The 144,179-nt window shown below is 44.0% G+C and overlaps 1 protein-coding gene and 1 pseudogene across 1 annotated transcript; both read left to right on the plus strand.

The window, feature by feature from the left end:
• The first annotated feature begins 4,657 nt into the window (after window positions 1–4,657).
• LOC124718726 (verprolin-like) lies at window positions 4,658–110,948 on the plus strand. The gene is made up of 2 exons (XM_047244343.1): window positions 4,658–5,012; window positions 110,884–110,948. Exons 1-2 carry the CDS (start codon window positions 4,658–4,660, stop codon window positions 110,946–110,948), a joined length of 420 nt encoding a protein of 139 aa, XP_047100299.1.
• LOC124719322 lies at window positions 99,976–100,093 on the plus strand (annotated as a pseudogene).
• Window positions 110,949–144,179: the final 33,231 nt, after the last annotated feature.

Genomic DNA, 144,179 nt, shown 5'->3' on the forward strand with positions numbered 1-144,179 from the left:
AGACGTCTCGAAGTACGTATTATTATTAATTTTCTTTTAAATCCGAATTAGGGGATTTGGAAAGAGATATTTCTCATGCGAAATATCTTCCAGGCTTAGAGTATAAAGAATCTGCTAAAATTATAAGTTGATCTTGTTAAAACGGCAATCGTTCACAGATTTAATACTCATTATTCCGTGTCAGACCGTGGAGACAGTTTACAATAAGATAAGAGTGATGGCAGAAGTGGGTCAAGAAAAGTGAGCTAGCCAGGGGATAGCGGAAAACGTGTCAGTAGCGCAGGTCTACAGATTTCAGTATTGTTCCAAACAGATGTTTGCTCGGACAGAGATGCTATAGTGGCAAAGAAATAAACTGCATCGGGAACACGAGTGAAGATATCACACATCGGCTGTAGATGGAAGAGAGGCTTGTAAATGTATTAATTTGCGTTGAGCACTGCTCAACGAACAGAATTATCTCATTCCGTAGAGGTAAAGGACTACAGATTAATCTGGAGCGAGGAATAGTTGGAGTATATGCGTTCTTATTGCAGTCAGCGAGCATAGAGGCGAAGATAGCGTCTAGAACAATCAACGCAATCCAAGTACTGACATTGTGAGAAGAAAAGAGAGCTTTAAACATTTATCATCGCTACAGAAGAGTGTGGATAAAAGTTTTCCGTGAAGGTGGAATCGAGAAGACTTATTCCATTCGACTGCGGAGCGTTTCACAGACGACCCCTTGAAATTAATTCCTTGGCAGATGGAGGAAAAAAATCAATGAAAACTGTGGATGATTTGCTTAATGAACCAAAGGATGCATAATTAACCTGCGGTGAAGAATAAGTTTGTACACATTTTCTGTGTAGTGCTGTCTGAATATTTAAAAAGGTGAAGTGTGAACGAGAGTTTATCAGGGATTCAAAGAGATTTGCATATCACAGTACCAGAAGACGGAGATATTTCCAAGTGTTTGTTGTATGTGCAGAAGATTACATAGGGAAATATCTGTTGCAGGGGATTCTACCAGAGCGGAGGGCGCTTCACACGAGAAGTGATACAACTGATTCGCTCGCTGTAGTCTCTAAAGGGATTTCAGCTTACGTCTGTGAGATGAATGGTCAAACAAGAAAAGGTCGCTTCGTCTGGTAGGTGAGAATCGATACAGCTTCGGGGCACGGAAGACCAGACAGAAGCTTAGCTTACAATAGTTTCACAATAGACTGAGCCGAAGGATACGGACACCGTTTCGCAAGCTTTTCTTCGTAACACTGTTACCTAGGGATACTCGGCACGTGCTGAAAATAAATTTGGGCGTAGTGCTACATCTGGTGCGGGAAGTCTGGAACTATCTTGTGAAAAGACAGGTTAATTAATCTACGACAAACATTACGTTTAGGAACAGTACAGATTTTTATAGTACAAGAATTTACGACGTCCACTCGAAGGCCTTGTATTGGAATAGTGGTACAGTCTAAAAAAAAAGGGATGTAGTGCACAGGAGAGAAAGAGCGTCAAGACACTAAAAACAGAAATTTCTGGGAACAACAGAACTTCGTAGTCTGTCATTACAATGAAGCTGAGAGGACTCTAGGACCGAAAAATAAACGCATTTAATTCACTCCTGACGACGGGTTGGATAATGTCTGAGGGATACAAACAACTTCTCTCAGCCGGACGAGGTTCGACTCCGTTTCGAAGTCTGTAAAACCAGAGGTTCTGCGCAGACGAATTTCTCGTTAGCTCGCTCCAGAAGAATAATTATACGCTTGAAAGCTTATTTACATAGAGCTACGGTGTAGGCGCGACGCTTAAGTATTAGAGGTTAGTCTGTGTTCCTGAGTCAATATATGCTCCTGGAGAACATATATGCATTGAGAGGGACGAAGTAGTAGAGGGCTCTGTAAGTGTGGGAAATGACGATATGTCGGTATCACATTCGGAAGAAATCAGTGAATATCGTTAAAGTGGCCAACCACGCGTTGCCGATGAATAGGGGGTGAATTTTGGCAATAGTGGAGTGCAGTCTACGACTCCACAGTACTGACGTAATCGAAGAATACGCGCTTAGGATAGCAATATTCTAAAAAAATACTGGAACTTGGCAGTACTGCGAAAGGAAGTTTCTGTAAAAACAGAATAGTTGATTCCGTTCGCGAGGGGCTAGCTGATCCGTTCGCCCTGAAGAGTGAAATGCTACAGAGAGCCACGTTCACAGTATAAGTTCATCTTCTGCAGATAAGGCTCATCATTACTGAGTGGTGTCAAAAATATCAGACAGTGTAGTGAGGAATTATTTAGTGCCAAAGGACGCCGCAGGGAACAGACCCACCGAAAGGAACTTCCCTCTCATACAGTAGCGACCTTGTTTAAAGAGAACAGACAAGGGCAGATTTGTGGAAGTGCTTCTGCTGGGGAGGTCAGAATAGAATTGTTGATACGCTCGGAGCAAACCAGGGCCAACGTTGTTCCGTAGTTAGTTCCTCAGTGTGCTCCACTCAAGTGACGTAAAGGAAAAGCAGGTAGAATGGACAGTGCGTTGTGGAAGTCACTGCGGACTGTTGAAAATTGAGAACGGCAGGGCTAAATTGAAGCCAGGACTCCGGTGAGGAAAGCCGACGGTCTCCCCAAGTGAGCGCAGGTCCTCTGCTATGTGCGGCACGTAGGCGAACGGACGTGCGCCTCCGCTGCCGAAAGTACGAGCCCGGCCGCTCTTTGTGTCGGCAAACATCAAATGCCCGCGGTCTGTCTATGGCTACGTGCGCGCGTACGATTTCACTGAATACTGGCTACGCTTTACGTCCCGTCGCACGGTAGTCGTTTAGTGGCGGTCCGTACCCGCAACCGCGTGGAGCGCGCATTCGAACTGCTGCCGGCAGGGATTTATGTGAGATCTTGTCGAGCTTTTCTGGAAACATCACAAACTCTGCCGTACAAAGTGTGCGTGGATGCTGTCACCGAATTCTGGAAACACTCCGTATCTCCACGACGACAGATAAAAAGCGTCGGTCCGTACATGCAGCCGCGTGAAACAAGGGGAGCGCTAATTCAGTTTCGCCGTCAGCAATTGTTCAGATCTTGTCGCAGGTTTCTGGGAAGATCAGAAAATCTGCTGTTCGAAGTGTTTGTGTAGGCAGATGCATGCGACTCGCAGCCAGTCATTGTGTGAGAGTCATTTTACTGAACACCGCTAACACCCCATTTTTTTCACGACAATAGTTGAAAAGCAGTGGTCCGTATCTTCAACCGTGTGGAACAAGGAGGTGAACTTACACGCTGAGGCAGGCAAGATTCAAAAGTTTCTCGTTTGTTCAGCGGTGCACGTCGCTGATGTGACCAGGTGCTAGATCTGCAACAGATTGTGATGTTGCTATAGGACCCATAAACACTGCATACAGTGGGCAGAGAAATTTAAACTTGCGTTCAAGCTGCGACAAGGATTGTAGCATATCTGTGAAAGTGTTATAAGAATTTAGTGCGATCTGGCGGTAAATATTTGGAAGGATCATGAACTCCACTGTTCAGAGCTTTTGTGTAGGCAAACATACACATCTCGCGGTCAATGAGTGCGTGTGTATTTCGTTTCACTAAGTAAAGAAGCGCCCATGTCTCCACGACAATAGCCAAAAAGCGGTGGTCCATATACGCAACCGTGTGGGACAAGGAAGGCAGGTGATAGATGGTGACTGTGTAGCAACTGTGCAAGTGGCCATGTTGAGATGTCTAACGCCGCTGTGGCCAGGTGCCTGAACTGTGTGGACTGTGATGTTCAGGCAAAATCTCTGAGTTGTGCTGTTGAGAGGAAGGGAGTAGTTAGGTGTGCTGCAGGTTTCTGCGGGGTCAAGGTTTTGTGTTATCTGATAGCAAGTGCTTCGAGCTATCATAACTTGAAATAGTTCCACCAATTTCTGCGAACTTCTAGCTGCTTAAGATTGGGACTCAGCCGTTTGTGGGCCAGCTACATTCTAAATCCTGACCTCATAAGGGGCAACGTCTCCTAGAAGCTGAGTTCGTAAGTAGGTCACTTCCAGTCGTCGGGTTTTTCAATGTCAGTGTTGAAGACTATACCTACGCATAAGACGGGCTGAATTTGGACCTCACAAGGAGTTGAAACACTGTCGAAACTATAAATACCTCAGACAGTACAGTGTGTTTTAGAGGCTCTTGAACTGTTGAAGACTATCGTCCTTGGGCATTCCTAGGACACTGATTTACTGAATCTGAGCCTCGCAAGAGGATAATGCTCTGGTGATCCTGAAGAGGTGCATCTCCCTTACTCAGGAAGTACACAACAGATACCACCAGGATCGTCACACATTAAGACTTTAGGGCATTTGGATGACAACATGTACTGAAACTGGACCTCATAAGGAGCTGAAGCAGTGATGGAACATTGTGGGACTCTTTATGTTCTCAGAGAGTAAAGCTGTTCACGCCTTTGGACTCGTCATTTGTAGGGTGTGGAGGTACTGAATCTGGATCTGAGAAGCTGATATGTTGACCAACCCGCAGAGACCGCGACTCCAGTAAATATTAGCTGTCCCATCATCTGTAAATCATTATACTGAATCTGGCACCGACGAGTTGATGCCCTGAAGGTCCTACAGAGGACCTGACCAGTGCTTTTTACCCTCCTCTGAGAAGTGGCCCCTCGCGCACTGGTGAGGGGACCAGCATGTTGCCCACCCCCAGTGGGACTTTGAGCCCTCCGCCCCCAGTGTCGGCGCCTCCGCCCCCGCGCCGTCCGTCGTCCCCGCGGCGTTTCTTCGCGCGCCTCTACGGCCCAGCGACGCCCGCCCCCACCCACGACGCCACCGCCGATGCCGGTGCCACCTCCGCCCCCGACGCCGCCCCCGCTCGCGTCACCAGCGCCCTGTCGCTGTCGCTGCCGCAGCAGTTCTCGCGGCCCCCGCCGCCCCCGGGCGCTTTCCTGGCGCTGCCGCCTCCACACGCCGCCTCCGTCCACGGAGTGCCGCCCCCGCTGCCGCCCCTCGACGCAGCTCACTTCCCAGCAGGCTTCTCCGCCTTCCGTAAGTACCGACAATCTACCCTCTCACAGCGTGCTAGCTCTAGAATTGCATTACCCATTTACTAGCCACCTATGAGGTCAAATATTCCACAATGTCATATGGGCTATTTTTAGGGGTAACTCAACAACTCAAAAACGTGTAATATGAATTAGTTGTTGTATGAACTCACGAACATCACGGAGAGCCCTCTTTAGAATACTGAGCACTGCTTCCCTATACAGGGTTTCCCAGACATGCTGCAACAGACTTCGCGGGCTGTAGAAGGTGTCTTGAGGAACAACTTGAGGATAGGAAACCGTGTCCAGAAACGTCATCCAACAACGCCACAGAGCGTCGAAGTTATAGGCGTCGGTGCCTGTCGCTTCGGCAGCAAACGTGACTTTGTACACTGATGGACCATAGGCGGAACGTCTTGCAATGATGTTTGTTATTGAACGATCGCGGACTGTTTGTCACGATCGCTGATGGAGAAGGTGGAGCTAGCTGCTGCATTAGACAGGCCTTCTTTACTGTGAATGGAATGCTACATTGCCGCGGTGGATGGCGGTTTCGGACACAGGTTTCCACCTTCAGTTTAGTTTTCCCCTGTATACCGAAATACAGTAGAAATTTCAGAGAGTTCCAGGATAAAAATAAACTGTAGGTGGAGGAAACCTTTGTCAGACACCGTAATCAACACAGGCAACAGGCTGGCCGCAGTGGCCGATCGGTTCTAGGCGCTTCAGTCCATAACAGCGCGACTGCTACGGTCGCAGGTTCGAGTCCTGCCTCGGGAATGGATGTGTGTGATGTCCTTAGGTTAGTTAGATTTAGTAGTTCTAAGTTCTAGGGACTGATGACCTCAGATGTCCCCATAGTGCTCAGAACCATTTGAGCAGAGGCAACAGAGCACTGCATTCGTAGAAGACAAGGCCTGTGTACGCAGCAGCTAACCCCATCTTCTCCACAGACGATTATGGCAATTAATCACGATCACTAAATAACTAACAACATTGCGAAACATTCTGCCTACGGTCCCTCAGCACACAAAGTCACGTTTGCTGTCGAAGGGGTAGCCTAGTGGCAGGCGCCGACGCATATAAAACCGACACTCTGTACGGACATTGGATGAAGTTTCTGGACACAGGTTCATATCGTCAATTTAGCCCTCGAGACGCTCTTTACAACCTCTTGAAGATTTATCGCAACATTTCTGGGACATGTTGTATACTTATTCCTTAATGAAATTTGTTATTAACAATATATCTCTTTCTAGTACTTTCAACATTGCAGCCCAGTCAGCAATCGTGATAATCTAATGTATAAGAAACTATCAGCCTTGATTACGGTAATGAAACCAACCTTTACCCAGGTTTCAGCCCGAGTAATTGAGCCTTCTTCAGAAGATAAACCTGATTCTACAATATGTCTAAGAGGGTATGGTCTAGAAATAAAATTAAAACAGCCTGAATAGGCGTAGTCACCGCATTTTTAAAATGTGACTACGACTGTTCAGGCTGTCTCAGTTTTATTTCTAGACCATGCCCTCGTAGACATATTATAGAATCAGGTTTATCTTCTGAAGAAGGCTCAATTACTTGGGCTGAAACCTAGCTAAAGGTTGGTTTCATTACCGAAATCGAGGCTGATGATTTCTTATATATCTCATTCTTTAAAAGACCCAAGTCAGTGGAATCAGTACTAGAAATAAGAATAATCTTCACAAAGATTTACAGTTACTTACTTTGGTCCAGGAAGGTATCCATTACTCATCAGCACACATTTTCAGTAACATGCCAGCAGTCACAATAAGTTTAACCACTATTAAAGTTCAGTTTAAGTGGAGCCTATTGGATTTATTGGCGGCCATCTCCTACTCCACTGATGAATTTCGAAGCAGAACCATCTGATATTTATAAGTTACTAACAATATCAAATGAGGCGAGTATTGGTGCAACCTGACATTTTTACAGATTTAGTGCAGTAATGTGGTCATTGTAAATAAATGTTGTAAAATGTATTTTTTTTATTTGATGATCCATGGCTAAAGTAGCCTAAGAATTATCATGTGCACCTTCGTGAACTGAAGATTTGAAATTTTTATGAAGTTATTTATTACCGTTTAAATGAGAATATGTTTAAGACTTATTCCACGGCCATGAGGATCATTTCACTTGCCATCTGTGGAAGGCACATTATGTAAGGCACACATGCTGTGCTACGGGACTGATCTGGATGGTAGACCGCGATCGCTTTATAGACACTTTTATTGTTTCAAGACTACTGGTTTCAGCGAACTTATGCTACCATCACCTGATTTTATGGAACCTGTTATAAAACTGCCATGTTACGTTACATGAAGTCAAAGTATAAAAGGCACTCCACACGTATACATATCTTGATAAAGACCCAGTTGGTAAAATGCAAACAGTTGACAAAATGCGCACAGTTGATAAAATTTAATCTAATCTATGCACTGATGACTCGAAGATAAGTATGGTTATTAAGAGTAAGTGTCGTTTCTGGGCCTTTTCGATGATTTAAATCAATCACTTAATGATGTCGATTAATTGTATCTAAATAATAAATTATTCGATTATTTTTCATGCCAGTGTACTGGGCAGAGAACAAGGAATCTCCGCAGAGTCCACATCATGCGAATCGCTCTAAAATTTAAAAGTATCCAATTCGTATTTTGAAAAAGTTGTATAAAATATTTTTTTAATAGTTGCATTCTACGATTTTTATGACAATCAATTAAAAATTACCTTTCATTTGCGCAAGTTTTTAAACTTACAATAAATATTTGTATTTTATTGTTATAAAATATTGTCGACTAAATAATTAATTTTTCTATTAAATGTTGTCCTTAGAACTTTACAGCGTACTGGGGAATAAGGCTACCGTAGTACCTACACGACTGTCTTTTAGAAGCGCATGCTTAATTTTCAAGTGATTCACCAGATCTGTTTTATTTCACATACATTGCATAAACATTTCCATTTACATTAACAAAAACTTTACCATTTACATAAACCTTTGTTCTCCATCCTACGCTTTGTTTATTTGGTGTCATGATTATAGGGTAGCTAGTATCTATTCACAGTAACTTGGAAAATGGGCACAAAAACAAGGCCTGACCTTTAGGCGGGCGGGGAAAAGAGGAAAAATAACAATGGCATCATCAAGAGCTACAATCTGTTCGGTAAGAGCGTGATCGGCATTACACAGATGATAAAAGCCATCGCCTTAGTTCTTCTACAACCTAACAGAGTGAACCTTTATCCTTCTTGCCTTGTCCATAAGCCATTAGTTTACTTTGAATTCTTGACTGAGATACACAAGAAGAAACATGAGTGCAGCTTACCAGTTGCTTTTTTCAAAGATGTTTGACACCGACTGCTAATCGTTGGTTCACCGAGAAAAAGGAAGATCGGATACTGAAGGAGGATAATGCCCCGAAGTACTGCAGCAGTCTTGCAGCGATTGAAAGAAGCAGAAAGATATAGGAGTTCGTTTTTTCCGCGCGCTGTTTGGGAGTGGAATGATAGAGAATTATTTCGAAGGTGGTTCGGTGAATCCTCTGCAAGGCACTTAAGTGTGATTTGCAGAGTAGCGATATAGATGTAGATGATCAAGAAATGTCACGCCAAACGCCAATTCAGAATGGAACACGCAACAGTCGTATCTCCAAACAACTTTCCTGTCGCGCGCTTCTTACGTCACGTAATTGGTATCAAAGTGGTGATATTCGAGCACTTAACGTTGTTTTCTGGGGTTTATTCATAACTCTATGCATTGGCCCGGAGGCAAAATAACGCACGCCACACAGGCCGTCTGGGCGCGCGTACTCAATGCCATCCGAGCCAATTAAGGCCAGGTCACAGTTAATTTCTACAGGGGCCCGCTTTGAAGGGGTAACATTCGTGTAGACGAATAAATAATACTCTTTCAAACACAAAATTCCCGTTATTCCTTTAAACCCATGTCGTGTAAAAGCAGATGAAAATAAATGATGAAAATAATGACGACTTTTACAAGGCACATTGGTGGAAAATTTTGAGAGTTTTTCGAACTTTTAGATGATTTTATTTTTTATTACAGAATTTGGCCATTATAGACCGCTTAGAACCTAAGACAAAGGTACAATCTTTTTCTTTTTATCTTACCAGAACTTATTCATGCCTTGGCTGATGTGCCTCTATTCATTTGACACGACCCTCCTAGGCTGTGAATTTCGTTACTGGATAGGAAATTTTTCAGTACTGATCAGTAGCTTGAAACTTTCCCTATTCTGTATGGTATTTTCTGCTGCGTTAAGTTTTCTTAAGTCCTTTGTTGTCTCTTCCAGCCATCTCGTGGTGTTTTTTTTATTTGGAAATTAAAAGTTTAAGAATTTTTAGCGTATTGCAGCCCCGTCAGCAACTACTAACAAATTGAAAAATCCGCCTCAGTTGCGAAAATTTTCTGGTCTTTACCAAAGTTTCGGCTAGATTAATTTAACCTTCTTCAGAAGTATAAAATTACTATAACATGCCAGAGTAAGGCATAGTCAACATTAATTTTTGATGTTGATTGTGCCTTACTCTGGCATGTTATAGTAATTTTATACTTCTGAAGAAGGCTAAATTAATCTAGCCGAAACCTTGGTAAAGACCAGAAAATTTTCGCAACTGAGGCGGATTTTTCAATATAATAATTAAAAGCTTTCTTCGTTGGGCTATTGTCATTCATTCTGTAAATATGACAAACGTTTAGTCTCCTCTTTCTTCTTGTGTCTATGATTGTTTCTATTTTTCTGTACACATCCTCATTTCTCCTCTTCGTCACCGAGCGAGGTGGCGCAGTGGTTAGCACACTGGACTCGCATTCGGGAGGACGACGGTTCAATCCCGTCTCCAGCCATCCTGATTTAGGTTTTCCGTGATTTCCCTAAATCGTTTCAGGCAAATGCCGGGATGGTTCCTTTGAAAGGGCACGGCCGATTTCCTTCCCAATCCTTCCCTAACCCGAGCTTGCGCTCCGTCTCTAATGACCTCGTTGTCGACGGGACGTTAACCAGTCACCACCACCACCATCTCCTCTTCGTCTAGTTGTTATCTTTGTTCTTTTGTGATCCTAAAATATTTCTGAGCATTTTCCGTTGTTTCTTTGACAGTTCTTCTTGTTCATCTCTTTTACTCAGTGTTAGGCACTCAGATCCGTAAAGTGCTTCCGGTTTAATTACTGTTGCGTAATGTTGGATTTTTTTCCTAGAATGATATTGATCTTTCTTTATATCGCTTTTTGGTGAGTTTGTTTGCTAATTCCATATTCTTCGATTTTTCCTTACTTGTGGTGTTATCTAACCCATTTGATTGTATCGGTTCTCCCAAATACTTAAACTTATCAACTCTCTTGATGTTTCTACGTTGTTTTTCTATGTATTTTTCTCTGCTGTGTGCATGTATAATGTATTCAGTTTCCTCATATGGTATTAGTAATCCGGTTTTAGCAGCAATTTCGTCGAGTGGTTCTATCATTGTCTTTGCACCTGTTTTGTCCTTAGAAATTACTGCAATATCGCCAGCAAAAGCGAGACATTTCTCCCCAACTGTTCCTCCTCCTTGTCCTAGATGGATTTCTTCCATGTTTTATGTTTTTCTCTGGCCGGCCGGTGTGGCCGAGCGGTTCAGGCGCTTCAGTCTGGATCCGCGCGACCGCTACGGTCGAACTTAAGTCCCATAGTGCTCAGAGCCATTTGAACCATTTTGTTTTTCTCTTGCAGTTCTTGATGATTTTATATTACAGTTAAAACAAAATCATTGAAGATAAAGTACATGCTTCAGTGGTATAATGGCGATGCATCTACATCTACATATATACTCCGCTAGCCACCAAGCGGTGTGTGGCGGAGGGCACAATTCGCTCCATATTTCCGCTCCTCTGTTCCATTGCGCGAGGGAAAAACGACTGTCTTAATGCCTCAGTAAGAGCTCTAATTTCCCTTGTCTTTGAATGGTGATCATTGCGCGATTTGAAAGTTGGTGGTAGTAATATATGCTCTACATCCTCGGTGAAGATCGGATTTCAGAATTTAGTGAGCAGCACCTTCCGTTTAGCGCGCCGTCTATCTGCAAGTGTGTCCCACATCAAACTTTCTATGAGATTTGTAACGCTCTTGCGATTGCTAAATGTACCAGTCACGAATCTTGCCGCTCTTCTTTGGACCTTCTCAATCTCTTGAATCAGACCCAACTGGTAAGGGTCCCATACAGACGAACAATACTCTAAGACTGGACGAACTAACGTATTGTAAGTATTTCCGTTGGTGAAGGACTGCATCACTTCACGATTCTACCAATAAACCGCAATCTAGAGTTTGCCTTACCCGTTACTTGTGTAATCTGATCATTCCATTTGAGATCATTTCGAATAGTCACACCCAGATACTTGACGGACGTTACCGCTTCCAAAGACTGGGCATTTATTTTGTACTCGTACATTAATGGGGATTTTCGCCTTGTTATACGCAGTAGTTTATACTTACTAATATTGAGAGATAACTGCCAGTCATTACACTATGCATGAAGATGATCATGTTCATGGCGGAGGTGGCGTGGTGAATGGGCCATAAGTAGCCGCTGGTAGCGAGTAAAATTGAGAGGGAGGAATGTGGAGGTAGGAAAGTTGAAGGATGGTGTGAGGAGGCGCGTCGTGACTAGGGCAGGAGAGAGAGAGACACAGCTGGACATATTTCATCGCTGGGAAATGGAAGTTCCTTGAAGTTCCGGCGAGAGAGGATGATGAGGCATGGAGGTGTCCAGCATGTGGGCTATGAATTTAGTGGTGCAGCAGGGTATCTGGATTAATGGGTACGGTATTAAGTGTTGGGAATGGGATTTAGGAAGGCGCTGCAAGAAGAAAAGGTGTAGGCAATGGATGAGTTGATATGGGATGCGAGTTGGGGAAGGTAGGATGGAGTGCGTGTCTCCCATGTCATCCTCTTCTCGTTCTTCGTTTAGTTTGACATCCCAGTTTCCGTCACTGTTCTTACGTGTCCGTACCACTGAATTTCAGCAGTCGACGCTAAGCGACACCTGAGGTGCTCTAAAGAAAGACGCCGCTAGGCAGTGGACGGCTGGAAACGAATGCTCTGGAGTGATGAACCACGATATACACGGCGGCAATCCGATGGAAGTCTTACGATTTTGCAAATTTCCGGAGAACGTTACATATTTTTAAAAATTTCGTCTATCCGATCTATCGACATTTAAAATGTATCATTATCGGTCATTTATATACCGAAAAAAGTATCGATACATCGAAGGAAAAATATCGACGTAAGGGCCTATAAAAATATCGGTTGCGCGTTGTAAATATAATGCTGGCTTTAGAGCTGTATATTTAAGTATATATTTATTATTAGATATTCTGTACATCAACAAACTAGCAGCCTGCTAATCTCTTTTTGAGCAGGAATTGAAAGGGAAAACGATGCACGTTTACACTTGGCAATAACCACTTTACTAACAATGGTATCTGCATGTAAGTGGCACAACAAAAGCTGGCCGTCATTCGGTTTCGCCATATATCGGATTTGTCCGGAACACTTCATGTCGGCTTCCCTGTTTTTCTTTTTCTTTCTTTTTTCCCGCCTACAAACGCCAGCGATCTAGCAGTTGTGGTGTAAAATTGCATTCTGAAGCTGACCGCGGCAATTTCTATTGCATGCGTCGAGCGCCGATTATGTCAGAATTACCCCTGAGACGTCTCCGCCCACAGCAATCTTGTCATTTATATTTTTGTTCATCGTTTTCGACAACTGTTATTGAAGAATGCTGCTGTGAAGAAATAGCATACTAGTTGCGTCGTTTTTTGAACGCAACTGCTGTGCTATTTCTTCACATCGGGAATATTTTTCTTCCATTCATACAGCGCCACTCCCTCCCCCCCCCCCCCCACACCGTCCGTGTTCATTCGGACTTCTTTCTGCCATCTACACTTGTTTCACAAAGAGAAAGACTGGACCTGGTAGAAAGTCAAGAAGTAGTAAGATTCCTTCACACACAGAAAGTAAAATTATTCTGCGTTACAATAAAAAAAAACAGTTTCAAATATACTGGAGGTACGAATTAAAAAACGCCTTCAGTCACAACTTTTCGTGTTTTATGAAGTGCACGATGTTGGAAACGAAACATGTAAACAGTCTAGGAAACAATTTGGTAGTACTAAGCAACGAAGCCAATGGTAATACCCTAAATCTGTTAGAACAACTGGAGATATACCTCCACAAAATTAGAAAACCAGAATCTATTTTAAATGAACACCCTGATTTCGGAAGCCACAGTTATTTCAGTAATTTTAAAGATCTATTCTAAAGTTATTTCCCGCATACGTCAATTGTTTAATATTTATATCTTTAACACTACGAATAAACTTATCTTTGACCACACCATGTATATAAGCATCTGCGAAGCGTTTACAAACATGTGTATAAAATTGTGCATCTTCAATGCAGTGACATGTAAGAAAACGATGGAGAAAACAATGTTTGCTGGTGCTAAAATCTTAAAAACGCTTTTCTTGGACTATGTGGTAAGTTTACACTGTTCATCTTTTCCGCTATTTCGCTCATATTTTCCGTGTCTGAGTTACGAAATTCATAACCTAATATCAAACCTATTCGTGACAGGAATATGCATTTCATCTCATTCAAGAGAAAAAAATAAAGCATGTATTAAGCCAAATTACACCTGATGATTGACCCACAGGGTCTGAAATGCATCGTATAGTTAATAAAACACGAAAAGTTGTGACTGAAGGGGTTTTTTAATTCATACCTCCAGTGTATCGAATACATTCACATCTGAAGCTGCGAAATATGAAAAAAATTAAAAAGTTTCAAATAATTATCGAAAATTGAGAAAAATATGTAATATAAAATAAAAATATCGGGCCTCAGTATTGCTATTTCTATATCAATATATCGTAAATAAATATAACGCCGATACGTACTTTTAGAAAATATATCGGTATATCAATATTTTGTCAAAAGACTAAGACCAGTTAGAAAAACCTCAGACAAATTCAGCAATGCTGGAATATATCAACTCACTTGCAACTCCTGTCAGGCCCACTACATAGGACAAACAAGCAGACATTTCCAAACGAGGTACACAGAGCACATGAGAGCTCTAAAAGGTGACAGCACACAAACTTTTGCAGAACATCTAATGAACAAAAACCATAACTCCACTAATATCGAAAACGATCTACGCATTCTGAGAAACAGCAACAGTCTATACCGACAACTAACAATAGAAGAAAATTACTTCATACAAAAGGCTATACTCGAAGGGAAAAATGTAATAAATGAAAACACAACACTCTGCAACAACACACTCTTTACCGCTCTGAGAGAACTGACCAAGGACACAGAACAGAAAGCACACACACGCAAAAGAACCACTTTCTCATCACACACAGAGACATAAACAATGAACAGAAGCCGTCGTAATTCGCGCTACAGTTTTTCATAGCTTTTTTCGCCACATGCGATACGCCTCTCGCGACACACGCGAACAGCAGGACGGCGTAATATTCTGGATCAGAAAAAAAGTGCAAAAGTTCTGTTTTTCTGTGTATAAAAGCAGCCACACACCATCCAACGAACATGAGTACACGAGTAGCTAAGCAACAGCTCAATACACATCAAAATAACAGGTTTCCACAACAATACCACAACCCCAAGTATATACTGCTGACATACGAAGTTCACCTTTTAGTATTTGTTTACTATTAGCCGCTCACATGGTTGCATATGACATGATGTTCGCTAAGTAAAAAGGCGGGAACAGAAAAAAAATGTCGCAAACAGCGCCAATAATTGCTTAAAACATGCTGTAACATACAACAAATAAGGTAGTATGAAAGTATCAATAGAAAGCTATATTTCGAAAGACGAATTGTAAAAATGTAACATTGTTTTACTGTGTTTGTACAACCATGCCATTTTGTGCATGTTTTACAAGGAGACGGCACGACCGTGGGGTCGGGGATTTGTCCGAAATTTTTTGTGGTGAAAGAGGACCCCTACCACCTCACGTGGTTAAAGTATTAGGACGCACTACCCGGAAAATCCCGGGAAAAATCGATCTTAAGTTTCTTAGGTGCCTTATGAGTATAAAATGTTAGTCCATTGCCGACCCGCCGTTTGGCCTACATGGTTAGCGCTCGGTCCCTTACGCCAGAGGTCTTGGGTTCGATTCCTCCTCCGGCACTTTTTTTTTTCTTCTGTTGCTTGCAAAATTGCAGCGCATTGTTACAGAAGAATCGTGAAATTAATTCCCGGGAAGATTGTATAAAAATTCATTCTGTAATCCACCGTCAATTATCGTCACCAATATTCCGAGACACGATTCAATATGCCTGGTTTGCCTCAAAATTATCAGAAATTCAAAACATTTTCGTAAATGTTAATGGGGCATGTTTTTGTACAGATTTATTGCAAACGTCCTTGATTGAAAAATATCCGCCTTTATATGTTGCGCAAGATGTCGAAAAAATTATTGCTTTGTTTGTTTTTGCGATAATTACCACTGCAGTTCTTGTTTATAATTATTATATGTATAAAAACTAAATGTTTCCCAATCGACTTTGTTATTCTGATTAAAAGCCCAGTGTTTCCTCTCATATAATTTACAATTTAAAATGGAAAAACCACCGCCATGCATTGTGTTGTTGAACAAAAAGAAAATAATTTTTATTCAGTAATGTAACTAATTTGTTAAAGATAATGTAAGTTTGCAAAACTTTCTGAATAATTGGTGGAATAACAAAAGAAAATGAAAGAGATGAAAAAAAAGTGCCAGGGGAAGAATCGAACCCGATACCTCTGGCGTAAGACTCCGAGGCCTAAACATCTACTGCAGACGGCGGCTCGGCAATGGACTAACATTTTATATTCATAAGGCACCTAAGAAACTTTGGATCGATTTTTCCCGGGATTTTCCGAGTAGTGCGTCCTAATACTTTAACCACGTGAGGTGTTAGGGGTCATCTTTCACCACACAAAATTTCGGACAAATCCTCGACCCCACGGTCGTGCCGTCTTCTTGTTAGATTAATTAACTCCACCAATGATGGTGATATTTGTCGCGAAACTAGTTTGGGATGATAAAGAAATAAACGAATAGCAAGGTGTTTTGCATCAAGGCGGACTCAACTTCTGACATTACTGTTTTCTGAACATCCCTAAACGTTACATGCGATCATGTGTAGGGCCAACATTAAAGTAGCGACGATACGGTGTTATGCTGTGGTGGTGTGTTTCGTGGTTAGGTTGCGGTCGCCTTTGTCCCGTCACAAGACGTCACTTGCTCGCCCCACATTAAAAGCCGCTCCATGGCGCGGCTTACATGGTTGGGCAGGGCGGTGGCGGCTGTCTGCGCCGCGTGCATCGCGACGCGGGACAGGCGCCGCCGAGCGAACCTTTGCAGAACAGCCAGCAGTACCAGCAGTCTGGATTCGGGCTGCGGGCGAGAATCTACCAGTGCCACAACTCAGTAGCGGAAGCGGTCGTTGGATTTAACTGCACGACGTGGCTGCCGTGGTGGACTCTGTGACCAAAATGGTACTGAAATAGAGGATGACAGACTAGAGGCCGAAATACTAAATGTCTTTTTCAAAAGCTGTTTCACAGAGGAAGACTGGGCTGTAGTTCCCTCTCTAGATTGGTAGATATCGAAATATATGACAGTGGGATAGAAAAACAATTAAAATCGCTCAAAAGAGGAAAGGCCGCTGGACCTGATGGGATACCAGTTCAATTTTACACAGAGTATGCAAAGGAACTTGCCCCCCTTCTTGCAGCGGTGTACCGTATGTCTCTAGAAGAGCGTAGCGTTCCTAAAGATTGGAGAAGGGCACAGGTCATCCCCGTTTTCAAGAAGGGACATCAAACAGATGTGCAGGACTATAGACCTATATCTCTAAGGCCGGTATTACACTATCAAATTTCTTTGTCCAATATCTTTGTCAAAGATATTTGATGGTGTAATAGGGACTTTGTCAAATGTCGTCCAATATTTGATCAAATCTAGGGCCTCGCTGTAGATTTGATCAAAGAAATCGCTTGTCTTCTGTTCACACTTCACTGCATTGTGACATGTTACCACATGGAGCGCTAGCATCGCTGTAGCGTTCTGTCGTCTGTAGTGTTTTTATAAACATTGCCGGTAAATACAATTGGTGTGTGCCGACAACTACAAAATTAATAGAGATGTATGAAGCTGATGAGGCGCTTTACTACGTGAGGCACCCTGAATACAAAAATAGATTAAGATGATTGGAGACTTGACCTGACCTAACCTAACCTAACATAACACTCTCCTGTAGCAAGGAATCGGAGTGTTACAGTGAGCCTGTCTTCTGAAGATGTAGCAGTTCTTAAGTGAATATTGTGCTTTGTGATATGAGCATACACTTCATTGAGCACATACAGAAATGTATGCTCATCCATTCTTAAGTAATTGATGTACGACTTGACGTCATCCACTGTAAGCTCACGTAACAAGTTTTGTTGAATGCTTTTATCGTGTCGTCGTAAAACCCACGGCTTCACCCAGATTAGATTAGTTTTTCATTCCATAGATCCGTGCTGAGGAGAGCCTCGCGGATGTAGAAGAAGTCAATTTTTTAAAGCTGAAATAACAATACTAATAGTATGAATAAATACATCATCTGTTTCTATTAAAAATTTTGTCAATGGAGTAGAATGAGTTGGCCACTAGTAAGTCTTTCAGGCTCCTTTTGAACTGATCTTTATTTGTAACTAAATTTTTTATGTTTGCTGGCAAATTATTGAAGATGAGTGTTCCTGAGTAGTGGACCCATTTTTGAACTAAAGTAAGTGTTTTTAAGTCCTTGTTGAGATCATTTTTGTTCCTGGTATTGTATGTATGAACTGAGTTGTTTATTGGAAAAAGAGATATATTATTTAGGATAAATTTCGTTAAGGAGTAAATATACTGAGAGGCAGTAGTTAGTCTACCCAGTTCTTTGAAGAGGTTTCTGCAGGACGCCCGCGAATTTACTCCACAAATAATACGTATTACACGCTTTTGGACTCTGAAAACTTTTGTTTGACTTGAAGATTTACCCCAAAATATTATCCCATATGACATTATGGAATGAAAGTAGGCAAAGTATGCAAGCTTTTTCATTTTTATGTTGCCTATGTCTGCTATTAACACTCGAATTGCAAATACGGATTTGTTAAGGCGTTTCTGCAGTTCTGTGGTGTGCTCCTCCCAACTGAATTTACTATCAAGTTGTAATCCCAGGAATTTAAGACTGTCGACCTCGTATGTATGGTTCCTTTTTTTTCCTCCACTTCTTTTCCGCATGTGCACACAATGCAATTGCGGTACGTGCAACTACTGCGGTTAATAACAAGTTGTTGTCAGCCATCTTGAACTTTGACGAAAAATTTGATGACAGTGTAATACCCCTTCTAGCGCTACGTCAAAGATCTTTGTCAAATATATTTGACGGAATATTTGATCACATCTTTGATCAAATCTTTGACAAAGAAATTTGATAGTGTAATACCGGCCGTAGGTCAATCAGTTGAAGAATTTTGGAACACTTATTATGTTCGAGCATAATGACTTTTGTGGAGACTAGAAATCTACTCTGTAGGAATCAGCATGGGTTTCGAAAAAGACGATCGTGTGAAACCCAGCTCGCGCTATTCGTCGATGAGACTCAGGGCCATAGACACGGGTTCCCAGGTAGATGCCGTGTTTCTTGACTTCCGCAAGACGTTCGATACAGTTCCCCGCAGTCGTTTAATGAACAAAGCAAGAGCATATGGACTATCAGACCAATTATGTGATTGGATTGAAGAATTCCTAGATAACAGAACGCAGCATGTCATTCTCAATGGAGAGCCGAAGTAATAGTAATTTCAGGTATTCCGCAGGGGAGTGTCGTAGCACCGTTGCTATTCACAGTATACATAAATTACCTAGTGGATAACATCGGAAGTTCACTGAGGCTTTTTGCGGATGATGCTGTGATATATCGAGAGGTTGTAACAATGGAAAATTGTACTGAAATGCACAAGGATCTGCAACGAATTGACGCATGGTGCAGGGAATGGCAATTGAACCTCAATGTAGACAAGTGTAATGCGCTGCGAATACATAGAAAGAAAGACCTCTTATCATTTAGCTACAATATAGCAGGTCAGCAACTGAAAGCAGTTAATTCCATAAATTATCTGGGAGTACGCATTAGGAGTGATTTAAAATGGAATGATCATATCAAGTTGATTGTCGGTAAAGCAGATGCCAGACTGAGATTTATTGGAAGAATCCTAAGGAAATGCAATCCGAAAACAAAGGAAGTAGGTTACAGTACACTTGTTCGCCAACTGCTTGAATATTGCTCACCAGTGTGTGATCCGTACCAGATAGGGTTGATAGAAGAGATAGAGAAGATTCAACGGTGAGCAGAGCGCTTCGTTACAGGATCATTTAGTAATCGCGAAAGCGTTACGGAGATGATAGATAAACTCCAGTGGAAGACTTTGCAGAAGAGACGCTCAATAGCTCGGTACGGGCTTTTCTCGAAGTTTCGAGAACATACTTTCACCGAGGAGTCAAGCAGTATACTGCTCCCTCCTACGTATATCTCGCGAAGAGACCATGAGGATAAAATCAGAGAGATTAGAGCCCACACAGAGGCATAACGACAATCTTTCTTTCCACGAACAATACGAGACTGAAATAGAAGGGAGAACCGATAGAGGTACACAAAGTACCTTCCGCCACACACCGTCAGGTGGCTTGTGGAGTATGGATGTAGATGTAGACGGCAATAACGAGGAAGAGGGTGTTGGCCCGAGATCTGCAATGCCGCGAGAATGGGCGCGATTTGCTTCAGGGTTATCTGGCTCACTGTTATATGGCTCTGAGCACTATGGGACTAAACATCTGTGGTCATCAGTCCCCTAGAACTTAGAACTACTTAAACCTAACTAACCTAAGGACATCACACACATCCATGCCCGAGGCAGGATTCGAACCTGCAACCGTAGCAGTCGCGCGGTTCCGGACTGAGCGCCTAGAACCGCTAGACCACCGCGGCCGGCACTGTTATATGGAGAGAGCGGAACTGCCTGTGTGTTACTAGACAGGCCTGTTCTCTTGTGCTTGAGGTCTGCAAGTGCCATTAAGTTGTGTGCGCTGCTGTGTGCACTGAGTGAATTGGTCGGATGGCTTATTGGTTGATTTGGGGGAGGTTGGTTGGTTTGAGGGATAAAGGGACCAAACTAAAGGGTCGTCAGTCCCTTTTTTGGGAGGGGAACCAAAGAGCGAGGTCCTCGGTCCCATCGGATTATGGAAGGATGATGATAATGAGGTCGGTAACTCCGAGGAGCGTAGGGGACGATGCGGGGAACCCGCACCCGCCGTATTCGGCAAGGTCCTAGCGGAGGTGGTTTGCATTACCTTCCTCCGACCGTAATGGGGATGAATGATGATGAAGACGACACAACAACACCCAGTCATTTCGAAGCAGGAAAAATCCCTGACCCCGCGGGGAATCGAACCCGGGACCCCGTACGCGGGAAGCGAGATTGAGGAAGGAAGTCGGCCGCACCCGTTCAAAGGAACCATCCTGGCATTTGCTTGAAGCGATTGTAGGGAAATCACGGAAAGTCTAAATCATGACGGCCGGACGCGCGTTCGAACCGTCGTCCTTCCGAATGCGACTCCAGTGAGCTAACCACTGCGCCACCTCGCTCGGTACTGAGTGAATTCTGCCTGATGAGCACACATTATAAAACCGGCACTTGCCTTCTAACTGTGCTTCATATCTGTCAATCCTCTTCAGATACATATTCTTTTGGCCACTGGATTTGATGTCATTTAATTTTTTGTTATGTTCTATGCAATCAACCGGCTCCTTATTTAACTGTCATGTGGATTCTATTTTTATTATAAAGATTCTCTTAAAGATTTGAAGTTGAATTTGCTGCCTGTGCAATGGTTCGGTGTGCAACTTTCAATATACGTGTATTTTAAATCAATTTTTTTTATTACGAAGCACCACCGATACTTCATGTGTTTTCACTGTAGTGAAATTTCACACCGTTACGTGAGCATTTTGGTGTTGAGCAAATTCTTTTCGTTGAGGAAGTATAAAGCTGATTTGTTTGGATAGTATGTAACAGGTTTGGTCTCGAAAAAGTAATAGTCTTTTAAATTGTGCTGTTTTTGTGAGAAAATAAATATTCAGAACTTGTTTAGATAAAATAAAAATTATTTTAGTAATGAGCAAGAACCACTCGCAGCTCAACCTGGTCCTACCACTCCCTCTAGCGGCATACGCTTATTACGCTTAAGAAAACGTTAAATAAGGACATGAAAACATCTTACAGCATTCTGTACCGTCTACAGTAGAGGAACCGTTCGGAGACGATCACTGATAGGATCAGCATGACAATGCAGCATCTGTGACGCAATGGTTTGTGTACAATGACATTCCCGAAAGGAACTGGCTTGCGCAAGGGCCCGACCTGTACCGATGGAACACCTTTGTGGTGAGTCAGAGCGCTTACTTCAATCCAGACCTCAGAGTCTAACTTCACTGCCTTCTCTTGTTTCGGCTCTTCAGGAAGAATGGACGGCCACTCCTCCACAGGCACTCAGGCACCTCACTGACTGTGTCCCCAGTTGAGTTCAAGCCGTCATATAGGCGAAGGGTAGACACACACGATATTAATGTTCACTAATACACAGGGTGAGTCACTATTGCCATCTAGAGTAACACCGAAAGTATGATAGGAGCTGAAAAGTTTGTGAGAGACATGTTGCATGGGATAACGGGGGCCATAATATGACGTTGGTTTTTTGCTGCTAGGTGGGGTCGGGTCGGAGATATGAAGGTCAACTTCGTTTTGTTTTTTAAATGGAATGCTATAATTTGGTACTTATTTTCTGATAGTGGCTATCGAGACGAATCCAGTGATGTGTAACAGTAAGATGTTTGAATGTCAACTAGGGTAACAAAGCTGGTATGAACGTCCATTTACAGAAGGTGTCCGAAGTGATGACCATTGGTGTCAGTGTAGTGCCGCAATCTTCTTATTATGGTTTGAGTGGTTCTTATTATCAAGGTTTGAGTTGTGTTCCTTATCACTTCGGCACTTATGGAAGCACATGCTCTGACAATTCTCTCTCGTATATCGTGCAACTAGTAAATATTAGCCGAATACAGCGTATCCATCTAACGTGCCATTGACACGTAAACACCATTAGACGGTTTCGCAATACAACACTAATATGTGTATGATAAATTGAGAACAGATATTTAACGCATCGGATACATACCCGGCAAAGGAAAGTTACTAACGAGGAAACGGAAATTGATACTCTTGGCACTGTGGTTCGAGATCCTAGTGTTAGTTCGCGTCAAATCGCAAGGGAGGAGGAGGAGATTAGTGTTTAACGTCCCGTCGACAACGAGGTCATTAGAGACGGAGCGCAAGCTCGTGTAAGGGAAGGATGGGGAAGGAAATCGGCCGTGCCCTTTCAAAGGAACCATCCCGGCATTTGCCTGAAGTGATTTAGGGAAATCACGGAAAACCTAAATCAGGATGGCCGGAGACAGGATTGAACCGTCGTCCTCCAGAATGCGAGTCCAGTGTGCTAACCACTGCGCCACCTCGCTCGGTATCGCAAGGGAATCTGGCATGGGCCAGAGTAGTGTTGTTCGTGTTCTGCATCGCCATAAATATCATCCTTACCATATCAGTCTCCACCAAGAATTAACTGGTTCGGATTGTATGCATCGCATTGAATTGTGCAGATGGGCTCAACTTCAGATTCAGAGGAATGACACGATTATTAATTTGATTTTATTTACTGAAGAGACTACATTCACGATCCATGGAAATGTTAATTTCTATAATTTGGCGTTACTGGGCAACTAATGTCCATGTTGGCTGCGGCAAGTTGCACACCAAAAACTGTCGTCGGTGAATGTATGGTCTGGGATTCTGGAGGACAGAATTATAGGCCCCTACTTCATCGAAGGAAATCTTAATGGTAGAAAGTACACCACATTCCTGCAAGAAACATTAGGTCTGTTATTGGAAGAAATACCTTCAGGAACAAGGAACAGAATGTGGTATCAAAACGATGGGTGTCTGGCACAATTTTTCGTTGATGGCTAGAAATGAGTTGCAGAGACAATTCCCAAATCGTTGGATTGGACGCGGAGGAGATGTGTCGTGGCCGGTTCGTTCGCCAGACTTGACGCCTCTGGATTTTTTCTTGTGGGGATTCGTAAAAGACGATGTTTATAAAGACGTGCCAACTACACCTGTAGATATACGAGAGAGAATTGACAGAGAATGTGCTTCGATAAGGAATACCACTCAATACATGATAAGAAGATTGCAGCACTTCATTGAAACCAATGGTCATCATTTCGAGCACCTTCTGTAAATGGAACTTCATGCCGCCTTTATGACCTTACTCGACCTTCAAAAACCTTACTGTTACACATCATTGGATTTGTCTCGATAGCCGCTATCAGAAAATAAGTACCAAACTATAACGTCCCATTAAAAAAAAAAAAAAAAAAAAAAAAAAAAAAAAAAAAACGAAGTTGACCTTCATATCTCTGAAGCGACCCCACATAGCAGTAGACAACCAACGTCATATTATGGCTCCCGTTGTCCCATACAACTTTTGTCCCACAAACTTTTCAGCTCCTGTCATACTTTCAGAGTTAGTCTTGGTGCAATAGTTAGTGACTCACCCCTTATATCTGGATATTTTTGGTCAGTAGGGTATTCAGGTAAATGGTTAAAATGGCTCTGAGCACTATGGGACTTAACATCTGAGGTCAGCAGTCCCCTAGAACTTAGAACTACTTAAACCTAACCAACCTAAGGACATCACTCACATGCATGGTCGAGGCAGGATTCGAACTTGCGACCGTAGCGGTCGCGCGGTTCCGGCCTAAAGCGCCTAGAACCGTTCGGCCACAGCTGCCGGCTATTCATTTAAATAAGCACGCACAAAATAATTACGTCTTTTACGATTATAAGGCCTAGTTTTAATTTTAAAATTTTGTGGTGCAGATTCGTATACTGCAACCTGAATAGGCTGTGCGTAAATGCTGCCCTGCGCAAGAAGAATAAGGAATCAGACAAGTTAAAGATGGAGACAACGTTCGAAACCCATTGCGTGATTCGCTAAAATACACACACTTTATGGCTTGAAGCATTTTTTTGTCGTTTTATAAAATTCCTGTTCATTTAGATCACGTAAGGTTTCGCTGCCAAGTGTCCAACGTCAAGTGAGACTAGTTCACTCTCGTGGCTATCGTTAACCACGGTGGATAGTGCTGTGTAGTGTGAGTATATTATTGGCCTCTGCGGTGTTTACGTCTGGTTTATATGGCGAAATAAAGGTGTGACGTATTTTCTTCGGCCGTGTACACATCGTATTTTTAGACTCGCTTGCTGTCCGAGAAACGATTCAGTTACGTGTGATTGCAATAGCCACCGCTGCCAGTGGAAGAACAGTCTGCAAAGGACGCTAACTTCTAGAAAATTAGGAATTTGTTCTGCGACCAAAGTTTAGTTATAACTCATGTTTATTTGCCACTGAAGTCATTTACAAATACACATGCACTTTGTGAGAAAAATATGATGAGGAACAATACGCCATTACGACTACAATATAATTAGTATTCAAGATCATCTTTGCGGCATATTTTAAATACTTGTAATGAATAAAATGTCCTTTGTCCAACACAATTTCGTGTGCTGTTCCTGAATGCACTATCACTTGTGCTATCAACATATTAAATATTTGGAAACGCAGCGTTTAGCAACTGTCTAGTTTTTTCTTAAGTCTGACACCTGATTTGTATATAGTATAAAAAATCAAATCCGTACATATTACAAAAATATATGTATATGTGTATGTTCGACATCTTCCCCTAACTAATGGATAGCTTAAACCAAACTTGGTGCACATATCACTTACTGTCTACAAAGAAACAGTGTACCTAAAATGCAGGTGGAAGTGAAACAGAAGCGTAGCGCACGAACCAGAAATACCCAGATTTTATTCATCGAGTATTCGAGAGTGAGAGCACGTAGCGTCTTTGCTACAAACTTGACACATAATTTAAAACCTTTGCGAGTCTTTATCGTCGACACTCTTCACAAAATGATGAAAGGAAAAACAGATTTATAGCTTTCTATATTTTCCCTGTTCATACAGTAAAAGCTCAGCATCAAGCATGGCATTTTAATTTATTACTTCTTCACTGTTAAGTTTATTAGCGACGTATTTTGCGCAGCTGGAAAATAGTACCACTATACGACACATAGTTAAGGAGACATGACGTCATAAACATTGGGTTGCGTGAAAACGAAACTGCATTACGAAATTAGCTAGAGATATAGTTGACATATTTGTAGAAAGATGTGTGGAGGACATATTAAATGTAGGTGAAATATTTGTGACATGTGCGCACACAGTTGATGCTGCAGGTAAAAAGCTCTTCCTAAATCCCTGGATCGATTTCAGCCAAACTTGCCGCACATGTTACTTTACTATCTGCAAAGAAACGCTGTGGGAGTAACAACCAAAAACGTTCTACTCGGTTAAGTATGATGAACTGAGAGGTTTTGGGGGAGGAGCAGACAGACAGAGAGAGAGAGAGAGAGAGAGAGAGAGAGATATGAGCATAGATAGGGGTTGAGAGAAAGAGAGAGAGAGAGAGAGAGAGAGAGAGAGGAGGAAATAGACAGCAGAAAGGGGGTGTCGAAGAGAAATAGGAGGGGCGGAGGAGGAGATAATGGACAAGCGGAAGGAGATCGCCAGAGAGAGGGGGGAGGAGGGGATGAACAGCGGTAAGAGGAGATGGACTAATACTGGGCTGGAATAAATACACACCCAGGCAACGCCATCTATTCAACTAGTAGATAAACAAAAAATTCTAACTCATTCTAGAAGGTATACGTCTGTAATTCTCTTGTCTGAACTGTTTATCGTTCACGTTTTAGTTCCGTATAATGCTATACTCCAGAGGAACACAGAACATACTTACTTTTCACCTAAATTTATATTCGAATGTTGGGAAATTTCTCTTTTTGAGAAACGCTGTTTTTACAATTGCCAGTCTTCACTTCATTGTGATCCGTATTTCGGCCGTCGTCAGTTGTTTTGCTGCCAAAATAGCACAACTACTAGACTACTTGATTTAGACTGTTTCATTTACTTCGACCACATTCTAAGCAGGGACTTCAGAAAGTTACCTGTGTGGTCCCATGCTAATACCTCTGCGCAGTACAAGTGCTGTGTTGTGCGAAGAGATGTTCGAGGTATTCCTTGGACACAGTTCTGCTGTGATGCGAGTGAAATGGTGCGACTGGAAAAGTACTCCAAAACTGAAACATGTGTGACAGCACAATTCTTGTGCCCAAAAGTTTAACTTGCACACAGGTTTACTGTGAAATTCTGGCAGTATATGCACCAAACGCAGTATCATCTCCAGGCTGTAGTTAAATGGTGGCAATAGTTTTACACACAGACGTGGCTCATGCTGACCGGGAAGGAAGGCCATGACATTGGCCACAGCCACCAATGTCCAAGCAGTCACGGAACTGATTCACAGCAGTCAGAGATTTTCTGTTGATGACGTTAATGCAGCGGTTCTCGAATGGATTCGTGAAAAGGAGCTAATTACCATCGCCACAGAACTGAGTGATTTGCAGAACGTTGCGACCAATATTTACACAGACTTGCTGACTATACCGTGGTTGGTAGTTGCACAGACAGCCAAACATGTGTGGGAAGAGAGGTAGTGGTGGGGGTTATGGCCGGCGCTGTAGGGGAAATGCTAAGCACTGGAGGGGAAGTGCCGTGCCAGACTGAACCCTATGCTTACATTTTCCGTAAATATTAAGTGGAGTCCCCCATGACCAAACGTGTGTGGTGACTATTCAAAAAGATGTCACCTCTGCTTTGGTTAGTATCTAAAAGGAAAATGCAGGAATTTATTTTTGCTCGGGTTGTTAACCATTTGTATCCTCTAGAGAAGTGTCACGAGTGGCGAATTTTTAGTAAAACCTATACATTTCTCTTGTTAGCATGTTAAAACTTGCTTCTTTTGCCAAAACGCAGCGGAGTTTAAACAGTCGCACCCCACTAACATGTTGTACAGACGCAATAGCGAGGGAATTCTGAAATAGTGGTTTATTAATTAGGGAAATTAGATAAATTATGGTCAGTAACTTATGAAAAAGCACTTCATCAGTGCAAAATAAACATGTAATGTCTTTACTTACGTTGTTCCAAAACCCGTAACAGTCCTCGTTTCACCAGCCATCGATGGCCCTTAAAAATTAACTTGTTTCAGTAAAAAAGTCTGCAGTTAGTGGAATAACACGGTAGATAACGAAGTTCTGCATAGTAACCACATGGCAAAATACTGTCCTCTTTGCGAGATATAATTTGTCAAAATCTCATTTCAGTATCTCAAACCGTTTATTAAATATGAGGAATGTTATCGATATTTCACTCTAGCGCTTGCGCGGTGCTATTGCAAATGAGTGTGCTACATCAGATCAGTTTTCTCGACATTGGTCACAGATAGACCTCCAGACAAGTCTAAAATAAAATTCAGTATGTTAGCTAAACTTCATACGCAGCAACATATTATGCGATATACATCAAACGCAAAATCATAGCGACCCCTGTATTTCATTGCAAACTTACTTTAATTTCTCGCAATGTCTTACTTCCATGTAAATATCACAATAACTATAACCATTAACGAAATGATGGGCACATCGTACTGAATCTGAGACATGAAGCTGTAAGTAAAGCAAAAATGAAATTTTCTTACCGATTAATTTCTGTAAAGTCATCTGAGAGAGATTGCGCCTCGATTCTGCCATGGCCGACCGGCCGAAAAGCAGCAGACAGGTCGGCCTCTGCTTCCGAACAAAGGAAGGACGAAAATTCGTCACTGCACATCGGCCACCGTACCCTGCGCGGACTGTAGTACTCTTATTTTAGTTTTGTTGATGTTCATCTTCTACCGCCAAAAAATGGTTCAAATGGCTCTGAGCACTATGGGACTTTACTTCTGAGGTCATCAGTCCCCTAGAACTTAGAATTACTTAAACCTAACTAACCTAAGGACATTACACACATCCATGCCCGCGGCAGGATTCGAATCTGCGACCGTAGCGGTCGCGCGGTTCCAGACTGTAGCGCCTAGAACCGCTCGGCCACCCCGTCCGGCTTATACCGTCTTTTCAGGATAGTATCCAATCCGTTCATCCACTCTTCGAAGTCCTACGCTGTGTCGTATAGAATTACAATGTCGTTGGCAAACCTCGAGTTTTTATTTTCTGCCTGGAGTTTAATTCCCACTCCAAATTTTTTCTTGCTTTGATTTCCCGCTTGCTCAACATACAGGCTGACTAACATAGGGTATTTCTCGACCACTGCTTCTCTTTCATGTCATTCAACTCAAAGAACCAGTGCCTAGATTCTGTACAAGCTGCGGATAAGCTTTCCCTCCCAGTGCTTTATCCCCTCCACCTTCAAAATCTTGAAGACTGTATTGCCGCCTGGATTATCGACAGCTTTCTATAAATGCACAAATACTACAAACTTACATCGGTATTCCTTCAATCTGTCTTCTGTAACGCTATATATATACAGGGTGGTCCATTGATAGTGACCGGGCCAAATATCTCACGAAATAAGCGTCAAACGAAAAAACTACAATGAACGAAACTCGTCTAGCTTGAAGAGGGAAACCAGATGGCGCTATGGTTGGCCCGCTAGATGGCAGCGCCTTTTTTAAACAGGCACCCCCATTTTTTTATTACATATTCGTGTAGTACGTAAAGAAATATGAATGTTTTACGTGGACCACTTTTTTCACTTTGTGGAAGATGGCGCTGTAATAGTCACAAACGTATAAGTACGTGGTATCACGTACCATTGCGCCTGTGCGGACGATATTTGCTTCGTGATACATTACTCGTGTTGAAATGGACCGTTTACCATTGCGGAAAAGGTCGATATCGTGTTGATGTATGGCTATTGTGATCAAAATGTCCAACGGGCGTGTGCTGTGTATGCTGCTCGCTATCCTGGACGACATCATCCAAGTGTCCTGGCCGTTCGCCGGATAGTTACGTTATTCAAGGAAAGAGGAAGTGTTCAGCCACGTGTGAAACGTCAACCACGACCTGCAACAAATGATGATGCCCAAGTAGGTGTTCTAGCTGCTGTCGCGGCTAATCCGCACATCAGTAACAGACAAATTGCGCGAGAATCGGGAATCTGAAAAACATCAGTGTTGAGAATGCTACATCAACATCGATTGAACCCGTACCATATTTCTATGCACCAGGAATTGCATGGTGACGACTTTGAACGTCGTGTACAGTTCTGCCACTGGGCACAAGAGAAATTACGGGACGATGACAGATTTTTTGCACGCGTTCTATTTAGCGACGGAGCGTCATTCACCAACAGCGGTAACGTAAACCGGCATAATATGCACTATTGGGCAACGGAAAATCCACGATGGCTACTACAAGTGGAACATCAGCGTCCTTGGCGGGTTAAAGTATGGTGCGGCATTATGGGAGAAAGGACAATTGGCCCCCAATTTATCGATGGCAATCTAAATGGTGCAATGTATGCTGATTTACTACGAAATGTTCTACCGATGTTACTACAAGATGTTTCGCTGCATGACAGAATGGCGATGCACTTCCAACATGATGGATGCCCGGCACATAGCGCGCGTGCAGTTGAAGCGGTATTGAATAACATATTTCATGACAGGTGGATTGGTCGTCGAAGCACCATACCATGGCCCGCACGTTCACCGGATCTGACGTCCCCGGATTTCTTTCTGTGGGGAAAGTTGAAGGATATTTGCTACAGTGATCCACCGACAACGCCTGACAACATGCGTCAGCGCATTGTCAATGCATGTGCGAACATTACGAAAGGCGAACTACTCGCTGTTAAGAGGAATATCGTTACACTTATTGCCAAATGCACTGAGGTTGACGGACATCATTTTGAGCATTTATTGCATTAATGTGATATTTACAGGTAATCAAGCTGTAACAGCATGCATTCTCAGAAATAATAAGTTCACAAAGGTACATGTATCACATTGGAACAACCGAAATAAGATGTTCAAACGTACCTACGTTCTGTATTTTAATTTAAAAAACGTACCTGTTACGAGCTGTTCGTCTAACATTGTGAGCCATATGTTTGTGACTACTACAGCGCCATCTATCACAAAGCGAAAAAAGTGGTCCAATTAAAACATTCATATTTCTTTACGTATTACACGAATATGTAATAAAAAATGGGGGTTCCTATTTAAAAAAAAACGTAGTTGATATCCGTTTGATCTGTGGCAGCGCCATCTAGCGAGCCAGCCTTAGCGCCATCTGGTTTCCCTCTTCAGGCTAGACGAGTTTCGTTCATTGTAGTTTTTTCGTTTGACGCTTATTTCGTGAGATATTTGGCCCGGTCACGATCAATGGACCACCCTGTATACACCGATCACCCAGAACATTATGGCCAGCCAACTAACAGGAGGTACGTCAAGCTCTGGCAAGGAAAACAGTGGCGACGCATCGTGGCATGGAAGCAGTGAGGCGTTGGTAGGTCGCTGGAGGTAGTTGGCACCACATCTGTACATACAAGTCACCTAATTTCCGCAAATTACGAGGAGGGTGGCGATGAGCTCCGATACACGCTCAATCACAGATATGTTCGATCGGGAGAGTTGGGGGGGGCAGCACATCAATTGGAACTCGCCACTGTGTTCCTCGAACCACTCCATCACACTCCTGGCATTGCGACATGGCGCATTGCCTTGTTGAAAAATGCCACTGCCGTCCGAGAACATGATCGTCATGAAGGGGTGTACGTGGTCTGCAACCAGTATACGGTACTCCTTGGCCATCATGGAGCCTTGCACGAGCTGCACTGGACCTATGGATGCCCACGTGAATGTACTCCAGAGCATGATGGAGCCGCTGTTCCGCTGTACAGCTGTAGAGGATCTGTTTCCCTGCAAGACGACGGATTCGCGTCCTCCCATCGTCGTTATGAAGAAGGTATCGGGATTCATCAGACCTTGCAACGCTCCGTCATTGTGCTAACGTCCACTGCTGACGGTCATTTGCCCATTTCTGTAGTAGCTGCAATGTCGTGGTGTTAACATTGGCACATTCACGGGGCGTCGGCTGCGGAGGCCCTTTATTAGAAGTGTTCAGCGCACTGTCTGTTCAGACATACTTCCACTCCGGCCAGCATTTAAGGGGGCCACACTCTGCCTATCTAACGCATGTTAATTTAGGCAAGTATTTCACCCATTTCTGAAAAAAACTATTTGATGCAGGATCTTAATATTTTTACTGTATGTTACATGATGCTAATAGAGTCAACTGTACTAAAATCTACTTCATCGGTTTTATAGTTTTACTTAATACTTTTTAAAATTTATTAACAAAAAATACACTACTGGTCATTAAAATTGCTACACCAAGAAGAAATGCAGATGATAAACGGGTATTCACTGGACAAATGTATTATACTAGAACTGACATGTGATTACATTTTCACGCAATTTGGGTGCATAGATCCTGAGAAATCAGTACCCAGAACAACCATCTCTGGCCGTAATAAAGGCCTTGATACGCCTGGGCATTGAGTCAAACAGAGCTTGGATGGCGTGTACAGGTACAGCTGCCCATGCAGATTCAACACGATACCACAGTTCATCAAGAGTAGTGATTAGCGTGTTGTGACGAGCCAGTTGCTCGGCCACCATTGACCAGACGTTTTCAGTTGGTGGTCGAACATTTTCTGTATCCAGAAAGGCCCGTACAGGACCTGCAACATGCGGTCGTGCATTAACCTGCTGAAATGTAGCACATATGAAATGTAACGTCCACTGTTCAAAGTGCCGTCAATCCGAACAAGAGGTGACCGAGACGTGTAACCAATGGCACCCCGTGCCATCACGCCGGGTAATACGCCTATATGGCGATGACGAATACACGCTTCCAATGTGCGTACACCGCGATGTCGCCAAAGACGGATGCGACCATCATGAGGCTGCAAACAGAACCTGGTTTCATCCGAAAAAATGACGTTTTGCCATTCGTGCACCCAGGTTCGTCGTTGAGTACACCATCGCAGGCGCTCCTGTCTGTGATGCAGCGTCAAGGGTAACCGCAGCCGGGGTTTCCTAGCTGATAGTCAAATTAAATCGGGCGATGCTGAGGGAATTACATTAGGAAATGACACGCTTAAAGTAGTAAAGGAGTTTTGCTATTTAGGGAGTAAAATAACTGATGATGGTCGAAGTAGAGAGGATATAAAATGTAGACTGGCAATGGCAAAGAAATCGTTTCTGAAGAAGAGAAATTTGTTAACGTCGAGTATAGACTTAAGTGTCAGGAAGTCGTTTCTGAAAGTATTTGTATGGAGTGTAGCCATGTATGGAAGTGAAACATGGACGATAACTAGTTTGGACAAGAAGAGAATAGAAGCTTTCGAAATGTGGTGCTACAGAAGAATGCTGAAGATTAGATGGGTAGATCACATAACTAATGAGGAGGTGTTGAATAGGATTGGTGAGAAGAGAAGTTTGTGGCACAACTTGACTAGAAGAAGGGATCGGTTGGTAGGACATGTTTTGAGGCATCAAGGGCTCACAAATTTAGCATTGGAGGGCAGCGTGGAGGGTAAAAATCGTAGAGGGAGACCAAGAGATGAATACACTAAGCAGATTCAGAAGGATGTAGGTTGCAGTAGGTACTGTGAGATAAAGAAGTTTGCACAGGATAGAGTAGCATGGAGAGCTGCATCAAACCAGTCTCAGAACTGAAGACCACAACATCAACAACAGTCCATGCTGCTGTAAACGTCGTCGAACTGTTCGTGCAGATGGTTGTTGGCTTGCAAACGTCCCCATCAGTTGACTCAGGGGTCGAGACGTGGGTGCACGATCCGTTACAGCTATGCGGATAAGATGCCTGTCATCTCGACTGCTAGTGATACGAGGCCGTTGGGATCCATCACGGCGTTCCGTATTGGATCTCGACCAATGCGAGCAACAATGTCGCGATACGATAAACCACAATAGCGATAGGCTACAAACCGACCTTTATCTCCTTCTGATACGAGGCATCACAACAACGTTTGACCAGGCTACGCCGGTCAACTGCTGTTTGTGTATGAGAAATCGGTTGGAAACTTTCCTCATGTCAGCACGTTTTAGGTGTCGCCATCGGCGCCAACCTTGTGTGAATGCTCTGAAGCTAATCATTTGCGTATCACAGCATCTTCTTCCTGTCGGTTAAATTTCGCGTCTGTAGCACGTCATCTTCGTAGTGTAGCAATTTTAATGAGCAGTAGTGTATTAAGTTTTTTCTGCAGAAAATATTTTTTTTGTGAACTTCCTAATAGGGGAATATTAATGAATGTAGTACCAGAGGTGGATTTTTATGTTATGCAGAGTCTCTGAAAATTCCCTTCATTTATCTATGATGGTTTCTGATATAATGGGGCATATGTACTGAAAATTTTAATTTGCGGGCAATTGACTTTAAAGAAAAAGCTTTTGAAATTTGTTACTTACAGTTAATTAAAACTGTCCTGCTGTATATGATGGCCATTCTTTGGCCTCAAGCAGGTCTTCCAGCTTCTTTTTCACCTTCCTGGATGTTTGTCTTGCTTTCTTGGCCGTATTAGATGCAGACCTGTCTGCTTATCCTCATTTTATCGCAATGTTGCAGCCTAGCGATTATATTTTCACCAGGATTAATTCCCAGCTTTTTCAGTACCCAACATTTTCCAATATTACCACAACTAAATGTAATAACAGCATCATGAACTCCTAGTTTCATTGTCTGCATGTCTACAAATTATACTGTTGAAACATTCATTTGGGTTCTGCGTCTGCCCATGCAGACATTTCCTGAGAAAGTCTCTGAAAATAGGTTTAATTGCTGTAATAACAGCAGCAGGAAGAGAATGCTGGTGAGAATAAGATTCTCCAGTTGTATTCGCACCACGAATTTTCTCCTGATGGACACAATCCATGACATGGATCATTAGTAGAGGACTTATGGAAGAATATGGCCCAAACATCTGTCTTCATTGCCTGCAGATTTTCTTTATTTCTCCTAATTGCTGCCCATAGTACACCTGCAAGATTTCTATAACAACTATTCGCAATCACACTTGAACAAAACTGACGGGGCCGTCCGCGGTGGCCAAGCGGTTCTAAGCGCTTCAGTCCGGAACCGCGCGACTGCTACGGTCGCAGGTTCGAATCCTGCCTCGGGCATGGATGTGTGTGATGTCCTTAGGTTAGTTAGGTTTAAGTAGTTCTAAGTTCTAGGGGACAGATGACCTCAGCAGTTAAGTCCCATAGTGGTCAGAGCCATTTGAACCAAAACTGACGGCGTGTTTGAAAGCGTGTTGTTCACAAACAGCAGAAACAAAAGAATACCGACCGTTGCATTCCAAGGATAGCCAACACACTCGGGAGTAAAAAAAATCCCTAACGTGCAATATAGGGGATATAAAGATCTAAAATATATGCAGAAAAGTGGGTGACCGAAAAGTGGGCGTGGCACATAAACACACGTGGTAGGAAAATGCTCTTTAAATGCTCGAAAAAAAAATTCAGCAAAATTCTTTTCAGAGTACTTAAATAAAACCTTAATCTGTCGAAAAACGATGAAAACTGAAAATCGATTTTTTTCGACCTGAACCGCGGTGTTGTCGGCTTGAAGCCTGATGCCACAGTTCGCCGCCTGTCCTGTTTCTGCCCGGCCTACGGCGTCCGCCATTTGTAACGAGGGGTAGCCACCCAACCCCGCAACGTCTGGACTTGGTTTCACCTTGGTTTCGACACATATTGAATACACGCACCACAGCACTCCTCGAACACGCAACAAGTCGTGCAGTTTCCGAAATGCTCGTGGCTAGCCTCCGGGCCACCACAATCTGTCCAAGGTCAAAATCAGATAGAGCGCGTGCCTTCCCCATTCTACACGCTATCTGACACTACGAGGGTAAGTCAATTATTATCCGCAATTTTTATTTTGGTATTACTGTTGCATGCTTTGTTTATTTGTTGTTATATCTTTGCAATTTTGAAGCTGCTAGGTTAGTTTCGTTATCGCTCCAATGTCTATTTGCACCAAAGAAGAGCAACGTTCAGTGATCCGTTTTTTGTGGTCGGAAGGCGTATCAGGGACCGAAAATCATCGAAGGACTTTCGGTACAGTACGGTAACAGTGTTTTGCCCCAAGGGAGTGTCTATGAATGGATTGAAAAATTCCGAAATGGTCGCATAATTCTTACGCACGATGAAGGAGCCGGACGACCGTTTACCGCCACAAATGAAGAAACCATTGAGCGTTCACGTGAAATGATTCTCTTAGACAGACGACTAACTATTGACGAAGTGGCACATCGTCTGCAAATTAGATGTGCTTACGAAATCACCCACAACAGACTTGGGTTTCATAAAGTTTGTGAAAGATGGGTCCCAAAAGAACTCACACAGTTGCATAAACAAACGCGAAGGGACATCCGCAAAAACACATTTGGAGCGCTATGGTAACAAAGGGGACAACTTCTTAGACAGGATCATTACTGGTGACGAAAGATGGATCCATCAATATGAGCCGGAGAGTAAACAGCAAAGTATGGAATGGAAACATCCAAATTCGTCGTGCAAGAAAAAGTTCAAGACCCAACCGTCCGCAGGAAAAGCGCGCTTACGGGTTTTTGGGACGCACGAGGTCCAGTACTACAACATCATGGGAAAAGCGGAACAACAATAAACTATGTACGTTACAATGAGATGCTTACAGCCAGGTTAAAGCCTGCAATTCGAAGCAAACGCCGAGGATTGTTGTCAAAAAGTGTATTGTTGCGCGACAATGCCCGTCCGCATACTGCTGCCCACACTGCTGAAACGCTCCAGAAACTCAAATTTGAAGTACTGGATCATCCTCCATATAGACCCGATCTTGCCCCTTCTATCACTTGTTTGGTCCTCTCAAACAGGCATTAAGCGGCGTCGATTTGCCTCGGACGAAGCAGTGAAAGAAGCGGTGCATTCCTGGCTCGCAGTTCAACCGAGAACCTTCTTTTATGAGGGCATCAGGAAGCTTGTACAACCATGGACCAAGTGCATTGAAACGCAAGGAGACTATGTGGAAAAATGATGTTCTTGTAAGTTTCCTATTACGATAAAATTTTTTAACTACTATGCGGATAATAATTGACTTACCCTCGTACAGCCGGCCGGAGTGGCCGAGCGGTTCTAGGCGCTACAGTCTGGAACCGCGCGACCGCTACGGCCGCAGGTTCGAATCCTACCTCAGGCATGGATGTGTATGATGTCCTTAGGTTAGTTAGGTTTAAGTAGTTCTAAGTTCTAGGGGACTGATGACACAGCAGTTAAGTCCCCTAGTGCTCAGAGCCATTTGAACCATTAGAACCCTCGTACATGTACCATGCGTGTGTCTGACTAACAGTCATTCCTCGACAGGCGACGCTGCTATTGCATGAACGGTTTTATAACGATAGTCGGTCGGTGGTCATAATGTTCTGGCTGATCAGCGGAATACTGCCTTGTACAAATAATATACCACGTAGTCGGTATTCAGAGAGTTAAGGCAATCTATAACAGTGCCGTACGCATTACAGTAGCCAATTCAAAGGCGAGACAAGTAAGAACATGGCATCCGATGCGATTCCATCGCTGGCCAGACTCTGTCCACACAAGTTCTCAGTGCACTGTGCACTGTATGACTGCACACATGAGGCAAGAGCTGCAGTCGTGAGTTTTACGCCAAAGTGGATGTCATAAAAACATGCCCTGGCAAATTTTGAAACTCTGGCTGTGGTATCATTGCGACAGCCGGCGCAATCGCAACTTACGGCACTGATAGAGAACGAGAACGGTTGTCATATCCACGAGGCTGTTCGCCGACGATGCTGTTGTACACAGAGAAGTTGCGACGGTAGAAAATTGTAGCAAAAAGTAGGAAAACCTCCACAGGATGGACACTTGTTGTTGTTGTGGTCTTCAGCCCTGAGACTGGTTTGATGCAGCTCTCCATGCTACTCTATCCTGTGCAAGCTCCTTCATCTCCCAGTACCTACTGCAACCTACATCCTTCTGAATCTGCTTAGTGTATTCATCCCTTGGTCTCCCTCTACGATTTTTACCCTGCACGCTGCCCTCCAATGCTAAATTTGTGATCCCTTGATGCCTCAGGACATGTCCTACCAACCGATCCCTTCTTCTAGTCAGGTTGTGCCACAAACTTCTTTTCTCCCCAATCCTATTCAATACCTCCGCATTAGTTACGTGATCTACCCGCCTAATCTTCAACATTCTTCTGTAGCACCACATTTCGAAAGCTTCTATTCTCTTCTTGTCCAAACTATTTATCGTCCATGTTTTACTTCCATACATGGCTACACTCCAAACGAATACTTTCAGAAACGACTTTTTGACACTTAAATCTATACTCGATGTTAGCAAATTTCTCTTCTTCAGAAACGTTTTCCTTGCCATTGCCAGTCTACATTTTGTATCCTCTCTACTTCAACCATCATCAGTTATTTTGCGCCCCAAATAGCAAGACTCCTTTACTACTTTAAGTGTCTCATTTCCTAATCTAATTCCCTCAGCATCACCCGACTTAATTCGACTACATTCCATTATCCTTGTTTTGCTTTTGTCGATGTTCATCTTATATCCTCCTTTCAAGACACTGTCCATTCCATTCAACTGCTCTTCCAAGTCCTTTGCTGTCTCTGACACCTGGTGCAGGGAAATACATTTGAGCCCCAACGTAAACTAGTATAACTGCGAAGAAATAGACAGAAATACTCATTATTGTATGATTATACGGTTGCACAACAGTCACTGGAAGAAATCACTTCCAGTAAATATCTTGGAGTGTGTGCACGGAGTGATTTAAAATGGAACCACTCAAAAAAACTAATTGCAGGTAAGGCAGATGCCAGACAGATTAATTGCAAGAACCTCCAGGAAGTGTGGCCCACACATAAAGGAGGTAGCTTGCAAAAACCTCGCCCGACCATTAGCCGAATATGATATTTCAGTGCTCGCGTTGTTCTGATTTACGATGCAAAGTTCCTTTGGACATGCGTTACGGTCCAGAGGAACTTTCCATCGTAATTCAGAATAACGCAGGTACTGCAATATCGTATCTATCCACCGACATCGGGCAAGCGACTTTCAAGTAAAATGTCTCACCTGTACAGGAATATGCAGAATGTATGTACGAGAACAGGTTGTAGAGGCATAGTCGACGACATATGGAAGTTTGGGTTCTGACAGTGAGTCGCGCACGGATAGCCAAATGGTATTAGCCGGCATGGGAGCTCAGCGTGTGCGGTCAGAGGGCCGATTGTCCTCTGTAATAATAATAATAATAATAATAATTATTATTATTATTATTATTATTATTATTCAGCAATGATATAAATGTGGCTTTTGGAACAGACAAATGTAAGAAAAATAGCATAGTCAAGGGAAAACACACTAAACAAGAAGATTACATATTGGATAACCACAGCGACTGCATAGAAGCGATGGAAAGAACAGATGCCTATAAATATCTAGGATACAGACAAAAAATAGGAATAGATAATACAAATATCAAAGAAGAACTAAAAGGAAAATACAGACAAAGATTAACAAAAATACTGAAAACAGAATTGACAGCAAGAAACAAGACAAAAGCTATAAATACTTATGCTATACCAATACTGACCTACTCATTTGGAGTAGTGAAATGGTGTAACACAGACCTAGAAGTACTCAATACACTTACACTATCACAATGCCACAAATATAGAATACATCACATATATTCAGCAACTGAAAGATTCACATTAAGCAGAAAGGAAGGAGGAAGGGGATTTATCGACATAAAAAACCTACATTATGGACAGGTAGACAATTTAAGAAAATTCTTTATAGAACGAGCAGAAACTAGCAAAATACACAAAGCAATCACTCATACAAATACATCGGCTACACCACTGCAATTTCATAACCACTTCTACAACCCTTTAGATCACATAACATCAACAGATACGAAGAAAGTAAATTGGAAAAAGAAAACACTACATGGCAAGCACCCGTATCATCTAACACAGCCACACATCGATCAAGACACATCCAACACATGGCTAACAAAAGGCAATATATACAGTGAGACAGAAGGATTCATGATTGCAATACAGGATCAAACAATAAACACCAGATATTACAGCAAGCATATTATTAAAGATCCCAATACCACAACAGATAAAAGCAGACTTTGCAAACAACAAATAGAAACAGTAGATCACATCACAAGCGGATGTACAATACTAGCAAATACAGAATACCCCAGAAGACATGACAATGCAGCAAAAATAATACATCAACAGCTTGCCTTACAACATAAACTTATAAAACAACATGTTCCCACGTACAAGTATGCACCACAAAATGTACTGGAGAACGATGAATGCAAATTATACTGGAACAGAACCATTATAACAGATAAAACAACACCACATAACAAACCTGACATCATACTCACCAATAAAAAGAAGACATTAACACAACTAATCGAAATATCCATACCCAATACAACAAATATACAAAAGAAAACAGGAGAAAAAATTGAAAAATACATCCAACTGGCTGAGGAAGTCAAGGACATGTGGTATCAGGATAAAGTTGACATTATACCAATTATACTATCAACTACAGGAGTCACACCACACAATATCCACCAGTACATCAATGCAATACAGCTACATCCAAACTTATATATACAACTACAGAAATCTGTAATTATTGACACTTGTTCAATTACCCGAAAGTTCCTAAATGCAATGTAACATATACCGTACGGTTAAAAGGAAGTCACGCTTGATCAAGGTCCGCGTCACTTTCCATTTTAGACCAGACATAACGTCTGAGAAAAGAAAGAAATAATAATAATAATAATAATAATAATAATAATAATAATTAGAAAACCTGAGTAAAGGAATCAACGATCAACTTGAACGGATGCCATGTGAAGTCCGCACAGACCCAACGCAACGAACTATGCTAAACAAAAAAATAAATATTTAAAAAGAGATAAGCGGGGAATCAGGGTTCGAGTCCCGGTGCGGCACGAATTTTCATTGTCGTAATTTCATTCTACAACTTGTGGTTGCAAGTTTTCGCAACTGCGAATACATTTAACGTGAACACCGTAAGTACCCGAATATTCCTTCTCGTCCTGCGGTCCGTACCATATAATGTAATATCACATTGTATTACAGAAATATCTGTGTCAGATACTATGCTGTGCGTAGGGACCAAAGACATTACTCCTTGATTTAGAAAAGCGAACATTATCTCCGATTTTTATATCTCTGTTGTTAAGTGTAATGTTAATGACTCTGATTTTATTCAAATGGTTAAAATGGCTCTAAGCACTATGGGACTTAACATCTGAGGTCACCAGTCCCCTAGAACTTAGAACTACTTAAACCTAACTAACCTAAGGACATCACACGCATCCATGCCCGAGACAGGATTCGAACCTGCGACTGTAGCGGTCGCTCGGCTCCAGACTGCAGCGCCTAGAACCGCACGGCCACTCCGGCCGGCAGGGAACTTACAATTGTGAATATAACGTACTAGAACTCGACAGTAAAAGTTGTATTCAAAGAAGAAATAAACGAGTGCTTAGGTGAAACTCGAACGTAAATATTACTTTTTCTAGTTGTTGTAATTGTTATAGAACATTTCAGCTACACAACGTCAACGTGGAGTTGAGAGTCGATGGGGAGATTGGCGAACGAACCTGCAAATAAATACGGCGACTTTCAACGGACTCAAGAGCACGCAAAGAGAAATCAGCCACAGCTGTTTACCAACATATTACCACATACCAAAACACACCCAAGATTAGCGTAGTTTCAATGGACATTTCAACAGACCATTTGAAAACCAGGAACACATGCTGAACTTCCCAATAAAACCATACAATACCATTAAAATAACAATGTAGTAAGATCGCTAGAGGGAATAGAGAAGATCCAGAGAAGAGCAGCGCTTTTCGTTACAGGGTGATGGGGATACCCTTGGCAATAATGGCAAGGATCAATTCACTTCCAGTGGCAGATGCCACAATCGAGACTTTGTGGATGACTATGTGGTTAACTGTTTAACTTCCGGGAGCGTGCGTTCTAGAACGGTCACCCAACATACAGAGCAATTCGAAATACAGGGTGATTACAATTAAACTTTCAAACAACTGTATAAATAGCACCACTGGTCAGAATGACGTCAAATAGCAACGTAATATTATCGGAGAGAAGGAAAATGTATGGCAGAAGAAAAATAAATAGTTACAAAATGTAGCGATAGATGGCGCTGTAAGCATCGTAATGTAATAGTGGTCGACTACAAATGACAAATGAATTATACAACAGTGGCTAAAATGTACATTTGACGTTAAACAAACTGTAATAGTGTGTATGGATGAAGAGATGTGATACTGTTAGTTGCTTAAGCGCATCCACTACGACAAGGTCATATCACATCGTATGGAAAAAATCTGTTTTTAATTGTTCAAAATGGCTCAAATGGCTCTGAGCACTATGGGACTATCTGAGGTCATCAGTCCCCTAGAACTTGAAACTACTTAAACCTAACCAACATAAGGACATCACACACATCCATGCCCGAGGCAGGATTCGAACCTGCGACCTTAGCGGTCGCGCGCTTCCAGACTGTAGCGCCTCGAACCGCTCGGCCACTCCGGCCGGCTGTTTTTAATTGTCCTGAGGCCAAAAGCCGCATAAAAAGCATGATTCAAAATCAAATCGGATCATTAATATCCGTGAGACTGGCACAAAAAATGTTGAATAAGCTGTCAATCGTTTTCTGCAACAAGTTGAAACCGATTAACAGCATGTTCCACAACTGATCGAAGAGTTTCTTGGGTCACGTTCAGAATGTGTTGCGCAATCCGTGCCTTCAATGCAGCTAAGTTTGCAGTCGGAACACTGAACATAACATCTTTCAGACTGCTCCGCATCCAAAAGTCACGGGGATTAAGATCAGGTGATCGGGACGTGCCAGGCTGTAGGGAAATGGCGGCTGATAATTCTAGGATTTCCGAAATGGCGCTTCAGTAGCTGCTTAACTGGATTTGCAATGTGCGGAGGTGCGCCATCTTGCATAAAAATGATCCCATCCGCACATCAACGCTGTCTGAGATCTGGAATGACGTGGTTGCGCTAAAGACACTCGTAGCGCTTACCAGTGACGTTACAGGTAACAGGACCGTAAGCACCTGTCTCTCCGAAAAAATATGGCCCTATGATAAATGATGCCGTAGACCCACACACACACAGTGACTTTCTCAGGGTGAAGTGTACTGGTTGATTTGCGTGCGGATTTTCCGTTGGCCATATTCGACGATTCTGTGTACTGACATATCCTGCCAGATGGGACTGGGGTTCGTCTGTCCACAAAGTCTTCCACGGCCAATCATTGCCCACTTCCATACGAGAAAGAAATTGCAAAGCAAACATCTCTCTTGTTGGCAAGTCAACAGGAAGCAACTCGTGCACATGGGTCATTCTGAATGGATGTTTCGTAGGATTTTAAGCACCGTGTTCACGTGCAATTTTCCAAGCATTTACACGTTCGCAGACCACCACTCGTCTCCTCCTGCAATGCTGTGGCCACTGCTTCCACTGACGTCGAATCAATTCGTTTCCTCCCTCTACCAGGTTGCACACCAAAAGAACCCGTCTTTTCGAATTTCCGATACATTTTCTCCAGACCCACGGCAGTCATCGGACCAACGGCTTTTTCCAAACCCTTCAGTGTCCGGGACTTCTGCAGAGCGACGTGTGCACAGTCACCATTCTTGTAATACAGCTTTACAAGCAGAGCGCTATCCTGCATTGAGACAGCCATGGCGAACGTCGCAGACGCGCAAGGAGTAAAAGCCGTGTACTCGGCGTGTTTATATCAATGGGTCGTGCGGTTGACAGGTGTTTTCATTTACGTGTTCTGATACATCTATTGATCAATTATCACACAATTTTTTATTCTACCATACGTTTTCTGCCCTTCTCCGATAATATTTCTTTGCTATTTGACCTCATTCTGACCAGTGGTGTTATTACTACAGCGTTTTGAAAGTTTATATGTATACGTAGCGATTACAAACGGCTGTAAGTACGAAACGCATAGTGAAATATCGATACGAATTTTTGTATTTGCAAATTGCGAATACAGTTGTACATCAACTGTACCATTTACTAGAAACGCATGATAATTTGTGATGGACCGTGCTTCGAACTCGGATTTCCCGCTTTGGCTGTCTGAGCACGCTACCAAGATCGAAGCTCCAGTGTCTGCGTCCCTTTTTTATGCATATCTGAAGCATATTTGCATCGAACTGCAGAGACCCTGAGAAATACACAGACACATGCATGCCTTCACAAGGACATCTGTACTGAACTACAGAGACACTGTGAAATATAGGCACTAAGATAACCGTATTTCATGCCGAAGCAAAGGCAAAATAACGAGCAAAACATTTTCTCTCCCTTTGGGGGAATCGCGTGCTATGCGAGCAGCGTGGAACACAGTCACTAGGACATACGGAGGTTTCGATTTGTTCTGGAAGCATGATAGAATAGCCGATATCGTTTAACCGAGCGAGGTGGCGCAGTGGTTAGCAAACTGGACTCTCATTCGGGAGGACGACGGTTCCGACCCGCGTGCGGCCATCCAGGTTTAGGTTTCCCGTGATGTCCCTACATCGCATCAGGCAGATACCAGTATGGACCCTCTGAAAGAGCACGGCCGACTTCCTTCATCATCCTTCCCTGATCCTATGGGACCGATGACCTCGCTGTTGGTCCCATCCCCCAAACCAACCAGCCAATCGAAATGGTTTAGGCGTCCGCTCGTGATAAGCGAACCCCGGTACAGCAGAAATTTTCAAGTGTTGCGAATAAATGGTGCAGATGATGTATAACTGTACTTGCAATCTACAAATAAATTTCATGTATTTAATGTCGCTGTAGATCGTCCGCAGTGTCCGTTCCTTGAGGCACGAGCGCATGTTTGAAGGACATCTGAATCGAAGTACACAGATACTGTAAAATACAAACACTGCAATATCTGGATTTATATAACTCCCATTAATCACAAAGCCAGCATTCAAGCGGTAATCCATTTCACAACATAAACTGAAGAGCCAAGGGAACTCGTACACCTGCCTAATATCGTGTAGGGCACCCGCAAGCACAGAGAAGCGCCGCAACACAGACGTGGCATGGACTTGACTAATGTCTGGAGTAGTGCTGGAGAGAACTGACACCGTCAATCCTGCACGGCTGTCCATAAATCTGTAAGAGTACGAGGGGGTGGAGATCTCTCCTGAACAGCACGTTGCAAGGCATTCCAGATATTCTCAATAATGTTCATGTCTGGGAAGTTTGGTGTCCAACGGAAGTGTTTAAACTTGGAAGAGTGTTCCTGGACCCACTCTGTAGCAATTCTGGACGTGTGGGGTGTCGCATTGTCCTCCTGGAATTGTCCAAGTCCGTCGGAATGCACAATGGACATGAATGGGTGCAGGCGAGCAGACAGGATGCTCACGTACGTGTCACCTATCAGGGTCGTATCTAGACATGTCATGGGTCCCATATCACTCCAACTGCACACGCCTCCACCAGCTTGAACAGTCCCCTGCTGATATGCAGGGTGCATGGATTCGTGAGGTTGTCTCCATACCCGTACACGTCCATCCGCTCGATACAATTTGAAACGAGACTCGTACAGCGAGGAAACATGTTTCCAGTCATCAACAGTCCAATGTCGAGACGTAAAGATTTGTGTCGTGCAGTCATCAAGGATACACGAATCGGCCTTCGGCTCAGAAAACCCATATCAGTGATGTTTCGTTGAATGGTTCGCACGCCGACACTTGTTGGTGGCCAAGCATTGCAATCTGCAGCAATTTGCGGAAGAGTTACACTTCTGTCACGTTGAACGATTCTCTTCACTCGTCGTCGGTCCCGTTCTTGCAGCATCATTTTCCGGCTGCAGCGATGTCGGAGAATTGGTGTTTTATCGGATTCCTGATATTCACGGTACACTCGTGAATTGGTCGTACGGGAAAATCCCCATTTCATCGCTAACTCGGAGATGCTGTGTTCCATCGCTTGTGCGCCGACTGTAATATCACGTTTAAACTCAGTCACATCTTCGTAAGCTGGCATTGCAGTAGCAGTAACCGATCTAAGGACGCGCCAGGCGCTTGTCTTATAAAGGCGTCGCCGACGGCAGCGTCTTATTCTGCCTGTTTACATATCTCCGTATTTGAATACGCATGCCTATACACGTTTTGTTGGTGCGTCAGTGTATGTTCCGAAGCACACGTAGAAACACAGACGTGAATATATTAGAAATGCGAATTTTAAGTCCTGGAATTGTTTTCAGCAAAGAAGGTAAAAGGGTCCCAATTTTAAACATTATTTTCCATTTTCTATCACTCTTGTCATTCTATCACTATTCATTAAACAGTTATAACGTTTGTAATCGCTGTACGCACTTTGAATTGGCATACGTTCCTTCCTCCTACGATTAGTGCACAAAATGATCATAAAGGTTGAATAAGACAGATTCAAGCTTACACGGAGGCTCACTAATGATCAGTCTTCCCCCACACCATTCGTGAATGGAACAGGGAAGACAAGTAAGTTAAATAGATGTAGATATCCTCGGAGTAGTGAAGCAACTTAAATCACTTAATAAAAGCAGGTCTTCTGGTCCAGACTGTATACTAATTATGTTACTTTCAGAGTATGCTGTTACATAGATCCATATTTAACATATGCAACCGTTCACTCGACGAAAGATCGTACCCAAAGACTGGAAAGTTGGACAGGTCACACCATAATTCAAGAAAGGTAGTAGGAGTAATTCACTAAATTACAGTCCCCTGTCATTAAGATCGATATGCAGCAGGATTTTGGAGCATATGTTTTGTTCGAACATTATGAATTGACACATGGTCAACACGGATATAGAAAACATCGTTTTTGTGAAACACAACTAACTTACACACAAGAAATGTTGTGTGCTATTGACAAGGGATTTCAAATTGATTGCTCATTTCTAGATTTCCAGAAGGGTTGTGACACTGTACCAAACAAGCGGTTTGTAGCGAAATTGCGTGGTTATGGAATATCGTCCCAGTTATGTGACTGGATTCGTGATTTCCTGTCAGAGAGGTCACTATTGGTAGTAACTGACGGAAAATGATCGATTAAAACAGAAGTGATTTCTGGCGTTCCCCAAGGTAGTGTTCCTTATCTATATAAACGATTTGGGAGACAATCGTAGCAGCCTTCGGTTGTTTGCAGATGACGCTGTCGTTAATCGACTAATAAAGTCATCAGGAGATCAAAACAAACTGCAAAACGATTTAGAAAAGATATCTGTATGGGGTGAAACTTGGCAGTTGACCCTGAATAACGAAAAGTTTGAGGTCATCCATATGAGTGTTACAAGGAATCCATTAAACTTCGGTTACACGATAAGCTGTCAAATCTACAGGCCGTCAGTCAACAAAATACCTAGGAATTACAATTACGAACAACCTAAATTGGAAGGAACACTTAGAAAATGTTGTGGGGAACGCTGACCAAATCTGTGTTTTATTGGCAGGACACTTAGAAAATGTAACAGATCTACTAAGGAGACTGCCTGCACTACGCTAGTCCGTGCTCTTTTAGAATACTGGTGCGCGGTGTGGGATCCTTACCAGATAGGATTGATGGAGTACATCGAAAAAGTTGACAGAAGGGCAGCACGTTTTATATTATCGCGAAATAGGGGAGAGAGTGTCACTGAAATGATACAGAATTTGAGATGAACATCTTTAAGGTGTTTTTCGTTGCGGAGGAATCTTCTCACGAAATTCCAATCACTAACTTCCCCCTCCGAATGCCAAAATATTTTGCTGTCGGCGACCTACATAGGGAGAAACGATCACCATGATGAAATAAGAGAAATCAGAGCTCGCACAAAAAGATATAGGTGTTGGTTCTTTCTGCGCTATACGAGATTGGTTCGATGACCCCTCTGCCAGTCACTTAAATGTGATTTGCAGAATATCCATGCAGATGCAGATGTAGTGTAGAGCCCACGGAAGATAACGTCATTGAGGCGCAGAAAGGCATTGTCGACTTCAGCACTGGGCGAGTCCATGTTCTTGTTCCGAAGGGGTAGCCGCCTCAGTTGAGTACTGGCTGGTGTCCTGTGCACACCGAGGGCTCTCTCTGTGACCTCTTTGGCACATAGCATAGCGTTGCCGTCTTTACGCACTGCAGATGCAGAGGAACTACTCATGCTCATAAATTAAGGATAATAGCCGAATGTGGTGCCACACAACGTGGCACTACACAAAACTGGCGCTAACAGCATAGGCACGTAGGGAACACACGCGAAACAGATCTGTAAGTCCACGGTATTGGTGATAAGTTGAGAAAACCGTCCCGAAACACATGTGCTACAAAACGCCACTGTTTCCTGCGCACGTACACCGACATCAGTATGGGATATGATCACCGTGCACACGTACATAGGCCGCACAACGGGTTGACATACTCTGGGTCAGGTGGTCGAGCAGCTGCAGGGGTATAGCCTCCCTCCCATTCTTGCACCAGTGCCTCTCGGGGCTCCTGAAGTGTCGTAGGGATTTGGAGACGTGCAGCGATACGTCGGCCGAGAGCATCCCAGACGTGCTCGATGGGGTTTAGGTCTGGAGAACAGGCAGGTCACTCCATTCGCCTGATATCTTCTGTTTCAAGGCACTCCTCCACGATGGCAGCTCGGTGGGGCCGTGCGTTATAATCCATCAGGAGGAAGGTGGGACGCACTACACCCCTGAAAAGACGGGCATGCTGGTGCAAAATGACGTCCCCATAAATCTGACCTATTACAGTTCCTCTGTCAAAGATATGCAGGGGTGTAGGTGCACCAAACATAATCCCACCCCACACCATCAACCACGACCTGCATATATGTGCCTTTCAAGGACATTAAGGGGTTGGTATCTGGTTCCGGGTTCACGCCAGATAAAAACCCGGCGACAATCACTGTTTAGACTGTACCTGGACTCGTGCGTGAACATAACCTGGTACCTCTGTTCCAATGACCATGTACTGTGTTTCTTGACACCAGGCTTTACAGGCTCTCCTATGACCAGTGGTCAGTGGAATGCACCTTGCAGGTCTCCGGGCGAATAAACCATGTCCGTTCAGCCATCTGTAGACTGTGTCTGGGGACAACTGTTCCAGTTGCTGCGGTAAGGTCCCGAGCAAGGCTACCAGCAGTACTCTGTGGCCGTCTACGGGCACTGATGGTGAGATATCGGTCTTCTTGTGGTGTTGTACACTGTGGACGTCCCGTACTGTAGCGCCTGGACACGTTTCCTGTCTGCTGGAATCGTTGCCATAATCTTGAGATCGCACTTTGTGGCACACGGACGGCCCGTGCTATGACCTGCTGTGTTTGACCAGCCTCAAAAAATGGTTCAAATGGCTCTGAGCTTTATGGGACTTAACTTCCGAGGTCATCAGTCCCCTAGAACTTAGAAGTACTTAAACCTAACTAACCTAGGGACATCACACACATCCATGCCCGAGGCAGGATTCGAACCTGCGACCGTAGCAGTCGCGCGGTTCCAGACTGTAGCGCCCAGAACCGCTCGGCCACACCGGCCGGCTGACCAGCCTCCAGTGGCCCTAGTATTCTACCCCTCATAACGTCATCAATGTGTGTCCTTTGGGCCATTTTCAACACACAGTCACCATTAACACGTCTGAAAACGTCTGCACACTTACTCGCTGCACCGTACTCTGGCATGTACCAATACACCTCTGCGCATGTGGACTGCTGCCAGCGCCACCGTGCGACGACCGCAGATCAAATGCACCGCATGGTCATACCCCGAGGTGACTTAAACCCGCAAACCGCCCACCAGAGCATTGTTTCACCATGTATCAGCATTATCCTTAATTTATGACCATGAGTGTACTTCGTAATCGTTTAGATGTGATTGTAAGCAATGTCATTAATTTTATGACAGGAGCGACAAATGAGGAAGCGAAAACCGCATAAGGACTATGCTGTTACACGGCTGCATGAACCACTGGGTGCTCCAATCACTCAATAAAGGGAATAAAGAAGGAGGGTTTTTGTTTTGTTTTCTTTTTTGAGGTTGGACAACACCGAGTGGTGGAGGGGGATCCCCTGTCCACAACGAGCATCGCAGAAACACGGTAGCACGTGAACTCACCTTGTAGAGGCCAGTTGTGTGGAAGAAGGCGGAAAGGAATCCCGCCAAGTGCGAGCCATATGCTGCCACCTGCTTCCTACTCGCGGAAGCAATAACGCCAACAAAAATCAACACTGTCTACGGTGACTGTGTTACGAACAAAATGCGTTTGTTTAAGTGGTGCACAGAGTTTAGTGGATGCGGAACAAATGTTCGTGACCAACAAAGGAGTGAACGACCTTCCATTTCGATTGATTATATGGTAAACAAAAACTGTTCATGAAGTCCGCTGATTAACAGTGGAAGAAATTTCTGCGAAGTTTTTACAACTCATCAGTCTCCTGACTGATCTGATATGCGCCGCCACAAATTGATCTGCGTCAACCTCGTCGTCTCAGCCTAGCACTTGCAACCTACGAGCCGGCCGAAGTGGCCGTGCGGTTAAAGGCGCTGCAGTCTGGAACCGCAAGACCGCTACGGTCGCAGGTTCGAATCCTGCCTCGGGCATGGATGTTTGTGATGTCCTTAGGTTAGTTAGGTTTAACTAGTTCTAAGTTCTAGGGGACTAATAACCTCAGCAGTTGAGTCCCATAGTGCTCAGAGCCATTTGAACCATTTTTTGCAACCTACGTCCTCAATTGTTTGCTGGATGTATTCCAATGTCTATCTTCGCCTACAATTTTAACCGTCTACGGCTTCCTTTAGTACCATGCGGGCCATTCCCTGACGTCTTAACAGATTTCCTATCATTCGCTCCCTTCTTCTTATCAATATTTTTCGATATATGCCTTTTTTCGCCGATTCCGCCGAGAATCTCTTCATTCTCACCTTACTAGTCCACCTAATTTTCAACTTTCTTCTGTAGCACATCTCAAACGCTTCTATTCTCTTCTTTTCCAGTTTCCCCACAGTCCATACAATGCTGTGTTCCAAACGTACACTCTCAGAAATATCTTCCTCAAATTAAGTGTTACGTTTGATACTATTAGATTTCCTTTGGTCAAGAATACCCTCCTCGACTGTAGTAGACTGCGTTTTATGTCACCTATCCTTCGTCCGTCATATGTTATTTTGCTTCCATTGTATCAGATTTCGTTAACATTGTCTACATCGTGATCACCATTTTTTTCCTAAACTCCTCGCTATTTTCGGTTATGATACTTCTCGTTACTTCTGTCTCTTTCTGGTTTATTCTCAATGGAAATTCTTCGCTCGTTAGACCGTTCCATTCAACAGATCCTGTAATTCTTCTTCACTTTCAGTGTGGGTCAGCGAATCTTACCATTAACATCGTTTCACTCTGAATTTTAATTCTACTCTTGAAACTTTGATTTCCGTCATTGCTTCTTCGATGTACAGTGTGAAGAGTATGGGGAAAGAGTGCATCCTGACCTTACATCCTTTTTTCCCCAGCACTTCGTTTTTAGCCTTCCATCCTTTGTTTCCTCTAGCCTCTTGTACATGATCTATACTGCCCCTCTTTTCCTATAGCTTACTTATATTTATTAACATCGAATGCTAATGTTACACCTAAGTATTTGACAAGCTCTGATTTCCTAGTGGAACCGCTGAAGCTATTTTTATTTCAGTTAACGCCTCTGCGTTGGCAACAAAGATGTACAGATAATTTCGAACGTGATGGATCATTGTTACAAAATGATCGTTAGGATTCTAATGACGCATTTTCATAGCGGATCAGCAGTTAAATAGGGAGGAATGATTATCTGCAATACAAATTAATACTACGTGACAATTATCCCTTTAAAAACAACACAGCGCTTCGCGCATTAATCGGTAATTCGTTTCGCGCCGCTGGCGCTCCTAGCGGCGGTTTCACGGACGACTGACCGATATATCGACAATAGTTTTTCGCCGGTGCGCGACTGTGAACGAGCGCCCGCTCACGATAATCGTATTAAGGCAATTATTGCAAAATTTGCCGAAGTGCGAATGTGCAAAAAGCCTTGCGCGCCGAATGATGGCAGCCGTTGATGTGACGTCACTCAGACGAACGCATTGCACGGTGGAAGACCTCCGTGCGTCACTGACCACAAACATTTTCGTTGCTGTGCCATAAGCTAAGACCACACTGGCTCTTACATTGCCGAAAAGAGTTTCAAAATTGGCGCAAAAATCAGGTGATAAAAACCAGTTTTTATATCAAAATTCGCAGCTGTTTACTGAGCCCTATTTGACAGTGTGTGGCCGAGGTTACTTCGTGTACAGAGCGCACAAAGTAACTTCACCTGTGGATGCATACACGGCGCGGAAGGGGTGGCGGCAATGGTAGTGTTGGAGGAAATACGTTGTGAAGAGCCTAAGCGCGGTAGGGAAGTTACACTTCGACAGCTGAAGCATACGCACAAACACGTATCTCAGATAACTTGTAAGCTACTGTTAGGGAACCTGCAAAAAATTGTATTGGCAGGTTATATCATTCTGACGAATGAGTTAACAAATATAGACGTCGAGTCACTCTAGTACGGAAAAATCAGTAGTCACGGAAACGAAGGATCAACCAACGTAAAACAAGTCCGACTACAGGCCACGAGAATAACGTCTCATAAAACCAAAAAGCGATAAAAGTGTAGCGCAGTGGACAATGTTGCTTACTACATTCACAATGCAAAATAAGGAACAGTGAAGCCTTGGGATGTACCGGGGATAGGCAAAATAATGTGAACACCTGTACTTACTTGGGAATGGTTTATTAATAAGAGGTTGGATCCCCATTTGCCCGTAATGCAGCTGCGGTTCTTCTTGGAATACTGGCATATAATGGTTTGTATAGTCTCCAGTGGAGACTCCTGTAGTCACGAGGGAGACGGAAATCTGCTCCGGAGTCTGCGCTCCAATATCGCTCACAACGGTTCGATAATTGTTAGAGGCCAGGGACTGTGCTGGCCAGGGAAGACGCTGCAGTTCAGTTGCATGCTCCTCAAACCACGACTGTACTGTCCTGGCAGTGTGAATGGGTGTATTACCGTCCTGAAATATGGCACCATTGTTTGGAACAACATTTGAATCGTGGGGTGCACCTGATCACCTAAAATATTCACATAATCGATTTTGTGTAACACGGCCGTTGAAATGATGGGACCAGCACAATATCTTGATACCGTTGGAATCAATCAGGGTTGTAGGCTTCTTTTGGTGTTCTCCGGACGTAAACTGAGCCCGATGTTAGAAAAAACGAAAACGTTGACTCGTCCGTTTCCACTGATCAACCGTCCAGGATTTATGCTCCTGACACCATGTTTCTATGCTTCTTTGCCTTTGTTGTAGTCATTACGTGCACGAATATTGCTTTATGGAGTTCTCGGCAGACAGTGTCGATAGATACGGGGTCTCGAAGATGCCTATTGAGCTCTGCAGTCACTTTAGACGCCGTACTTTTGTGTTGTTTCGACACAATTCGTGGTAGCATACGACGACCTCTGTCATTTAGTTTTGACTTGCGCCCACTATTACGTTTACACGATGATGTCTTTCCATGTGTTGTGTAGGCCGTCTTAATTGTTGAAACAGTTGCTCTCGAAACATTTAATAACTTGGCTGCCTTGGTTACTGGTGCTCCTGGTAATCGTGGCTCCACAATATGCCCTCTCCGGAATGCTTTTATGTCTTTCATTGCACGTCGACCTCGGCCTCTGATTTTAAATACGAAGTGTGCACTACTCGTAAACAACCTGCACTGATGCCTAGTCCGTACTGAACACGCACAGTCCAGCGCGACACATGCCTGATCTACGTTATTGACTGTCAAACACAGCCATTCCAATACTACGACTGTTCACATTATTTTGCCTGTCCGCTGTACGAGGCATGGTCAGAAAGTAAGCTTACTAGACTTTTACATTCTGTAGAAAAAGTGCAGTTAGCAAATATCCTGTAGGATATTGTTGATATGTTTGTAGACTATTTTTACACCTAACAGCCACCCCCTTCAGTGCATGTGATGAGTCGTGGCACAAGCTTCTTTATGCTCTCCTTGAAGAACTCTTGCACCAGCTCCTTCCCCCACTTCAGAAACCTCTTTCTACACCCGATCGTCGGTTGAAAAATATGGGTGGGGCGGAGGGGGGGGGGGGGGTTCACAACATTCCAACCATATGAGTCCAAGACCACCTTGGTGGCTAAGGCTGTGTTAAGACGGACGTTGTCTTGCAACACAGACACTTTTCCCTTCCATTCGTTTTGAATGCGCCTTTCGAATTTTCTTAGGATCTCACAATATCATTGTCCCCTGCTGGTCTCCCTGCGATGCATAAATTCGTTCAAAATGATGCCTCTTTGGTCCCAAAACACTGACGCCATTATTTCATTGCCCGACTTTGTGGTTTCGAATCTTCTACCAGATGGAGAATTGATGTGATGCTTCTGTGACGGCTATCTTCCTGTCTCATGATGATGATGATGAGGTCCCATACTCTGAGGAGCTTAGGGGACCGACGCGGGAGACCGGCACCGCCGTACTCGGCAAGGTCCTAGTGGAGGTGGTTTGCCATTGCCTTCCTCCGACCGTTATGGGGATGAATGATGATGATGAAGACGACACAACAACACCCAGTCATCTCGAAGCAGGAAAAATCCCTGACCCCACTGGTAGTCGAACCCGGGACCCCGTGGACTGGAAGCAAGAACGCTATCGCAAGACCACGAACTGCAGACTTTTTGAAACTTTCTGGCAGATTAAAACTGTGTGCCGGACCGAGACTCTAACTCGGGACCTTTGCCTTTCGCGGGCAAGTGCTCTACCAACTGAGCTACCCAAGCACGACTGACGCCCCGTCCTCACAGCTTTACTTCTGCCAGTACCTCATCTCCTACGTTCCATACTTTACAGAAGCTCTCCTGCAAACCCAGCAGAACTAGCACTCATGAAAGAAAGGTGGTAGAGCACTTGCACGCGAAAGGCAAAGGTCCCGAGTTCGATTCTCGGTCCGGCACACAGTTTTAATCTGCCAGGAAGTTTCATATCAGTGCACACTCTGGTGCAGAGTGAAAATATTATTCTGCAGACTTTTTGTCTCAGGCAAGTAACGAGCCACCCACGTTTCATCTCTAGCTAGGACGCACTTACCTATGGGCAACGGGGTTATGTGGCCCCCACTAACAGGGAAAGGAAACATTATAGAGTATTCTGGTGTTTTTCTTTCAAGAAAACGATGTACAAGTCTGTATTATGTCACGTTACCCGGGGACCTAGAAACGACGGAAAGGCTCCGTCCCCGCGGCAGCCGCAGTGATCCACAAACCCAAGACGACTACCGCAGTCCATTTCACCCCTCCGCCGCCGCCGGTGTAATTGTGCGGTTCGCCCCCGGTGGACTCCCCCCCCCCCCCCCCCCCCTAGGGAACGTCTCACACCAGACGAGTGTAAGCCCTATGTTTGCGTGGTAGAGTAATGGTGGTGCACGCGTACGTGGAGAACTTGTTTGCGCAGCAATCGCCGACGTAGTGTAGCTGAGGCAGAATAAGGGGAACCAGGCCGCATTCGCCGAGGCAGATGGAAAACCGCCTTAAAAACCATCCACAGACTGGCCGGTTCACCGGACCTCGACACAAATCCGCCGGGCAGATTCGTGCCGGGGGCCAGGCGTTGCCGCGCGTTTGACCACACGGCCAACCGGGTGGGCACAACTCCGTGTACTCGGGTTATTAACACGGTCGGATCTGAAAATTTTTTTGGCTACTTATAAGTCGCCATTCGTCTTCCAAAATATTAAAAATATACCATACTCTCAGATCTAGCAATTACTAATTGATAAGATGAATATCATACGTGGACTGGATGACTAGAGCAAGCCAGAAGATTGGTTCGATATTTCTTTACTTTCCAAAAGCTGTTCATTCAGATCCAAAGCAACGACTAACCAGGGTGTACCTAAAGTCTGGGAACACTTTCAATTGTTCATTGCAAAAGAACCAAGCATTGTACAGATATCAAACATACGTCGTTTTGAAGAGAAACCCTGAAAGTTTTTTTTTTTTTTTTTTTTTTTTTTTCATGTATACTGCCACAGCGTAGTTTGATAATTTGCCGATAGTCAGCGCTAGTCACAAACGTGCCGAGTTCAGGTGCGGAGCGTGCTTTCTGTGTGTTGAAATTCGACAAAAACAAGTATGGTGCAGCTGTTCAACGGATGTTTAGAGCCATGTATGGTAAGAAGCCACCAACAAGGAAGGCCATTTACCACTGGCACAACAAATTCGTTACGACAGGTTGCCTGTGCCCGGAAAAGAAAAGCGGACGTCCCAGAGTGAAGTAAATGTGGAGCACGTACGAGAGTCCAAAATGTTGCAGCGATGGCTGATGCCTCAAATGCCGTCGGACTCTCCGATCATCTTTCAGTAGGATCGGTCTCCACCCCATTTTCATGGTGAAGTTCGTGGGTACCTGAACACGGAGCTGCCGCATTGATGGATCGGCCGTGCTACAAAAGGGGACAGCTGTTTCGAGAAATAGCCATCCCGATCACCAGATCTCACTTCATGTGTCCGTTTTTCTGTGGGGACACATTAAAGATCTGGTATATATATATATATATATATATATATATATATATATATATATATATATATATATATATATATATAACAGCAAAAACTTGCAGTGTGTAACTTGTGTTTAGCTTCAGACATAGACTGGTAATCATGTTAGATTTCTAGCCACTAGGGAAACACCCAGTCGTTGGTCTCTGCTACATATACATTATTTATAATAAATAACAGAACCTCTATTAAATGAATAAAAAAGATCGAGAATCTTTTAGAAAACACAAGGTGAAAAAAATTTCTGGATGGAGGCGGACATGAACTTGCCGCCTCTTCCATCTCAGCTCCCAGCCACGACGTCATCAACCATGCCAAGAATTCGACATTCTCACCACGCCTCCGTACATAGCTTACACTGTCTAAATACTGTATCTACATATGTTATCTTTGATGTTCAGTATGCAAATTACACCGAAAAGACGCGCTTGTGATAGGTCATAAGTGTGCCGTAGCACTGAATATATATACAGGGTGAGTCACCTAACTTTAGGTTACAATATCTCCGGATGTAATTAACATTTTACAATGCAACAAACGGCACTGATTACGTATTTGTTTATATGTTCAGATGTGCTAACAAAACTAACGGGGTTCCATTTAAAAAAACGTAGGTTTGTGTTAAAAAACATACTTCCGTGCATTTTTGTATGGTTTGTATTAAGCAAATACACTAGCCCCTCTCCTCACGTTCGGCCTGTGGAATCGGTTCGTCAGTATTTGACGTGGTTTACGAAATATATCCAGCGGTAACGTTAGGTGACACACCCTATACATATAAAGCACGAAAGAAACTGATGTAGGCATGCACATTCAAATACAGAGATAAGTAAACAGGCAGAATACGGCGCTGCGGTCGACAACGCCTATATAAGACAACAAGTGTCTGGTGCAGTTGTTAGATCTGTTACTGCTGCTACAATGGCAGGTTATCAAGATTTGAAGTGGCTTTGAACGTGGTGGTATAGTCGGCACAAGAGCGATGGGACACAGCGTCTCAGAGTTAGCGATGAAGTGGAGTTTTTCCCATACGGCCATTTCACGAGAGTACCGTGAATATCAGCAACCCGGTAAAACATCTCAGATTCTTCGATGAATTTTGCACAGCATACAAACTATACTTACAGGTATATGAAACTAGAATTTTCCAAAGATATTAGAAATTGTGGTAAAAATTCAGATAGTTAACAGTAAAATTTGAGTTGTTTCTAAACATGAAGTTTAATATGCAACAGCTCATTCATTTTTTCATAAATTAAATAAATTCTAGAGTTTCATACACCTGTAGGTATGGTTCGTGTGCTGTGCAAAATTCATCGAACAATCTCTCTTACTTATGAAGAAAAGAGAACCATAGCAAAAAATTCAGCCAGTGGTAAGTGAAAAAATGATGAAATTTCACATGTAAAAAAATTATTTGGTTATGTTTTTTTAACTTCCACTGCTATGACAGTGGATCCTGAATCCTTCCTGGTCATTCTGACAAAGTTTTATAAATTCATTTGTAAAAGTATAGACAGTGGAAATTAAAATGTCCTGTGGAGCTTCTCCTGTTCCAAGTCGGCCCGTTTGACGTCCTACCCCACTTATGGCCTTAGGATGTGTAAAATCGACCGATTTGCTATTCTAGTCAAGTTCTGCCATAAATTTCTTCTCGTTGCAGATCCATTCAGTACTTCTTCGTCAGCTTTGCGATCTAATCTTTAGCACCCTTCTGAAGCGCACCAATTCGAAAGATCAATTTTTCTTATTGTCTTAACCGTCTATCGCTGACGTTTCACTTCCGTAAAGCCGGCCGCGGTGGATGTGTGATGTCCTTAGGCTAGTTAGGCTTAAGTAGTCCTAAGTTATAGAGGACTGATGACCTCAGATGTTAAGTCCCATAGTGCTCAGAGACACTGGAACCATTTGAACTTCCGTAAACGACTACATCCCAGACAAATACCTTCAGAAAAAAATTCCTAATAACTAAATTATATTCGATGTTAACGGATATCTCTGTGAAATGTTAATATTGCTGTTGCAAGTATACATTGTCTACTTTGGCCGTCATCAGTTATTTTGCTGCCCGCATAGGAAAAGTATTCTTTTTTTGGTACCCCATTTCCTAAACTAATTCTCCCAACATTGCCTGATTTATTTGTTCTACAGTCCAGCGCCTGATTTCCTTGGAAGTGCTATTATTACATTCGTGGAATACTGGGGTATTTCCCCTGACCCATGTAAGCTCACCCGAGTAAAACTTAGTCACCCCTAGAGAAATCATTACAAACGTGTAATTCTGGACTTGATAACCTCCTGGATTCGGTTAGGAACTGAGTCCAAAAGATTGTGCAGGTACGTCGCTTCCAGGCAAAGCCACTAGCAAGTCCACGAAACTGCGGTTTGGATGCAGATGTCGGCGTTCTACCCGCTATTGCAGCATGTCCCACACATTTTGAATAGGGTTCAAGTCACGCGATTTTGCAGGCCAATCGAGATGTACTAGAGTGGGGGAGTGTTCAGAAAACCAGTCATGAAAGATGGACATTTATATATATATATATATATATATATATATATATATATATATATATATATATATACACTCCTGGAAATTGAAATAAGAACACCGTGAATTCATTGTCCCAGGAAGGGGAAACTTTATTGACACATTCCTGGGGTCAGATACATCACATGATCACACTGACAGAACCACAGGCACATAGACACAGGCAACAGAGCATGTACAATGTCGGCACTAGTACAGTGTATATCCACCTTTCGCAGCAATGCAGGCTGCTATTCTCCCATGGAGACGATCGTAGAGATGCTGGCTGTAGTCCTGTGGAACGGCTTGCCATGCCATTTCCACCTGGCGCCTCAGTTGGACCAGCGTTCGTGCTGGACGTGCAGACCGCGTGAGACGACGCTTCATCCAGTCACAAACATGCTCAATGGGGGACAGATCCGGAGATCTTGCTGGCCAGGGTAGTTGACTTACACCTTCTCGAGCACGTTGGGTGGCACGGGATACATGCGGACGTGCATTGTCCTGTTGGAACAGCAAGTTCCCTTGCCGGTCTAGGAATGGTAGAACGATGGGTTCGATGACGGTTTGGATGTACCGTGCACTATTCAGTGTCCCCTCGACGATCACCAGTGGTGTACGGCCAGTGTAGGAGATCGCTCCCCACACCATAATGCCGGGTGTTGGCCCTGTGTGCCTCGGTCGTATGCAGTCCTGATTGTGGCGCTCACCTGCACGGCGCCAAACACGCATACGACCATCATTGGCACCAAGGCAGAAGCGACTCTCATCGCTGAAGACGACACGTCTCCATTCGTCCCTCCATTCACGCCTGTCGCGACACCACTGGAGGCGGGCTGCACGATGTTGGGGCGTGAGCGGAAGACGGCCTAACGGTGTGCGGGACCGTAGCCCAGCTTCATGGAGACGGTTATGAATGGTCCTCGCCGATACCCCAGGAGCAACAGTGTCCCTAATTTGCTGGGAAGTGGCGGTGCGGTCCCCTACGGCACTGCGTAGGATCCTACGGTCTTGGCGTGCATCCGTGCGTCGCTGCGGTCCGGTCCCAGGTCGACGGGCACGTGCACCTTCCGCCGACCACTGGCGACAACATCGATGTACTGTGGAGACCTCACGCCCCACGTGTTGAGCAATTTGGCGGTACGTCCACCCGGCCTCCCGCATGCCCACTATACGCCCTCGCTCGAAGTCCGTCAACTGCACATACGATTCACGTCCACGCTGTCGCGGCATGCTACCAGTGTTAAAGACTGCGATGGAGCTCCGTATGCCACGGCAAACTGGCTGACACTGACGGCGGCGGTGCACAAATGCTGCGCAGCTAGCGCCATTCGACGGCCAACACCGCGGTTCCTGGTGTGTCCGCTGTGCCGTGCGTGTGATCATTGCTTGTACAGCCCTCTAGCAGTGTCCGGAGCAAGTATGGTGGGTCTGACACACCGGTGTCAATGTGTTCTTTTTTCCATTTCCAGGAGTATATATATATATATATATATATATATATATATATATATATATATATATATATATATGTGTGTGTGGGGTGGGGGGCTCGATACTTATTTGCTGAGAGTTTCAGAATGAGTGGAAATGTCATGTTATGAGAGCGAAACAGTCGCGTGTGACATCTGTGGAATAGTCGACTTACGGCAGTGCCAGTAGTAACTCTGAACTTGTGTATCTTTGGCTCAGTTATGTAGTGGAGAGTAGCTGAGTGTTGGACATGGAGTAAGTTGGTTGGTTGACTTGGGGGAAGGGACCAAACAGCGAGGCCGGTCCCGTCGGAATAGAGAAGGATGGGAAAGGAAATCGGGCGTGCCCTTTCAAAGGAATCATCCCGGCATTTGCCTGAAGCTATTTAGGGAAATCACGGAAGATCTAAATCAGGATGGCCGGACATGAGTTTGAACCGTCGTCCTCCCGAATGCCAGTCCAGTGTGCTAACCACTACGTCACCTCGCTCGGTATGGAGTAAGTGGCAGAACCTTTAGAGCAGTGCATTATTAGATTTTTCACGACAAAATTCTTAGTAAATTATTAATCTGTTGGAAGGACATACAGCCACAGCATTAATGGAACAGAGAGAATGGATTTGCATTATGGTTATGTTTCGAAGGTAATAATTTTTGCTGGCGCGTACTGATAATGTTTAGCGATTCTTGCAACACAACAGTCCACCTCTCCACTTCGGTTTCGGCCATTTCATTTCAATTCATTTCAGTTTGCATAATCGTAAGAGCATTGCCTTGTAAGAATTTTGTAAAGGAAGTAAAGTTTTTTGGTTTTCTGTGAATTTTATGTTCTGGTGAACTAAGAATTTAAAATACAGCATTGTTATTATAATGAACAGATTAGTATTTTTATCCAAGTAAGAAGGTTTGCTTTTTTTTTGCGTGAGAAAAATCATCCCAATCTTTCTCGCAGTAGTTTAATTTCACTTTAGCGTATTTTGCTTGACACGATTAACGTTTTCCGAGTAACATTTTTCATTTACTTAACTGCACAGTGAACGCCAGCTAATTTTGTGTGTATCTAAATGTGTGTATTGAGGCACGCTGGTCGCAATAGTAATATCAGTTCAACACTTTCATAACAGAGGACAGCACATTCAGTCCGAATACAAAAGCCGGTAAACATTTTAATGCTCGTGAACGAACGAACGATCGAGTGAGAGCAGATAAGTTTCACACTATTTTCCAGCCCGATGAGCTGTGCGTTGTCATCTTGAAAAATAGGGGCATCGTATTCATCATGCAGATGTTGACCGAAAGGCGAAAGCTGATCATTCAGAATGTTTAAATGAACATGATGGTTCATGCTAGTGATCACCTCAGTGAGTGGGCCCAATTCATGGTAAACACCTCCAAAACGTTACAGACCTCCCTCCGGCTTGAATCTGACCCGGACCAGTTTGAGGATGAATTGCTTCACTTGGCCTTCGTTGGACTCGACTGAATATAGGGAAAAACGTGATTCGTCAGACATTTCATTTCACCAGTCAGCTACTGTCCACGTTCGATCATTTCTAGGCTAGTGAAGACGCGCAACTTAATGGCCTCTTGCGAGGTGTCCGATTCCACATCTTCACTGCATGCAGTTCCCGTCGTGGTGTCCTCTGACTAATAGCTGGAGATGAGCCTTCATTCACTGCCTGTAGAAATTCCTGCCAGGTATCAAAAATGGCTCTGAGCACTATGGGACTCAACTGCTGAGGTCATTAGTCCCCTAGAACTTAGAACTTGTTAAACCTAACTAACCTAAGGACATCACAAACATCCATGCCCGAGGCAGGATTCGAACCTGCGACCGTAGCGGTCTTGCGGTTCCAGACTGCAGCGCCTTTAACCGCACGGCCACTTCGGCCGGCCTGCCGGGTATCGAAGCGATTTTGATTCACAAGACGTGAAACCCGTCTCCGGTGACTTTCAGTTTCTATCATTTCCGACCACAATATGGACATCGTGTTCCGTGACGAGTGCTTGCAGACGAGCTGAACATTCCGCAGTGAAACACCAATAAATCTATCAACTTCACACACCGTATGGCCATGGGCACGGCCAAACCCGATTGCCCCTTTCTGCCACTCAGTAACTTCCTTACGTGTTCCCATGTTTGCGCACAGCGTCAACTTGAAACAGACATGTATCACTGGTCGCTACTGCCTTATCCTCACGTAGCAGCAGCGCCCGCGCGCGGTTCAGCACGAGACTCGATCGCTGCGCCATCAGTAAGGGCTTAACGATCCGTCTGTGCGTGCACACCAGCGTGATTAACGTTTCTGTCCGGTGAGTTTATCTTACACACCAGGTGGAATAATTTGGTCACGGCTAATCACAGTAATTCTGAGTGAATGACGTGTTCTCTGCGGGCCTCGTTTCGACCTACGTCTTTCACTGCTTAAGTCTGGTAAAAATAATGGATCAAAAACCAACGCGCATAACATTTGTCATGGCTTGTATTAGTGGAGTCGAAACAAGGCCACCGGAGTAGACAACATTCCATTAGAACTACTGTCAGCCTTGGGAGAGCCAGTCCTGACAAAACTCTACCATCTGGTGAGCAAGATGTATGAGACAGGCGAAATACCCTCAGACTTCAAGAAGAATATAATAATTCCAATTCCAAAGAAAGCAGGTGTTGACAGATGTGAAAATTACCGAACTATCAGTTTAATAAGTCACAGCTGCAAGATACTAACGCGAATTCTTTACAGACGAATGGAAAAACTGATAGAAGCCGACCTCGGGGAAGATCAGTTTGGGTTCCGTAGAAATATTGGAACACGTGAGGCAATACTGACCCTACGACTTATCTTAGAAGAAAGATTAAGGAAAGGCAAACCTACGTTTCTAGCATTTGTAGACTTAGAGAAAGCTTTTGACAAAGTTAACTGGAATACTCTCTTTCAAATTCTGAAGGTGGCAGGGGTAAAATACAGGGAGCGAAAGGCTATTTACGATTTGTACAGAAACCAGATGGCAGTTATAAGAGTCGAGGGACATGAAAGGGAAGCAGTGGTTGGGAAGGGAGTGAGACAGGGTTGTAGCCTATCCCCGATGTTATTCAATCTGTATATTGAGCAAGCAGTGAAGGAAACAAAAGAAAAGTTCGGAGTAGGTATTAAAATCCATGGAGAAGAAATAAAAACTTTGAGGTTCGCCGATGACATTGTAATTCTGTCAGAGACAGCAAAGGACTTGGAAGAGCAGTTGAACGGAATGGATAGTATCTTGACAGGAGGTATAAGATGAACATCAACAAAAGCAAAACGAGGATAATGGAATGTAGTCGAATTAAGTCGGGTGATGCTGAGGGAATTAGATTAGGAAACGAGACACTTAAAGTAGTAAAGGAGTTTTGCTATTTGGGGAGGAAAATAACTGATGATGGTCGAAGTAGAGAGGATATAAAATTGGCAATAGCAAGGAAAGCGTTTCTGAAGAAGAAAAATTTGTTAACGTCGAGTATAGATTTAAATGTCAAGAAGTCGTTTCTGAAAGTATTTGTATGGAGTGTAGCCATGTATGGAAGTGAAACATGGACGATAACTAATTTGGACAAGAAGAGAATAGAAGCTTTCGAAGTGTGGTGCTACAGAAGAATGCTGAAGATAAGGTGGGTAGATCACGTAACTAATAAGGTATTGAATAGGATTGGGGAGAAGAGAAGTTTGTGGCACAACTTGACTAGAAGAAGGGATCGGTTGGTAGGACATGTTTTGAGGCATCAAGGGATCACAAATTTAGCATTGGAGGGCATCGTGGAGGGTAAAAATCGTAGAGGGAGACCAAGAGATGAATACACTAAGCAGATTCAGAAGGATGTAGGTTGCAGTAGGTACTGGGCGATGAAGAAGCTTGCACAGGATAGAGTAGCATCGAGAGCTGCATCAAACCAATCTCAGGACTGAAGACCACAACAACAACATATTAGTGGAAAAAAATTTTATTTAAAGTTAAGTTCGCATGTTTTCGGGAAGCAAAATATTAAGTTTAAAAATACGAGTACGTACTGGTCAGGAACGGGCACGCAGTTGATGTGTGCAACCTTAAACGGACCCAGTACCGTCGTCGCCATGGAAACAGGTTTCCGCCGCCCAGCGGGCGACTGTCAGCTGTTTCCTTCCGGTGTCGCCACAGCCAGTCTGCAGTGACCCGCCGCTTCCGTTTACACGAGCAGTCCTGCCTTCCATGCTGGCGGAAGCCTTGCCTCGCTGCGTACAGTTATCAATAATGTCTGCATGCGAGTCTGCCTTGATCGCATATTATTACACTACTGGCCATTAAAGTTGCTACACCACGAGGATGAAGTGCTACAGACGCGAAATAAAGCCGACAGGAAGAAGATGCTCTGATATGCAAATCATTAGCTTTTCAGAGCATTCACACAACGTTGGCGCCGGTGGCGACACCTACAACGTGCTTACATGAGGAAAGTTGCCAACCGATTTCTCATACACAAACAGCAGCTGACCGGCGTTGCCTGGTGAAACGTTGTTGTGATGCCTCGTGTAAAAAGGAGAAATGCGTACCATCACGTTTCCGACTTAGATAAAGGTCGTATTGTAGCCTATCACGATTGCGGTTTATCGTATCGCCACATTGCTGCTCGCGTTGTTCGAGATCCAATGACTGTTAGCAGAATATGGTATCGGTGGGTTCAGGAGGGTAATACGGAACGCGGTGCTGGATCCCAACGGCCTCTTATCACTAGCAGTCGAGATGACAGGCATCTTATCCGCATGGATGTAACGCATCGTTCAGCCACGTCTCGATCCCTGAGTAAACAGATGGGAACGTTTGCAAGACAACAACCATCTGCACGAAAAGTTCGACGCCGTTTGCAGCAGCATGGACTATCAGCTCGGAGACCGTGCCTGCGGTTACCCCTGACGCTGCATCACAGACAGGAGCGTCTGCGATAGTGTACTCGACTACGAACCTGGGTGCACGAATGGCAAAACGTAATTTTTTCGGATGAATCCAGGTTCTGTTTACAGTATCATGATGGTCGCATCCGTGTTTGGCGACATCACGGTGAACGCACGTTGGTAGCGTGTATTCGTCATTGCCATACTGGCGTATCACCCGGCGTGATGGTATGGGGTGCCAATGGTTACACGTCTCGGTCGCCTCTTGTTCGCATTGACGGCACTTTGAACAGCGGACGTTACATTTCAGATGTGTTACGACCCGTGGCTCTACCCTTCATTCGATCACTGCGAAAGCCTACATTTCAACAGGACAATCCACGATCGTATGTTGCAGGTCCTGTACGGGCCTTTCTGGATACAGAAAATGTTCGACTGCTGCCCTGGCCAGCACATTCTCCAGATCTCTCACCAACTGAAAACGTCTGGTCAATGGTGGTCGAGCAACTGGCTCGTCACAATACGCCAGTCACTACTCTTGATGAACTGTGGTATCGTGTTGAAGCTGCATGGGCAGCTGTACCCGTACACGCCATCCAAGCTCTGTTTGAGTCAATGCCCAGGCGTATCAAGGCCGTTATTACGGCCAGAGGTGGTTGTTCTGGGTACTGATTTCTCAGGATCTATGCACCCAAATTGCGTGAAAATGTAATCACATGTCAGTTCTAGTATATATATTTGTCCAGTGAATACCCGTTTATCATCTGCATTTCTTGTTGGAGTAGCAATTTAAATGGCCAGTAGTGTGTATGATTCATAACATTGCTGGTTTCGCATTAGTGCTATCATCAGGTCTTTTCTAGCAAAATTGAAAAAAAATAAAATACTAACGTATAAATAATAAGTACAATAGGCTGAAGGCCAACAGTACATAGAAAAATTTCTGTGTGTGCCTTTGGGGTCCACACCATAGATTTCTCGTACAAAGGTCGGGATAAAATCATGACAAGTATTTCGTAATAATATAGCATGTCCGTAATTACCTTTTTTGTTTCAAAATGCTGTAAAAAGAGAACCACTGCCCAGAATTATTGATGCAGGGGAAAAGGTGTGGACAGGAAGAGATAAACCACAATAGAGAGCGCTGTTAATATCTTAACGTAAATAGGGTGGGATACAAATGGCAGAACTACGGCTGACGTTTGAGTTGCACATTAGACCATTCATACAGTTTCGTACCGTTGAAACCACAAGCTCAGCAGTCAACAGTTGTGGCACCGTCTGGCGAAATAAAAAAAATAAAGAAATTGAAGTTATTGATTTTTTGAAATGGAACTGTAACTTTAGAATTTTTGAAAGGCTTTTTTACGGACTGTATTAACCAGCTTGAATGCGGACAAATTCATTGCTGCGTGAAATATGCCTGCAATATAATTTACAATTCCGATTAATTACATTTTTGAATTCTACGTCATTGTTGATTTAATCAGAGTTCTTATCTTAGACGCAGAATTAGTCCTTCTGCCACAATATTAACTCATTAGTCGCCATCGATGTTCTTCTCTTTGTTGACCGTGTGTATCTTCCTAAGTCGGCTGCGGTTTACTTCACGAAGACGGTGGGAACCAAGGAATACAATGCTACGTCGCTTTAAATAATTCTCGTAAAACTTAGATACTTTTCACTATTTTTTATTCACAAGACAATAAGACTTGCTCTGCTCTTCGCACAAACCATAAATACTAACAAGAGGTTTGCCTTTCAGCACACACCAAAAATTACGTCCATCCCCTACAAGGTAACAATCGAAAGTGTATCTTAACTCCATCTTGGAGTATGAAACAAAAGTATGAAACAATATGAACATTACGGAGATTATATTCTGCATCCCTCTCAATTTAATCTTTGGCGCAGCCTTTAAGGTATTGTATGTCTCTGCGTCGGAATGTGTCATTACAACTGTTAGTTAGGTAATCCACATCGGATGGGAGAAATCGGTTTTAATTGTCCTGGGGTCAATGACCGCATAAAAAGCAAAATGCCATCTATTTTAATTGTCCTGTGGCCAAAAGCCACCTAAAAAGTAAAATGACATCGGTTTCTAATTGTCGTGAGACTTGAGATGTTCTGCACCATGTTGAAATCTCGGAACAGATTGTTCCACTGCAAATGTTCAAATGTGTGTGAACTCCTAAGGGACCAAACTGCTGAGGTCGTCGATCCCTAGACTTACACACTACTTAAACTAACTTATGCTGAGAACAACACACACACACACACACACACACACACACACACACACACACACACACACCCATGCCCGAGGGAGGACTCGAACCTTCGGCGGAAGGGACCGCGCAAGCCGTGACAAGGCGACTCAAACCACGCGGTCACTCTGCGCGTCTGTTTCACAACAGATCGAAGTGTCTCGGGGGTCTCGTTCAGAAAGCATTGCGCACTACTTGCCTTCAGTACAATTACAGTCGTAATTGCAGCACAGAACACAACATCTTTCACATAACCCCACAACCAGTCACTCGGATTAATAATAGTTGATCTGGACGGCCAGGCTGTAGGGAAATGACGGCTGGTAATTCTAGAATTTTCGAAATGTCTCCGTAGCAGCCGCTTCATTAGATGTGCAACGTAGGGAGGAGCGCCATCTTGCATAAAAAAGATCCCACCCACAGATCCAAGAAGTTGGTGTGCAAATGACTCTCATAGCGTTTAACGGTGACGGTACACTTCACAGTAGCCGCAGGATTCGCCTCCTGGAAGACATACGCCCCTATGATTAAAGATGGCGTCAACCCGCCCTACACAGTTACCTTTGCATAGTGAGGTCCTACCGGTAGATGTGCGTGCCGATTTTCCGTTGTCCATATCCTGCAATTCTGTGTACTAACATGTCCTTGGAGATGGAAATGGGCTTCGCCTGTCCACAGAATGTTCCGTGGCCAGGCATTCTCCACTTTCGTGCGAGTAAGAAATTCCAGAGCGAGCGTCCTGGCAGGTCGGCGGGAAGCAACCCCTGAACATGCGTGATTTTTTATGGACAGCAACGCAGGATGTTTCCTTGAATTTTATGCCCCTTGCTCGCAGGAATGTCCAACGCTCGGGCAATTTCCCGTGAACTGCATGTTTGCACACCACCACTCGAACCCCTCTGCAATACTGTCGCCAATCTCCGACAGACGTCAGACTTCAAATGGCTCTGAGCACTATGGGACTTAACATCTGAGGCCATCAGTCCCCTAGAACTTAGAACTACTTAAACCTAACTAACCTAAGGACATCACACACATCCATGCCAGAGGCAGGATTCGAACCTGCGACCGTAGCGGTCGCGAGGTTCCAGACTGCAGCGCCTAGAACCGCTCGGCCACACCGGCCAGCGACATCAAATTTACTGCTTTCCTCCCTCTCAGACAATGCACTTCAAAAGAATCTGTCTTTTCGATTTTTGCAATCATTTTCTCGAGACCCTTAGCATACATCGGGCGAATGCCTTTCTTCATAGCCTTGAGTGTGCGAAACTTCTGCAGGGCCACTGGCGCACAGTCACCGTTCTCGTAAAAGAGCTATACTAGCAGCGCGTAATCCTTCATGCAGTCACGTTCAGCGTCTCGACGCAAAGTGAGGAACAGATGAGTGCCGCGCGAATGTTGGTGTGTGTTCATATTCCGACGCTTACAGCGCTACCATCTATTGGTCAAATTCTTGGTACATTTTTTTTATTTGTTCCACGACGTTTCCCTCTTTGTCAATAACATTCTGCTCAAATGTGACATAATACTGTGCAGCGATTCTCTTTCCACAGCGTTTTGAAACTGTAACTTTAATTATGGACACCCTGTATGTTATTTAATTATCTATCTCATTGATACAGTGGTTACACAGTGGTGCAGTGGTTACAGAATAGATGAATTTCAAGTTTCGATTGCCGCCGGCTGTTATGTGCCCAATAAGAGTGTTACGTAATCTCTCTGCGCCGTTTTTACATTTTCCTTCCAATACTGCTGCTCGGCGCTGGGCTTTATGGGGATTTTGCATTCCTTTCGACACGACATTTCCTCTGACTTGTGTTTTCTGTAATTCAGATCATATTTACGATTCACATGAGGCGACAGCTTTCATTATTCTATAATTTTCAATTTAATACCTATTTTCATTCATTTATACGGGTCTTATTTTTATTGTTTCACTTTCGGTCCTAATAGTGCTCCACAAACTCTTCGCAGAGACTCCCGGTCGCTTCTCCAAGCTACACCAGTTTGTCGCACAACTAAGGTCTACCGACGAGCGAATGTATGCTTTCGCCTTAAAATCTAGCAGTACATGGTAAAACTTGGCTGTCGGCCAAAACATTTGCCGTATGAGCACAGTTATCACTATTGCGTTGTGTGGCCCCCTCTGGATGGGATGCAGTTGTAGTTGGGAAGCATGTCCTGCAGCTGATGTATCGATGAGGCGAACTTGCTGCCAACTGCTGCAGCTGGTCCCTGAAATGCTGGATACTGGCCCTTGGACTGATTTGACATCCGATTTGGTTCCACATACGTTCTATTGCGGGCAAATCTGGGGTCTTTCTGCTAACAAGAGTACATCACATAGACACTTCATAGAGGCACGTGATATACACTATGTGATCAAAAGTATCCGGACGCCTGGTTGAAAATGACTTACAAGTTCGTGGCGCTCTCCATCGGTAATTCTGGTATTCAATACGGTTTTGGCCCACACTTAGCCCTGATGGCAGGCAGCTTCCACTCTCGCAGGCATACGTTCAATCAGGTGCTGGAGGGTTTCTTGGGGAATGGCAGCCCATTCTTCACGGAGTGCTGCACTGAGGAGAGATATCGATGTCGGTCGGTGGGGGCTGCCACGATCTCAGCGTTCCAAAACATCCCAAAAGTGTTGAAAAAATGTTCAAATGTGTGTGAAATCTCATGGGACTTAACTGCTAAGGTCATCAGTCCCTAAGCTTACACACTACTTAACCTAAATTATCCTAATGAGAAACACACATACCTATGCTCGAGGGAGGACTCGAACCTCCGTCGGGACCAGCCGCACAGTCCATGACTGCAGCGCCTAAGACCGCTCGGTTAATCACGCGCGGCCCAAAAGTGTTCTATGGGATTCAGGTCAGGACTCCGTGCAGGCCAGCCCATTACAGGGATGTTATTGTCGTGTAACCACTTCGCCACAGGCCGTGCATTATGAACGTGTGCTCGACTGTGTTGAAAGATGCAATCACCTACCCCGAATTGCTCTTGAACAGTGGGAAGCAAGAAGGCGCTTGAAACATCAATGTAGGCCTGTGCTGTGATGCCGGCCGGTGTGGCCGTGTGGTTCTAGGCGCTTCAGTCTGGAACCGCGTGACCGCTACGGTCGCAGGTTCGAATCCTGCCTCGGGCATGGATGTATGTGATGTACTTAAGTTAGTTAGGTTTGAGTAGTTCTAAGTTCTAGAGACTGATGACCACAGTTGTTAAGTCCGATAGTGCTCAGAGCCATTTGAACCATTTTGTGCTGTGATAGTGCCACGCGAAACAACAAGGCGTGCAAGCCCCCTCCATGAAAAACACGAGCGCACCGCTTTCGAATTTTACTGTTGGCACTACACACGCTGGCAGATGAGGTTCACTGGGCATTCGCCGTACCCACACCTTGCCATCGGATCGCCACATTGTGTACCGTGATTCGTCACTCCACACAACGTTTTTCCACTGTTCAGTCGTTCAATGTTCACGCTCCTCACACCGAGGCGTCGTTTGGCATTTACCGGCGTGATGTGTGGCTTATGAGCAGGCGCTCTACCATGAAATCCACGTTTTCTCACCTCCCGCCTAACTGTCATAGTACTTGCAGTGGATGCATTTTGGAATTCCTGTCTGAATAAATGTCTGCCTATTACACATTACAACCCTCTTCAACTGTCGGCGGTCTCTGTCAGTCAACAGACGAGGTCGGCCTGTACGCTTTTGTGTTTACGTGTCCCTTCACATTTGCGCTTCTCTATCACATCGGAAACAGTGCACCTAGGGGTGTTTAGGAGTGTGGAAATTTCAATACAGAAGTATGACATAAGCGACACCCAATCATCTGACCACGTTCGAAGTTCGTGAGTTCCGCGGAACACCCCATTCTGCTCTCTCACCATGTCTAATGACTACTGAGGTCTCTGATATGGAGTATCTGGCACTAGGTGGCAACATAATGCACCTAATACGAAAAGCGTATGTTTTTGGTGGTGTCTGGATACTATTGATCACATAGTGTATGTGGGCGAGCACTGTGCTGCTAAAAAATGGCACCACGATACTGCCACATAAGAGGCAACAGACGAGCACGCAGTATGTTCGCGAAGTACCATTGTGCCATCAGACTTACCCTAATCATTACCAGCCGATACTGATAGCTCGCCACACCATGACTACAGAAGTAAATCAAAATAATGGAAGAATGGGGCGTCTCGCCATGTCACCACCACAGTCGTCGATGATGGTCATTCAGGGTAGTGCAAAACCGCCATTCATTGCTGAGCACAATGCAATGCCATTCATGAGTAGTCCATGCTACCCGGTTGCAGCATCAATCCAGACGCTGAGATATTAACGGCAGCCTACCTATGGGACAGTAATTCCCTCGTCCGGCGGCTGCTAGACCTAGAACAATGGTGCCGGTTGACAAAGAATATTCTTATTCTGATGGTAGGCGCAGATGTGAAGGGGTTATGATATGCTTGGTGCAGAATATGGCGACCCTGTCTTATGGTGGTCAGAGATTCCTATGCAGTCCATCAATGAGCCAATGCTACATCCGAATGCCTCACAAATCTGGAAGTTACACAACTCGACCGGCTCACCAAATGGAGACACTCAGTGATGCCCCTTTCAAACTGTCAGTGGCGGATGACCCTGTCTCACCCAAAATCTAACGCTGTTGGCGCATCCTTTTATACCTTTCAAGCCTGGTAACAACACAAAACACGAACAGCACTTCGGTGGTCGTTCTACCTGTCCGGGAATTGCAACCCTAATCATTTACACACTCATCAATTATGTGTGCATACTTTGACAATCGATTATATCACGTCTTTTTCGTCAGGCACTGTATACTGTCTGCCTAGTTATCAGCAATACAAAATAGTCGAATATGTCACAAGTTATTCCTCGAGAGGTTATACTGAATGTCTTGAAAATTATAAAACGAAGGTTATGTAACCCATACTCAACTAACGGCAGCAGTTTGACTTTACAAATTATTAGTGTCTCTCTCTTTAGACTTAGACTGAGTGATTAGTCATTCTCACTCGGCTTGCTATGGCCCCGCTTTTTTTGGCATAATGCCAACTTATTCATCTCAGAGTAGCACTTGTAGCTTAAGTATTCAATTCTTTGCTGGATGTATTCCAATCTCTGACTTCCTCTACAGTTTTTACCCTCTACAGCTCCCTCTGGTACCATGGAAGTCATCCCCTGATGTCTTAACAGATGTCCTATCATCCTGTCCTTTCTCCTTGTCAGTGTTTTCCAAATACTTCTTTCCTCTCCGATTCTGCGCAGAACCTCCTCATTCCTTATCTTATCAGCCCATGTAATTTTCAACATTCGTCTGTAGCACCACATCTCCAACGCTTCGATGATGATGAAGTGATGATGATGATGTTTGGCTCGTGGGGCGCTCAACTGTGCGGTTATCAACGCCCGTCTAAATTCACAACCTCAGCTCAACCTCGCCACTTTCAGGTATGATGTTCAAATGACGAGAACAACACAAACATCCAGTCATCTCGAGGCAGGTGAAAATCCCTGACGCCGTCGGAAATCTTCTGTTCCGGTTTTTCCATGGTCCATGTCTCACTACCATACAATGCTGTGCTCCAAATGTATATTCTCAGGAATTTCTTCTTCAAATTAAGTCCTGTGTTTGATACTAGTAGACTTCTCTTAGCCAGGAATTCCTTCTTTGCTAGTGCTAGTCTGCTTTGATGTCCTGCTTGCTCTGTCCACCATTGGTTATTTTAATGTGTAGGTAGTAGAATTCCTTAACTTCATCTGCTTCGTGCTGATGGTAAGTTTCTCGCTGTTCCCATTACTTCGGCCTTTCTTCGATTTACTCTCACTCCATATTCTGTACTCCTTAGACTATTCATTCCATTCAGCAGATCATGTAATTCTTCTTCACTTTCACTCAGGATAGCAAAGTCATCAGTGAGTCGTATCATTGACATCCTTTCACCTTGAATTTCTGTTCCACTCCAGAACCTTTCTTTTGTTTCCATCATTGTTTCTTCGGTGTACAGATCGAACAGTACTGGCGAAACACTACATACCTGCCCTACATCCTTTTTAATTCGAGCATTTCGTTCTTCGTCGTCCACTCTTATTATGTCCTCTTCGCTCTTCTACGTATTATATATTACCCCTCTCTCCCTACAAGTCACTCCTACTTTTCCGATACACAATCCATTAACACGTACCCATCGATCGAAACTTTTTCACTGTTAATTGGACATTGATGATAAAAGGCTTGGGACACCTACACATATCGTGTCTGACCTCCTCCGTCCGGCGTGGTACACCAACTGGACTTGGCATGGATTCAACAAGTCTTTGGACGTCCCCTGCAGAAATATGCTGCCTCTATAGGGGTACATAATTGCGAACGTGTTGCCGGTGCAGGATTTTGTGCGCCAGGTCTCGATTAAATCCCATAAATGTTCAATGGGACTAATGCCGCGCGATCAGGATGGCTAAAGCATTCGCTGGAATGGCTCAGAATGTGACATAGCGCATTGTCATCCATAAGCGCCCCATCGTCGTTCGGAAACGTGAAGTTCATGAATGGCTGAAAATGGTCTCCATGTTGTTGTTGTGGTCTTCAGTCCTGAGACTGGTTTGATGCAGCTCTCCATGCTACTCTATCCTGTGCAAGCCTCTTCATCTCCCAGTACCTACTGCAGCCTACATCCTTTTGAATCTGCTTAGTGTATTCATCTCTCGGTCTCCCTCTACGATTTTTACCCTCCACGCTGCCCTCCAGTACTAAATTGGTGATCCCTTGATGCCTCAGAACATGTCCTAGCAACCGATCCCTTCTCCAGGTAGCCGAACGTAATGATCGGTTCAGAGAACCCAGTCCATTCCATGTAAACACAGCCCACACCGTTATGGATGCCTCTGAGCACTATGGGCCTTAACATCTGAGGTCATCAGTCCCATAGACAGAACTACTTAAACCTAACTAACCTAAGGACATCACACACATCCATGCCCGAGACAGGATTCGAACCTGCGACCGTAACTGGCGCGCGGTTCCGGTCTGAAGCGCCTTGAACCGCTCGGTCACAGCGGCTGGCCAACCATTATGGAGCCACCGCCAGCTAGCACAGTGCCTTATGGACAACTTGGGTGCATGGTTTGGTGAGGGTCTGCACCCCATTCGAATGCTACCGTCATGTCTTACCAACTGAAATCGGGACTCATCTGACTGGGCAACGGTTTTCCAGTAGCCTAGGGTCACGAACCCAGGAAAGGTGCTGCAGGCCATGTCGTGCTGTTAGCAAAGGCACTAGCGTCGATCGGATACGTTCATCGTACGTCCCACATCGACTTCTGTGGTTATTTCACGCAGTGTTGCTTGTCTGTTAGCACCGACAAGTCTACGTAAATGCCGCTGCTCTCGGTCGTGGTAGAAATGCCTAAAATTTGTTATTCTCGGCAGACTTTGACACTGGTCAACTGGTCATCTAGAAATACTGAATTCTCTAACGATTTCTCATTTGGAATGTCCCATGCTTCTATTTACAATTAACATCAGCTTTCGAAGTCTGAATTCTCGTAGTACGACCATAATCACGTCGAACGTTTTTTCACATGAATAACCAGATTACAAATAAAAGCTCAGCCAGTGCACTGCCCTTTTATACCTTGTGTGCGCGACACTACCGCCATCTGTATATGTGCATATTGCTACGCTATGACTTCTGTCATTTCAGTGTATGCAGGCGTTTGGAATCCGCAGACATGCGGAATTTCCACGCTCCACGACAAGAGTTTTCCGTTGAGGCAGTGCAGCGATCACTGGCTGTCTGGCAAAGCGCCTGGCTGCACGAGTGCTACTGCAAGTCTCATTGCGTGAGAAAGCGTCCACAAGATACAGACAACTGCCTCCCACCGCAAAAAGCTGTCTGACGAGAACGAGTTCGACTTTGAAAGCCGAGCAGACGCACGCAGTACAGCTTGATGCAACATCATCGTAGCAAACTCCACATCTATTCATAAGTTTTGTTAACGTCATACAGGGTATCCAGCGGAGGAGTGTCCAATTTCAAAATTAAATATCTCGAAAACTATGATCCATAGACGAGTGCAACAAACGATATGTATATTGTGAAAGCAGTAAGACCTCTTATAAAAGTTAAACAGAAGTTTCGTGTTTATTGTTGTTACCAGGCTTTTTGATAGGTACAGAAGGATACGTCAACAGCGTTAGATCTTGGGTGAGACAGAGTTATCAGCCACTGACAGTTTGAAAGGGGCATCACTGAGTGTCTCCATTTGGTGAGCCGGTCGAGTCGTGTAACTTCCAGATTTGTGAGCCATTTGGATGTAGCATTGGCTCATCGATGGACTGCATAGGAATGTGAGGGCAGGTGTACTCGTTATCAAGGTTCCGGTCGACAATACCTGACCACCGAAAGACAGGGTCGCCATATTCTGCACCGGGCATATCGTAACCCCTTCACAAAAAATCAAATGGCTCTGAGCACTATGGGACTTAACTTCTGTGGTCATCAGTCCCCTAGAACTTAGAACTACTTAAACCTAACTAACCTAAGGACATCACACAAAAAATGGTTCAAATGGCTCTGAGCACTAAGGGACTCAACTGCTGTGGTCATCAGTCCCCTAGAACTTAGAACTACTTAAACCTATCTAGCCTAAGGACATCACACACATCCATGCCCGAGGCAGGATTCGAACCTGCGACCGTAGCAGTCGCACGGTTCCGGACTGCGCGCCTAGAACCGCGAGACCACCGCGGCCGGCCGACATCACACACATCCATGCCCGAGGCAGGATTCGAACCTGCGACCGTAGCGGTCGCGTGGTTCCAGACTGTAGCGCCTAGAACCGCTCGGCCACCCCGGTCGGCTGAACCCCTTCACATTTGCGCTTTCCATCCATAAGACTGGACTCATTCTGTGTCAACCCGCACCTTTGTTCGTAGACTAACAAATGCCGCTGCATACTGAGCAGTGCACGGACGTGACGCAAACGAACAATGAAATTTTCCATCCTGTAGCGTCTCAGTGAATATGTATTCAGATGCCACACAGAATTGCTGATGACAAGGTGGCAAGATTCCGGGATACAGCGTCTTTCAATGTGCTCCACGAAAGGTAGTCACAAGGAGTCAGATGGGGCGAATATGGTGGCCAGTCCATTCCCACGCCAGTAAATTTGTAATAAATGAAGGCAACGACTATTTCAAAAATGCCTCGAAGCACTATGGGACTTAACATCTGAGGGCATCAGTGCCCTAGAACTTAGAATTACTTAAACCTAACTAACCTAAGGACATCACAGACTTCCATGCTGAGGCAGGATTCGAACCTGCGAACGTAGCAGCAGCGCGGTTCCGGACTGAAGCGTCTAGAACCGCTCGGTCACAACGGCAGGCTGCAATGACTATTCCTGAAGTTTTTACTTATTTATTTATTTAGCGCATCGCTAATAAAGACGTATCATAAAATTAAATTACATATATGTATATGTATACATATTTACACAAAAGAAACTTTAGTTTAGGCTTACAACTGAAAATCCAGTCCTTCAATCCAGCGCACTGCGTCGAGAGTTGCTAGCAGGAAGTCCTGTTCAGCACCGTGATAGGCTCGAATCCTAGTTTCGGTCCAGGTCTGCGCGGTAGGTCGAATCCGCTTGGACGTTTAGCACCTGAGAAGGTGTTCCGCAGACGCACATCTGCCACTGCTTCCCACCGACCTTTCCATACTTCAAGGGGTTTGAAATCCTTAGCAACCATGTCAGCAGCATCGCACAGAGTTGGATGGCGTGATTTCAGTCACTTACGACTGAAAAGTGGCAGGTCGCTAGGTTAGAATTCCTGGAGATCTTGTGGAATTCCCTCATAAGGGTAGAACATTTGCGTAGATCAGGAGGCTTTATATGGGTTAACAGTGGAAGACAATAAACTGTTTAATACGCCCGCTAAACCCGCTGGGCAGAGCAGGTGATTAGGATTGTGGAAAGGGCCAAATAAGGTGTCGGTCAATTTCACTTCAGAATTGTAATTTATTGTAATTTAATAACACCTTTAAACCAAAACGGCACATAGCCGAACCTTTACAACTACGGGTTCCAAAATCCAGTTCTTTCACGGCTCAAGGCGTCCAAACAAGAAATCTTAAAAGGCAACAAGATAAATTTCAAGTGACTGAAAACATGCAGATAAAGTTGCAAATAAAACAATTAGGCGGAACGTCTGAAGGCAAAAGTGGATAGAACAAACATACACAAGGTGCAACACAAACGGCTGAAGGCCACAATTAAATTTTAAAATATATTACCATAATCTTTTAAGGCAGAAGACCACAGTGTTTTCGCTTAAGGGGAAAATTTGAGAATAAGGCTTTAAGCGACTGAAGGCCCACATTTGATTTTCCAAAAATTCCAAAATACCTTAACCTTTAAGTTTTCAATGGGGGAACGCACACTAAATGAAAAAGCAACGCAACGACAATAACTAAATTTAAGAATAAGGGTTTAAGCGGCTGAAGGTCCACAATTGATTTGCATAAAACACAATAAATTTTTTTTTCTTTTAAAGCATTGGCTATAATATATTTCCAAGAGACCATTAAACAGCCATCAAAAGGACAGTATAGACAACGGCACTCAGACGCCTCGGGGGGCGGGAGGTGGGGGGGGGGGGGGGGGCTGCTCGAAACATTGACTTTCACTTAGGTGAGACAGGTGGTGGGCCTAACTACACATGATCCGTCGGTAGCCCAACCAAGGGACAGCCACGGACCGACCGACAAAAGGACTTGCTTACCACCAATCGGTACATGAGAACTCAAACACCAAAATGTTACGGACGTAATTATCTACAATCAAATATGTATATGTATTAAGCTGTCAAAACTACACACCATGTTGGACAGTAGCAACAGATGAGGAAAGTCGTCAATGGAAATAACGCTAACTACACACACAACCTGATAAACACTTGCACGAAGACCTGAACGGTACCCAATAGTAACTAAGCACGCACGAAGACAAATCGGGAGTCGATGCACACACACACACACACACACACACACACACACACACACACACACACACACACACAGCCGACTCATGAACGATCGGCGAGCCAAAACGCGTCGTCCGGTAGGACGGCCGACAGACGGTCCACCAAGACCGTGGCCCGGCTCAAGTGATGCGTGGCGGCAATGGTCGGGCGAGCCACGTCGACGCAGACCTCACTGCTGCTCCAACCCGACTGCACCAGTGCCGCATTGCAACTCCCCGAATGACAGGTCCGGACTACAGTCCAGACACGTTCCAACTGACTGGCAGACCCGAACTCCCTTACGACAGACAACGACCGGGAAGTAATAGCAGTCGAGCAAAGATACTGCATGAGGGAATATATCGATACGAGCTGGTAGCGCCGCTCACGGTGAGGCAAAGCAGCAACTCAATGACACCAGTAGTGAGGTGGAAGTACCTTAAAAAGAGGGTGTAAAATGCATGAGGGCGGGAACACGAGCCACGCACGGCTCACTGTAGTAGATCTGAGTGCGCCAGATATTAAGCGCATTGTCGTATTCATCTGGGTGCCAACAAGCCTTGTATGAAGACCGTTCATCCACACATGTGCAACAATACTCAGCACTTGAGTACACCAAGCCCACAGCTGAAGATGGCAAGGTGGTCGCTGAAGATCCCCAGGTAGTTCCGCACAGCTTATGGAGGATGTTGTTTCGAGTCCTCAACTTTTGAACTAACTACTCATCAAGAATGCGAAACACCTTTGCGGTGCAAAGTGCGCTGGCCCCATCTTGCAAGAACCACTTCTTACCTGGTCGGTCCTCCAACGCTAGATATGTGGCGACAAGCTGTTCCAAAATTTTAACGTAACGTTGACTAGCAATCGCATTTCGCATGAAAAAAGGGCCAATAATGCCTTTACTGCATACCACAGCCCAGACAGTAGCTCTGGGAGAATACATGATTTCGTTTCACGCAATTGGGGGTATAGGGACCCCAAAATCGCCAGTTTTGTTTATTCACGATTCCATTCCGGTGAAAATGTGTTCCATCTGTGAACTAATGCAGCCAACATCAAATCCTTCATTATAAATCTCTGTGAGGATCTGATCAAACTAACCTATAAATGTAACGTTCGGGCGGGTGGGGCAAGTAAACAGCAGCCGAGAACGAACAGAGTACTCACAATGTCTGCCGAACAAAGTTTGATAAATTGGTTGCCTTCTGTTTTTCAGAACAAAGTAATGGGTTGTAATACTGGACGTGGCTTCCCACACTGCTGAGTTACATGGAACACATTTAAAAAAAATAAGCTCATCCATCAGAAGGCTAGCAGAGACCAACTTTGTACCATACGAAAAACTCACTTTGAAGATAACAGCACTTATTCAAATACACAGTGTGACTAAAAATGTTTACAAACTGACATGGGACATCGGACATACAACAAGAATCAGTAATCACGCAGGAACCGGGTTTTGCAAAAGCCATCCGGGGCTACTAAATGGCGTTGCAGTTATTTAGTCGCATGCTACAAATGGACGCCCACTACACGAGATGCCCAGTGTTTTGTCCAGATCCATCGAGGCACGCCTGACTTCGACGCTGTATTGAATGATACATCCTCTCGAAGATACCTGGTGTTTCTCGAATACATAATGCTGCCCCAACAATCCTGCTCACCAGGTCCTCCGGTAATGTAACAGGTGTTTCATTTCATACACGAGGCCCTTCAGATGCCCCCACAGGGGCAAACTGGTTGAGGACAAATCGATGAGGCTGCATTCTCGCTGATGAACGTGCACACCCTGCATACGTGGGCGGATGTGAACCCACACGCTACACGTACGCATGTCTCACAACGCACATTTACCCTTAACGTGTGTACAGGCATTGTTGGAGACATTCTTCCGGACCGATTTGAAGGTCGTACGTGTCTCGTGTTCCTGCGATAGGTTCTTCCGGACGTGCTGAATGATGTTTCCATGCCTACTCGGCACCGCATTCGATTTAAGTACAACGGAGCCGCGGCGAGTTTCAGCAGTCAAAAAAATGGTTCAAATGGCTCTGAGCACTATGGGACTTAACTTCTGAGGTCATCAGTCCCCTAGAACTTAGAACTACTTAAACCTAACTAACCTCAGGACTTCACACACATCCATGCCCGAGGCAGGATTCGAACCTGCGACCGTAGCGGTCGCGCGGTTCCAGACTGTAGCGCCTAGAACCGCTCATCCACACCGGTCGGCTTCAGCAGACAAGTGAGAAGACATCTGCAGGCAACCTTTCCCAACCGCTGGATTGGTCGCGATGGGCCAGTCGCATGACCACCACCAACACCCGATACTTAGCACGATACAGTTGCACAGTTTCTCGTTCACTGAAGTTGGCCGCGCCCTAAATCAGACGCACGTGAGCCATTTCGAGGATCGTGTAGCTATCCAAGTTACTCCCGACTCCGTGAATGGCGACGGTCTCCGTGCGAAGAGTTCCAGTTTGTACAACAACGTCCTCTCGTGACCGACACGTGAATTCATCCAAATTTTTAAAATGTGAGCACTTAGTGACTTCCAAGAAACTTTACACATAGTATACAAAACCTTTACGGAACGTTTTCTCGTGGACAATCTCCACTAATTGATGAAAGAAAGAAAAAATTATCTCTTACCGCATTTACGTTCTTCATGCAGTAATATTGCTGCTACATGACGTTTAAATTTATTACGTCTTTGCTATCAGCTCTATTCGCAACACATTTTTCAGACAGTATCAAAATGTACCACTGAATATATCTGCAAAACTAGACCATTGTACGATTCGTTGTTCAGAAGAAAAATGGTTCAAATGGCTCTGAGCACTATGGGACTTAACTGCTGAGGTCATCAGTCCCCTAGAACTTAGAAACACTTAAACCTAACTAACCTAAGGACATCACACACATCCATGCCCGGAGCAGGATTCGAACCTGCGACCGTAGCGGTCGCGCGGTTCCAGACTGTAGCGCCTAGAACCGCTCGGCCACTCCAGCCGGCTGTTCAGAAGATGTGACGTCTTAAAGATTACGGTGCGTAAAAACGAAACACGTGAAAAAATAAGTGTGAAATATGTTACATAAATGCGATATATATATGCGACATACGTGTAACCTGGCAAAGCCGCTGGTAAAAATATCCCCCTGAACCCATTGATCGATTTCAACCGTTCTTGGTACACATATTAAGAGAGCGTTCAATAAATAATGCAACATGTTTTCTTTTCTCGGCCAATTTCGGGTGAAAAACATGCGAAATTTGTTGTGGGACATAGTGAAATATTCCTGCTTCAAATCCTACAGTTTCATGGAGTTATGATAAGTGGCGGCCGTATACATGGCCTTCAAAACGGCGTCTGCAAAGGAGGTGCGTTACAAGCAGAAAGCTAACATTGAATTCCTATTGGCGGAAAACCAAAATATCGCAGAAATCTATATGCGCTTGGAGAATCTCTACAAAGACCTGGCAGTGAACAAAAGCACGGTGAGTCGTTGGGCAAAAGCACGGTGAGTCGTTGGGCGAGGCGTCCGTCATCATCGCAACAAAGTCACGCAAACCTGCCCGATTTCCCGCCTGCCGGCCGGCCGCACACAGCCGTGACTCCTGCAATGTTGGTACGTGCGGACACTCTCATTCGAGGTGACTGACGGATCCCACTCAAACACCTCGCTGCACGACTTGACGTCTCTGTTGGTAGTGCTGAGACACTCGTCCACCAGTTGGGGTACTCTAAAGTGTATGCCCGCTGAGTTCCTCGCCACCTAACGCAAGTCAATAGAGAGCAACGAAGGAGCATCTGTACCCAATTACTTGCGCATTGTGAGGCTGAGTGTGACAATTTTTTGTCGGACATCTTCACATGAGTTAATCACTTGGCGATCCGGAAACAAAATGGCAATTCATGGAGTGCTGTCACATCACCTCTCCTCCAAATAAAATGTTCAAAGCAGCAACCTCAACTGGTAAACTCATGACGTCGGGCTTCTGGGGCTCTGAATGTATTATTCTGTTTAAGGGGAGCTTTACTATCTTTTGGTTTAAAAATTCGATTTTTTAAAAAATTGCATTTTTGTATCCATAAAAGCGTTTAGAATCCATCCCTGAAACGGTTTTTCCGAATACGGAACGGAAATGTTTGTTATTCGCGGCTGAACGAAAAATGCACCTGCCTGAAATCGGCCTTTTTCACGCACCAGTTTTTTTTCTTTCGGAGGACGAGTTGTTGTACCGGTCCTTGGGAGGAAACACATAAAATTCAAATGAAAGTTTGAACGCGTGTGGAAGTTAGCCCCCAAGCATTTGCATTCTGGTGCGAAGACTGTTGAGATTGCGACTTTCCTGGCAGTGAGCAGCTTCAACTGTGGTGTCACCGCCAGACACCACACTTGCTAGGTGGTAGCCTTTAAATCGGCCGCGGTCCGTTAGTATACGTCGGACCCGCGTGTCGCCACTATCAGTGATTGCAGACCGAGCGCCGCCACACGGCAGGTCTAGAGAGACTTCCTAGCACTCGCCCCAGTTGTACAACCGACTTTGCTAGTGATGGTTCACTGACAAATTACGCTCTCATTTGCCGAGACGATAGTTAGCATAGCCTTCAGCTACGTCATTTGCTACGACCTAGCAAGGCGCCATTATCAGTTGCTATTGATATTGTAAAGAATGTACAGACAAGAGCTACGTTCAACATTAATGGATTAAAGTTAAGTATTCCACCAGCTACATCCTTTTTTTCTAGTCTAACTTCCCTGTCCTGTTCCAGACCTCACGCCACCCTGCATGAGCTAAAACGCGTGCCTTTCGGCTTCCTCTTACATTAGTGGGTTGGCCCTCTTGCCAATCCACAACGTCAACGAAGGGTATTCGGCAATTCTGAAGACCGTGACGTCACCCTGGAACTCTATTCGACGCAGTTCGCCAAGCATTCGGACGACCAGCGGATTCAAGCGGCCGAAAACCGCTTGTCACCGGCCGTACGAGCGGTTCTGGAGGAGTGCAGGATGGACCAGATCGAGCAGAACGCCCTCTATGAGGAAGAAGAAGGACTAGTTTATGGACCCAGAATAGCAGATTCAACGTACGTTGCATAATATTGCATTTATATGTAGTAAAAACTTCAAACGCGTTTTTCTCGAAATAACTGTTTTTTATCGCGCGATATGATAACTTCAAATCTACTGAATCTATTGTCATTATTCTTTGTTTCCAACAAAGCTAACAAAATTATCTAGGAGTTGTACCACTTTTATTCTGATCCATCAACTAAAAATATTTAACTTGGCCGACGAAGTCGAAACATTGATGAAAAAAACCCATTTTGTTTCCTATGGTCCAAATAACTTAAGCGAGGTACAACTCCTAAAGAATCTTATGTACTTCGCTAACGTCAACTCAATTTTGATTTCAAACAAGCCGGCTGACCTGTGACATACCGCGCGCGGACATCTACATCGAAATTTTGTTTCGTTCCGACGGCACTTCCGCCTTTGCTCTTCAACATTTCCGGTCAAAAAGATTCCAGTTTGTAGAGGAAATATCAATAAACATTTGGACCAAATTTGACATTGATATCTATAACACATCCCGAGAAAAAAAATTCTCAAAGAACATGCTATTTCGAGACATAGATAGTAAACCTCCCCTTAACGTCCTCCCTCATGGCGCAACGACCAACTTGGAAGTGTATTGTGTTACCCTCAGGAAATTGAAGACGCGACTTCAACATGTTTATTAGCACAAAGATGCAAATGAACTTCTGCCTCTCCAAGAGAATGCCTCAGGCAAGTCCATGTGTCCAAGAGGAGCTCACAAAATTTCATTGGACTGTTCTCTCTCATCCACCGTGCAGCCTGAATCTCGCACCATCCGACTTCAACCGTTTGGCTCAATGAAGGATGCACTACATGCGAAGCAGTATGTGATGTGATGGGGAGATTACTGATGCAGCAAGATGTTGGCTCTGACATGGACCAGTAGATTGGTACCAAAATGGTTCAAATGGCTCTGAGCACTATCGGACTTAACATCTGAGGTCATCAGTCCCCTAGACTTAGAACTACTTGAACCGAACTAACCTAGGGACATCACATACATCCATGCCCGAGGCATGATTGGAACCTGCGACCATAGCAGCAGCGCTGTTCGATACTGAAGCGCCTAGTACCACTTGGCAACAACAGCCGGCGATTGGTACTATGGGGGAACACAGGCCCTCCCAGTAAGGTGAAGTAAGCCTGCTACACTAAATGGAGATTATGTTCCTTCTCTAGATTGTCGCACAGATGACAAAATAGTAGATATCGAGATAGACGACAGAGGGATAGAGAAACAATTAAAATCGCTCAAAAGAGTAAAGGCCGCTGGACCTGATGGGATACCAGTTCGATTTTACACAGAGTACGTGAAGGAACTTGCCCCCTTCTAGCAGCGGTGTACTGTAGGTCTCTAGAAGAGCGTAGAGTTCCAAAGGATTGGAAAAGGGCACAGGTCATCCCAGTTTTCAAGGAGGGATGTCGAACAGATGTGCAGAACTATAGACCTATATCTCTATCGTCGATCAGTTGTAGAATTTTGCAACACGTATTATGTTCGAGTATAATGACTTTTCTGGAGACTAGAAATCTACTCTGTAGGAATCAGCATGGGTTTCGAAAAATACGATCGTGTGAAACCCAGCTCCCGCTATTCGTCCACGAGACTCAGAGGGCCGTAGACACGGGTTCCCAGATAGATGCTGTGTTTCTTGACTTCCGCAAGGCGTTCGATACAGTTCCCCACAGTCGTTTAATGAACAAAGTAAGAGTATCAGACCAACTGTGTGATTGCATTGAAGAGTTCCTAGATAACAGAACGCAGCATGTCTTTCTCAATGGAGAGAAGTCTTCCGAAGTAAGAGTGATTTCAGGTGTGCCGCAGGGGAGTGTCATAGGTCCGTTGCTATTCACAATATACATAAATGATCTTGTGGATAACATTGGAAGTTCACTGAGGCTTTTTGCGGATGATGCTGAGAGGTTGTAAGAATGGAAAATTGTACTAAATTACAGGAGGACCTGCAGCGAATTGACGCATGGTGCAAGGAATGGCGATTGAACCTTAATGTAGACAAGTGTAATGTGCTGCGAATACATAGAAAGAATGATCCTTTATCATGTAGCTACAATATAGCACGTCAGCAACTGGAAGCAGTTACTTCCATAAATTATCTGGGGGTACGCATTAGGAGTGATTTAAAATGGAATGACCATATAAAATTAATCGTCGGTAAAGCAGATGCCAGACTGAGATTCATTAGAAGAATCCTAAGGAACTGCAATCCGAAAACGAAGGAAGTAGGTTACAGTACACTTGTTCGCCCATTGCTTGAATACTGCTCACCGGTGTGGGATCTGTACCAGGTAGGGTTGATAGAAGAGATAGAGAAGATCCAATGGAGAGCAGCGTGCTTCGTTACAGGATCATTTAATAATCGCGAAAGCGTTATGGAGATGATAGATAAACTCCACTGGAAGACTCTGCAGGAGAGACGCTCAGTAGCTCGGTATGGGCTTTTGTTGAAGTTTCGAGAACATACCTTCACCAAGGAGTCAAGCAGTATATTGCTCGCTCCGATGTATATCCCGCAAAGAGACCATGAGGATAAAATCAGAGAGATTAGAGCCCACACAGAGGCATACCGACAATCTTTCTTTCCACGAACAGTATGAGACTGGAATAGAAGGGAGAACCGACAGAGGTACTCAAGGTACCCTCCGCCACACACTGTCAGGTGGCTTGCGGAGTATGGATGTAGATGTAGATGTAGAAAAATGAAGTTTTGTAGCCAACAGGATGGGAAATAATATCGTGTATTGGAATAAAACCAACTTACTTTCAGAAAAAATATTGCATTACTTATTATCTGGAAAGAAATACTGTTGGGGTAAGAACCAGTAGTGTGCTATTGGGGTTTGGTGATAACATAGAGATTGAGTGGAGAGGAGGAGGAAATGGATGGAGAGAGAGGAGGAGGAAATGGATGGATTGAGAGGGAAGGAGGAGATGGACAGAGGGGGAAGAAGGTCAAATAGAACACTGTAATAAATAAATACTCAGGCAATGCTGTGTACTCAGTCTGTAGATAAAGTGTTATTGAAACCCCCTGACAATATTCCATGTGCTTACAGCGAACAGGCATGTCGTTTACAGCGATAGGAGGATTATACCGGTATTTTTATTTAGATCATTTATTTGAAGAGATTTCTATTTTACTGCTCCCCTGTACGCGGTAGTATGGGGTACTGAATATTGTTCACAGAACGATCTTGTACAGATGTACTGGAGTAAAACACCAAAAATTCAAAAACAAACACATTTTCGGTCGGCAATATAAAAGGAAGCTCGGGTACAATGGAGAGAGAAATAAACGGACCGGAGCAGACAGCGAAACAGAATTCGAAATAATTTCAAACGCGACGTAGCTTAGATGTTTATTCGTGGCTAAACACGAGTTCGCCTGGGCGCGCGCGAGCGATTGTGATGTTCCCGTCTTGCGAACAATGAGCCGCGCGGCGCGCGCGAAACGTTCGCTCCATTTGCGCTGAATGGCAATCGATGCGCCTGCAGCGGAGACAGTTGCCGACGGCGGCCGCGGCGCGGCGCTCGCGTCGCTTCCGCTAGGGTGCGCTGCCGGCGTTAAATCCGGCGCAGCTGACGACGGCGCGCGGCGTGCCGGCCGAAACGTTTATTGTTATTTGCTGTGAAATAATCGCTCGCGCTCGGAGGCGGCGCATTGTGGGGGGCGGCTGCGGGGGCGGCGGACCGGAAAATCAGCTTAGCATGCAGATCCCCGCGGCCGGTGTTTCTATCGCGCCATCCTCTGCTGTCTCCTCTTCCTCTCCATCTTCTCTCTAACACTTCCGCCCCACTCTGTCTGCCTCATTCTCTTGTAGCATCCAAACTGGAAGTTCTCAAAACACATCTTTTTCCTCTATGGCACACTACAGTCTGTTGAAAATTACTTTAGAATTGACACTACGGCAGGTACACAGAGAGACGCAGAGCTCACTTGCCATATCCTTCACAGAACACACGCTTAATTTTTACATTTCATTCAACTTGATAGAACTTAAAAATTGTTTGATATACATGATGAAATTAGCATCAGTGCCTTCTGGAAGAGATTACGAAAATGCATTTCTTCACAGCTTTACTGCATATTATGAGCCTTCTGTAGAGAGTCCTAAATTTTGTGCGAGTGGGGAGACAACCCTCTGCACTACCCCCAAGCTGAAGGACCAATGGCATTATGTTTGGATTGCCATCCTATAGGCAATTCTTTCTCAATGGCTTTTGAGCCATTGCACTACAATGGCCATTATAATACAATTCCTTAGTTAAATGTCCATACATTACAAAGAATTCGAGTATTTATTCTTACATTGTAGTACTAGTTCATAGTTTAGACAACATTCAAACTAGTTCAGAAGAGAAACTGCATTGTATCTGCAGGTATATAGTACTTATCTTGCAAAATTGATCTCAGTGTCTGGTCTGGTTCCTTTGTTTCTGTCCAAACAACTGAAAAGATTTTATCCAGGGTTTTAAATGACATGCCGCTGGAACATTATGCTACTGTTGCCCTTTTTCTTCTTTTATTTGCATGTTCTTCCAACATTTTATACTTACATAAATTCTGCTTCTTCAAAAGTACATTGCGCAACTTGCTTTCGCCATATGAAGAACATAGTCGGTCTCAGTACAACCTGTACCAAACTCTACACAAGAATGAGATTTTCACTCTGCAGCGGAGTGTGCACTGATATGAAACTTCCTGGCAGATTAAAACTGTGTGCCGGACCGAGACTCAAACTCAGGACCTTTGCCTTTCACCACGCAGGATTAGCCGCGCGGTCTAAGGTGCGGCAGTCATGGACCGTGTGGCTGGTCCCGGTGGAGGTTCGAGTCCTTCCTTGGGCATGGGTGTGTGTGTTTGTCGTTAGGATAATGTTTGGTTAAGTACTGTATAAGCTTAGGGACTGATGACGTTAGCAGTTAAGTCCCATAAGATTTCACACAGATTTGATTTTGAACCTTAGCCTTTCACGGGCAAGTGCTCTACCAACTGAGCTACCCAAGCACGACTCATGCCCCGTCCTCACAGCTTTACTTCTGCCAATAGTTCGTCTCCTACTTTCCAAACGTTACAGAAGTTCTCCTGCTGCAGAGTGAAAATCTCATTATGGAATCATTCCCCAGGCTGTGGCTAAGCCATGTCTCTGCAATATCCTTTCTTTCAGGAGTGCTAGTTCTGCAAGGTTCGCAGGAGAGCTTCTGTAAAGTTTGGAAGGTAGGAGACGAGATATTGGCAGAAGTAAAGCTGTGGGTACCGGGCGTGAGTCGTGCTTGGGTAGCTCAGTTGGTAGAGCACTTGCCCGTGAAAGGCAAAAGGTCCCGAGTGTCGGTCCGGCACACAGTTTTAATCTGCCAGGATGTTTCACAAGTTACACAAGTTGACCTCACTCTGACGCTATCTGATACAATCCAGTCAAAATCTGAGGCAACTGTAACACTGACTCACGCTATCCTAATACTATCTGACGTGTTTGACGCCAAAATATTCTATATTTCAATTCCTGGTTTCAGAACCTTCGAGAACAGGAAATAGTTGTTTTAAAATTAATATGGACTATCTTAACTGTAATAGTTTTTCAGTTTTAATTTATCACTGTTTTACGAAAATAATCATTTGAGTGAAGATTTATAGGATTAACGATTAGTAACTAAGGTTGTTAGTTTGGATAATATGAAAAACAGAAGTTTCTTAGTATTTTGTAACAGCGATTTCATTATCGATACTAAATTAGAAAAATTGTAAATAAAGACACAAATTTTGCTTGCAAAATAACTGAAGACTTAAAATTATTGCCTGTAACGCAAACATGTTTGTAGATCAATTAAGTCAATAATTATGGCTACTAATTTTCATGGTACAAGATCGATATTATGGAATATGTCAATATGAATAATAAAAATACATTGACAGGAAAATAGTTTTTTGATAATCAGAAACATCTAGGAATATCTACAAATGAGAAATATATAATTTAAGTGAGAAAATCATCCCAAGTCTGGCCAACATTTATACGTAATTGAACATTTCAGTTGACATGCGAAAATTCCTAGGAGGCTAGATTCATTATACCATGCTAGCTTAGGTCTACTACGAGTATTTTTTCCTCAGTGTAATACTAGAATACAGTTGGAATAAAACCGCTTAATGTCGCAATAAATCGGTTGGCATGGGCGATGTTGTTGTTATAAGTGGCAGCAAAAAGGTCTTGCAGTGCATGCCAAATTCTTACCGACAATAGTGTTACAAATTAAGAACGAGAAAACCGAGTGCATGTTCGTGAGCAAGGCAAACAACGATCAGACCCCAGTGATAATTGATAATTTCACTTTTAATAGAGTAGATATGTTGAAATATTTGGAAAGTATGTTTAGCGAACAGAATAGAATGGAAATTGAGAATAGGACTACGTACGCAGCTACAAATAGATCATAGTTTTGCCTACGGGATGTTCTGTAAAATAGAGCAGTTTTGAGAAATTTTAAAATCTAGATTATGTGAGAGCATAATTCTCCCTGTAGCTATATATCTTCTAGACACCTGAAAGCAAACTTTAGAGAAATAATTGGAAAATTGGTAATATTTCACTTCTTAGCATCATTAAAAAGCAATAAATTGTAAAAAAAATTATCATTCCATACATGACGTACAGGTCATGTGTAGTACGTGATACACCAGGTTTCTATTAAGCAAAAGTGACTACAGCTCATGTATCAAATATGATACATCAGGTATCTAAGAAGCTAAAATATTCAAATGAATTGAAATGCTTATTTATTGCTGTTTATTGGAATTTTAAGAAATTTTGGTTTGGGAAACCTTAATGAACAGAAATCAAAACTTGAATACGCTATTTATTTATTCTTTCAAGGCTTTTATTAAACTAAAAAGTAGAGTATGTAAAAAATCAAAGATAAAATCATTTCAGAGAATAAATTTTGCAAAACAGTGTTAATTTCATATTCTAACATGATAATATACCTGAAATTGTATATACGAAAATTATTGAACTTGGAATTTTTGCTTTCATACTGTGTGTAAGGTTCTGAATCAATTCCTTTTTGAAATGAAACACAGGAATACACCAGAAGTCTGTCATTTTACGAGCTTATGACTGGGGCAACATTGCATTGCTGATAGCTATCATGATTGTTTTTCTGGTTCGTACCTTTTCCTTCACGAGACATCTTCGTTCGAGCGCAAACACTGTGCTTTTCGTAACTGCTGCCTCCTTTTTGTGAACGCGAGGAACTTCAAAAGTGGCGAGCGCGAAGCACACACTGCATGGTGGGCGATACGTACGGCTGCCAACTAAAAATATTGTTTCTTATTGTGGGAAAAAATATCGCCCGACTGCGTAGTATTTGATACACGGGGACGCTAGAGGATATGGCTCTGAAACAATTACGTTAAGGAAAACCGATGAACGAAACTGCTAGCCTTCGAGAGAAAGGTGTTAAGGAATTGTCCCCATGATCGATACTCAACACAGGGATGGACGATATTTAAAAAAACTCGCAAGGCGATAATGTCTGAAAGGTGAAAAGGGTAGTGATGTGGGCTGAACACCCAATGAAGATGAAAGAGGAAAGACTGCCGCGAGAAGCATTTTCAGGGTCCGTGGAGGGCAGAGGCGCCAAAGAAGAGCACAGGGAAGGAAGAAGTCAACAGGAATACGAGCCAATTGGCTTGTGGAAGGATGAATGGTCCGAGAAAGTCAGGAACAGGAATGTCTGGCAGAGAAATGTAGCAAACGCCTGTGGTCTCCCAGGCCAACACAATAGTTAAGCGAAGACAACCGAATATTCGGCATGCAGAATACTTTTTTGCAACTGATTTAGGTGAACATACTACGCGAGTTAAATCGTTTTCTCCAAACTAGGAATCTGTCGAAGATATTTCGCCTACGTCTACGTGATTACTCTGCTATTCACAATTAAGTGCCTGGCAGAGGGTTCAATGAACCACCTTCAAGCTGCCTCTCTACCGTTCCAGTCTCGAACGGCGCGCGGGAAAAACGAGCACTTAAATTTTTCTGTGCGAGCCCTGATTTCTCTTATTTTATGATCATTTCTCCCTATGTAGGTGGGTGCCAACACAATGTTTTCACAATCGGAGGAGAAAACTGGTGACTGAAATTTCATGAGAAGATCCGGTCGCAACGAAAAACGCCTTTTTTTTAATGATTGCCACTCCACGTATCATGTCTGTGGCATTATCTCCCCTATTTTGCGATGATACAAAACGAAATTTACTTAAATATGGAGCGTGACGCTCCGCTAGCACATCCAAACCTCCGTTGCCCCCCTTGTGGTTTCACTGTGAGAAGCAGAGTGCCAACTCTGTAAAAGACCTGTTAGTGCATTTTCTGAGCAAACTTCCTACTTATTTGTAACATAACGAAAAATTTATTCGCGTGCGAGTTAACACGAGGAAAGTTATCTTATCGGTCTGGGAGAAACAAGAACAGTGATCCAAAATGCACTACTTCCGCAAAGCAACAACTGTAATGAAAACAGTGAGAGTGATTTCTTTTGTGTGCTTACGATAAACTTCAATTGGTCTCGCTTATTAATATTTAAAACTTATGAAAATGAAATTTTTTTAAAAAATTTGCTTCCTACTGCCTTGGTTTTGCAGCGATGTGCAGCATACACGTACCTCGTAATACCGTGTCGGACCTGCTTTGGGCCGCGAGTGGTAGCCGCGCGGTCTGAGGCGCCTTGTCACGGTCCGCGCGGCTCCCCCCATCGGAGGTCCGAGTCCTCCCTCGGGCATGGATGTGTGTGTGTGTTGTCCTTAGTGTAAGTTAGTTTTAAGTTACATTAAGTAGTGTGTAAGCTTAGGGACCGACAGCCTCAGCAGTTTGGTCCCATAAGACCTTACCACAAATTTTAAATTTGAAAACCTCCTTCGGCCGGTGTAGTGCAGCAACTCGGCGTGGCATGACCACCAATGGAGGTCCCCTGCAGAAATATCGGGCCATGCTGCCTCTCTAGTCGTCCATAACATACTACGCGAGTTACATCTTTTTCTCCAAACTAGGAATCTGTTGCAGTGTTACCGGCGTAGGATTTTACCACGAACTTACTTCTCGATTATGTGCCATAAATGTTCGATGGGATTCCTTTCCAGCGATCTTCGTAGTAAGTCATGCGCTCGAATTGTCCAGAATGTCCATCAAAGCAATCGTGAAGAATTGTGCTGCAGTGACATGGCGCGTACTCATTCATACAAATTCCGTTATTGTTTGGGAACATGAAATCCATGAATGGCTGCAAATGCCCTCCAATTAGCCGAACATAACCATTTCCGGTCAATGATCGGTTCGGTTGGACCAGAGGACCCAGTCCATTCATTGTAAAGACAGCCCACACCACTATGGAGTCACCACCAGCTTGCACAATACCTCGTTAACAACTTGGGTCCATAGCATCACACCCACCATCAGCTCTTATCAACTGAAATCGGGACTTATCTAATCAGGCCACGGTTTTCCAGTCGCCAACGGTCCAACCGGTATGGCCACGAGCCCAGGAGATGCGCTGTTAGCAAAGGAATTCGCTTCGGTCGTCTTCTGCAATACATAAAGTACACCAGTGGCAGAACAGAATCAATACCTTCACTGCGCGATAATAGCGGTGAAGTCACTGACGACAGTGCCACTAAAGCAGAGTTATTAAACACGTTTTTCCGAAACACCTTCACCAAAGAAGACAAAGTAAATATTCCTGAATTCCAATCAAGAACAATTGCCAAGAAGAGAAACATAGAAGCAGATATCTTCGGTGTAGCAAAGCAGCTTAAATCACTTAATAAAGCCAAGGTCTCCGGTCTGGATTGTATATCGGTCAGGTTACTCTCAGAGTATGCTGATACAATACCTCCATATTCAGCAATTATATGCAACCGCTCGTTCACAGAAAAATCCGTACCTAAAGACTGGAAAATTGCACAAGTCACACCAATGCCCAAAACGGGAAGTAGGAATAATCCGCTGAACTACAGGCCCGTATCACTAACATCGATTTCTAGTAGGGTTTTATTCGAACATTATGAAGTACCTCGAAGAAAACGATTTATTGACACATAGCCAGGACGGATTCAGAAAACACAACTAGCTCTTTATACTCATGAACTAATGAGTGCTATCGACAGGGGATGTCTAATTGATTTCATACTTTTAGATTTCCAGAAGGCTTTCGACACCGTTCCTCACAAGCGTCTTCTAACCAAACTGCGTGCCTATGGAATATCGCCTCAGTTGTGCAACTGGATTCGTGATTTCCTGTCAGAAAGTTCACAGTTCTTAGTAATAGATGGAAAGTCATCGAGTAAAACAGAAGTAATATCCGGCGTTCCCCAACGAAGTGTTATAGTGCGCCTGTTGTTCCTGATCAGCATTAACGACGTAGGAGACAATCTGAGTAGCCGTCTTAGATTGTTTGCAGATGAAGCTGTTACTTACCGTCTCGTAAAGTCATCAGATGACCAAAATGAATTTAAAGTGATTTAGATACGATATCTGTATGGTGCGAAAAGTGGCAATTGACCCTGAATAAACAAAAGTGTGAAGTTATTCACATGAGTACTAAAAGAAATTGCTAAATTTCGATTACGCGATATGCTGTAAATTCAACTAAATACTTAGGGATTACAATTACAAACAACCTCAACTGGAACGATCATAGATAATGTTGTGGTTAGAGCAAACTAAAGACTGCGATTCATTGGCAGAACACTTAGAAGGTGCAACAGGTCTTCTAAAGAGACTGCTTATACCACGCCTGTCCTATTCTGGAGTATTGCTGTGCTGTGTGGGATCCGCATCATGTGGGACTGGTGGATGACATCGAAAAAGTACAAAGAAGGGCAGCTCGTTTTGTATTACCGCGAAATAGGGGAGATGGTGGCAAAGACATGATACGTGAATTGGAGTGGCAATCATGAAAACAAAGGCGTTTTCTGTTGCCACGGGATCTCCGGTGAAATTTCAATCACCAGTTTTCTCCTCCGATTGCCAAAGTATTCTGTTGGCACCCGCCTACACAGGGAGAAATGATCATCACAATAAAATAAAAGAAACAGGGCTCGCACAGGAAAAGTGCTCGTTTTTCCCGCGCGCCGTTGGAGAGTGGAACGGTAGAGATAGCTTGAAGGTGGTTCATTGAACCCTCTGCCGGGCTCTTTATTGTGAATAGCAGAGTATTCACGTAGACGTAGATGTGCAAACGACGCTGCTCTCGGCCGTTAAGTGACCGTGGTAAGAGGTAATACCTGAACTTTGGCATTCACTCTTTACACTGTGGATCTCGGAATATTGAATTCTCTAACGATTTCCGAAATGAAATGTCTCATGCCTCTTGTTCCAACTATCATACCATGTTCAGAGTTTGTTAACTGGTGTCGTGCGGCTATAATCAAGTTGGAAATCTTTTCACAAGAATCATCTGAGTATAAATGACAGCTCGCCAATGCACAATCGTTTTATATGTCGGGTGTGTGATACTACCGCCATTCTTATAAGTGCAAATCGCTGTCCCACGATACATCACTTTAATCTGTATGAGAAGTGTACCTCGTCTTCGAGTGTAGCACTAGTGTTACGACTGAATTCACGACATCCAGAGATTTGTGGCTCTACATGACATTTTCGTTTTTTTTTGGAGAGATGCATATGGGGCCTGAAGATCGCATAGTGAAATGCGGAATCAGGTAGCCAACGGCCGTTGGTGAATTTCATTGACACTGACAATTACTTAACCAGCCGATGCCCCTATCCATGACTGACCAACAGAGAATGTATCACCTGTGTCAATAACGAACAAAGCTGTGCGTGTTTATGTATGTACATGTGCTGTCACTGAACGAATATTATTTTTGAACCAGAAAACTGTCCACCTTTACGTGTTTTGAACATAAAAAATTATTAATAAAAAAATGGCATCTGTGGTCATCAGTCCCCTAGAACTTAGAACTACTTAAACCTAACTAACCTAAGGACATCACACACATCCATGCCCGAGGCAGGATTTGAACCTGCGACCGTAGAGGTCACGCGGTTCCAAACTGAAGCGCCTAGAACCGGCCGGCTATTAATAAACGCATTTATGTATAACAAATACTAAGAATAGCGACGAGTATGAGCAGATAGTGCCATGGAATTTCTATCTAATTTTTATGTTAAAGACTTGGATTAATAAAATTGTCACTCTGGTGTCAGCTTTCGAACTCACTAGACTCTTTTGTACGGGGTAGCTTCTGAACGCACGATTTTGTTAAGTGTACATAAGTTTTTTCAGAATGCGCAGGGTGTTTCCGTAAGAGAGCGCGAAAATGTAACAGGTGATAGAGAATGCTCCAGTGAACAGTTGAAGGTAGGGAACCTGTGGCCAGAGAAGCCAGCTAAAGGAGATATGGAAGTAAACTTGTCTACCGCTTTGTCTAGCGTTACTGGTTTCCAACTTATTGTCAAATAAACTTGCGTGCCAGTTTACACGTACTGTGCTATTTATTTACATGTACATTCTTTATTTCCTGCAAGGAAACATGGATGACGAGCCTGATTACTAGGAAGTCATCGTGCAGCTTATGATTACTTTACTTGTCCATAAGGTGGCTCTGTCGTATCATATTTACATTGGCCCATGTCCGCCCGCCTCCGTAGCGTAGCGGTAGCGTTTCCGCCTACCACGCAAGGGGCCCGGGTTTGATTCCCGGCAGGGGACTGGGTGTTGTGTGTCGTTCATCATCATTTCATCACTCACCCGCAAGTCGTCGAAGTGGCGACAACTAGTCCACGCAATGCTTGTGACTGACTTTGGCGCAAGTGTCACTGTTTGTCAATAGTTGCTCCTGCAATGGACTGATAGACCAGATTTGCAAATCGCGTGCTGTTTACTGACGAGGCCTCATTTGACCGTGATGGTATTTCAAACAGCAGGAATACCCATGTGTGGGATGAGAAAAAAATGGTTCAAATGGTTCTGAGCACTATGGGACTTAACATCTATGGTCATCAGTCCCCTAGAACTTAGAACTACTTAAACCTAACTAACCTAAGGACATCACACAACACCCAGTCATCACGAGGCAGAGAAATTCCCTGACCCCGCCGGGAATCGAACCCGGGAACCCGGGAGCCCGGGAGTCGGAAGCGAGAACGCTACCGCACGACCACGAGCTGCGGACGGGATGAGGAAAACCCTCACATAGCATGATGTACGTTTTGCTGTGAATATCTGGGCCGGCAGACGATCTCATTGGGCCCCATCTTCTACCTGGTCATTGGAATGGCCACCTGTACTTAAGGTTCGTGGAAAGAGTTCTACCTGAGTTATCGGAGAACGTATCCTTGGCTGTTCGTGAGAGGGTGTGGATACAACATGACGGTGCACCGCCTCACTTCAGTGTGGATGTCCACAGCCATCTCAGTGCTGTATTTCCTGGTCGCTGGACTGTCAGGAGAGAGCCCACTCCATAGTCTGGGAGGTCACTTGGCCTGAATCCTCTTGATTATTTCCCGTGGGAATATCTAAAGTCACTTGTGCATGAGAACCCAGTGGATAAGGAGATGGAATTTGTCAGAATTGTAACTGCTTCTGATATGGTTCGAAACGCACCATGGATATCTGTCAGGGTGCGTCAGAATCTTGTTCGCCGATGTCACGCTTGCACTTACGCTGACGGCTGTCAGTTTCAATACAGTATAAATGGTACAGTTATTGTGTCAATGATGGTATTTGCGGTTAAGTGTAACTAACGTAAATAAAAAAGTACACAGTAATGTAATTTTATTCCTATTATCTGCTTAAGCTAGCTTCTCCGACCCCAGGTTCCCTACCTGAAATTGTTCAGTGGAGCGTCCTCTATGTTCTGTTAAAGTTTTGCACGCTCTTACGGAAACACACTGTATCTGTAAAAAGTATTGACCTTGTAATCTCATTTCATACCTCTCCCTCCAAGGCAATATAATTGTGGAAATAACTAATTATCGCTAGAATTCAACTTTTAACATTGGCCTTCTGCCATTCTTTTGTCCTGAAGGCGCACTGGCTGCCATTACGTAAAATACAATTAATAACACAATTTTCTGGCTTCACCCTCAAGATCACATGAGCAAAGACTTTAAATATTTTTGATATCAGGAAAATAAAATATTTTTCTACGCAGAAGTTTTCATTAAATGTACACAACGAACGTAAAAGGTAATAAATAATTATACGTGGCTCAGGCTTGCTTATGACTAAATCGATGTCAAGTAACAAATTTTCTTTCCACTGCCGTAAATATTATTCAGATCATAATTAGAAGTATAAAAGGACATTGTTTAAGAAAGAATTTACATAGCATTGAGAATAATAGTGCAGCTACGTAGGTGATTATATTGTGTCTCTCCCTACAACAAAACTCATTTATCGAGCATTAACTACTACAGTTTTAAGCAAATCACGCCTATTTTTGAGCTAACCGTGTGTTTTCGTAAAATAAGTAAACTGTTACAACCGAACCTAGTACATTTACTCAGAATTATTTGCCTATGTAGGAACATTGATGAATGTTGCTGTATATTTTAGCCGCTGCTACGAGTGTACAAAACATTAGCGACGTCGCAACTTATAAATATTTTCTTATAAATATTTTCATGCACGAGATTATATATATATATATATATATATATATATATATAGAGAGAGAGAGAGAGAGAGAGAGAGAGAGAGAGAGAGAGAGAGAGAGAGAGAGAGAGAGAGAGAGGGGGGGGGAGAGAGAGAAGGGAGAGAGGGGGGGAGATGAGGGAGGGAGGAGAGAGAGAGGAGGAGGAGGAGAGCGGAAGGGGAGAGATAGAGAGAGAGAGAGAGAGAGAGAGAGATGACATACACTTCAAACGCACTTAGGACAGTAATCCCCATCTCCTGTGAATCCCTGACTATCGGTGCCAGGTGACACAGGGGGTTTGCAAGGAGTCCACAACTTCCTAGCGGATGAGAGGCTCAAGTGTCAAGGGATTACTCTTTGCTCGGTGCACAATATGACGGTCCTCCCTCACGGTGGGCAGACGTGATTGACCAGAACATCGATGACGGGTCTGCCCTCACACAGTCCAACATTGGGCCACTGTCACACCCGAATGCCCCACAAATATGGGCACTGCACGATTCGACCAGCGGTCAAATGGAGACACACGATGATGCTCCTTTGAAACTCTGTGAGGTGCTGATAACGCTGTCTCACACAAGTACATGGCTTGTACGTTCCTTCATAGTGATCACTCAACATCTGACGCTGTTCACGCCCCTTACGTACCCTGCCAGACCTCTTAACATGTCTAAACACGAACAACACATATACACTCTGATGTCTGTGCTACCTGTCGCAGAGAATTGCAACTCTGATTATTTACATACTCGCTGATGGGCTGTGCGTGTACAAACTAATATTGATACGGGTGCTTCACTTTTTTGTCGGGTAACGTGCGTATATATTTATACTGGGTGTTTAAACGGAGCATCGAATACTCTGATAGATGGTAGTACTCATCGGAGTAGGATCGATCAACAGGCAAGTATTATGGAGATGCTTCGCAATCTCAAATGGGAATCTGTGGAGGGAAGGCGACATCCTCTCCGTGGAACATAATTCAGAAAATTTAGAGAATCGGCATTTGAAGAACTATTCTACTGCCGGCAACGTACATTTCTCGTAAGGACCTCGAAGAAAAGATGAATTAGGTTTCGTGCAGAGTCATATAGAGAGTCGTTTTTCCCTCTCTTTATTTGCGAGTATAACAGGAAAGGAATTGTAGTGGTAACACAAAGTACCCTCTGCAACGCACCATACGGTGGTCCGCGGAGTATAGGTGAAGTTCCGCCGTCCTGAGGTATTGCCAGCACACTCGGCTTTTCTTGATCAGCTTTCTGCTGCCGCATTCTATACCCGCGACAGACTGTGTACTTCTCACCAGACTGGGAAATACGCACCTGGACTACCGGCAGCTTCTGTTACACAACGGCAAATGCTGACGCTGCGTCCTCGCGCTGGTTATGCAACACCCTCACAAGGCTCGCTCTTTACTGCCCTCACGCTCTTCTCAAGGAATAGTGGCCGTTCTTTTGCGCTCCAAGCTATCCATTTTTTGTGTGCACTTCGGCCAGCTATAATCATGGACCACGTAGAGCAGTTAAAACTTATCTCCGTTGCTAGCGAACCAGGCAGTGCTTCGTAATTCCTAAATATGTACAGGAATTGGACACACGTCCTAATCTCCTTCCCCCCCCCCTTTCCCTGTTCATCTCTTCCTCCACCTCTCTTTGTTCCACCCTCTCTCTAATCGTCACCTCCTCTCCCTTTCTCAGTCCCTTTCCCCTTTCTCTCTCCATCCCCTCCTTCCCCCTGAGTCTATTTCTTCCCGTACCCCCCTCTGTCCACCTCCATCCCTCTCTTCGACTTGCAGCATATCGCCTAAATATTTGAGGTAAATATGTGAAGAACGTTTCGAGATTCTTGGTAAAAACATTTGCCGTTTATACATCACATATATTTTTGTATATTATAGACAATGACCCAACGGCCTTACCGCAGTGATAACACCAGTTCCCGTCAGATCACTGAAGTTAAGCGCTGTCGGGCTGGGTTAGCACTCGGATGGGTGATCATCCGGTTTGCCCAGCGCTGTTGGCAAACAGGGTGCACTCACTCATTGTGAGGAAAACTGAGGAGAGACTCGACTGAGAAGTAGCGGCTCCGGTCTTGTAAACTGACATACGGCTGACAGAGTGGTGTGCTGACCATATGCTCCTCCTTATCAGGACGCCTGTGGATGAGGATGACATGGCGGCCGGTCGGTACCCTTGAGCCTTCTTGCCTGTTCGGGAGGAGGCTAGCTTAAATACACCGTGGTAACAAAAGTCGTGGGATACCTCCTAATATCGTGTCGGATCTCCTTTTGGCCGGGGTTCTGCAGCAACTTGGTATGGCATGGACTCAACAAGTCGTAGGACATCCCCTGCAGAAATATTGAGCCAAGCTGCGTCTATAGCTGTCCATGATTGCGAAAATGTTGACGGTGCAGGATTTTATACACGAACTCACCTCTCGATCATGTCCCATAAATGTTCCATGGGAATCATATTGGGCGATCTGGGTGGCCAAATCATTCGCTCGAACTGTCCAGAATGTTCTTCAAACCAATAACAAACAGCCGTGGCCCTGTGACATGGTGCACTGACATCCATAAAAAGTCTATCGTTGTTTGGCAACGTGATGTCCGTGCATGTCTAATAAGTCTTGAGGTAGTCGAACATAATCAGTTCCAGTCAATAGTCGCCTCTGTTGGACGAGAGGACCCACACTGATTTCTGCGATCATTTCAGGCAGTATTGCTTTTCTGTTAGCACTGACAAACTCGTCGAAAACGCTGCTGCTCTCGGTCGTTAAGTGAAGGCCGTCGGCCACTGCGTTGTACTTGGTGAGAGGTAACGCCTGAAATTTGGTATTGTCGGCACACACTATAACGGATCTTTTACGTTGGGATAAATTTATTTTATTTTTTGTTAGATGTTTTCGTTACATAGCTGAATAAATTGTAATTAGGAATAATTTAATTAAGCAGAGTAGAGAAGATAAAGTCAAAGAGATGTTCATTGGGCGGACATTGTCGTAATGTAACGTCATTGCGTTGTTCGGTTGTTAAAAACAAGTCCTTTGTGTTCCGTTCTGCTGTTCGGTCGTGCGCGTATCTGAAAGGAATTAATTTGGGGACTAGAATAAACTTTCACATAATAGTTACGATTCGATGTTCCGACAAAAAGGGTTAACGTCAGCGTTAATTTGAATTGTGGGCGACAGGATTAGTTTTGAGAGAAACGTGAAAACGGACGTAACGAAAGTTGTTCGCATATCATCCTTGAACGTGACTTTTTATTTAATTAACGACTGCGGGCTCATTAAAAGCTATTATTTCATGATTAGGATCAATCCCTCTTTCCTCATAGATAGTGGTCATTCATTAACATTTACGTCATAAGAAAAAGGATTATTATAAAAGTGACGTTAAATGACAATTAGTTAGTGTGGAGCCGACGTAGTATCTCTGAAATGACATTGATATATAATTTGTGTTAAATACTGAACTGAGATAGGAAGTCAATTGAAATTAGTGAACATTTGATATTGAGACTATAGAAGCAGAAGCGCTTAAGGTTTCTCTTCTCTGAAATGGCAAAATAGGTACGAACTTTAACTCAATAGTCGACATTATGTATTGCAAAGACATTAGCATTTCACACTTATTTTGACGACGCGCTGTTAAACAAAGGAACGTTGAGTCTCTGTACGAGTAATAAAATTAAATCTAAAAACATAATTAATAACGGCGAACTCCGCTTTAACAAACTGTATTGCGTGCCGTCATCGGGCAGTAACTGCTCAACCCTGGAGCCTTGTGTGGTTAAATTAGAAGTCGGGCATATAAAACAAACTTAAAAATCCATTCAAGCTACAGTGGAGTCTGCACAACACGACGTGGGCAGTTATAACTCTTTGTGGATCTCGGAATATGGAATTCCCTAACGATTTCTGAAATAAAACGTCCCATCCTCCAACTACCATTCCGCGTTCGGAGTCTGTTAATCCTGTCGTGCGGCCATCATCACTTAGGAAACATTTCCACATGAATCACCTGAGTACAAGTAACGGCTTCGCCAATGCTCTGTTCTTTTATGCATGGTGTACTTGATATTACCGCCATCTGTATAACTGCACTATCCAACGACTTGTGAGCTTTATTTATATCTGTACGCGTGAATGTTCGTTAGAGTATCTGGTAAAAATTTGAAGTAGATTGGCCAAGAACTTTTCGACATTTTTGGTAACAGTATTACCCCTTTATATATTATAAATACACTCCTGGAAATTGAAATAAGAACACCGTGAATTCATTGTCCCAGGAAGGGGAAACTTTATTGACACATTCCTGGGGTCAGATACATCACATGATCACACTGACAGAACCACAGGCACATAGACACAGGCAACAGAGCATGCACAATGTCGGCACTAGCACAGTGTATATCCACCTTTCGCAGCAATGCTGGCTCCTATTCTCCCATGGAGACGATCGTAGAGATGCTGGATGTAGTCCTGTGGAACGGCTTGCCATGCCATTTCCACCTGGCGCCTTAGTTGGACCAGCGTTCGTGCTGGACGTGCAGACCGCGTGAGACGACGCTTCATCCAGTCCCAAACATGCTCAATGGGGGACAGATCCGGAGATCTTGCTGGCCAGGGTAGTTGACTTACACCTTCTAGAGCACGTTGGGTGGCACGGGATACATGCGGACGTGCATTGTCCTGTTGGAACAGCAAGTTCCCTTGCCGGTCTAGGAATGATAGAACGATGGGTTCGATGACGGTTTGGATGTACCGTGCACTATTCAGTGTCCCCTCGACGATCACCAGTGGTGTACGGCCAGTGTAGGAGATCGCTCCCCACACCATGATGCCGGGTGTTGGCCCTGTGTGCCTCGGTCGTATGCAGTCCTGATTGTGGCGCTCACCTGCACGGCGCCAAACACGCATACGACCATCATTGGCACCAAGGCAGAAGCGACTCTCATCGCTGAAGACGACACGTCTCCATTCGTCCCTCCATTCACGCCTGTCGCGACACCACTGGAGGCGGGCTGCACGATGTTGGGGCGTGAGCGGAAGACGGCCTAACGGTGTGCGGGACCGTAGCCCAGCTTCATGGAGACGGTTGCGAATGGTCCTCCCCGATACCCCAGGAGCAACAGTGTCCCTAATTTGCTGGGAAGTGGCGGTGCGGTCCCCTACGGCACTGCGTAGGATCCTACGGTCTTGGCGTGCATCCGTGCGTCGCTGCGGTCCGGTCCCAGGTCGACGGGCGCGTGCACCTTCCGCCGACCACTGGCGACAACATCGATGTACTGTGGAGACCTCACGCCCCACGTGTTGCGCAATTCGGCGGTACGTCCACCCGGCCTCCCGCATGCCCACTATACGCCCTCGCTCAAAGTCCGTCAACTGCACATACGGTTCACGTCCACGCTGTCGCGGCATGCTACCAGTGTTAAAGACTGCGATGGAGCTCCGTATGCCACGGCAAACTGGCTGACACTGACGGCGGCGGTGCACAAATGCTGCGCAGCTAGCGCCATTCGACGGCCAACACCGCGGTTCCTGGTGTGTCCGCTGTGCCGTGCGTGTGATCATCGCTTGTACAGCCCTCTCGCAGTGTCCGTAGCAAGTATGGTGGGTCTGACACACCGGTGTCAATGTGTTCTTTTTTCCATTTCCAGGAGTGTATATTTCTATATATTAAAAAGATGTTACCTATATCTGTCTCACATTAGAGTACCATGCTATAACTTTAAATAAATTGGTCAATAACATTCAGAAAATTTTGGTAACGTCGTTTCCCCTTTATATGAAAGGCTTATTTCAATAGTGGTACAAGTCCATTTTTGTTCATTCTCAGATACAGAGTCCCAAAGTTAAATGAGCGCTGAAAAATCTGCAGTTGAGATACCAGAAATATTCAAGTACATATATATACTTCAGTATCTCTGGTATCTCAACTGCAGACTTTTCAGCGCTCATTTAACTTTAGGACTCTGTATCTCAGAATGAACTGAAACGTCCCCTTAGAAAAATTATAAATGACTGTGCTGGTAAGCTTCTACGTTATTTGATTTTCAAACAGCTGAGCAAAACTGAACGTACTCAGACATTTCTCTCTTTACTTATTCTGATCATCAATAAACTGACACACAATATTTTTTAAAGCAACGCAGTCTGACTTTCAATAACCTCTACAAAAGAATGGCCCTGACTAACAATAACCTATACCTTTCATGAATCACTGACCTCACAAAAATCTTCGTTACTCGAACTACTGCAATACAGCGAGCGCCAATACTGCTAGCTAAATAAAAGATTCTAACTACTGAAGGCACTAATTACTGTTAGACATAATTAGCAAATGAAAGATTTTGATAGAGAACTAACAATGTATTTACCTTAATAATATTCAAAAGTCATCATATATATCAATTCATGACATCTATCTTTACAAATTTCCTTTTTCTGGCGGACACACGTCCACATCCTCCGCTTATAGTAACCTCTCAAAACTCTGGCATCTCTCTTCCCACATCCACCACCGCTGGCGGCTCACCTCCAACTGCACAACGCTACTCGCTGTTCGCATCCAACTGTCCAACACTACAATAGCAAATATTCCAACAATGCCAACCAGCCACAGACTGCACACAGCACAGTCAGCGATTTTCATACAGAGCGCTACGTGATGTTACCAACACAAAAACCCAAACAGCCTACTTACAGAACAAAAATGGACATGTACCACTATTGAATTAAGCCCCTCATATATGACATATGTATTTATATATGCAGCCTATGTCAGCCCGCTCCATAGATAATATAAAAATACGCGCGATATATATATATATTTGTGTGTGTGTTTTCCAGATCTCCCTCGAAACCACTGGATCGATTTCAAAGAGACCTGGCGTACGTATCACGTCAGGCAATATGATGTCTTGAACACTGAGAAGTGTGACAAACTGCTGTAAAATGCATAACGTTTAAGTTTATTACTTATGTGCTACTAACTCTATTCCCAGGGGAGACAGTCTCCACATATGCCCCTAAATGCACCTACAAAGTTATATCATGGTCTTACACATAATTCAGCAGCTATGACGTCATGAACACTGAGGTGTGAAAAACTGCTGCATTCTGCATGGCGTTCAAATTTATTAGTCATTTGCAACACATTTTTCACTCTGTATCCACATATGCTTCTGAACGTGCATACAAAATTATATCACAGTACCACACACAGTTCAGGACATAAGGGGTCAAAAACACTGAGGAAAAAATGCCGCATCATGCATGAAGTTTCAACACATTTATTCTTTATTACTAATACACTCCTACATTCGACTGAATCTAAGGAAATCTCTGATACTTGGCAGCGCCTTAGACAGATTCCAGTTACGAAGTGCAAACGATTGGAGGAGAAAATAATCGCCGTCTATAGAGCTAGGAAGAGACGTTTCCATAGAGACAAAATCGCTTTGTAGACAAGCGAAGCAGCTGAACCCAGCGTGCGGGATCATTACAAACTGAATCAACTGCATAATTGCAAACGAGTATCCACAAATACGTGGAAATTAAATTTTTTCGATATTACATTACAAATCAGTTCGGTTTTTGATATCGTTCTAATAGGAGATTGACAAAATTAATACCCCGGCGGTTTTGTCAGCTAGCTTGCTTATAAAGCTTGACATCTGTTCACGTTGATGGATTTATGGCATTAGTTTCACCATTTCTATTTTTATCGCATCTACTGGAATAACTGAAATTGTCGGAAATATGTTTTGAAAGCATATTTTCGGGTCGTTTAGGTGAAGTATACACCAAAGCAAGTAAACTATTTCAAAATTTTAAACAAGGCTGAAGCAGCAACTGTTGAAAAACTTCATGGTAAATGATAACAACCAAAAATTGCAGGATAAACATTTATTGAAATCCTTGACCACGGTTTCAGTATATCTAAATATACCTTCACCATAAGCAAAAAATACACCTGTACAGGAAGACACCTTCATTAGCAGAAAACTTAGCAACATAACTAAGACAAAAGAAAACAAACGCTTACAGCTTTAAGTAACCATGAAAATTACCAAAGTATTACAAGCACAAAAACTTTTAGTCACCTACAAAAATCACATCCTGCAGTGGAGGTGCATAAAACAATCGTGTCAAAGGCGTCGTCAGTAGTTAAAATTAAAATATCACCTCCATCTGTACAGCATAATTATGAAGAGAAGGTCGATGCGAACACGGCATATTATCTGTACTTAGCCTGTGAACTAGCGTGAAGAGGGTGTGGAATCACTGGGGCACACAGTTTCACCGAGAGAGGGCACTTGTGGTATGAGCGAGACACTCATGCACATTTAAACCCAGGGATACATTACTCACGCGCGTCAAAATTTTAAAGGTTATGCTACTTCAAATCCTCTTTCTTAATAAATAAAACATATCAGATGATGATTTTTGTTTGCGGTTTTTGATGTGTATGTGTGATTTAAATGATTCTGTTATATTTTTTATTCATTACGACAGATGGTTTCGATTTACTACAACATTTTGTTCGTTTTCGCTAGTATGTCTACTAGCCTTTAATTTGCGCGAGATTATCGAACATAACACTAATGCCGCCTCTAGTTGGATATATTCCTTAGCGCAAGCTTCACGTGCTTGACACTAGGACACGGGCAAATTGGTGTTCACATTTTCTATTAGACTATTGGCCATTAAAATTGCTACACCACGAAGATGACGTGCTACAGACGCGAGATTTAACTGACAGGACGAAGATGCTGTGATTTGCAAATGATTAGCTTTTCAGAGCATTCACAAAAGGTTGGCTCCGGTGGCGACTCCTACAACGTGCTGACATGAGGGAAGTTTCCAACCGATTTCTCATACACAAACAGCAGTAGACCGGCGTTGCCTGGTGAAACGTTGTTGTGATGCCTCGTGTAAGGAGGAGAAATGCGTACCATCACGTTTCCGACTTTGATAAAGGTCGGATTGTAGCCTATCGCGATTGCGCTTTATCGTATCGCGGCATTGCTGCTCGCGTTGGTCGAGATCCGATGACTGTTAGCAGAATATGAAATCGGTGGGTTCAGGAGGGTAATATGGAACGCCGTGCTGGATCCCAACGGCCTCGTATCACTAGCAGTCGAGACGACAGGCATATTATCCGCATGGCTGTAACGGATCGTGCAGACACGTCTCGATCCCTGAGTCAACAGAAGGGGACGTTTGCAAGACAACAACCATGTGCACGAACAGTTCGACGACGTTTGCAGCATCATGGACTATCAGCTCAGAGACCGTGGCTGCGGTTACCCTTGACGCTGCATCACAGAGAGGAGCGCCTGCGATGGTGTACTCAACGACGAACCTGGGTGCACGAATGGCAAAACGTCATTTTTCCGGATGAATCCAGGTTCTGCTTACAGCATCATGATGGTCGCATCCGTGTTTGGCGACATCGAGGTGAACGCACATTGGAAGCGTGTATTCGTCATCGCCATACTGGCGTATCACCCGGCATGATGGTATGGGGTGCCATTGGTTACACGTCTCGGTCACCTCTTGTTCGCATTGACGGCACTTTGAACAGTGGACGTTACATTTCAGATGTGTTACGACCCGTGGCTCTACCCTTCATTCGATCCCTTCGAAACCCTACATTTCAGCAGGATAATGCACGACCACAGGGTTGCAGGTCCTGTACGGGCTTTTCTGGATACAGAAAATGCTCGACTGCTACCCTGGCCAGCACATTCTCCAGATCTCTCACCAATTGAAAAGGTCTGGTCAATGGTGGCCGAGCAACTGGCTCGTCACAATACGCCAGTCACTACTCTTGATGAACTGTGGTATCGTGTTGAAGCTGCATGGGCAACTGTACCTGTACACGCCATCCAAGCTCTGTTTGACTCAAGGCTGTTATTACGGCCAGAGTTGGTTGTTCTCGGTACTGTTTCCTCAGGATCTATGCACCGAAATTGCGTGAAAATGTAATCACGTGTCAGTTCTAGTATGATATGTTTGTCTAATGAATACCCGTTTATCATCTGCATTTCTTCTTGGTGTAACAATTTTAATGGCCAGTAGTGTATATGCAAGTGTTTTAAAAGGTTCTGATATGTCTTACTTATTAAGATGGCGGGTTTGAAGTAGCATAACCTTTAAAATTTTGAGACGTATGCATCCCGGCTTTAATGTGCTTGAGTGTCTCGCGCATTCCACAAGTGCCCTCTCTCAGTGAAACCGTCTGCCCTACGGCATTCACACCCTCTTCACGCTAATTGACAGGCGATGTACTGTTAGTATGCCGTGTTCGCATCGACCTTCTCTTCTTAATTACGCTGTACAGATGGGGGTGATATTTTAATTTTCACTACTGACGACGCCTTCCGCACGATTGTTTTATGCACCTCCACTGCGGGATGTGATTTTTGTAAGTGAATAAAAGTTTTTGTGCTTGTATTACTTTGGTAATTTTCACGGTACTTAAAGTTATAAGTGTTTGTTTTCTTTTATCTTAGTTTTGTTGCTAAGTTTTCTGCCGATGAAGATGTCTCCCTGTTCAGGTGTATTTTTGCTTCTGATGAAGGTATGTGTAGATATACCGAAATCGTGGTCAACGATTTCAATAGATCTTTATCATGTAACTGTTTGGCAGTTATCATTTACCATGGAGGCAGGTAAACTACTAAGTGAATGTGGGAGATACCCAATCCCCCCCGCAAAACAACTATCCTCAAACAAGTCTGTAAAACAAACTTTTAACATCCTAGAACTGCACCAACATTATTCTCGTCTTTTCAGTTTGCCACTTTATTGTGCAGCATTGTCAAATACAACGCAGAATTCGTAGCCGTGTAACCCCATATGGCGCATCGTTGCATCGATAGACCCTGGTGAGGTCCTAGTCTTGGAGAGCAAACTTTTTCAACCTTGAAATTTCATACTTTTTCCCTGTCTTATATCGCAGGATATGACGTTTTCTTCTTTCGATTGATGTGTGAGATTTTGCATAAATGTACAGAGCCCTGCAGTGCGCTCTCGCTATATTGTTCCAAGTGTACTACGATAGCTGTGTCTTGTAAAACTCAAAGCAGAATCTAATAGCCATCGCGGATTTTTTTTGTCCACGCACAGATAGTGAACTACTGTTATGATTGCGTTGTGCATCAAGAGCAGGGAACGTAGTTGTGGCATTTGCGGGCGAATGATTGGGACGTACAGTGTACACTGCCATGTTTATTGTGTTGGGTTCAAAAATCGTTCAAATGGCTCTGAGCACTATGGGACTTAACGTCTGAGGTCATCAGTCCCCTAGAACTTAGAAGTAATTAAACCTAAGGACATCACACACATCCATGCCCGAGGCAGGATTCGAACCTGCGACGGTAGCGGTCTCGCGGTTCCAGACTGTAGCGCCTAGAACCGCTCGGCCGCCCCGGCCGGCTATATTGTGTTGAGAATCGGCTATGGAACCCATGCACCAGGATGTTAGACATGCTACTCGGTAAAGGCTTAACGAGGTAGCGACAGACAAAGGGAAGACATTATTTTGGAACGGTTCTGCAAAGGTTCGCATCCAACTTGACTGCTGATCTGAGCCGAAGCCACGCCATGGAATCGACACAATTTCCCGTGAATAAACTGGCAAGTAAGAAAACCCAAGGTATATAGTGCCTTATAAAGCTGCAGTATTTTCGATGCACGCGGCAACGTTAGATCTGTAGTTTACTGGAGTCGCTGACGACCATTGCTAGGGATTCGAGAGTATCCTGCAGTTAACACAAACTGTCCAGATTCCCCCTCCCCCGCCCCCACCATCAACAACACCCTCTTCAAATATAAGAACATACTCTTCCAATTCGTTTTCAACTCCAAAGGAAAACACTTTGGGGCTTACAAAAAAATTTATATCGCGATTTTCGTTCTCAGCATGCGTTTTAATTGTTGACAAATTTTACACACCTGCACATTCGTTTAATCCATGGTCGCCATTTACGTATACTGTTACTGCTAAATGGAATTTGTCTGTGCTCCACTTTCCATAACGTCTTTCTGCAGCAAAACTGAAATTTTAGAGTACAAAGCTAAACATGTGCCCGAAAAATTAAACTGAGTTAGATTTCTCTATGTGAGATTATAAGTGATATTAGAATTTCTCATGAAACATAATAGCAGAATGAATATTAAAATATCTTGCATAGACAATCTTAAATACAGGAAGTATTCAGGTAGCTGTGTGTAAACATAGTAGGATTCCTCTATTCAAAATTTAAAAATTAAATTTAAGAATGAGATAACATACAAATCATCAATTGTTACAGATAAGTGGTTACCAAATTTAATATAATTCATAAAAAGAATATAATTATACTTAGAATAAAAGGAAATAAGTGTCTGATTCTCTCACATGCAATTCCTGAATGTGGAGGCTATGTATGTGCCTGTAGATTGAACATAACTAGATTCCTCTATATGACATTGTAAATAAGGTTTCAAATTACACGTGAATAATAAAACAATATGTATATTAACATATAGCAATACAATTATATCTTGCAGGCTGTTAATCATAATTGATACCAAAATTATCCCCAACACAAATGAAATTACAGAAATATTTAGATAGCTGAAGGTTATACATGATCAATTCCTCTATACAAGATTTTATTGGTGCAGTAGATTACAAAAACAGAAAACAATGTTAATATATCATAAAAGCTAGAAGACTATATTAGACAAATCAAAAATAAGTTACGTAAGTCTAAACTGTGATAATTCAAGTGTAAGATTGCTTACATTGATTACAGGTAAATCCAGTATATGTGGCAAGACAAGTGACAAGGTTGTGAGCCAGGAAGGGGAATCTGCATGAATGTCCAATGAAATCTCTGATACTCTGAGGCAAAACTGGGAGCCTACATTATATGTCTAATGAAGTACATCATCAGGTGTGTGACACAATCATTGTGAGTTAGGCCCATCTACATCCATATAGTATTGATCAATATCTATTTCGCAGCCCTTCTACACCTTCTGTCAATATTAATCACTGTCTGTTCTAGTGTCTGTGTCAGCTTGTATCTTCCCAAGTAATGTGTTGAGGTTCTGTTACTCCTGTGTTCTTGTTCTGGCAGTAGGATGTTGATTTTTGTATGTGTCAAGCAGCACTGTCTGAAAACTACGGTTATTTCAATTGTATTCACCTATAAATAAGAAGTTATATTGACATTTACCTTACAACAATAACTCTCTTTGCCATGCACGTAAAAGGTTAGGTGAGAATTACGACAAATTAACTAGTATTCCGACGATCTGTTCCTCGACACACAAAAGTCATAGTCGACATTACGGCCACACGTTCACGATGACCCCACTAAAGTACGCATTTTGTAGTAGTGGTACAAATATGGAACCGTACAATATGGGCAACTCTCCCCTAATTCCGTTACATGCAGAAGTTCATAATTATTGCGAAGACAGCGTTTTCCGTTGTAATGGGGGCACTTCGCGCTGTGTATGAACGGCCCTTCACGCATCAACGCACCATAGAGACGACAAAGAAGCTGTTCTGGCCATTAAAAGGAGTCAGTGCCTGGCGACCTAACACAACTAACCAGCCTGCTAGGTAACTGCCACACAAGCTCAGGTACGCTGGTTATGTAGAGTACAACCCTCTGCACAGTCAGCTGTTTTTCTTGGAAAACCGAGGTTCTCATTAACCCCACAGGAAAAACTGTTTTAATGAAATTAAAAATAAATAAATATAAAAATAAAATGAATGAATATTGATTTGAAAATGTACGGGGGATTGAAATTTTACTTTAAATTGTTTTTTATTATTTTTCTTTCAGTACAAACTTTGCTGTAGAACCCCTTATTTACGTGTGGTAATAAAAATTCATTTAGACAAAATTAAGCACATTTAAAATTACGTGAACTTAGTCAACCCTCTCATGCTGATAAATTCATATTAACTGATTAAGAACATTTAGTTGAAAATTGTATAAATTAAATTTTTTACGCATTTCGGCCTTGGCACATATTTTCTAAATGCAGTGGTTTTTTTAAATGTTTACTGAATTCTTTCCCAGCGTTAGGTATGGAACACAAGACTGTCTCTGTTAGCAGAAAATGGTTAAATATTTCCAAGCCGACCTGAACGTTTAATTATCATTGATAAAACACACTTCACTATACGTTTAAGTTATTTGCTTTAGAAATTGAAAGAACCAACAGATTGTTAAACTTCAACGTTAACTATCCGCCTATGAACGGAAAATGTGAAACCAGTAATAAATTCCGTCAGTCTCAGGATTGCTGTAAAAGAAAAATATTTTCGTAATTCACTGCTAATTTTATCTACTCTCGATTTACGGGTTTGGTTAATTTTTCTTAGCGGAACAATTTTTTAAATGTGCCGCCGCTGCAAATCGTTCGGTCGCGGCACAGCCCAGCAACACCAGCGATAATTGCTAAAAATGCTGAAAATTCTTTAAAGAAATATTATAGATGACATGGGCAAGCTAATTTACATTAGTAATACACAATTTTGATAAATTATAATGTATTTAGACCACAACGATAATTCAACTTACATTAGTTTGTAATTTTTCCTCTAATGGCGGCTAAATAAGATATAGACAAACGAAGTCTACTCATTCATAAAATGCTACGCCACAGGTTCCTCTCTCTCTCTCAGCTCTCGAGGAAGACGACAAAGAATGGACACTATGTATTCCTATTTATACCACTCCCGACCGTTAATGTCTCTTTGCAAGCTGCGGCTGTATTTTACATTTTTCTTATCGCAGATATTGACATATTTCGTAATTACATTATGAGTATAGAAATATTACAATCATAAATACATCGAGAATATTATTACAGAAAATATTACAATAATAACGAATGTCCTTTATACAAAATTAAATAATATTTTTTTGTTAAACAATTACAGTTCAAATGGTTCTGAGCACTACGGGACTTAACATCTATGGTCATCAGTCCCCTAGAACTTAGAACTACTTAAACCTAACTAACCTAAGGACAACACACAACACCCAGCCATCACGAGGCAAAGAAAATCCCTGACCCCGCCGGGAATCGAACCCGGGAACCTGGGAACCCGGGCGTGGGAAGCGAGAACGCTACCGCACGACCACGAGCTGCGGGCGCAATTATAGTACATACGAATTGCTTCATAGCGTGCATAGTACAATTAAATGTCATTTCATTTTATTAATAGTGTGTGTGTTGCCAGGGAACGTTACACTGTGCCTCGCTGGAATCCGATCTGCTCTGGCATCAACACCGTGACTGGTAGATTCAATCTCCATGTAACGTGCTCCTGCTACGAGCTAATTGTCAAGTTGGGACAGTGTATGCCGAATGCTACAGGACCAGAAGTACCGATGATACACGTCACACCCATATTAACTGTGACCACCGCCTATATCGACGTCAACGTCCAACAACCACTCTAACATGACAGGTGGCAGCACTAGCAGTAGAGGTGAGATGCGGAACACAGTACAGTCGTCGTTGTAACGCAGAAATGGATCCATTTGTCTGACGTCCAAAGGGGCATGTCCACTGGCTTTCAGGCCAAGGGTGGAAGCATTTCCAAAGCGGCTAAGTTTGTAAATTGGTCACGTACCACCGTGATTGTAGTATACCGTGTACGGTGTGGTGATATCCAAACCTGCCTCCAAGGCAACTCTGGTTCACCACGCGCCAGAGAGGTGACATACAGATGCGGAGATGTGTCCGGGCCAACCCGAGATGAACCGAGGTGGTACCAACAGTATCTCCTCAACGACCGTTCAGTAAACATGTGTATGGGCCTCCGCAGCTGGTGTCTGGTTCAGGCACCCATGCTGACTGTTGTTCATCGGCGACGAAAGCTGGAATTTTCACGCCAGTAACGCTACTGGACGAGCACTGAGTGGCTACAGGTGGTCTTTCCAGATGAATTAGGTTTTATGCTCCACGAGAGAGATGGCCGTTGGCGTGTATGGGGTTAAACACCGCAAAGCAAAGACCCTTCAACGATCGTCGGGATGGTCCAGATCAGAGGAGGTAGCGTTATGGTGTGAGGAATATTTTCGTGGCATTTGCTGGCTGATCTGATCATTCCAAAAGGCGCAGTGCATCAACACATCATGTCCACCCTTACATGTATTCTCTTTTGTCCTCGCCATGTCACATCAATATGACCACCTGTAAAAATCCTGAATAATCAACTTTCTACATCTACATCTACATTTATACTCCGCAAGCCACCCAACGGTGTGTGGCGGAGGGCACTTTACGTGCCACTATCATTACCTCCCTTTCCTCTTCCAGTCGCGTATGGTTCGCGGGAAGAACGACTGCCGGAAGGCCTCCGTGCGCGCTCGAGTCTCTCTAATTTTACATTCGTGATCTCCTCGGGAGGTATAAGTAGGGGGAAGCGATATATTCGATACCTCATCCAGAAACGCACCCTCTCGAGACCTGGCGAGCAAGCTACACCGCGATGCAGAGCGCCTCTCTTGCAGAGTCTGTCACTTGAGTTTGCTAAACATCTCCGTAACGCTATCACGCTCACCAAATAACCCTGTGACGAAACGCGCCACTCTTCTTTGGATCTTCTCTATCTCCTCTGTCAACCCGACCTGGTACGTATCCCACACTGATGAGCAATACTCAAGTATAGGTCGAACGAGTGTTTTGTAAGCCACCTCCTTTGCTGATGGACTACATTTTCTGAGGACTCTCCCAATTAATCTCAACCTGGCACCCGCCTTATCAACAATTAATTTTATATGATCATTCAACTTCAAATCGTTCCGTACGCATACTCCCAGATATTTTACGGAAGTAACTGCTACCAGTGTTTGTTCCGCTATCATATAATCGTACAGTAAAGGATACTGCTTTCTATGTATTCGCAATGCATTACATTTGTCTATGTTAAGGGTGAGTTGCTACTCCGTGCACCAAGTACCTACTCGCTGCAGATCTTCCTGCATTTCGCTACAATTTTCTAATGCTGCAACTTCTCTGTATACTACAGCATCATCCGCGAAAAGCCGCATGGAACTTCCGGCGCTATCTACTAGGTCATTTATATATATTGTGAAAAGCAATGGTCCCATAACACTCCCCTGTGGCACTCCAGAGGTTACTTTAACGTCTGTAGACGTCTCTCCATTGATAACAACATGCTGTGTTCTGTTTGCTAAAAACTCTTCAATCCAGCCACACAGTTGGTCTGATATTCCGTAGGCTCTTACTTTGTTTATCAGGCGACAGTGCGGAACTGTATCGAACGCCTTCCGGAAGTCAAGGAAAATAGCATTTACCTGGGAGCCTGTATGTAATATTTTTTGGATCTCATGAACAAATAAAGCGAGTTGGGTCTCACACGATCGCTGTTTGCGGAATCCATTTTGATTCCTACAGATTAGATTCTGGGTTTCCAGAAACGACATGATACGCGAGCAAAAAACATGTTCTAAAATTCTACAACAGATCGACGTCAGAGATATAGGTCTATAGTTTTGCGCATCTGCTCGACGACCCTTCTTGAAGACTGGGACTACCTGTGCTCTTTTCCAATCATTTGGAACCTTCCGTTCCTCTAGAGACTTGCGGTACACGGCTGTTAAAAGGGGGGCGAGTTCTTTCGCGTACTCTGTGTAGAATCGAATTGGTATCCCGTCAGGTCCAGTGGACTTTCCTCTGTTGAGTGATTCCACTTGCTTTTCTATTTCTTGGACACTTATTTCGATGTCAGCCATGTTTTAGTTTGTGCGAGGATTTAGAGAAGGAACTGCAGTGCGGTCTTCCTCTGTGAAACAGCTTTGGAAAAAGGTGTGTAGTATTTCAGCTTTACGCGTGTCATCCTCTGTTTCAATGCCATCATCATCCCGTAGTGTCTGGATATGCTGTTTCGAGCCACTTACTGATTTAACGTAAGACCAGAACTTCCTAGGATTTTCTGTCAAGTCGGTACATAGAATTTTACTTTCGAATTCACTGAACGCTTCACGCATAGCCCTCCTTACGCTAACTTTGACATCGTTTAGCTTCTGTTTGTCTGAAAGGTTTTGGCTGCGTTTAAACTTGCAGTGAAGCTCTCTTTGCTTTCGCAGTAGTTTCCTAACTTTGTTGTTGAACCACGGTGGGTTTTTCCCGTCCCTCACAGTTTTATTCGGCACGTACCTGTCTAAAACGCACTTTACGATTGCCTTGAACTTTTTCCATAAACACTCAACATTGTCAGTGTCGGAACAGAAATTTTCGTTTTGATGTGTTAGGTAGTCTGAAATCTGCCTTCTATTACTCTTGTTAATCAGAAAAGCCTTCCTCCCTTTTTTTTATATTCCCATTAACTTCCATAATCAGGGATTCTGCAACGGCCTTATGATCACTGATTCCCTGTTCTGCACGTACAGAGCCGAAAAGTTCGGGTCTGTTTGTTATCAGTAGTCCAAGATGTTATCTCCACGAGTCGGTTCTCTGTTTAATTGCTCGAGGTAATTTTCGGATAGTGCACTCAGTATAATGTCACTCGATGCTCTGTTCCTACCACCCGTCCTAAACATCTGAGTGTCCCAGTCTATATCTGGTAAATTGAAATCTCCACCTAAGACTATAACATGCTGAGAAAATTTATGTGAAATGTATTCCAGATTTTCTCTCAGTTGTTCTGCCACTAATACTGCTGAGTCGGGAGGTCGGTAAAAGGATCCAATTATTAACCTAGCTCGGTTGTTGAGTGTAACCTCCATCCATAATAATTCAGAGGACCTATCCACTTCTACTTCACTACAGGATAAACTACTACTAACAGCGACAAACACGCCACCACCGGTTGCATGCAATCTATCTTTTTTGAACACCGTCTGTGCCTTTGTAAAAATTTCGGCAGAATTTATCTCTGGCTTCAGCCAGCTTTCTGTACCTATAACGATTTCTGCTTCGGTGCTTTCTATCGGCGCTTGAAGTTCCGGTACTTTACCAATGCAGCTTCGACAGTTTACAATTACAATACCGATTGCTGCTTGGTCCCCGCATGTCCTGACTTTGCCCCGCACCCTTTGAGGCTGTTGCCCTTTCTGTACTTGCCCGAGGCCATCTAACCTAAAAAACCGCCCAGTCCACGCCACTCAACCCCTGCTGCCCGTGTAGCCGCCTGCTGCGTGTAGTGGACTCCTGACCTATCCAGCGGAACCCGAAACCCCACCACCCTATGGCGCCTTCTTTCACAGCGCGAGACGAGCAGCAGGAGAGTCAATGAGGTTTTGGAGGATACCGACAGCTATGTAGAGTCATGAAGACTCCAATGCCGTGGCCAGTTGCGCTGGGTTTCTTGGATGACGTTCCGTGGTGCGAACAGCCCCATCGAAGTGGCCCCACAGATTCTTGATTGGGCTTAAATCCGGGGAGCCCGGTGGCAGGGGAGTACAGTAATCTGATATTGATGCTCTACACGTACGCTATGAGCTGTGTGACACGTTGCATTGTCCTGCTGGTAGATGCCAGCGTGCCGAGGAGAAACAAACTGCGTGAAGAGGTGGACATGGTTCCCAAGGATAGATGTGTACTTTTCTTAATCCATTGTGCCTTCTGCTGCCTCTGGATCGTGGAGTCCCGGGTTAGATTCCCGGCTGGGTTGGAGAGTTTCCCTGCCTGGGGACTGGGTGTCTGTGTTGTGATCATCATTTCATCATCATCATCATCATTCGTGACACTGGCTAGATTGGACTGTGAAAAAAGAATTGGAATGTGTAAAAATTGGGACTGTGTATGGTGGCTGAAGACCGCACAACTGAGCGCCCCACAAACCAATCATCACCACCACCACCACCACCACCACCACCACCACCACAACCATCATGACTGTGCCTTCCAGAATAACGAGATCATCCAGGAAGTGTCCTCCCGCCTGGACTCTTCAAACGATTGTTGGAGGCTTTTTGCTTACAGACGTTTCACGCCGTAAAAGCCAACGGCCATTTGTCTGATGGAGCACAAAACGTGATTCGTATGAAAAGGCCATTGGCCCACTCAGTGGACGTCCAGTTGCTTTAATGGTGGGCAAATTCGAGCCTTGTCGCCGATAAACAGCATTCAGCATGATGATGATGATGATGTGATGATGTTTGGTTTGTGGGGCGCTCAACGGCGTGGTCACCAGCGCCTGTACGAAGTCCCAGTTTTTACACAGTCCAATTTTTTTACACCAATCTAGCCACTGTCACGAATGATGATGATGATGAGGACAATACAAACACCCAGTCCCCGGGCTTTCAACATGAGCGCATGAACTACCCATCTGTTGCGGAGGACCGCACCCAACAACGTTCGCTGAACGGTCGTTGAGGAGACGCTGTTGGTAGCTCCTTGCTTCATCTGGGCGGTCAGCCCGGACATATCTCTGCAGCCGCCGTTCACTCCTCTTATCTATGGCCCGTGGTGCATCGAAGTTGTCTCAGCGCCGAAAGTTGTCTCAGCGCCGGTTTTGGATAGCGCCATTTTGTTATGCACGGTGTTCTTCACCCACAGGTAAACAGTTTACAAACTCTGCTGTTTCGGAAACGCTTCCACCGTTGGCGCGAAAGCCAGTGATCATACGTTTCTGGGCGTCTGATAAACCGGTTCGCCGCGCGGGATTAGCCGAGCGGTCTCAGGCGTTGCAGTCATGGAGTGTGCGGCTGGTCCCGGTGGAGGTTAGAGTCCTCCCTCGGGCATGGGTGTGTGTGTGTTTGTCCTTAGGATAATTTAGGTTAAGTAGTGTGTACGCTTAGGGACTGATGACCTTAGCAGTTAAGTCCCATAAGACTTCACACACATTTGAACGTTTTTTTTTTGATAAACCGGTTCCTTTTCCGCACTATGACAACGAGTGCTCTGTTTTCAGCCTCCCGAAGACACTCTTTGTATACCGTCCGTTACTGGTGCTGCCACCTGTCGTCTGTCAGTGGTTACTGTAGGTTGATGTCGAACATATGTGACGACCACAGTAATGTGACTGGACTGTGTATTAATCAAGTACCGAACCTGGCAGTGCTTCAAAATGGTTAAATACTTGTTTGTATTTGAACTAGATATACGAGGGTCACTCCAAAAGAAATGCACACTATTTTTGTAAAAATACAGTTTTCATTCTGCATGTGTGAAAGTTTTACGGTGTGTAGATACATCCTTCCCGCTTGTTTTCAAACTTAGTTCAACCTGTTCCCGTCAGTGGTGCCGTCGCAGCATGTCTTCAAGATGGCTGCTACACTTGAGGTTCGTCAGAAGCAACGTGCTGTCATAGAATTTCTGTGCTGTGAAAACGAGACAGTGGGAAACATCCACAAGAGGTTGAAAAAGGTGTATGGAGATGCTGCTGTCGATCGCAGTACAGTTAGTCGGTGGGCAAGCAGGTTACGTGACGAAAGCGGGCAGGGCAATATTGAGCATTGTCCTGGCAGCAGCAGGCCTCGTACTGCACACACTCCAGACAATGTGCAGAGAGTTAACGAATTGGTGACTGCTGACAGACGCATAACAGTGAACGAATTGTCACGCTACGTTGGGATAGGGGAAGGAAGTGTTTGCAGAATACTGAGAGTGTTGGCGTTAAAAAGGGTTTGTGCCAGGTGGGTTTCCAGCATATTGACAGTGGCTCACAAAGAAACAAGAAAAACTGTATGCAGCGAACTTTTGGAAAAGTACGAGAATGGTGGAGATGAGTTTCTTGGAAGCATTGTGACAGGTGATGAAACATGGCTCCATCATTTTTTTACCAGAGACGAAAAGGCAATCGATGAAGTGGCATCATGCAAATTCACCCAAGGAAAAAAAAATTCAAAACCACACCTTCTGCTGTAAAAGTTATGGGTACGGTGAGTTTCGATTCCGAAGGACTCTTGCTTGTGGACATCGTGCCAAGTGGAACCACCATAAATTCTGATGCATATGTGACGACACTGAAGAAACTTCAACCACATCGGCAAGAGCAGGATGTTTTGGTGTTGCACGACAATGCACGGCCACATGTCAGTCAAAAAACCATGGAAGCGATCACAAAACTTGGATGGACAACACTGAAACACCCGCCTTACGGTCCTGACCTGGCACCATATGACTATTATCTCTTTGGGAAAATGAAAGACTCTCTTCTTGGAACAAGATTTGAAGATGATGACTTCCTTGTGCACGCTGCCAAACAGTGGCTCTAACTGGTTGGACCAGAATTTTATCGTGCGGGTATACAGGCTCTGGTTCCAAGATGACGTAAGGCAGTTGAGAGGGATGGAAATTATGTGGAGAAATGAAAATATTGTTCCTAAAGGATGTATCTACACATTGTAAAACTTTCATACATGTAGAATAAAAGATGGATTAAAAAAATGTTGTGCCTTTCTTTTGGAGTGATCCTCGTACATTATAATTGCAATTATCCCAACTCCGACTATCCGGATGACCAATTATCCAAAGCGCTTTGAGGAAAAAGAAATTGTTTGGCTTTGTTTGATAGTTATTTCACTGTACAATACACTGTACGTTTCTTCATCGTTCTGAAAAGCGAATGCGTTACAAGATAAAATCTTCGAGTGAACAAGGAATACAGTACGCACATTGTTGTAGGCGCAATATGCGCATTGTTATGATTATGGTGCCCGTCACACATCAAACTGTATCGTAGCCTTAGGGTATACACTGATTTGTCGCTATACATTCCGCCTTCCGCGCCTTTTGTTTTGTTTTGTCGATGTGTGTGGAGTTACTGTGCTGCATATTACTTTTAAAAGGAAGCACGTTGTCTTATCGTTGACGGACAAAATAGAGGTCCTTGAACAACAATACAAAAGTGTGAGTAGTAAGCAGTTAGCTGAGATACTTAGCGTGGGAACATAATCAATTTCGGAGGCAAAAAAAGCAACTTCTTAGTTTTAAACTGTGAGAATGAAGATGGGAGTTCGTCGAGAAATGTGATGAAAACAGGAGAAAACAAAGAGCCTGAAGAGGCCGTTTTCAAGTGGTTTTTATACAGCAACCAGCAATGGGAAGCGCTCCTTCAGGATCGATTGTCTGAGGAAAAGCAAAAGTTTTAGTCGAGAATATGGACAGTTTGTCTAAGGCGAACATCGCTGGCTACAGAATTTCAAGACAAGGCACAGTATTCGTAAGTTGGATTTAAGAGGCGAATGACTATTAGCAGACCAAAAAGCAGCAGAAAATTTATTCAAAACTGAAGCAGAATCTTATGACTGTAAACTTCTATACAACGCAGATGAGACAGGTCTGAATTGGGAAGTCTTTGCCTGAGACAACTTTAACTTCTTTATGTGAAACTGCAGCTCCTTTCCATAAGGTTAATACAGACCGTGTTACAATACGGAAATGTGCTCACTATAGGGGAAATTTCAAAATACCCCTTCTGTTAATAGGCTCTAGGGCTTTCAAAATGTGAATAATTTCGCATCTTTTACTAGAATCAAATAAAGGCCTGTTCAATTGCTACTTCGTTCTGCAAATGGACGATTCAATTTTTTTATATGTGAAGTAAAAAAATACCAAAACGCCATAGGGAAAGGAAGAAGTAAGGTGACGTTAATTCTGCCCAATGCATCCACCAACCCCTCTACTACACTTTCTTACAGAAAAAATGATTACGACCTTCTTTAGGAAATTAATGTGGTTACCCTCTGTACTGCGATACGTTTTCGCTGTAGGCACGTACAAAAGTTACCTTCCCCTGCCTGTCAGGGTTTCTAGAATATTTTTTCGTGCTCTTCCGTCCTATCACTGTACAAAAATTTCCGATTAGACTCTCTTCCCGATATTCGACTTCTTTTGGTCCTGTTGATTGGGCCACCAGCATAGTCGTCTATTTCGTCAACATTATTTACTTAAACGTGCCCATGATGGTAATGAAAGCAAACCAACTTTTCTGTTACGCTAAAATTAATTATGTTGACAGTTCGATCCAAACTTAACCCTTAAAAGCAGAGTAGTTTCATAGAAGACCTGACGAATGCAACGTTTTAATTGTTATTTTATGCCGTGAAAGTTCATAAAACTGTTTAATAAAATTTACGCAAAACGTCAATTTTACGATTTGTAGGGTAAGTACCCGACTCAGCCGGTGGCGTAATAAGGCTAGTCAACGAAGACCAGGAAAGGTCTAATGTAGGAAATAATTCGTGTACTCGCAAATTTTTGTGCAATGGTAGGATGGAGTGCCATGAGCAACACACTAGAAATCCTGACCGCTGGGGGCTGAGTGTGGGAGTGTGGGGTCTGTTTGAAAGTCATTTCTGTACGGTTTTCTTGAGCAGCTAGAAAACCACTTTGTCTAATGAAGACGTATCGCAGTAGAAAATTTAACTACATTGAAAGTCCTACAAAAAGGTCCCGTTCATTTTTTCTGTAGTACTAACAGTTTGCGAGTAGCGAGGGAGAGGATACGAAAATCTGTGCCTAGTTTATGGGGGGCCAGATGTAACATTGAGTGTTGCATAAAAGACATCGGTACGAGCAGAGGAATCACGCTCTTTATGTTCTTCGACAGATGGCGCTGCGGTAGATGTATAGAAATACAGTGTTGTGTCAAATTCCAAAGTAATTGGCGAAGAACTTTCGCAGATTTAAAATTTTGAACACACGAACATTTAACTTTTTTTTTACTATTAAAAACAGTCTTGATCACAATTTACTTATTATGGTGACCGCTTTCGACCACTACTGTGGTCATCTTCAGACCTACAAGTTGTATACAAAGCTTTGATTAGAGGGCTACATACATTAAAGAAAATACATAAAGTTATGAAGCTATTAAACGATGAATTACCAATGAGTAAGAACCTCCTTCTGCTGCAGAACCACTACTGGAGAAACCGGTGCACGTCTTACTATATGTAATGGAGGCTCAGCCCACTTTTGACGGTATTATATACTTACTAACCAATGAGTTATAAGTCGAATAACAATGTAAAATTTCTTAGTTAAAAGAAGATTGTCAAGAAATAAAAATAAACACACACTAAACTTAGCTTATTTAACAGCTATTGTCAATTAAGAAGCGTTAAAAATATTTAAACATGTAGCACAAATGAACTTCGGTTTGACAGTACATGGGTTGCCCTCTCAAGGCCTGCTAGTGAACCATTTGGAACCACTGGTTGCCATGGTGAAGTTGGACGCCGTTCCAAAGATGAGGCAGCAGGCTTCTTTCCACTGAAGTTGTTGTAAAGTCGATAGGCAAACTAGTGCTTCTTAATTGACAATAGCTGTTAAATAAGCTTATTTTTATTTCTTGACAATGTTCTTTTAACTAAGAAATTTTACATTGTTATTCGACTTATAACTCATTGGTTAGTAATGACATACCGTCAGAAGTAGGCGGAGCCTCTATTGTATATAGTAAGACGTGTACTGGTTTCTCCAGTAGTGATTCTCCAGTAGAAGGAGGTTCTTACTCATCGGTAATTCACCGTTTTATAGCTTTATACCTTTATGTATTTTCTTTAATGTATGTGGACCTGCGTGAAGAGTTTGACAGAGCACTGAAAGACCTAAGTCGAAACAAGGCAGCGGGAGTAGACAACATTCCATTAGAGCTACTGACACCCTTGGGAGAGCCAGTCATGACAAAACTCTACCATCTGGTGAGCAAGATGTATGAGACAGACGAAATTCCCTCAGACTTCAAGAAGAATATAATAATTCCAATCCCAAAGGAAGCAGGTGTTGACAGATGTGAAAATTACCGAACTATCAGTTTAATAAGTCACAACTGCAAAATATTAACGCGAATTCTTTACAGACGAATGGAAAAACTGGTAGAAGCCGACCTCGGGGAAGATCAGTTTGGATTCCGTAGAAATGTTGGAACACGTGAGGCAATACTGACCCTACGGCTTATCTCAGAAGAAAATTAAGGAAAGGCAAACCTACGTTTCTAGCATTTGTAGACTTAAGAGAAAGCTTTTGACAATGTTGATTGGAATATTCTCTTTCAATTTCTGAAGGTGGCAGGGGTAAAATATAGGGAGCGAAAGGCTATTTACAATTTGTACAGAAAGCAGATGGCAGTTATAAGAGTCGAGGGACATGAAAGGGAAGCAGTGGTTGGGAAGGGAGTGAGACAGGGTTGTAGCCTATCCCCGATGCTATTCAATCTGTATATTGAGCAAGCAGTAAAGGAAACGAAAGAAAAGTTCGAAGTAGGTATTAAAATCCATGGAGAAGAAATAAAAACTTTGAGGTTCGCCGATGACATTGTAATTCTGTCAGAGACAGCAAAGGACTTGGAAGAGCAGTTGAACGGAATGGTCTTGAAAGGAGGGTATAAGATGAACATCAACAAAAGCAAAACGAGGATAATGGAATGTAGTCGAATTAAGTCGGGTGATGCTGCGGGAATTAGATTAGGAAATGAGACACTTAAAGTAGTAAAGGAGTTTTGCTATTTGGGGAGCAAAAAGTGATGATGGTCGAAGTAGAGAGGATATAAAATGTAGACTGGCAATGACAAGGAAAGCGTTTCTGAAGAAGAGAAATTTGTTAACATCGAGTATAGATTTAAGTGTCAAGAAGTCGTTTCTGAAAGTATTTGTATGGAGTGTAGCAATGTATAGAAGTGAAGCGTGGACGATAAATACTTTAGACAAGAAGAGAATAGAAGCTATCGTAATGTGGTGCTACAGAAGAATGCTGAAGATTAGATGGGTAGATCACATAATTAATGAGGAGGTATTGAATGGGATTTGGGAGAAGAGGAGTTTGTGGCACAACTTGACTAGAAGAAGGGATCGGTTGGTAGGACATGTTCTGAGGCATCAAGAGATCACCAATTTAGTACTGGAGGGCAGCGTGGAGGGTAAAAACCATAGAGGGAGACCAAGAGATGAATACACTAAGCAGATTCAGAACGATGTAGGCTGGAGTAGGTACTGGGAGATGAAGAGGCTTGCACAGGATAGAGTAGCACGGAGAGCTGCATCAAACCAGTCTCAGAGCTGAAGACCACAACAACAAGTAGCCCTCTTATTAAAGCTTCGTATACGACTTGTAGGTCTGAAGATGACCACAGTAGTGGTCGAAACCGGTCACCGTAATAAATAAATTGTGATCAAGACTGTTTTTAACAGTAAATATTTGTAACACATTGATCACTGTCATTCCTATAATGTATTCAAAAGTAATTTAACTTTTTATTTGTACATATTATCTTTGATTTCGAGTTACTTTCTGTCTGACATAGTGGCTTGTTCTTCGAATGCGTGTGGTACGTTAGTTGTAGGGTAGATCGAATAAACTAAAATGAAACAGAATAGCTAGGGTGGTGCCGGACGGAAGCACAGGTCGGTAACCGCTGAGCAGTATTAGCACTCACTCGCGTCTCCCAGCTGTCCGGCGACAAACGTGCCGGGCAGAAGATTACGCGGAACGTGGCGACCACTCGTGTGATCTCACAGACGGCCGACAAAGGCGAAAAAAAGCACCGAGGACCGAGCGCCGGGCAGACACAAAGAGCGGAAGGAAAAGAAAGGGCGAAAGGAAGCGCGCGCGTGGACGCGCCGCGGCCTAAAAAAATCTCCGGCGTATTTTTCCGGCCCTGGCGACCAATTACGGAGTATTTTATAAGGTAGTGGACACAGAATGGGGGGATTACGTTGCGTCTCGCAGATGCTCTGCGGGGGCGGCGACGCCTTTCTCATAGCGGTCAGCGCCCCCTGGCAAGGGCTTTCTCGCCATAAAGCTCCTTACCACCGGACGACTCTTCAGCCGCGTCCATCACGTGATGTGGATACTTGTTATTGCAGAATTTCTCTCTCTGGTGTGTACGAAGCAGGTGCTTCGTCTTTCGTTATCTGCGACCGTTTTCTTCACCTTAAGACGTCCACAAAGGCCCCTCACTTCTCCGCAAATATTCTCTCTTAAAATCGCTGTCAAAAATAGCTTTTTCTTTTCATTTTTAAAGGCTTTTTGCGTGACGCATACAGCCAGGGTCAGATCATAAAAAAAAAACGATTATCTGTTACATTCATTTAAACTGTACTTCAGTCAACGACCTAAGCAAATTAGCATATCGATACGAAAATGTCGCTCTTGGTTTATGGGGGCCACGCGTAACATTGTGGGTTGCATAAAACTACATCGCTAGCGGCGGCTGAATCCCCCTGTATGTTCGACAGATGGCGCTGCGGTAGATGTATAGAGATGCAGCGATGCGTCAAATTCCAAAGCAATTAGCTACCAATTTTCGGAGATTTAATATTCTGAAACAACAAACATTTAAAATTTTATTTATATAGATTATTTTTAATTTCGCGTTTTCGTATTCATTGGCAGGGGGCGATCAAATTGTTTCTGTTCGAAGTCCAGAATCGGTATGCCAATCAGGCAAAATCGCCGCGAGCTTTGAGGCAATAGTCCCACTGGTGCACATGATTAGAGGTACCCGTTTGGCAAAACACTTGTGTCCTGTTGTGGGAAGAAGTCCGCAACTGCCCGCTACACATTAGGACTGTTGATGTTTTTAAAAATATCGCGAATCCGAGCTCTAATTAAAAAGAAATCATTATAGACAGTCAATATATCGAGAAAAAATATCGATTTATCGACGTAGGAAATGTCGATATACCGGCCTATAAAAATATCGGCTGCACTTTGTAGTATACTGCCGGTTTGAGAGCTGTAAATTTTGGTATTGATGTATTATTAGATATTCTGCACATCAACACGCTAACAGTCTGCTTATTCCCCTTAGAACAAGGAAAACGATGCACATTCACGCTTGGCGATATCCACTTTGCTAACAATGGTAACTGCATGTAAGTTGCACAATGCAAGGCTTCCGATGGGTACGATGTTCGGTTTGGCTCTGAGGACTACGGAACTTAACATCTGTGGTCATCAGTCCCCTAGAACTTAGAACTACTTAAACCTAACTAACCTAAGGACATCACACACATCCATGCCCGAGGCAGGATTCGAACCTGCGACCATAGCAGTCGCGCGGTTCCGGACTGAGCGCCTAGAACCGCTAGACCACTGCGGCCGGCTGTTCGGTTTCGTCACATATCGAAAGTGTCCTGAGCACTCCAGGTAGACTTCTCTGGGTTTTTTTTCCATTTCTGCAAATGCTAGTGAACTGAAATGAGGTGTCAAAACTGTATGGTGAAGTTTAACGTTGCTGTTTCTGTTGGTAGCGCCAGGCGCCGATTACGTCAGCATATCCCTCCAAACGTCTCCGCCCACCGCAAAGACCAATATTGTCATTTTTGTTCATTATTTAGGGCAACGCTATAGATACAGCAATAAGGAATAGCGCAGTAGGCAAAACAGTTCAAGAGGAATGGACATCTCTAAAAAGGGCCATCACAGAAGTTGGGGAGGAAAACATAGGTACAAAGAAGGTAGCAGCGAAGATACCATGGGTAACAGAAGAAATACAGTACTTCGGTTGATTGATGAAATGAGGAACTACAAACATGTTCCGGGAAAATCAGGAATACAGAAATACAAGTCGCTGAGGAATGAAATAAATAGGAAGTGCAGGGAAGCTAAGACGAAATGGCTGCAGGAAAAATGTGAAGACATCGAAAAAGATATGATTGTCGGAAGGACCGACTCAGCATACAGGAAAGTCAAAACAACCTTTGGTGACATTAAAAGCAACGGTGTTAACATTAAGAGTGCAACGGGAATTCCACTGTTAAATGCAGAGGAGAGAGCAGATAGGTGGAAAGAATACGTTGAAAGCCTCTATGAGGGTGAAGATTTGTCTGATGTGATAGAAGAAGAAACGGAGTCGATTTAGAAGAGATATGGGATCCAGTATTAGAATCGGAATTTAAAAGAGCTTTGGAGGACTTACGGTCAAATAAGGCAGAAGGGATAGATAACATTCCATCAGAATTTCTAAAATCATTGGGGGAAGTGGCAACAAAACGACTATTGACTTTGGTGTGTCGAATATATGAGTCTGGCGATATACCATCTGACTTTCGGAAAAGCATCATCCACACAATTCCGAAGACGGCAAGAGCTGACAAGTGCGAGAATTATGGCACAATCAGCTTAACAGCTCATGCACCGAAGCTGCTTACAAGAATAATATACAGAAGAATGGAAAAGAAAATTGAGAATGCGCTAGGTGACGATCAGTTTGGCTTTAGGAAAAGGGACGAGAGACGCAATTCTGACGTTACGGCTAATAATGGAAGCAAGGCTACAGGAAAATCAAGACACTTTCATAGGATTTGTCGACCTGGAAAAAGCGCTCGACAACATAAAATGGTGCAAGCTGTTCGAGACTCTGAAAAAAGTAGGGGTAAGCTATAGGGAGAGACGGGTCATAGACAATACGTACAACAACCAAGAGGGAATAATAAGAGTGGACGATCAAGAACGAAGTGCTCGTATTAAAAAGGGTGTAAGACAAGGCTGTAGCCTTTTGCCCCTACTCTTCAATCTGTACATCGAGGAAGCAATGATGGAAATAAAAGAAAGGTTCAGGAGTGGAATTAAAATACAAGATGAAAGGATATCAATGATACGATTCGCTGATGACATTGCTATCCTGAGTGAAAGTGAAGAAGAATTAAATGATCTGCTGAACGGAATGAACAGTCAAATGAGTACACAGTATGGTTTGAGAGTAAATCGGAGAAAGACGAAGGTAATGAGAAGTAGTAGAAATGAGAACAGCGAGAAACTTAACATCAGGATTGATGGTCACGAAGTCAATGAAGTTAAGGAATTTTGCTACCTAGGCAGTAAAATAACCAATGACGGACGAAGCAAGGAGGACATCAAAAGCAGACTCACTATGGCAAAAAAGCCAAGAGAAGTCTACTAATATCAAATACCGGCCTTAATTTGAGGAAGAAGTTTCTGAGGATGTACGTCTGGAGTACAGCATTGTATGGTGTGGGAAAACCGGAACAGAAGAAAATCGAAGCATTTGAGATGTGGTGCTATAGACGAATGTTGAAAATTAGGTGGACTGATAAGGTAAGGAATGAGGAGGTTCTATGCAGAATCGGAGAGGAAAGGAATATGTGGAACACACTGATAAAGAGAAGGGACAGGATGATAGGACATCTACTAAGACATGAGGGAATGACTTCCATGGTACTAGAGGGAGCTGTAGAGGGCAAAAACTGTAGAGGAAGACAGAGATTGGAATACGTCAAGCAAATAATTGAGGACGTAGGTTGCAAGTGCTACTCTGAGATGAAGAGGTTAGCACAGGAAAGGAATTCGTGGCGGGCCGCATCAAACCAGTCAGCAGACTGATGACCAAAGAAAATTAGGGCAACTGTTTTTGAAGAACGCCGATGTAAAGAAATAGCAGACTAGTTGCGTTGTAAACGTTTTTTTTAACGCAGATGGTATGGTGTTTCTTCTCATCGGAAATCTTGTTATTCTGTTCGCACTGCCACCCCCCAGTGCAATTTGGACTACTACTTTTGTGCCACGTACACTTGCTCACACAGTCAGAGAGAAAGACTGGATGTGATGAAAGCTCAAAAGGTAGTCAGACTCCTTCATACAGTGAAAATAAAATTATGTTCCACTACAATTTCAAAAGAACATGTTCTAGTTCTTTTTGAAAAAATATCGATATATCGATATTTTATCATCAGCCTTACTACACATAGGCGTCCGACAAGAATCGTTGACTCTTCAAGGCCTTTTTTAAGGGATTAAGGCGCGATAACCGCATGAAGAGAGATCAGGACTATAGGGAAGGGTGATCAAGTGTCTCCCACTCGAGGTGGCGTAACTTCTACGTTACGAGGTAGGGACGTGCGTTATCATGAATCAGCAGAACCAAATGTCTCATTTTTACCGGACGTTTCGCCTTAACTGCACATCGTAATTTGTCCCGACGGACGTCTACTGGTGTTTGCCCTCCGGCAGCCAAGAAAGGAATGACAGCACGTTGGTGCTGTTTGGAGGCATTTAGTAACAACGTCGCCGTAGTCCACGTTTCAGCATTTCTCGCATGCCCGACGGTAAGACACGAATACCAGACTAATTCCTTGCCTAAATGTCGGTGCTTACATACCTGCATCAGAGTCGAGCTGCGTTGCGTATAGCCTGCAATAACGTCCTCAGACGGGAACTATTTATTCCCTCTTATACACTAGGTAGCTTTGGGAGTAAATTCATTCCAGAAAAACGAAAAAAGAAGGAAAAATTTGTGAATGTTTTACATGGAATTTTGGAATGTTTTAGTATCGTTATCATTCATCATTTTCTAAGGGCCTTTGTGCCACTTCAACGCAGGGTCGACCATTTTACTATGGATGTGACGATAGTGTCAGAGGGTGGCCGGATGACCTTCCTGTCGCCACCCCCCACGCTTCCCCCCCCCCTCCCCCCCCCCCCCCACCCCCCGCCCGACCCCGCAGGACGGACGTTGCGTACCCCAGCTGTCTGCGTGTAGTGTAAGCCATGGAATAGTGCGAACTTTCAAAAGTCTGCGAGTCGTGTAACAGAGGCGGGACGTGGGGACCAGCCCGGTATTCACCTAGTGGGATGTGCGGAACCTCCTAAAAACTACATCCAGGCTGACGGCACACCGGCCCTCGCCGATAACCCGCCGGACGGATTGGATCCGGGTCCGGCGAGACTACCTGGCAGGTCTTTTATTATTGTTATCATTATTTATGTTACACTTTTTACCAAAACGGCAGCGGCTTTGCAGGATTGTTAACACAGGTTTCCGTCGTATCACCCAAGTTAAGCGCTGTTGGAGTCTGCTAGCAATTGGATGGGTCTGCCGAGTCCAGGTTGGGAAGCAGGGTGCACGCAGCCCTTGAGAGGCCAACTGATGAGTTGATTGATTGAGTAGTAGAGGCTCTGGTCACGAAGACTGACAACTCCCGGGAGAGCGGTTGCCGACGACATGGCCCTCCACATCCGCATCCAGTGACGCCTAGCCGGCAGAGGATGGCACGGTGGTCGGTCGGTACCGCAGGTGCTTACGAGGCCTGCTCGAACGGTCTATTTACCAAACACCTGCTCTATGTTATCTAAGTTATCGTTCAGTGTACAGATGTTTGGGTTAACGGGTACTATTTAAGTACCGTTTTAAATAATTTTGTTTTATCAATTTCTTTAATGTGCTTTGGCATTTTATTCATCGGTATAAAATACTGTTTATGTGTATTCTTTCTTGATAAACGTAAACTGTCCAATGGTCGTGGACGGAGGTGTTTGTGCAGTACTTATCAATGATTTTTTTGATTTGTACAACAGATTTGTAAATACAATGAAAAGCCAAAGAAACTAGTACACCTGCCCAATACCATGTAGGGCTCCCGCGAGCAAGCAGAAATGTCGCAGCACGACCTGTGATTGACTAGATAAATGTCTCCAGTAGTGCTGGAGGGAATCGACACCCTGAATCCTGCAGGGCCGTCCATAAATCCGTGAGAGTACGAGTGGGTGGAGATCTCTTCTGTACAGCACGTTGCAAGGCATCCCAGATACGCACTATACCGTTCATGTCTGTGGAGTTTGGTGACCAGCGGAACTGTTTATACTCAGAATAGTGTTCCTGGAGCAATTCTGGACGTATGCGGTGTCACATTGTCCTCCTGGAACTACCCTAGTCTGATGGAATGCATAATGGACATGAATGGAGTCAGGTGATCAGACAGGATGCTTAAGTAGGTGTCACCAGTCAGAGTCGTATCTAGACATATCAGGGGTCCCATATCACCCCAACTGCACACGCCCCACACCATTCCAGAGCCTCCACCAGCTTGAACAGTCCCTTGTTGACATACAGTACCCATGGATTTATTAGGTTGTCTCCATAACCGTGCACGTCCATCGGCTCTATACAATCTGAAACGAGACTCGTCCGACCAGGAAAAATGATCCTAGTCATCAGACGTCCAGTGTGGCTGTTGAAGGGCCCAGGCGGGGAGTAAAGCTATGTATCGTGCAGTCATCAAGGGTACACGAGTGGGCCTTCGGCTCGGAAAGTCCATATCGATGATGTTTCGTTGTATGGTTTGCACGCTGACACGTGTTAATAATTAACAAGTGTCAGCGTGCGAACCATTCAACGAAACATCATCCATATGGGCTTTCGGAGCATTGTCCAGCACTCAAATCTGCAGCAATTTGCAGAAGTGTTACACTTCCGTTACGTTGAACGATTCTCTTCAGACGTCGTTCGTCGCATTCTTCTCGGCAGGTGCGATATCGGAGTTTTGATGTTTTACCGGATACCTGATATTCACGGTACACTCGTGAAATGATCGTACGGAAAAATCCCCACTTCATTGCTACCTCGGAGATGCTGTGTCCCATCGCTCGTGCGCCGACTATACACCATGTTCAAACTTAAAACTTGATAACCTGCCATTGTAGCAGTAGTAACCCATCTAACAACTGAGCCAGACAATTGTTGTCTTATATAGGCGTTGCCGACCGCAGCGTCATATTCTGCCTTTTTACATATCTCTGTGTTTGAATACGTATGCCTATACCAGTTTCTTTGGTGCTTCAGTGTATCTTCAAATGGTGCAGTTAAAATGCCAAGTGTTTTAAACAGGTGTTTACAGTGAGCACCTCTACTACTTTTTGTTATCTTTCTTATGGGACATTTCTGCAGTTTGAAAATTGTGTACATATTTCGTACATTTGCTCCTCAGCATAGAAAGTGATAGCTACTGGATGTAGGCCCGACTTAACGGCAGCAACCAAACATAGCTAGGCCTCACGAGGTAAGAACACTGGAGGCGATGCTGGCATTGGCTCAAATGGCCCTGAGCATTATGGGACTTAACATCTGAGGTCATAAGTCCCCTAGAACTTAGAACTACTTAAACCTAACTAACCTAAGGACATCACACACAACCATGCCCTAGGCAGGATTCGAACCTGCGACCATAGCGGTCGCGCGGTTCCACACTGGAGCGCCTAGAACCGCTCGGTCAGTCCGGCCGGCGATGTTGGTTCTGGTAGGAGGCAGTTCCCGTTGTGTACACCGCGCCGTGGGACATAATGGAAACACGGCGAGGAGGATCAGCGGCCCAGAATCGCAGTTGGGACCCGGGCCAGCTGTTTCAGGTCAGGGAGAGGCCCGTAATAACTGGGTCGGCGCGCTTGTGGACCTTCATAGCGCGGGTATAAGCCACCGTGTGTACAGAGCGCACGCTGGCCACGAAGAAACCGGGGCGAAGCGAAGCGTCAAGCACTGTGCAGCCGTGAGCAATGCTGGAGCGCCCCACTGCCGCCTCTGTCACACGGGACGAGCTGGGTCAGTGCCAAGATGCTGGATATTTGGCGAGACGAACACTGTGCCAATTTACCACAAATGATGGAACGTGCAGCCGACAGCGGCGGTCCCACGGTATACCACCTATCGTCCGAGTAGTGCAAGTTGCACGGGAAAAAAACTGAGGATCTGTTAGTTGGCGAACCGTTCGGGGAGTAGAGAGGCACCTCATAAATTGCGGCTGATAATAGAACCAAAACTTACGAGGAAATGAGGCGCCTTCATAGGGTTTGCCGATTTTGACAATGTGAAGTCGCTTCCACAAGAAAATTTACGCCGTAGTTTTAAAGGTAACGCCGAGCGGAATGGCCGTGCGGTTTGAGGCACCATGTCACGGATTGCGCGACCCTTCCCACCGGAGGTTCGAGTCCTCCCTCGAACATGGGTGTGCGTGTTGTTCTTAGCATAACTTAGTTTAAGTAGTGTGTAAGTCTACGGACCGATGACCTTACCAGTTTCGTTCCTTAGGAATTCACACACATTTGAACAACGTCAGCAGTGACATCTCTGGTAATGGTCTCGAATCTGTACTCAGTGCGCTTTTGCACAGTGTACAGAGATTAATACTATCCAATAGAGCCTATTTTGCCCTAACAAGACTTCTATCCTCAAGGCACCTGACTGGTACCACGAAATTAACTATGTATAAATCACTTATACGACCAGTGCTTACATATGCCTCTGAAGCCTGGACACTAACCACAAAAGATATTGAAACACTGGATGCATTTGAAAGAAAGGTACTTAGACGAATTATCGGCCCACTCCGTGAAAGAGGAAGTTGTAGGAGGAGATACAACCATGAGTTGTATATCATAACCAAAGATCAACCCGTCAGAAGGATAGTGAAGTCATCCAGACTGATGTGGGCGGGACATGTGGCTCGCATGAATGATACAGAAGTACCAAAAAGAATATTACAAGTAAAGCCAGGAGGGCAGAGGGGACATGGTCGACCAAGAGCCAGATGGAAAGATGGAGTAATCGAAGATATTAGGGAGATGGGCTATGGAAACGGGAGAGTATTGGCAAAGGACCGAGAGAAATGGGAGGAAATTGTAGAAGAGGCCAAGGCTCATCATGAGCTGTAGAGCAAAGAAAGAAGAAGAAGACAGATAAACCGTATGAAAAGTTGAATGTTTGCTTTGTCGGTTGCAATTAAAAATGAGTGCAGAATGTCTGAGTCGTCACGAGACGATGCAAAAATGTGCAATATTTATCAGAAACGTCTTCTGAGGTGCGTTAAGAAGCTATTTGGTTCGAACGAGGCAAAATGAGTGCTTCAAGAGGATAATGATTCGAAACATCGCAGCCGTTTCTGTACAGTGTGGAAACAAGACAGTGAGGTGACCACGATGGATTGGCCTCCAGTGTCTCCGGATGCAAAACAGATCGAAATGTTTGGTCATATATTTAGAGGAAAGCTAATATATACTTTGAAGCATCTGTCATATAAAGAATATGCAGAAAATCTCGTGAAAAGCATGCCGAAAAGGTGCCAAGCTATAAGCTATAATGACGGCGATTGGATTAACTATTAGGTAATTGTGCAATTAGTAATAATATGTATTTTCATGTAAACATATATTTATAATCCAGAATGAGATTTTCAGTCTGCAGCGGAGTGTGCGCTGATATGAAACTTCCTGGCAGATTAAAACTATGTGCCCGACCGAGACTCGAACTCGGGACCTTTGCCTTTCGCGGGCAAGTGCTCTACCATCTGGGCTACCGAAGCACGACTCACGCCCGGTATTCACAGCTTTACTTCTGCAAGTATCTCGTCTCCTACCTTCCAAACTTTACAGAAGCTCTCCTGCGAACAGGAGCACTTGCCCACGAAAGGCAAAGGTCCCGAGTTCGAGTCTCGGTCGGGCACACAGTTTTAATCTGCCAGGAAGTTTCATATATTTATAATAGTTGTAAGGCGTTCACCACCCTGCTGGAGCAAATGTAATCTCGATGTATTGCTCACTTGCTAGAACCACAATTCACAGGCGCTGCCTGAGACATAAAATATCTTTGCCCCTGTCAAAAAAGAGCTGCCATGGAGTTACAGGTGAGAGCAGTCTCTGCCGCAGTTGTAGTCGCTCGCTGCTACAGCGTAGTTGTAATCTGTTGCTGGTACAGCGCAATTTATAGTTAGTAGTTGTTACAGTCAAAGTGCAGAACAAATTGTAAAATTTTACTATATGGAACTGAATAATATTTGTGATAAGCCGCAGAGCTAAATGATACCATTGAATGAGATGATGATGAACAAATGAATAATTGTTAATATAATGAAAAATCAACAGTGTAATTAAGTCAACCATCTATTGTAAGGTAAATTTTATTATTTATTGGCATGCGCGTAGTTAAGTCACTTGTCTGATAAGTTAATATGAATTGTTGAGTATATACGTCGAATATGAAGTGACGGAAATAAAAGAAGTAAAATAAAAAGAAGGTTAGAGAGTGGGATTAAAATTCAGAGTCAAAGGGTATCGATGTAACATTCGCTGATGACATTGCTATCATGGGTAAAAATGAAGGCGAATTACAGGACTTGTTGAATACAATGAACAATCTAATGACCACAAAATGTGTAGTGAGAGTAAATCAGAAGACACACGAAGGTAACGAACATTAGCAAAAGTCAGTACAAAGAAAAAGGGCTTCTTATGTGTTTTGGACAACCTTTTTTAATTTTTAAACATAGTCTCCTTTTAGACTTATACCCTTCGTCCAACGCTGTTCTACTTTGTTGATCCCTTCCGAATAATAGAAATTGTCCAAGTCTGCAAAATAGCTATTAGTTGCTGCAATCCCCTTCTCGTTTGAATAAAATCCTTGTCCCGCCAGCTATTTCTTCAAATTGGGGTACAAATAGTAGTCCGAGGGAGCCAAGTCTGGAGAATAGGGGCGGGGGATGTGAAACAAGTTGGAATCCTATTTCCAATAATTTTGCGACCACAACTGCTGAAGTGTGTGCTGGTGCATTGTTGTGATAGAAAAGGACTTTTTTGAGGTCCAATCGCCGGCGTTTTTCTTGCAGCTCGGTTTTGAAACGGTCCAATAACGATGAATAATATGCACCTGTAATAATTTTACCCGTTTCCAGATACTCGACGAGGATTATCCCTTGCGAATCCCGAAAGACAGACGCCATAACCTTTCCGGCCGAAAGAATGGTCTTCTCCTTTTTTGGTGCAGATTCTCCCTTGGTAACCCACTGTTTAGATTGTTGTTTGGTCTCAGGAGTATAGTAATGGACACATGTTTCATCCGCAGTGACGAAACGACGCTTAAAGTCCTGCAGATTCTTCCTGAACTGGTGCAAACCATCCTTGCAACACTTCACACGATTCCGTTTCTGGTCAAGCGTGAGCAATCGCGGAACCGATCTTGCGGATACCTTTCTCATGTCCAAATGTTTATGGAAAATATTATGTTCATTAGAGATGCCCACAGCACTAGCAACTTAGCCGAGCGGTCAAGGGCGCTGCAGTCATGGACTGTGCGGCTGGTCCCGGCGGAGGTTCGAGTCCTCCCTCGGGCATGGGTGTGTGTGTTTGTTCTTAGGATAATTTAGGTTAAGTAGTGTGTAAGCTTAGGGACTGATGACCTTAGCAGTTAAGTCCCATAAGATCTCACACACATTTGAACATTTTTAGCACTAGCAATCTCACGCACCGTAACTCTTCTGCCATCCATCAACATATCAAGGATTTTATCAATGATTTCTGGAGTGGTAACCTCCACAGGGCGTCCAGAACGTTCAGCATCACTTGCGCCCATATGGCCACTCCGAAAATTTTGAAACGACTTATAAACTGTTCTAATTGAAGGTGCGGAGTCACCGTAATGTTTATCAAGCTTCTCTTTAGTCTCCAGAGGCGGTTTGCCTTTCATAAAGTAATGTTTAATCACCACACGAAATTCTTTTTCGTCCATTTTTTGACTATCACTCGACTTCCTTGATTCACACGAACGCCAAACACAAAGAAATAGACCAATACGGCTGAAACCTGGTGTGCGTTCTTTCCAAAGATGCTACTAACTATGCATGACCTCGATACGCGCCGGTGGTGCGCCTGGCCACCAAGAGCTGTTGCACAGCGATTTGATTCACGGATCCAGTTATATGGCTCCTTCCGTGTATAGCGATTTTACGACTATTACGTGTGGAGCCTGAAGATGGCATCAATGTAATGCCGAAACTGGTGGCACATAAGAAGTTCATAAAATAAATTTCTACAATACATATGGCTGTTGGTATCATATTGCATCAAGAAATCCCCGTATTTGAGTCCAATTGAGGATCTGTGGGACGAACTCTATCAGGCTGTGTACACCAAGGATCCTCATCCGAGGAACCTACTGCAGCTGGCCACGGCACTGGAGTCGGAATGGCTTCACATCCCTCTAGTTACCTTCTAGAACCACACTGACTCTCTTCCTAGAAGGTTCGCAGCGGTCCACGCTTCAAAAGGTGGTTATGCAGGCTTTTAAAGGTGGTCACATTAATGTCAATAGACAGCATGTGTACGCATTCTACATCCGCTGCAGATAAAACCCCCAACAAAACAGGACAATCTTCAGCTGCACGAATCTATGCATCACCGAACTCTTATAATGTTATCTCTCCACCTTTCGTCTTTCTCCCTCTCCTCCCCACCCGCCACCATCTGTATGTGTGTGCGTGTTTGTTTTCCTGCCTCTCCATTTTTCTCTTTCTCTCCCTCTCTTTCTTTGTTACAGACAGCTGCAAACTACGTGTTAACGACATAAGCCGCTCGTTAAACTGTTGCTGTTTTAGTGAAAGACCTCTTTGGACCTTGAACTGTGTTCTTACGCTGTCGAAAAATTTCACTAAAGTGAACAGCTCAGTTTACTATGTAGGCCCCTACATGTTCTTGAGCTCCATTGAAAACAGTTGATAGGCCTGGGCATTGAATCAAACACAGCTTGGAAGACGTGTACAGGTACAGCTGTCCATACAGCTTCAACACGATACCACAGTTCATCAAGAGTAGTGACTAACGTATTGCAAAGAGCCAGTTGCTCGGCCACCATTGACTAGACGTTTTCAGTTGGTGAGAGATCTGGAGAATGTGCTGGCCAGGGCAGCAATTGAACATTTTCTGTATCCAGAAAGGTCCGTACAGGACCTGCAACATGCGGTCGTGCATTATCCTGCTGAAATGTAGGGTTTCGCAGGCATCGAATGAGGGATAGAGCCACGGGTCGTAATACATCTGAAATGTAACGTCCACTGTTCAAAGTGCCGTCACTGCGAGCAAGATGTGACCGAGACGTGTAACCTATGGCACCCCATACCATCACGCCGGGTGATACGCCAGTATGACGATGACGAATACACGCTTCCGATCTGCGTCCGCCGCGATGTCGCCAAACACAGATGCGACCATCATGATGCTGTAAACAGAACCTGGATTCATCCGAAATAATGACGTTTTGCCATTCGTGCACCCAGGTTCGTCGTTGAGTACACCATCGCAGGCGCTCCTGTCTGTGATGCAGCGTCAAGGGTAACTGCAGCCACGGTCTCCGAGCTGCTAGTCCATCCTGCTGCCAACGTCGTCGAACTGTTCGTGCAGATGGTTGTTGTCTTGCAAACGTCCCCATCTGTTGACTCAGGGATCGAGACGTGTCTGCACGATCCGTTACAGCCATGCGGATAAGATGCCTGTCATCTCGACTGCAAGAGATACGAGGCCGTTGGGAACCAGGACGGCGTTCCGTATTACCCTCCTGAACCCACCGATTCCATATTCTGGTAACAGTCACTGGATCTCGACCAACGCGAGCAGCAATGTCGCGATACCATAAACCGCAATCGCGATTGGCTACAATCCGACCTTTGTCAAAGTCGGAAACGTGATGGTACGCTTTTCTCCTCCTTACACGAGGCATCACAACAACGTTTCACCAGGCAACGCCGGTCAACTGCTTTTTGTGTATGAGAAATCATTTGGAAACTTTGCTCATGTCAGCACGTTGTAGGTATCGCCATCAGCGCCAACCTTGTGTGAATGTTCTGAAAAGCTAATCATTTGGATATCACTGCATCTTCTTCCTGTCGGTTAAATGTCGCGTCTGTAGCACATCATCTTCGTGGTGTAGCAATTTTAATGGCCAGTAGTGTAATTCAGTTAATGATGGTCACCTTAGCACTAGGACCCAGTGGAGTCTATACAGCCTGCATTCTTTACTCCCACTGCCTTAGACCTTTCTGTGTGCTGTTGTGTAGAACCTCTTACGTGTTAAACCGCCCGCCCGTCTATTGATAAGAGGCGATTTTCATTAAACTTGATTCTGGAAGACTCAAAAACGAAAACAGGACGTCCACTAATATCTCTTGAGACAAGAGTACCTCAGTGCCTCCGAGCAGAGATGAGTGTGTGTGTGTGTGTGTGTGTGTGTGTGTGTGTGTGTGTGTGTGTGTGTGTGCGGAGAGAGGGGGGGGGGGGCAGACGGATGGATTTACTTATCACTAGAAAAGGAGGGATCACAGCGAGTTTCAGACTCCACATACTGACACGAAAGAAGATGTAATGAATCTTGGCTGCTCAAAAGTTTCGTACTTCAATTCAGGAGTTCGATTCCGTATCAGCTTCGGTTTGGGTTGAGTTAATTTTCATACTTAAATTATATATTGCCCATCTATATGTGGTCACTGTTTTTCTGATAATATATTCTTCTTTATTTTAGTTGGTCACTATTCCTCTGATATATAATTTTATTCTTCACATCGATCCATTTAGCAACATCGATTTTGAACCACGTAAACTAGTAATCATAGCTATTAATTTAAATGAGTCAATAAACCACTTTACAACGAAACTGATGTTATTATGCTTCAGTAAAAATTATTTTAATTTTTAATTTTTCTAATTTTATTACACATAATTCAATCGACAATTACACAAAGACAGTAAGCTCATAGTTTTTATACTGTCAAATTTGCAACCATCATTACTAATTATTAGGCACATAGATCTTTATATAAGCAATTATTTCCAGAAAACATTATGTAAATTGTACCTGAAAAGTAATTCCCATTAGGACAGAAATAACAAAATGTATTTGAGCTACATACTGTTCCAGAATGATCTGCAAGGTATGCTCGAAATACTTACACGAATTTTAGGCGCCAAAATAGTATCAGTTGTTGTCGAGATTGGTCGATGTAACTGTCAAGGTCTTTGTGTTATGGTGAAATGTTGCGCAATGCATTTACTTAACAAGTGGTGTCGTAGGAAGTATCAAGAATTTATGAATAAATACTGATGATATCAAAAGCAACAACATTCTAGCCTCATTTACTCAAACAAAAAACCTCGGAGCTATTAACTGGAAAACATAAACAGGAACCGGCTCCCTAGATAACGAGACAGTCGTAACTAGATAAGTAACATTTATCTGCTAATGTAATGCTTCTGTCATTATGAAGCTATACACTGAAGCACCAAAGAAACTGGTACAGGCAAGCGTATTTAAATACACAGATATAAAAGCAAGTAGAATACGGCGCCGCGGTCGGCAACGCCTATTTATCTGGCGCAGTTGTTAGATCGGTTACTGCAGCTACAATGGCAGGTTTCTTAGATTTAAGCGAGGCTGAACGTGGAGATATAGGCGGCGCTCGACCGATGGGACACAGCATCGCCGAGATAGCGATGGGCTGGGGATTTTCCCGCACGACCCTTTGTCGTGTGTACCGTCAATACCACGAATCCGCTAAAACAACGAATCTCCGACGTTGCTGCGGCCGGAAAAAGATCCTGCAAGAACGGGACCAATGACGACTGAAGTGCAACCCTTCTGCAAATTGCTGCAGATTTCGATACTGGGCCATTAACAAGAGTCAGGTTGGGAACTATTCAACGAAACATCATCGATATGGGCTTTCGGTGCGGAAGACCCACTCGTGTACACAAAGCTTTAGGCCTCGCCTGGGTCCGACAACACAAACAATAGACTGTTGATGTCATGTTGCCTGGTCGGAAGACTCTGTTTTCAAATTGTATCGAGCAGACGGACGTGTACGGGTATGAGTTCATGGACCCTACATGACAGCACGGTACTGTTCAAGCTGGTTGAGGCTCTGTAATGGTGTGGGGCGTGTGCAGTTATCAGTCGAACTTCACACCCCTGATATGTCTAGATGCGGCACTGATGAGTGACACGTACATAAGCATCCTGTCTGATCACCTGCACCCATTCATGTCTAATCTGCATTCCGATGGACTTGAGCAATTCCAGCAGGACAATGCGACAACCCATCGGTCCAGGATTGCTACAGAGTGGTTCCAGAAACACTCTTCTGAGTTTAAACACTTCCTCTGCCCATCAAACTCTCCAGACATGAGTATATCTGGGATGTCTTGCAACGTTCTATTCAGAAGAGATGTCCACCCACTCTTAGTCATACAAATTTATGTACAGCCCTGCAGCATTCATAATGTCAATTCCCGATCAGCATTACTTCATACATTAGTCGAGTCCATGCCACGTCATGTTGCGGCACTTCAGCGTCCCCACTTCGGTCCTACACGATATTAGGCAGGTGTACCAGTTTGTGTGGCTCTGCAGTGTGTAAACGTTGACGACACTAGAATAGTGTTCAGCCCCGGTAGCTGAGAGGTCAGCGCGACAGAATGTCAATCCTAAGGGTCAAAGTCGATTCCCGAATGGGTAGGAGATTTTCTCCGCTCAGGGACTGGGTGTTGTGTTGTTCCAATCATCATCATTTCATCCCCATCGACGCGCAAGTCGCCGAAGTCGCGTCAAATCGCCGGCCGGGGTGGACGAGCGGTTCTACGCGCTACAGTCTGGAACCGCACGACCGCTACGGTCGCAGGTTCGAATCCTGCCTCGGGCATGGATGTGTGTGATGTCAAATGGTTCAAATGGCTCTCAGCACTATGGGACTTAAATTCTGAGGTCATCAGTACGCTAGAACTTAGAGCTACTTAAACCTAATTAACCTAAGAACATCACACACATACATGCCCGAGGCAGGATTCGAAACTGCGACCGTAGCAGCAGCGCGGTTCCGGACTGAAGCGCCTAGAACCGCTCGGCCACTGAGGCCGGCAGACTAGAGAGGCACCTCAGAAATTTCGGCTGATAATAGAAGCAAGAGTTACGAGAAAACGAGGCGGCTTCATACGGTTTGCCGATTTTGACAATGTAAAGTCGGCTCCACAAGAAAATTTACGCCATAGTTTTAAAGGTAACGCCGCGCGTAGTAGCCGTGCGGTTTGAGGCACCATGTCACGGATTGCGCGACCCCTCCCTCCTAACTAACCTAAGGACATCACACACATCCATGGCCGAGGCAGGATTCGAACCTGCGACCGTAGCGGTCGCGCGGTTCCAGACTGTAGCGCCTAGAACCACTCGGCCAGTGTGATGTCCTTAGGTTAGGTTAGGTTAGGTTTAAGTAGTTCTAAGTTCTAGGGGACTGATGACCTCAGAAGTGTAGTCCCATAGTGCTCAGAACCATTTGAACCATTATTTTGGCGTCAAATCGAAAGACGTGCACCCGGCGAACGTTCTATCCGATGGGAGGCCCTAGTCACACGACACGGCACTAGAATAGTTAGGTCAAAGTTGGGCGTTTGCTTCCTGCGAACAGGTAACATTATAAAGACAGTGCCAGTGAAGGTCCGCTAGCCTGAACTGGAGGCGGCTGGCTACAACTGGAGCTCTTTCGGGCTAGCCGTCCCATCTCCGTCATGGCGACTTGGGTCCGTCGTTGATAACCCTTCCCTTCCGCATTCTTTGCACGAGATACGCCAGGGTCCTCCTGTTGCACGCTGTGCTGTGACGGCGCCGCCGGTTGCGCAACCCTCCCCAAGTGTCTGGCCAGATGTTACGTCACACCCAGACACACGCTCGCGGAACTGAGCCCGGCAGTCCGCTACCCGGCGAGTTCCGTAGCTCGATGCAGGAACTCCGCAGCCGAGGACGAGGCAAAATCGCTACCTGTATAACACCGCACACACGGCTGAAACAATTAAGACAGACTTCTGCCTGAATATGTAGCACATACGAGACATTAACTATATTGGCAAACTGCGAATACGGTACTACCACAGCTATACAGTATACTGGGAACAAACGAAAATTTGTGCCGGACAGTAACTCGAACCCGGATTTTGGGCTGTACACAAGCGGTCGTCTTAATACGAGGGTCACTCGAAGAGAAATGCACACTTTTTTTAAAAATCCATCTGTTATTCCACATGTTTGAAAGTTTTACAGTGTGTATTTATTTATTTAGCGTATGTGGTTTTCAAGTACAAATGGTTTCATGTTTAAATACATACAGACAGATACAGATAAAATCAACATACGTTATAACACATAAATAATGTCTCGTTTTATGGACATTCAATTAAGGATAAAGTAGGCATACACAGGTTGTTACAATAAGGTATCTTGTCATGTTGTTGTTGTTGTTGTGGTCTTCAGTCCTGAGACTGGTTTGATGCAGCTCTCCATGCTACTCGATCCTGTGCAAGCTTCTTCATCTCCCAGTACCTACTGCAACCTACATCCTTCTGAATCTGCTTAGTGTATTCATCTCTTGGTCTCCCTCTACGATTATTACCCTCCACGCTGCCCTCCAATACTAAATTGGTGATCCCTTGATGCCTCAGAACATGTCCTACCAACCGATCCCTTCTTTTGCTCAAGTTGTGCCACAAACTTCTCTTCTCCCCAATCCTATTCAGTATTTGCTCATTAGTTATGTGATCTACCCATCTAATCTTCAGCATTCTTCTGTAGCAC

The sequence above is a fragment of the Schistocerca piceifrons genome, chromosome 10 (assembly GCF_021461385.2).
Source record: "Schistocerca piceifrons isolate TAMUIC-IGC-003096 chromosome 10, iqSchPice1.1, whole genome shotgun sequence".
Classification (NCBI taxonomy): domain Eukaryota; kingdom Metazoa; phylum Arthropoda; class Insecta; order Orthoptera; family Acrididae; genus Schistocerca; species Schistocerca piceifrons.

Excerpts from the sequence above, each read along its gene's own strand:
- LOC124718726 (XM_047244343.1), top strand. The coding sequence starts at position 4,658 with ATGTTGCCCACCCCCAGTGGGACTTTGAGCCCTCCGCCCCCAGTGTCG. Across the intron at positions 5,013-110,883 it reads AGCAGGCTTCTCCGCCTTCC|GTAAATCCAGTATATGTGGC; the intron begins GTAAGTACCGAC and ends CATTGATTACAG.